This window comes from Netta rufina (assembly GCF_964035555.1).
Source record: "Netta rufina genome assembly, chromosome: 2".
NCBI lineage: Eukaryota > Metazoa > Chordata > Aves > Anseriformes > Anatidae > Netta > Netta rufina.
The window spans coordinates 3,525,828-3,670,006 of NC_140124.1; the positions used below are offsets into that span (position 1 = coordinate 3,525,828).

The 144,179-nt window shown below is 41.6% G+C and overlaps 1 protein-coding gene across 1 annotated transcript; it reads right to left on the minus strand.

Annotated features, from left to right (window-relative positions):
* Window positions 1-20,664: 20,664 nt before the first annotated feature.
* On the minus strand, window positions 20,665-108,284 carry VIPR1 (vasoactive intestinal peptide receptor 1; the record flags this gene model as incomplete). Its single annotated transcript, XM_084283021.1, has 13 exons — window positions 20,665-20,856; window positions 22,349-22,390; window positions 23,806-23,935; window positions 28,676-28,767; window positions 31,747-31,816; window positions 34,242-34,302; window positions 36,393-36,546; window positions 52,928-53,060; window positions 54,684-54,784; window positions 58,727-58,827; window positions 72,523-72,630; window positions 89,259-89,355; window positions 108,219-108,284. 13 exons carry the CDS (start codon window positions 108,282-108,284, stop codon window positions 20,665-20,667), a joined length of 1,347 nt encoding a protein of 448 aa, XP_084139147.1.
* Window positions 108,285-144,179: the final 35,895 nt, after the last annotated feature.

Genomic DNA, 144,179 nt, shown 5'->3' on the forward strand with positions numbered 1-144,179 from the left:
ATCTGCAGCTGATGGCAAGCTCGTGTAGGTACTCTATGAGCAAGTACCCATTAAATTCCCAACAAAGACAGCAGCCAATTAACTTTCAGCTGCTCATTTAAGTGATAGACGATCAGGATCAACCCATGGTCAATCCTGGAAGATTTTATGAGCTGCAAAGTGCACTGGGACTAACTAGGTCTTTAGACAATCAATATCAACTGAATAAAAACTGTGACAGTTGTGACAATGAATAATTATCACTCTCAAGATAATTTCACATTTATAATTAAACATGGAACTAGGATCAGTAAGATAAGGTATAAAAGGATAGGTCAAGGACCCCACTGGCCCAGTACCTTCTCTGGGTATTAAATTCATCCTTGGGTGTAATTCCTGTGAAATTTAGTGGCATGACACTAATGACAATGAGGGAGACCTCACTGTAACTTTTCAATACTTTTTTTTTCAAGAAGTCAAAGAGTGACTTCTTGCTTGGGCAGATAATGATAGGACAAGGGAGAATGGTTTTAAACTGAAAGAGGGGAGATTTTTGTCAGACTTTAGGAAGAAATTATTTGCTCAGAGGGTGGTGAGGCACTGGCACAGGATGCCCAGAGACGTTGTGGGTGCCCCATCCCTGGAGGTGCTCAAGACCAGGTTGGATGAGGCTCTGGGCAACCTGACCTAGTGGGTGACATCCCTGCCCATGGCAGGGGAGTTGGAACCGGGTGATCTTTAACGTCCCTTCCAATCCAAGCTATTCTATGATTCTATGAACCATCTGCCATTCACAAAGCATGGAAGGGAGATGAGGAAGAGCAGCTGAAAAATTACTGAACTCCATTCTGTTGAACATTTCTGGTGCAGATTGTAGGATTGGGAATAAGCAGAACATTGAACCAGTTTAATCTCTTGTAATTGCAGGCAAATATCTACCAGGTGGGTAGTTTAGAAAAATGCCTGAATGAATTTAACTATTTTTTCCATAGTCCACAGCCAGAAAAGTACACTAGTGTCATGCAACACATTTGACTTACTCTTACAGTACCTTAAAATGCAGGGGATTGATATATTTTAAATCTGTATATCAGTAAATCTGTAAATCTGGAAATATCAGTCATCCTTCTAGAGGAGTTCAGCTTCTTTCATTTATATTTTGTAGCAGAGGGATGGCTAAAATGACTTCTCCAGATCTGAGCCAGCTCTGTCCTCAATGATCCCAAACCTTGAGTATTAACAAATGTGTGTGAGGCTTTTCTTTGAGGCAGGAAGTTTTGTCCTGGGTAGGGGGCTAAGCATGATTTAAGGCTAACAGTAGAAGTGTTTAATTAGTTAATTATTTTAATTAATTTATTATTATTATTTTCCTGGGTCACTTGTGAAGACTTCTTTCAAATAAAGCAAAAAAGGCAGGGAGATTTTGTTGACCTTTGGTTAATGCTGTGGTCACCCCTGATGAAATCCATTTTCTACCACTGTGGGCGAAAGTACTGGGAAGGAGCAGGGGGATCTTGGAAAGACACCTTTTATAACCAGCTTGCTTTTTTAAAAACATATTTATTTCTTTTTCCCGTCTCTGCTTTAACAGTCTACTTGTCTTTTAAGACTTTTAAGTTCCCCTTCTTTCTGTTAGGAAACAGGTAATGAGAGATAAACTATTTTTCCTGAAAGATTCAGGGTGATTTTTCATCTATGGTAATATTTTTCTTGTTGTCATTTTCTGTTAAGGAGCCAGTGCAAAACTTCTGATTGCTGTTGCATGTATTAGGGAAGGAGGAAACTACTTACAGGCAGAGGAAAGCTCAGATTTTAACAGTATTCAAACAAACTAACAAACAAACTTGACAGACCTAAAATGCATGTATTATTATGGGCTTTTACAAATATCGTTCTCTTTTAAATGTGACAGTTTGTAAAATTTCTGTGCTATAGCTTATGAATCCTAAAGGATATTATAAAACTGCTCTAAGTTTGTTCTGCCACTAGCTATTCAGGTTGCAATTTGTCTCCCAAATGGAAGGTATCATAAATACAGGATGCTTCCTCTACAGCTGAAAGACTTGCTGGGGTAGCTGGTATACAGGAATACCAATCCAAGGAGTTTGGCTTAAATTGACTGAATCTTGGATAAAATTCATGAAAGGAAAAAAAAAAAATAAAAAATAAAAAAAATATATATTTTTTATATATATATTTATATATTTATATATATTTATTTTATATTTATATATATAAAATATATATATATATATATTTCCTTTCATGAATTTTATATATATATTTCATGAATTTTATATATATATTTCATGAATTTTGTATATATATTTCATGAATTTTTATATATATATTTTCAACTGATATTTACTATTGTTGCTGGGTTTGAAAGTGAGGGAATGAATGGCTGCCTTTGAGACTATGTGAGAGTCAGGTGCCTAGCCCAGTAGAAAGCTAGAGGCAGCATAAAAACCTGATAGGCATATAAAAAAGAAAATGTGTAAAAAATGCTTATTGTCCGTTGTACATATTTACCTGACCAAAGATGAAAATTAACAAGAATGATTGATCTAGTTCTATTCGCATTTTCCTGAAGAAATAACACACTGATGTGGTGGTGCTAACACAAAGGACACCTCTCCCTGTTCCGGCAAACAGGCTAAATAAAACTGGTTTTGCCAGGATGAGAGACACTAAAGAAGGCCTAGAAGGGATTTTCACATGCAATAAACTAAAACAGAAAACAGGTAGAACCGTGAAATCCTTTCATAGGATAGGGTTTTCTTCTCAGGATTGATCTTAACTGTCAGATAAGTTAGACCAAAAGGAAAATTAAGTAGAAATGCATGAGAATGGCTCCTCTATTGAGAAGAAACAGCTGAGTTTCAGTAATAGGATTTTTAGTGCCCAAAAGCTGCTCACAGAAGTGCAAAGTTTGTTACGAGGAGGTGAGGAAGGGGAGGAGAACCATGAAATCTGTCTTGACTTGTATGTTTCTAATGCCATTTTCTGGAAACTATAAGACATTGGTGAGTCTGCTTTCTCTGAGAAGGTAAATCTGGAGTGCATATTTTACGAAAGTCAGGAATCAGTATGTCAATGTGAATGTGTCGCTTAATGTGAATGCTACAGCCTGACAGGTACCTCACATACCCACATGTGGGGTGAAAACTTCATTTAATGAAGTACCAATTGGAGTGTTGGGACTCATTGCAACAGTTCTTATCCTCTGCTTATCCACGTCTTCTTTCTCCAGCTTAATTCCCATTCTACTAGAGAAAAATTCCAGTACAGAATGTTTTTCTTTCAACGAAACTTGTTCATTTAGTCTGTTTCAGTGAACTACAAAAGGGTGGCCATAAAGGCCTATGTCATTCCAGCGTGTAAGGATCAGAAGGCTTCATTATTAATGGATATAAAATGAATTAATAACAAAGCCTTCAAATGCACCTTTGCAACTGTCCAGGTGTAAGAATGCTGTGTTTCTCAACATAAGGCAGGTTTCACAGAATTCAGGGAAATTGAAAAAACAACAACAATCAACCTCATAAAAAGCTATCTGATAATCACAAATGTTTGCACATCAGGTCATGTTTAAGAACAAGCTGCTGTGACTTAGACAAATGGTGTCTCCTTTGTCCAGTTGTTTGCACAGAAAGCAAGGCTGGTTTGGCTGGTCGGCAGAATTGCTTCTTTACACTGGTGACCAGAACAGGACAAATCAAACTGTTTTTTTTGCTGCAAACATGGACCCACCTTGCTTATCTTGGATGTAAACAATGTTATGTGACCCTTGAAGTCTCTGTTCCTTTGTCTTTTTGTTTGGCAGGTGGACATCTCACATTCCCAAGCAGTGCTTTGAAATCCTGGGGTAAAAGGAGGATAAATGCAATGAGGGTCCAGGGCAGGGGGAAGATGAGTGAAAACAGAGGGACAAAAAAGCAGAGAAATGTGACTGGCTTTCATAGCATTGGTTGTGAGCTTGTCAGTGCCTGGGGCTGTCATTTCTTTATTTTTTTTTTCAATCAGACTTCTAGCTTAGCACTACTAGAAGCCATTTTTCAGCCACTGTATGTTATCACCAGACCAAGACTTTAACAGAGACACTCTTTGAATGTCTGCATGATCAAGAAGCTGCTGGTGGCACCCATCACTGGGAAGCTGGGAAATATCTAAATCTCAAGTGGCTGACGTCTAACTGTTTATTTATTGGGATGTCTTTGTGGACATGTTCGTGGAAGGCAATACGAAAATTTAACTTCTTCTGGAAAAAACAGAATATTTACCTGTAAGAACACAGACTGTCCTAGGCCATTTTTCCTCAGTGGCAGAAAATGACACCTTGACCCTTTTATTTGGTAGCACGGCCACATAAGCATGCTGACGAGGGCACTGGTGACATTGCACAGTCATTCTCTTAGTCAGTGGGAACAGCTTTCTCCATCTGTGCTTCCCCTTCAGCAGCCAGTAGTTTTGTAGACACTGTACAGTGACACCCTCTGATGTTTTCAGGAGGCCAGGACTACTCTGAAGAAGTGTCGTCAGCACTGACATAGGCTGCTGCAAGAGGGACTGGCAGGCAGTAGCAAAGCAGGCAGCAGGACTATGTCCGTTTTTGCTATCTAATAACATCTGCTGCCTAAAGTGACTGACCCTTTTGTATACTATCTTCCTAGATACCTTGAGAAATTGAGCTAGCAAAAAACCTCCCAGCAACAAACCCTTCTGTTACAAAACATCCTCATCTGGCTTTGGCTTCTGAGTGTGATGACTTGGCTGTGCAAGGTCATCACCTCCAGGAGCAGCCACTTCTCTTCCCCTCATGTGTCTCTTGTGGTTATGAGCAGTGATGTCATGTGCAAGAGTGTTTACATCCTCCTTAAGGCTAACAGGCTATGGAAAATAAAATATAGGGAAAAAACGATGCAATCCTAGCACTGTTGCTTTAGTTCTTTGATAACCATAAGTAAGGAAACGCAAGAAATACATTCCCAAAACTCACTAGCTGCAGGCACCACAGCTCAGATTGAACTGGGAATTGGAGTGCTCTGAAAATGATGCTGAAAATATAGGTGGCAGCAGCTAACCATTCACCGTCCCACAAGGAGCAAGCAGCACTTGCGATTAGTTGTCTTTTCCAGAGACTCATGCAGAAGTAGCGGGATCAAATGGTTTGAGTCTCAGTGAATTACTCCCAGAATAATCTCTGTAATTTTACCAGGCATTAAAATGAGACTGACAGGTCTGTAAAGACCAGGGTCTTCTTTCTTACTGAGGGGTGCTATGGCAATGTTCCTCTCATAGTGGCAGCTTTGTCCAGAGTTTGAGCTATTTTATTATTACTATTTTATTTTATTTTTCTCTTCAGAAGCTTGGAAGCCTTAGCGTTGCCCTGGGCTGCACCCCAACCAGGAAATTCTGATAAATTCCATACCTATGGAAAAAGTCACCTTGTTATGTACACTTTGCAGTCACAATAAATCAAGATATGCATCTGAGGGTGAATTGGCCTGGCATAGCTGTAGACATCTCCAGTGTTGACACATGAACCTGAGGTAGTGCCAATAAACCCTTTATATTCAAGATGAGAGATGGACACTCCAGGTGAGGTCCAGCTGCCTAAACACAGACTTATAGAGTTGTTGTGGGGTTCCAGGAGTACCATTGCTCTTACAAAGCAGTGTGTGTCTGCTGCAAGTCTCGCGTTACATCTTTTGTTCCCATGTAGATGTCTGTAACACCTTGGGGGTCTCACATGGCATTAGACACAATGAAATGCTACCATCTAATGTGTAATTAATCTGATGTAATTTAGCTGTCTACTTGAGATGAAATGATTATATCATTGTTGCATTGCTTATATTAACCAAATCTCCAGTGACTATTAGGAGATCTCAGCTATAAAAGTGCAATCCAGAAAATCAAGATGACATGATTTCAGCTTCAATAGATTAATAGCAAAATTGAAATTTGGGCTTGGGAAGTTTGCTGTTCATAGCCAGTTTCACATAACTCGAGCTACATTACTTCAGCTTTTTGGTGGTCAGGAAATTCTTACATGAAAAATTGCCCCAGTATAACTCTACATTTGAGAGCAGAGAGAAGGAAGCAGAGAAACATGCATCTCTCATGCAGGAGTCAAAACAGAGCAAGCGAAGGTCTGATTTGTTGTTGCTCCTATCTGGAGGGTAAACCTGACATTTCTATCTGCCAATAGCAATTTGCTGTGAAGCAGCCCCACGGGAAAGCTTTCTTCATGCTAAATCAACCAGCAAATGAAATGAACCTTGTGTTACAATCAAATAAGAAACTTAGTCACAATGTACATGGCTGGGTACATAAATAATTTAAATGTATGCAGCTGCAATTTCAATATATTGAACCAAAACCTCCCTAACAACCTTGTAAAAGACAAAAATTAAAACTCTGTTAGTAAAGAAGATGGATATAAATTAGTGCATTTTTGCTCTCATTTAATCTTTGTGGAGAGAAGTAAATTTTTATGACCTACAAGGAAAACTACTCTTTTAATGATCATCTTGTGGGTGTTCTATGCCAGCTAATATCTCTTTACTGGAGCTATAGTCAAATTCACTTCCCGATGAACCTAAGTTGCCCCCAAAATTGTTCTAAAGAGTACTGTCAATGAGCCGAGGTTAGAAGTGTAAACTAATGGAGGTAGCAAATGCTTTCTGTACTTTTATTGAAAAATTCTTGATTCCTATTTTACTTACAAATGGTAACCTTCACTTAGTGCTAGTATAGTGAGGGTAATAATAATCTTAGTGACAGCAATGTTCTTTTTGGTCATAAGTATATTTTTATAATACTCCCATATTTTTCGGTCACTAAAAGATTCTTATTACAATAATATTTATTGTTTATTAATGTTTATTAATAATGTTTATTAATGTTTATTAATAAATATTAATAATGTTTATTATTGTTTATTAATATTAATATTTATTAACACAGAACATAAACAAATAACAACAATATGTTTTTTAAGGAAAGAATATTGAATGTACTCTGAGGCTTACAAGTGTGTATTTCAAGCAAAAATACAACTGTTGCCTCTTTTCTCCTCCAAGTTTGAAATGAAAAGAGTTTCTTATCATCTTCTTTTTCATCGTCCTGTCTTGACTGGCATTTCCCCCTAGTATATACATTTTTGTTCACAAGAGCTTGTTACTAGTTTTTTTGTGTTCAATGACTTGACAGGAAACAGAGTAGTTGTATTTCATAGGGCCGAAGGGAGCTTTGGGTGCTGGTGATCTAAGCCATTCATTGAATGTCCAGATTCCCTTTGGCAGTGCCTCTGTAGCCATCACCTTACACCCTTGCAGAGCAGTTCATATCCATCAAGCAGCTCTAAATCTCTTCTTGACAGTTTACGTGCAATGCACTCTGGAAGAGAAGGACTTTGGGTTGTGGACCTTTCCCCTCTTTCAAAGAGGAGAATTGTTAATTTCAATGTCTGCTCTGCCTTTTACTGTCCACAGTCCTAAGTCAGACAGCCTGGGGTTATTTGAGAGTATTACATCTCTCTGTTGCTACACCTGGACAGATGAATATCCCCCTAAACTGAATTAACTGGATTGACAAGAGCTCCCTAGAAATGAGTTCAATCTAGTAGCTCCAATATTAACAACTGCATAATGGATACAAACATTGAGTGAGAGGAATTCCACCCAGAAAGTCAATAGTACAGTAACAATTGCTCTTTGCGTTCTATTTACAAAGCTGACAATAATTTTTCACACTCTGACCCACTTCACAGTGAGAAAACAGATGTGCAATGCAATGTAGTTTTTCAACTTCTTGTCTCCACAGAGGGGCAATGACTTTCAAGAGCAATTGGGTGGAAGGTTTTTCCTCATTTGATGGCAAAACTCAAGTTGAGGTTGAATGGGGTCTATCAGATGGACTCTCCTAGCTGATGCTATGAATTTTTATCTGTCCTGATAAGATTAAATGAAGAAATCAAATCTATTTAAGTGAAATATTCGCATCTGAGAAGGTCATAATAGTGAGAATCTGTATTCCCCTCTCACTGAGTTCCATTGTATTTTTGATTTGCTTTTCTTTTGGTTCAAGAAAGGAAAAAACTTTGGTAATGAGTTTCTTCAGCCAATTTCTCAGAACAATAATAAGGATTCTGTCATTTATCTTCAATGTTTCATACCTTTGTGTCACACTACACTTCTCCAGCACTTTGCAAATCTTTTGCCTTTTCAAGTACTTGTTTTTCTTCTGGCAAGAGATGTTTTCTAGTGTGACCCACTTGTAACTCCTCTTAAACGATCCCTACAAATTTCTCCCTTGCTGGAGTAACTATTACCTTGCTCACATCAAAAGATAAAAAGTGTTAAAGTTTTTTTGTTGTTGTTGTTGTTGTTGGTTTTTTTTTACTGTGAACTGCCCATAGCACTCTTTGGACAATATTGAATCTGCAGAATTTCACCCTTGTTCAAGGCTTGGGCAAATTCCAGAACTGGAATATTACTATGGATCTGGGCAGCTCTCAAAACAATGATCTATTAATTTTTATTCTGCAATGTAATTTGATTGGCATTTGTATAATGGAAGTTGCTAAATTATATACAGCTATTGTTGATGTTATAAAAAGTAACCAATGACTCTTATCACTTCTTACCTCCACAGAGGTGACCTTTATGCTTCTAGTCTGTCACAAAAGTTGTATGTTAAAAATTACACACAAAATTAATAATTGTGTATGTAGAAATAGCGAGCTGCTGCAGTAGGATGTTGCAGCAACAAGAATTAATTTTGATCGTTATTTTGGAAATACTACTTATGTAGAATGATTACTGTAAATAAATTAACTTTGCTAAGCCTTCAAACAAGTTTAATTTGACTTACATGTTGCCCCCCTAGACCATATAGGTTAGTAACCCAGCCCAGAAAATATTCTGAGATGGTGGCCAGCTCTTTGGGTTTCAAATTGGAGAGATTTCATTTTTTTCTATTTGATAGCGGTTATTGCTCTCACCCTACCTGGTTTTCTGGTTATAAGGTGAGTTAATGGAAGGGATTTTTTTTTTTTTTTTGGGGGGGGGGGGGGATATTTGATTTTTCCTTGACTTTTTCCTTTTCTTTTTTTTTTTTTTTTTATATATAATTTCTAAAAGCAGAAATGAAAATGTCCCTTCTCACATTACTATTATTTTTTCAATTGGGATCTTAATGTTTTTCTTTTCACAAGAAATAAAAAAAACCACACTCATAACATGTCTATTTTAATGTTTTGTTCAAAATAGACTATGTTGTTATTCTTTTTTTTTCCAAATAAATCTTTTTTTTTTTTTTTCTTCCCTTCCTTTTACTCTTCAACAGCCAAACAAATACAATCAGTTATTCACACAGGTCCTAATAAACACGACAAATGATGAAAGCCAAAGATTTCCTCTGACACTGGAGAGCTGGTGAGAGTCCAGCATTGAAGATTCTCTATAATTCTGATTCCAAGCTTTATCGTTGTTCAGCTCTGGCCACAGTGACAGCAATCCTCTCAGAAACGGCTGGTCCCTGGCCAGTAATGAAAGTAGGAAAGAAAAAACTGGCCAGTGTTCTTCTCCAGTTCTGATAAATGATGGTGATTTTAAATAACCTTTTAATTTATGAACAGATCCTTGGAAATGTAACCAGCATGACCCAAGAAAGGGGTCAGACTCAGCCAAGAGGACAAGGCTGGACATGCTTTGGCAGTGGGAGGACCAGGCTGAGTAACGTGCACCCATGCTTATTGCTGTCTCGGGGACATCTCTGGGAGCTGTGAAACCTGTGTGGACCTTCTCCCATCATAGACCAAACCAGATGGCATTTTATCAAAAGCCAAAGTGCCTTGCTGGAATAACTCCAATGGAGCCCTCTGATTAGACTCCTATCTATGAATCAAATGGGACACAAGGAGACAGGGCTGGAGTTTAGCAGAGAACTAGATCATACAAGTACTTGGTGTGAAATTCATGATGGGATGCAGTGAAAAGCTGCACCTAGTCCAAACCAGACATCACATCGCATACAACAATATAATTTCCTCCAACACTGTGGACGGAAGCTACATTTCTATCAGATACCAATAATTATTATCTGGAAGCGGACAGGTTTTAATGAAATATTATGGCTTCTAGTTGTTTTATGTTGAAGAGCTTAGAGTTGGGCAGTTGATAAGAAATGGTCATTGATAAGGCATCCCAGCAGCATAAGTCTGTAAGTGCTGGAGTAGGTAGATTCTTGGCTGCAGTGACCAACCCAGTATTGAACTCCTTTGTAAAGTAAGATTCACATAAAGGTTCGGGTAAAAGGTGATGATAATTGGGTGCCATCAGGACCTGCCAGAAGGCAGGGAAGGATATACAAACCTGTAGGTGTTGGTATGGCACTGTTCCACCCTAGTTTTCTTCATATCACGCACATACAGGCATCACTGTGCTTTAAAAAATTCTGCCCATCTCCCACCCACACCTCTCAGTTTCTAAGGACTGGAAAAGTGCAGAACTCTCTATAGCTAATGAGATGCTTACCGTTGTCACTCTTGTCACATTTTGGCTGGAAACCCAGCTTTGAATCTCCTTCTTCCTTTATTTTGAGCTGATAAGTGGCAGGACTCCTGCTTGTCACCCAGGATTTCTAACGATCAAGGTACTGAAGTTCTGAGTTGAAGTAATTGTCCTGTTAACTGTTGGACAACTAAGAGTGCTGCAGAGTACATGTTTGGTCTTGGTTCCCCAATAAGCCTACTGGCCCTCAGGCTTACAAGTCAGATGTTGTTTTCCTTTCTTCCTCTCCCTCTGTCCTGGTTGACAAGCAATAAGGATGTCCTGTAGAGTTGCTCTGAAAACCTAGAGCAGGACTGATGATATCTGGTTTCAGCACACCACACTCCTGTACCCTTAGGCTGTGTGTGATAAGGGTGCAAGTCCTTGATCTGCAGTGGGCAGAGCAGAGAGATCCCCAAAGATATCTCCCAAAGGGGGAGGTTCAACCAGTATTAGGCAGGACTCTAGGAGAGGGTTCATCACTGAACATGCTAATGGGGAGATTTAGTACCATGTACACAAATCTCTTCCTTCTCTAGTCTTTGTTTGCAAGTTCAATCTGGTTCTTAGAATACTACTATGTAGGAAATGGCTATTTTTAGGTGATATTTCAACTTTTGTCCACATGATCCAACAAAACGTTAAGTGCATAGGGAGTTATGCTGGTAGGACTCAATCCTCTGTGAGCAGTGCTGGAGGAGGAGCTGTTAAGCCTTTGAATGCATATAGTATTATAGCAGTGACACAGTGCCTGGGCTCTCTGTGCCACACTCCCTTGTGATCTGCAGACAATCCAGAGTCTTTCTAAGCTTGTCTGAAAGCAACTGGACTCTTTCTATGGATCGCATTGAGTTGCAGTTCAAACTTTGTGTCCCCAGTGGGAGAGAATGAATGCAACCGGTTGCATGTAGAGGGAAGATAATTTAACAGCTAAAATTGATTCACTACACAGGAAATTGCTTTAATGTCGTGGAGATCACTAAAGTCCTCATCTTGGCATTTTGCCATGGAAACCACAGGGGATCAAAGGAAAAGAATGTCATTGCCCATTTTTAATCACGGCTCTTTTTTTTTTTTTTTTTTTTTTTTTTTATTGAGTGATGTTTTTGCAGCCATGAAAAGCCACTTCACCACTGAACTTACGCAATGAAGCTTTAAAAGCCAAGCTCATGAATTTCCAGATATATGTGACCACATGTTCCATCAAATTCAGAAAGACTGTGAGGATCTAAGCAATGCTACACTCATTATTAACCAGGAAGGATGGCTCTTGCACAGAGGACACTGCAGGCATTTGGGATGGCTGGGTTTTAGTGATGATTTTTGCCTCAGACTTCTCAGGTGACCTTCATTAAAGCTACTTATGTTAATTAATTTCTGGGCAGTGATTGGAGTTCCTCACATGGAAAACAGTTTTTGGCAGCAAGTGATTATCCTTGCTTCCATAGATAATAAATGCAATTGGCTGAGCTTCCCTTTCCTCAGCATTTGTATCATGTTTTTATGATTTCTGAGTTCTGATTTAATCTGTAGAGGGATCCAGTGAAAGTCAGTATGCAATATCGTTGCTTCTCAGAAAGGCCTAGAGCATTAGACCCTTTGCTTTTAAATGAAAACGGTTAATTCACATGGAAAGGAGGGACAGATATAGCAAAGACTTGTCATCCTTAGTTGTAAATTTGGCCTCTACCAGTCATGTGAACTGGTGTAAATCAGCTTAAGAAGGGGGTGATCCGTGGAACTGGCCCCATGGACAAGGAAAAGCTCACTGATCTCTCACTGCGATCTATTTTTCTCTGCCTGATATTCAAGTGCATTAAATAATGTGTCTTTTATACGAATAATTACTGTTCACTTGCAGTTGCCTGCTAGGCATTTCTCCAGCACAGAGGAAGCCTGATGCTTTGTTCTGAGCAATAAAGACCTGAAAAGACAGCACCACTGAGCTGGGCACACAGCAAGGATGAAACACACCCACGATGCAGGGGCAGATGAAGCACCCTCAGGAAAGCTGGGGGGAAGATGCATGGGTAAGGCCACCATGAGGCTCAGGAGGTACCTGGTCACCAGGCAGGGTGGGAAAGCAGCCAGGGATGAGCATAGAGTGCCTGCAGCCAGGGACCAGCATACAAGTTCATGGCGTGTCAAGGAGGCAGGCAGGCCAGGGCTTTGCATGCCTCTCCATGAAGGGGCAGTAGAAATGGAAAGAAAGAGTGTTAAGTCTCATTAGCCCTACTGGGCAATTCTGTGCTTGAAAGAAATATTACTTTAAATGGCTTGCTAATTAATTTAAATCAATGAGCATGGATTTTGATGCCTTGCAAAATCCATGTTAAAAGACTGGTCCTTTTTTTTTTTTTTTTTTTTTTTTTTTTTTCCCATGGAGGGTGTTATTTTCAACTCAAAGTGCATGTGAAGAGATTTAAGTGGACAGATTTGCACTAGACATCAAAAAGTTACCATGAACTCTGCATTTCCAGAAATCAAAGCATTTCTTTTGAGCTGGATAAACAACACATTTGGGAGATTCACTTAACCTAGCACTATATCCCAGTGCTGAACTAGAGTAGCAACCAAGCAGCAGGATGCTTAACCCCAGACCCAACTGATTTACACCAGCAAGTCATTAATTACCCACTCATATAATTATTTCTACAGTCAGATCTATTGTATTTGCATCTGCATGTGCAGGAATGGTGTGCTGAAGCGCTCTCTGTGGTACTTAGGTTAATGGATTGTGGGTGGATAGCTGCAAGAGTTGTGTGCAGGATACCATTGAATCATAGAGTCATCTAGGTTGGAAAAGACCTTCAAGATGAGCAAGTTCAACCATCAACCCAACCTGATGAGTCCCATTATTAAACTATGCCTGTCAGTGCCACATCCACATGTCTCTGAAACACCTCCAGGCCTGGGGATTCCACCACTTCCCTGGGCAGTCCGTTCCCATCCTTGACCAGCCTCTCTGTGAAGAAATTCTTCCTAATGTCCAATCTAAGCCTCCCCTGGCACAACTTGAGTCCATTTCCTCACATCCTATCACTTGTCACCTGACAAAAGAGACTGATGCCCTCCTTGCTGCAACCTCCTTTCAGGTAGTTGTAGAGCAATGAAGTCTCCCCTCAGCCTCCTCTTCTTCAGACTTAACCCAATTCCCTCAGTCACTCCTCATGCCTTGTTTTCTAGTCCCTTCACCAGCTTTGTTGCTCTTCTCTGCACATGCTTGAGCAATTCATCATCCTTCTTGTAGTGAGAGGCCCAAAACCAAACACAATATTTGAGGTGCGGTCTCATCAGTGCCACATACAAGAGGACATATACTCATGATGCACAAATCTAACGAAATTTGTTCCCACCACTACTGCTGCAGTATCATCTGGTTGTGACAAGCCCAAGTCAAACCACTGCCCTGGGCTGGAAACTGCACTGGATGATGTCCTAGGCCATTATATGCCATTACATGTCTGGCATTGCCAGACAGTTGCAGGATATTCCAGCGCTCAACCCTACACTTGCAATAATACACTTACAATGCAGGAATCATTTAACAATTTTTTACCATGGCAAAAGAACTGTAATGTTTTAGTAGTTGCATGATTATTACCTCTATACATGAGTCTTACTTAAAAAATAAAAAACAAAAAACAAACAAACAAAAAAAACCCACATCCAGCCATCTAATTCTTGCAGTGGTGTTGCCTTCACTGTGGTGGTTTTGGGGATCACATATGGTACTGATGCTTCTACTGGCACAGATGTTTTCAATGGTCTCTCATTTTGAGAGTGATGTGGTCTAATTTTGTATGAGGTTGTCATGCTTAATTTTAGGCGACCTCCTTACCAGCTCACTGCCTCTGTCTCAGCCTTTCTTCCTCCACTGCCTTTGTCTGTCTTCCTCAGGACCAAGGAAAATGAAGTAAAATATCAAGTGGAACATCTTAAGACATGATTTCTTCACAATGGTTTTATTGCTTGGTTTCAGCAGTGTCAACCACAGAGAAGAACCTCCTCTGAAGCAAGGAGATTAACCAATACAAAGGAAAAAAAATAGCCAATTCATTGCATATGTACAGAGTCAGAACAAAATAAATAACATCAGGCAAAAGGCCATGAAACAAGGCAGAGATTTCACCTGTGCTGAGCAAGCAGGCCTGGTCTCACTGGCATGGAGAATACATCACAAGCACCTAGATACATAACAATCCACAGAGATGTGGCTTAACAGTGATTCTCTGTTCACAGCCAGTTTTCATCACTCTTTGCTGTCAAAGCCTATTTACAGGAGGGCAGAACAGAGGTGCTTACAGTTTGAGTGAGAAGAAAAGAGTCAGTTGGCACCAGCTACTGAGAAAGAACAGCCTGAGCTGCGTTTGAAACAGAGTATGAAAAATACACTCTTGAATTCAAAAGTGCCTTTTTAAACTTAATTTATCATCCACAGAGTATCAAAAGTGTTTTTTTTTTTTTTTTTTCTTTTTTTTCAAATCTGCTATTCAGATTTCCTCTATGTACAAGATTACAATATCCACAAAACTAGGGTATAAAACACCAAGTGCTCTGCTGATGCCAATCTGCATGTCCTAAAGGCTTGGCCTTCAGAACCAAAATGGGCATTATTTCCATTAGAGATCCGTTACAGACTTTCCAGTCCCAATGACTATCTTCTTCCCTGTGATTTCACAGTATGCTAGAAATAACTAGGGTTTCAAACCCAGGGCTCTTCAATACATAATGCAACACCATGCAAGCAAACAGGACTTGGGACTTTCAGACAGTAGGGGATGGAAGAGGTTGTCCATTGGCCCAGGAAAGACATGGTCTGTGACTTTACAGATCTCTGAGGGAAATAAGATCAGTCACTGTAATTATACCTCATCATGCTGGTATGTAAATAATGGATTTGGCAACTGGGTGAAAAGTTGACTGTCTGAAAGAAAATGGATAGAAATCTACTCTGCTCTGGATTCGGGGATGTCTGACTCCAAGTACTAGTCCCGGACTTTATTCTTTTTCCTGTTACACCAGTTTATATCCAGAATGATACCATCAGAGTCATTCCAGATTGATATGGGTATGTACGAGGCCAAGAGCTCGGCCTCCTACTCATCGAGGGTCATCTACAATTAGGAGGCGTCATGGTCCTGTAAGCACTGGTCTGTGAAAAGTGCAAAGTTGCATTGCAAGTTGGGGAGCTCAGGACTGTGGTCCTTGTCCCCAAGTCTGGCACATTCGTCCTGGTGCAGAGATGCTGTGGGAGGCCAGGACACAGCAGAGAAAGGTCATGTTTTACACGGGCTGTGGTGGTAAACCTAGATTCCTCTTCCATATGGGGGCTTCTCAGGCTCCTTGATTCTGGTATGACATGCAGTCCCAGAGAGCATTAATCAAACCAGGTACAAACATGACAGAATAAAATGAGCTTTGCTATGGCACATACTGGCACTTCCAAGTTTGAGAGACTTCCTTCTAGTCTGAAAATATCACATATTTCCTGCAGAAACCCAATGGTTTCTGCCTTGTTTGAACATTATGGTGATGGTAGAAGGAATGAAGACAGGGATGCCACAAAAATCTGCTAACCCTTACAACACAGCCAAGTGACATTCACTCCTGAGCTTCATTTTGCTTTTTAAAATCCAACAGGGTTTTTTCTAATCAGAAAAAAAAATAATAAAATCAGATGTTTCATCTCCTGGTTTTGCTTGGGATCCCTTTTTTTTTTTTTTCAAAACTGCAGTAACGATGCTGCTGCACATCGTCCTGTTTTTAAAACCTAATTTCAATTTAATGCTCTGAAATTCTGCCACAACCTAGAATTTCTTTACTGCTCTTTTTCAAGCCCTAAATGCGGTCATATTCTCATTTCTAGCTGCTTATGAGAGGGCCACCAAGCTACATAGGTCCCAGCTGAACAGAAATATCTAGTCTAATGTTAGCATTGAACTTTGTATGTCTAGACCTTAAGAAAATAAATGAATTTTTATAATTTAATTGTTCCATGCATATTAATAATTAAGAGTTTAATCACTGAAACCTTGAGTGACTAATTAATGGGATTGGATTTGATCTCTCACTGGTATAAAGAAGGGAGTAAACAGTTCCAGGCTGAAGATAAAGGAATTCTTCTAAAGTCAAATTGCAGTTACAAGCTTGTGTACATCAGGAGTCACTGCAGTGAACTGATAGATGCATGTGGGATCAAAATTTGGCCTGATTTCTGTAAAGTGTTTCAGAGTCCAACTTCAAGATCCTCAAACATGTCAAAAAGCTTAACACATCCAGTTATACCTCCTCAACTTCTTTTGTATTGAAGTAACTCCGTTGCATTCACCGGAGTTGTTCCTGTCTTACCATGAGTTAAAGAGGTCAGACTTGTGCTTTGTGACAAACTGCAGTAGCTCTGAGCACAGTGTTGTGTTTTCCGCATTGCTTTAGCACAACGCGGTTTGGGTTGCCATTTGGGGTTGCAGCAAGGTCCATGAACTCTATGTTATTGATGCGTTGGGTGAAAAAAGAAATCAGAGCAGAGAGGCCAAGTTATCCAGCCAAATTCCTGCACTAAGTCACCTAAACAAGGGCCTGATCCAAAAGCCAGAGCAGGCATGAGAAACATTTTTTCCATCAGTCGATTGTTCATATCCCCAGAGAGAAAAGCTCTGATTTCATCCCCGGCTCCTCTGTTCTCCTGAAATATGGGGCCATCACAGCTGGGCTGGCAGCTCTGCCCTGTCTGCATCCCTGGGATTGCCATGCCTGTCACAGCAGGTATTCACCACATCCATGTCAACCTTTCAGCACCCCTGACAGCATAATGGCAATGCCGTTGGATTTTCAGTGATTAAGTAATTGCAAGCAGGATGCCTGGGAGCACTGTTGCTGGCATGTTAATGTAGTTAATTTCTGAAGGAGCTCCTCAGTTTAGGCCATGGCCTATCTTCAGGCTGGTGGTGCAGCTCAGGGGATGCAGAGGGGCCTGTTGCATGGATAAACGGCCAATTTTTTCCCTGTTGTGTTTCTAAAAGGCAAGCCTCTTCCTGCTGCCTTTGGCATGTGGTTGATGCTGGCACAGCTAAGCACAGGGATGAAACTCACCCTGCTTGTGGCTCTCAGGCAGGGACCTTCTCCCACAGAGATACTGCCTGAGACAGATGGGACACGTTTCCCTCACGTCTCAGGCAGGAGGCTGCTGCCAGTGGTGCTCCACTTGCACTCGACAGCTTTGGGCTTAAAGTCCCTGCTTTGCTTCTCTGGGACCTGGGATTCACATTCACACCTTAGACACTGACAAGATTAGGCAGTTCTCCTCTGTAGCCCACCAAGTTTGCTGGGCATTGAGAGCTACCACCATGACAAATGATGAGGGCATGACTTTGTAGCCTGAGGACTCAGGTCTTTCCCAGACTGACACTGCTCCCAGACTCTGAAACAGTTTACAACACCAGGAAACATTTTACAGCAAGTGTGAAAACTTGGAAACCTAATGAGAACTTTCCCCCTCTTCTGCCGGGCATCCCAGCAGCTGGCCCTTCACGTGGTGAAGTGCAGAGCTTTGCAGTCCCTGCTTTGAATCACACATTGGAGAATTGGTTGTGCTTGTGGGACTTCTCCAGCAGGTTCTATGTGAGTCCTGGTCCAGGTCTGATTGCAGTCACCACAGCAGCACCAGCTCCAAACAAAAATTCCCTGCCTCTGAGATCCACAAGGGGATTTCAATGGGGACCTTGCTCCTCAGGGTGTCAGGCCATAAGGGCTTTGGTGCAAGCAACATGCAGGAATTTTAAACACCATATTGGTTTTTCTGGATTTGGGGAATTAGAGAACTACTAAGAGGATTATAAGACCTCATGGCACATTGGTGTTGGATTCTGACTGCTCATGATATGGTTTCAGTGCAGCATAGCCAGAGAAATGATAGCTTGTACCTGGCTAGCATTCAGTCTTATCAGCAGTTTAATTCCAGGAGCACGGAGCTCAGTGTGACTATCTTCCTCCACAAATATCTACCTATTCTCTTAGTTTTTTTTCAGGTTGGATAGCCATGGTTACACTGTGACAGCATCTGAGCTAGCTTGCTGGAAACCCATGAGTACACGTCCACCCCTCAGAGCAGTTGTATCAGACTATCTGGTGCCCCTTACTGACTTCAGCCCTCTCTGCCATCCTCAGTCCTGCATGTGGAGAAATATTTCGGCAACATCCAGCTCAGATGATGACAAGTATGGCTCCAGAGAGGGGTATGCAGTGGAAAAACAGCTCCTCAGAACTGAGAAAGGAACGGGATGTCCTGGATATCCTGGTCTGCAGCCCTCTTCCTGGGCTCAGTGTGTTTTTCTGGCAGCGAATCAGAGATGCTTCAAGCAAGCAAGCAAACAAGCAAAACAAACAAAACAAACAAACAAACAAAAACAATCCTCAAACCCATTAAATAAAGAAGTTTCCCTTCAAGGAACTACAACTTAATTTTGAAGAAAGTCCATTTGTTGTTAATAACTGGTGGAAAAGTTGAGATCTTGGATTTTCCACCACTAGTGTACAACTGGTATAACCCCAAATCAAAAGCAATTGGGTGAGACACAACTGTGAGCATCTGCATCTTCGTGCTATTTTCTAAGTTTGTATTTGTGGAATTGCCTGTGAGTGTGCGCTGTGATGCCCTATGAGCTGCCAGCTCAGCATATTTGAACAGGATTTGGTTTCTCCTTTCTCCTTCTCCCCTCCACTGAGAAAAGAAAAGAAAACAAAAACAAAAAACACTCCACTATTCCCTTGATTTTAGCAGGCTCTATGTATATTCCTCAAATAGGGATTGCCCCAATATGGAAACTAATAGACCTTCAAAAAAAGATGTAAAATGCACATGCACATCTTAAAGATCTAACAGTGCCTTCATCACAGGATGAAAGCTCCCTGCAAAAGCTGAAGAAGAAATCAATTTAATAGCTCCTTTGCTCCTTCCTGACTCCTGGAGTGCCAGTTACGTGCTGAGCAAACCTTGTTTTGATGAAAGCAATTTTGCTTGCTGCTGTGAAGCTAATTTTTTTCATCTGGAGAGTGGCTCCTTATGGCAGGTCTGATTCAATTAAGGATTACAGGGTTCTACATCTCCCTTCCCTGGCAGTGTGTGCTAAGCAAGTGCAAACGAATTACAGACCAATTGCTTTCCCCTGATCCCTAATGATGCTGGGTGCAGTAATGCACCAAGATCGATGGGCGAACTTAAAAAGAATGAAAAACACAGCCGTTCTCCGCTTTTGGCATCTGTACCTGGTTTTTATACATGCAAATCGAGTTTCCTGTTCATTGAAAACAACCAAACAAGACACGATGCCACGAAGGCAGTGCAGAGAAGGACATTTGTGCTGCTCCTTCTCAGCAAACTGCATTTCCAGAGGGCACCCAATAATGCTCCGAAACCTTTTGCTAATGAAGGTGGTGAGCAATTAGCAGAATTCGCTCCAACATTGGGGCATCCTCCAAGGGGCATTCCTGGTGCCGCAGCTTCTTCTTCGCACGGGTAAAACACAGGGCAGGGGTCATGTGCTGGCCTCTCCCCTTCCTGCTCATGTTCCTCCTGTCCCTTCTTTCCATCTCCGACTCTCTTTGGTGCCTTATCACCACCTCTTAACTGGGCTTTTGGCACATTCAGAAGTTTGTTTTTTTTTTTAATTTTAATTTTAATTTTATTTTATTTTTTCCACTTCTTGCCTTCCTCTCTCCTTTACTGGCTCATTTCGTAATCTTTTAAAAAGTGCAATTTATCTGTTTCAGAGATGCCGGTTCTGGTAAAGCCACCAAGGACTCAGGCTCTCCCCTCCCTTTCCCCCCTCACTTCAGTATTTATAATAGGATCTCCCAGGCTCTCCTCAAGTGACAGGGACCTTTACTCATAGTTATCAGCCCCTGAGGGCACCAACTTAGAGCGAAAGGTCTGAAAAGAGGGAGAGGAAAAGTATTTCTCTGCCTCTTAGCTTGTCTGATCTTGTTCTGGATGCCAGTGGCTTTTCCAGTACTTTGTCCTGTTGGCTCATGCAGAGCACATCATTTCACATGGGCTTGTCAATGTGTCACTGGTTCCTGGGGATCCTTCTCTCCCTTGGATGCTCAGTACTTGGAGAGCCTCTCCCCGTCACACCAGAGAGAATTCGGCCTGGAAGCTGGAGCACCGGCGTGTCTTTGGCGAGCACTTGGTCAGCATGGAGATCTGGGTGCTGAAATTGGTGCCGTTGCTGCCTAAGGAAGGGTGGTGATACTTCATGTCTGAGTCCAGGAACCGTTCCATGTGCCACCTTCGCCACTTTCGCTTGAGCTCAGCTTGGACCTAGGTGGTGGAAAGACAAATATGTCAGCAGAAGGCAGTTTTCTATTGCTCTTGTTTGTGTGAGCAGCAATGGGCAAGCCAAGTACTTGGGGGCCAAGAATTATTTTATACAGGTCACTAAACTCAACCTGGTAAGAACTGTTAGCCACTTAGAGGAGAGGTGACACTCCAGTCAATAAACTAACAGTGCAGAAATTCCTGAGCTTCAGCAGAAAGGCCAGCAGAAAGTTGATAATCTGACAAGGTGAAGGTGTCAGACTACTTAACTTCAACGGAAACATGTTCTATACTTTGTGTGCAATTAGGATTTCTTTTTACTGCCCTGTTTTTGCCCAAATACAACCGATTTAACTACAGCTTGTTTGTACAGCTGTCAATACAGCTGCGCTTTTTTGACAGAAGCTCCTTGTTCCTGCTCGGAGAGTTTACACACATCATCCGGTCTGCACTGTTCAGATTCAAAACCTGAACAAATCTGGCCACCGTCCTGTCCCCTCATACAGGCTTCCAGTGCAAAGATTTGGATAATGGTATGAATTAGACAAAATAGCTGTGTCTGAGGGTCTCTGGGATCAGCAAGCACAGGAAGAGTACAACAACACAGATGCAAACCCCAGGACTGGAATTGTGAAAAAGTCAAGATCAATTTCTCTAAGGTAGAATCATATTCTCCTGGCATTGGCCTGTGCATAACAAGTCACATCAATCCTATTTGGTTTTGGCATTGTTAATAGGTTTGTGTGGCATTGCCCTGCTCTGAGCAGGCTTACCAGCAAAGGTCTCTGCTGGAGCTGCATGCCACTGCGTGATGCACACATGGCATCAGCATGGCTGAGAGAAGAAGCAGAGCTGTAAGAGAGCAAGTTGTGATTCTGGACACTCTTCCTCTCCCCAGGAAGCTGGAACACAACCCAGATCACAGCTGTTTCTTGTCAGTTTATTGAGCTGAACGTGCTCCAGCTGACAGCAGCAGCTCCAAGCTCTCAGCTGCTCACACCTACTTGGTAGACTTTGCAGTTTGGGTTTGCTCAGTCTCTGCTGAATTTCTTATAGGCAGATGGAGCATGGTACAAAAATATCAGTGGTAACAGGCCTCCATCCTGGCAGTGGGCCTGAGTCTGTGGAGGTTTCCTTGAGAGGGTAAGCATGAGTAGGACTCAGAAGATGGGCTTTATCACCTGCTGAAGGAGATCCCTTCAGATCAGGGTTTATACAAGGTTATATATGAGTTTTGCTCATGCTGTCTCAAGAGTAAAGGAAAGACTCAGTAGCAGAAATACTAAAGTGCACATTAAAGTCCTAAAATGTTTATTAATTATACTGGAAACTGTCTGCCAAATGGCTGAGTTGTTTTTGTGGGGTGAACCATTTGACTTGGAAACGTTCCCCCAGTGTGGTAATATCAGAAAGGGGACACTCCTCAATCTGCTCTCTGCAAGCATTCAATTTGCCTCAGCTGCAAACATTAACCAGCGAACATTGTTGATCTTACCTCCCCATTGAGGAAACAGTACAGAACTGCCACCACAAATCCCTAGGGGAAAGGAGAGAACAGAGTTTTAGCACATCATAGCTTATACTCCTCAAGACCGCAACTCAACCTCACTCCAGCCCTGGAGAAAGGCACTACTGAGGTGCCCCTTAGAAACCACTTGGTTGCATCTTCCCTGTAAAAGCAGCAGGGGAAGATTGGTTAGGGGACACTGAAGCATGGCTATGAGTCCAAAGCTTGCTCCAGATTGATGTTTAAAGCCATCAGCAGTCAGCTCAGCTGTAAGTGGAGCACTTGGTCACTCTGACTTGGATGTTAAAGGCAACTGCATGGGATACCAGAGCCAGATTGTTTCCCACAGCTAAAACTGGGGAGATCTAACCATGCTCACTAGTGTGTTGTCAAGGTCAGAAATATCTTAGGCACAGAATAGGGCTAAACTGTTCCTTTCCCATCACCCCTATATTTTGAGAATCTCACCTTTCATTGAAAAAACCAAAATTCTCTCCAGCCCTTATGTTTGCAAACACTAAAGACAGGAACTGAGAACAGGTCCATCTAACTCTCAGAGTTGCCAGATGTGAAGTGATGATGTAGGCAGGGATGTTAACAAATATACTGAGTTAACATCTAAGCATATCTCTGACATGTGTATGGTACACAGAGAGGGATTCTGCCTGGAGGCTGTGCCAAAGTGGCTAGAGCCAACCAATGGATGGGTACAAATGTACATTATTTTATTTTATTTTATTTTATTTTATTTTATTTTATTTTATTTTATTTTATTTTATTTTATTTTATATTTTATTTTATTATTATTATTTTTTTCTCAATGCAACAGCAAGGCCAAGGTTAACAGCCCAGTTCTGGAAGTGACTGAAGTGAAGTGTGTGAGAAGGTCTTCAAAGAAAACTCTGTCAGGGTTTCCTCAAGATTAATGCATCCTCCTGTGGAATCTGCCTCCTTCACCTGCCCCTTGCCTTGGGCAGGATCTAGAGGCAGGACTTTGCTAACAGAAGAGATGGTGCACGAAAGTCAGCTTGTTGAAAACAGAGTAGAATGCCATTAATGCACTCTTGCTGAAAAACACTCTTGCTGAAGGGTGTTTATCTCATCTTACTGTGTTAGTGATACATAAACTGAATGGAGGTGCTTGATTTTCTCTGTTAAGTAAAACAAACAAACAAATGAACAAACAAAAAACACCTAACAGGGGACTAGCTTATAAAGATATATTTTCTTTCCAACTGCCTAAAATGAGGAGAGAGAATCTCCTCCTGGAATTTCAGGAGGCAAAATATAACATTATCTTCCATCCCTGCTGAGCAGGAGTGAGGAGCTTTTTCCCCAAAGGCATAAGAACTGTATTGGGTACATCCAAGGAAAACCCAGCTCAGATGTTCGTATATTCCCGTGACGGATGTGGTGACTAACTGGTGGTCCAAAGGGTGACTTACCTGGAACGACCCAACCACGAGCTCAAAGACCAGCTTAACTTCCGTTTTGAAATTGTCAGGGAAGAAAGCAAACATGATGTAGTGAATGCCAAAGAGAGGGATCAGCAGCAAGGTGGACTTGGCCAGTCTCCTGTTGGAAAGACAAACATGAGTCATAAGGGGAGAGGGAAGAGGAGCTAAAGGGTAAGCTGATGAGAAATCCTGCAGCTGAGCCTTACGCAACCCTGAAACTTTAATTTGCTGCTGTACATATTTGCCGATTGCCAGGATCACGATGTTGTCGCCCGCATCACGAACGTTAAATGTCTTTGTTTGTTGTTAGGCGATGTGATACGGGCCATTGACCCTGAGGTCCTGGGAACATCCAGGTTTTCAACAGCAGCCTCGAGCGAGCAATGTCAGGATGTTGCCCTCACCTACTGGGCAGAAATGTCTGGGATATAGCAAAGCGAGGGAGCTGAGATTAGCTCCTCACAGCTTAACGTCCCTAAGATCCCCCTGACAACTTGGGCTGGGATGCGATGAAATGTGGAACCAGACCCTCAGCTGGGCATGGTTACTCTATGCCTGATCACACAAGCCAAGGACCATTATGGGCACATTTCCACACGCTTACTTTCCTTCTCATTAACAGATCTCAAAGAAATATACATCTTTGGCTGAAGCAGTGATCAGCCCTAGATCATTTCTCCTTGGCCTGCAGACTGCAGATGGCTGGTGATTTCAGATGTGGTGACAAATTAAAATGTGATATCTTTATTCCCAGTAACTTCAATGGAGGTATTTCTTTCTCCCCTCCTCTCTTCTTCCCCTCCCACCAGAGATCTTTTTTCATCTCTACAAGCTAAATCATCATCTAGCGCTGTCTTTGTTTGCTTAGGATTTCTGAAAATTACAGCTTCTGGGAGAGAAATGGTATGTTTAGCTCAGAATAATGACAGGCTATCGCACAATGAATGTCTCCAAAGGAGGGGGATGAGCAGTATTAGTGCTTAATGGCATCAGGCTGGGTAATCAGTGGTCTAATTAGGAAGAGATGATAATTTATTAAATCTAATCATTATTAGAATCTAGCTGACAAAAAAATAAATAAGGATTTAAGAAATTAAGAATTTAAGGTTGCTTAAGGTGGTTTTGGCTCCCTTGGTCACCTACATCCTCCAGCTTCCTCCTCTCCCAGAGACTTCTGGAGGAATTGAAGGTAAGGCTAAGATGCTGGAAATACTTGTTCTTCCATACACAAACCCTTCACCTCCCAGATCCCATAAGGCTCAATCCCCTCAGATCATCTTCATTTGTTTTCCATCTGTATAAGCCCACCGGGAAGGCTGCTGTGCCAGCTTTATGCAGATGATGTTCATCACTGTATCTCCCAGAAGACATTTCCAGCTTTCCCTGGGCCTGGCCCAAAGACAGTTTGATGTTAAAGCTCTGGTTGGAGGCTGTGGTTCTCCAAGGAAATCCTGCTGGCTGCAGCTCATTCCAGGCAACATCAGTGCCTGCAGGAAGCTGAGGAACTTTCCAGGAATATGCCTTTTTCTCACCCCATCCCACACTAGCAGGCACATCTCTGCTCATAGTTAAAACTGACATAGTTAAATATGAACATATCCCATGCTCAAAGTTAAAACTGGACTCAAAATCTGAGTTTTCGTTCATGTCTTGCTCTGCCAGAGGATGTCCTGTCCCCAGGAAAGCAAGGACTGTCACTATCATCAGTGACCATCAGAGTTCCATGTTACTTGCTGTAAGATGCAACTCCCTCCATTACCTACATTACTATGATCCACCCCTAATTACCCCCAGCTCCTGACAAATGAGAAAGCAAGTCATTTTCTGAGCAAATCTCATTTTTCTATCAACACTGGCTTTGCAGAGATCTCTCCTCTCCCATCTTTCAGGAACAAGTCAAGCTAAAGGAATCTGAAGTGATGCCACTTTCATCTACCCTATTTGTAGGGGAGCTGTTTACAGCCTCCAGTGGATTAGAAAATTTTGTCTTATAATTTCAGACAATGTTGAGGTCTCAGGTACAGCTTTTTTTTTTTTTTTTTTTTTTTTTTTGTTCCTCCTGGCTGAACTCTAGCAATGAGCAGTGCCTATATACCTGTACGCTTAGGAGCTCCCTCCTCCAGTTTGCACAGCAATTTAAACCAGTCTCTTGCTTCCAGCACTTAGCTTCCCCAAAATACCGTGTGATGTTTTGTCTCTTCTGTCATCTTCAAGGCAAGCTCCCTCTTGTCTGGCCTCATAATATTAAAAAGACCTCCCTGAAAACCACAACAAGGAAAACTGCTGTCCCTAGTCATGGTGTAATTTCTCCGATGAAGCTGACTGTGAAGGAGACAGAACTGCTTGAGAGGTTGTCTCAAGTTGGTTAATGTTACCTGCTGGAAGCCATGGCTTCTCAAAAAAATTAACTTTCACTCCTGGCACAGGTTACATGTCTTATACCTTTCCTTTCTGACAGATATACATGGTGACAGGTAATTTAGGAAAAACACGTTTCCACTAGCCTGCACCAAACCTACTCCTCCCAGTGGGAGTGGTAAGGGTGAACCAACATTTTAGTCATGTTCCTGAACGCATAATGGAAAGTTGCCCAGAAAACTTTGATGGTGATATTGATCTATGAACATGCACAGAATAGAAAGAGATGAATTTTGTTCAACCTTCCTTTTGCAGAAAACGAGATGTTTTCTTCTTCTATTTCCCTGAAATATTGCTGTCCTGTTCTTGCACAAGTCTCTGTCATTTGCAGAAAGCTGTTTTGGGAGACTTGTTTTCACAGTCTCTGATACATTAAAGCCTGGCTCAGTGTGTATGGCATTAATGAGTGAGTCAGTAGCATACCTGAATTTCCAGCCTGCAGCTAAAACCGAAACTGGTTGGAATTGAACAATACGATCAACATATCAACATGTTATTTTTCAAAAATAAACAATATAAAATAAACAAGAGAAGGAGGGAGAAATTCAAATGAGATATCCCTGATCTTGTTAGTTTAAAACATATTCATCCCAGATTTGGCAGGAGGAACCAGCACTTATCATTAACAACACTTTTTGGTAAGCTCTCTTGGGTCCTGCAGGCCAAACCCCCTGAAGCAAGCAGCAGCGTTTCAGATAATAGGGGTATGACATATAAAAGGACTGGAGATCACATGCTGGATGGCATTTATAAAAGGATCTGGACCCCAAATGTACCTAGCTGTCACTGTATAAAAGTACAAGTCTCCCGTAAGTCCTGTGTCCTAGATGCCAGGCGTAGGCAAGTATATCGTGTCCTACAGCATTTCATATGGACTGGACACCTATATGTGAGCAACTGCTTCATGCCCTAATGGAGCTGAGATGCTTTTCCAGGATGAGGAGGAAGGTGAGGAACTGAAGACATGAAGATCATTCATACTTCAGCAATTGGTTCCTGTCTGGCAGGCCAGTGAGGGGAAGTCTGAGTTACTTACTGCCATGTCATGCTAGGCTTGTTTACCAGGCAATGAGAGATTTACTGGCAGCTCACACTTCACTGGAAAATGTGTAGAAAAAAGCCCTGAACTCAAAGCTCAGCATGACCTGCTAGGTAATCTGGGCATAACCCTTCTGATGCTTGTTGGCAGCACTTCTACAGAGATGAATGGGAGCCAACTGCTCCAGGCTGCTGCATAGTGCTAGGACATATTTCAATATGCTGATTTAATCTATCTACCTGGCTAAAGCTGTTGTAGTCCTGAAGGCAGGATGATACAATGCCCAACTGGAAATACATAAAGAGACGTGATAGAAAGCAGGGGACCTGGTAATGTTGGCGTGTTATGATGATGGAAAAAGAAATAATTGGTTTTGGCAGCTGAAGGAAGAAGTTCAGGTGAAATACTGGAATTTCCTTTCATAAATCCGAGAATCTTTAGGAGATGAAATACATCATTTACCATCACTAGAGAGAAAGACTCAGTATTATGGTTGGTTGATATTTAAGAACCATACTGATATTAAGTCTTCCATCTTGCAGAAGGATGAACTGAGTTCATATTCTTCAACGTACATAGCTCCCTCCAAAGACAAAGATTTTATGAGCCATGACCAGGTAGACACTGTACTTTTTTCCTTTTCAGTTATTTTCTAGAAATCCTTCAATAAATATCCAGGATATTTAAAATGCTAAGCCAGGACAGTGGCAGGAGACAAAAATGAGGTAAGTCTGAACTTTTATTTTGTTTACTTTGAAGTCATAAGAAATCCATACATATAGACTGATTCTTAGTCTTAAAGTGCTGCACCTAAGACCAGTCTTGCACACAAAGGCAGATGCTGATCTCACTTGTTGTTCATTACAAAAAGTCCCATTAGGGTCAATTTTTATCCCTAGGATAAAAGTGCTACACTAAGCAAAACTTTTAAGACAATGTTAATTATCAACAGCGAAGAGAAATGGGTATATTAGGGATGGATTAATTCAATCTGGTTCAGGGGTCTTCCTTAAGATAGGGAAAATTTGCCACAGATTGTACTGAATGTATGAATTTTCTGGATCTTTCTTTGAAAAAAGTGTGCTGAGAGTAACTATTTCATTTTAAAAAGCACCTCTACTGTAGATTTTGCTACTTTTTGTTTTCCATCAGGATTTCTTGACCTTCTGAATCCAATATTGAATATACATTGAAAAAGGCCTTTTTGTTTCATGACCATTATTGTTGCTCTCGTGCCCAGCCATTTAGGCAAATGTCCCATTTCCTGATTTCTGATCATCTTTAGTCAATTAACAATTATGAGATTCTGGTGAGTAAAATGCAGACAGGTGCAGTACTTCAACTAAGACCCAAACAAGTTTTGCAAAATCATACAATACAATTGAAAAGTCTAGGACTTACGAATATTGGCTGGTTTCATTGTGCCCAACGTCTGGGGAATGCAACTTCTGGACTAAGATACGGATGATGCAAATGAAGAGGATGAAGTTCACCTGTTGGGCCGGGGAGAAAGGAAACAGAAAAAGAAGTAAGAATTATGCTCCTGCAGTATTATTCTCCAGTGAAAAGAGATGATCATTAAAGGGGATTCCTTTCACTGCAATATTTTTGCCATGGAGCAAGCCGTTGTTAACAAGCCATGAGCAGAGAACCCCACTCTAGGAGCACATAGTTAACCGACATAGGATGGCAGCCATCTTGGGCCTGACATCAGCCTGCTTGGGACTTTGTGTCATATATCCCAAGTATGATGATGTCAAACCCATAGAGCACAGCTATGCACGACGTCCTGCTGCGCGGGGGAGAGCCGACGACAGGGTGGGAAAAGAGCCTTGGGAGTTAGCGGAGCGACGGACGTCAAAGCCCTCAGGAGACGGTGACATGGGACCGGCTGCTGAGCATGTCAAAGACTGAGGCGGAAAGCCAAAGAAACCAAAACAAAACACAAAGCAGGATCCACTTAAGCAGGCCTCTTCTCAATGCTACTGGGCATTTCTTCTCTGGAGAGAAGTCAGAGACCTTGTATAGCAACGGACATACCTCACCAACACAGTGGTGGAAAACGTTATCTTCTACAAGGTTAGACCCCACAAATCCAGCTAATACCTAGCTTTTAGATGGTGCTTTTCACTTAAAAATCTCAGAATGCTCCATTAACATACTCAAACAATGCTAATCTTACTTTATAAACAAGGTGTAGAGCTAATAGATGGCAAGAGTTGAAGGAAGATCTACTTGCTTCTAAAGTCCTATCCCTTGAACCATGCTGTTTTTCATGCAACATATACAACAGAAAAAAAGTGATTGTGGATTTCTGTGGACTTAGTTCAGTTTTAGTTTGGCAAACAACCTCTTTCTTTATCCTTTCATGTTTAGTGAAGGCACATATAATTCTGATTTTTAGAGATTTAAAGGCTGGTAGGTGTTGTGTTAACCAGCCAATTTCATTTTCTGCAAAAAAACAAATTGTGACATTTCCCCTAGCAATTCCTACATTTATCTCAACAACAGGTGAATAAAGTAGATTAAAGTATCTCTCATTTAGACAATCACTCTTTTTTTAGAAGTTTATGAGTGATTGAAATTAATTGTATTTCTTTGTTATGATGCATTACTTAATGATTCTTTATCTACCCCATGCCATTTATTATAGTTTCTGTTCATATTTATTTGTTTATAAAATGGTTTGCATCTGACTTGATGGCAAGTAAAATTTATCAGTTCAAAACAGAATTACTTAGATCAATTACTCTAATGAACATTAATAGCACACAAGTTGCAGCACTGCAGGTAGGATTGGAACTGCTTCCCAGTTTCCTGTCATATATTAAATATTGACTGTGTTGGCTTGTTGTGGCTAAGAGTAAACATGGAGAAAGAAATAGGGCAGTTGTAAGCAGGTGGGGTGTGACTTAAAGGTTTAGTATGGCCTTAGCATTGCATGGTAGAAGATACAGCTGTCAGGCAACCGGAGAAGTTGTTCAGCATATTTTTCAACTTAGAATACAATTAAAGGCACTTGACCCCATTCCCAGTGCTTAATATCTTTAGGTTGGACAGATTTTTCTAACTTTTAACTTATACGTATGTATTTCTTCCTTCAGTTGAGGTCTATGCTTTATTTCAGTTGACATGCAGAAAATGTTGCATTCCTCCCTGCAGAAACCTGCTATTCATCAGATAGCTGTTATCATGGCCTTCCTTTGTGACAGATTTATATGATATCTGCAAAAGTAAAATCAGAAATTGCTGGGTAGATTTTGTTTGGTAATGAGGAAATGATTTACTGACAAAAAGAAAACATAGAATCATTGATCCTAGGAGAATAGGGTGTGTTTCTTTACCAAAAGGTTATCTTGGGGAAGGGAAAACACTATTTTATCTTTCTATGGTGACATAAATATTTTGAGACATGTCATTAAGTATTTTATTTCTTTTCAGTAAGGTGAATAGAGTAAAAAGTAATTATTCAAACTGCTTCAGTTTGGAATCTCTGTATGACAAATGCTACAGAAAAGGTCTCTGTGCAGTGCACGTAATATATGTGGAATAAGAAGAATGTAAGTCTAAGAAAAGATTTCAGTTTAAAAAGAGACACATTTAGTTTGATTTCTGTTGTACTCTTTTCCTTCCCTTCCCACACATTTTTCTTGATTTGAGAAAACTCAAAGCTAAGTTTAACTCAAGTTCATTTGATTTCAAGTTTTGGCTCGATACCTAACATAAGAAACACATAATATTCAACAAGGATGGAAGTACTCAGAGTTCCTTAGAAGTGTCATGGTTTCTGTGGTCAGAATTGATCATATCCAGAGAAGCAGGGAGTGATGCATTTTTGCTGATCTGTATGGAAATCAGCCAAGCTTCTCAAGAACTTTAAAAACACATAGCTGGAATCCAGCTTTGTATTGGATGCTATTACAAAAGGCAAATACCTGGAGGATTTCATCTATCTTCTTTCTAGCTAGGTAGAAATTTAGGGTAGGACTCATCCCATATTACTTTATAGTGTCGACACCTACAACTGAACAAGTCACCCTGGGTTCTGCATATGGTGAGCTCAGAGAACAAAAACATTAATGGCAAAATTCATCTGATCTCATTTAGACATACATTGATTCATTACACAAAATGAGTCTTTCTGGGTTTTTAAGCACGTTCCTTGATCTCCTCTGGCTGCAAATTCCCATGGCTACTGCACCAGAATGCCCAGAGCAACCAGATGAGATGGAGCTGGTCTGAGTTAAGTGAGCTCCACTTTGGATGCCCCAACACTCAAGCTCTTCCTGCAGTCAATGGTTAATGGCAAAGATGTTTATCCAAAAGGTGAGCTTCCTTATCCCAAGACAGATATTCAATATACATCACAGTGTCAGTGCCTTTCTTTGGATTTTTACAGAACACTTCTCAACACGTTTCCACCCCCCGACTTAGTATTAAAGATTTCTTTGCAGAATGTGCTGATACTTTACCAAAATAGACACCAAAATAGGAGCTTTAATGATCCACCAGAAGGGGGATTCTATTATTTCCTCCCAGCACCTAAAAAGAAAAAGAAAAAAAATCAGACTTAGAATGTCAGGAAAAGCAAACAAGCAGCTGTGTAACCTTCTCAGGTAATTTGTTTCCCTAAATGCTGAAGTTGGCTGTGACAGGTTATATGAAAAGCACTAAACCTGGCGTGCACGATCTGGGAAGGGCTGACAACTTCCTTTGTAGTGGCTTTGAGCACTGGTAGGTAGCATTTGCCCAGATATAATGCTGTGAGAACTTCACTCCTTGGTAATGGAATGGGCTGGAAGATGTTATGTTGGGGTGATAGTGGGGGAGGGCGGATATTTGCTTAATTTCGCCTGCACTGAGGTTTCCTCCAAGGAAGAGTTACCAAAATCACAGATTAGTAAGGCCTCTAATGCTATCCACGATCATGGATAGGGATTTCCTTAAGCACTGATTAGTCAGCACCATCAGGAAAAATAAAATAAAAATCCTCTTTTGAAAAAGATAACAGAAGGCATATGGTGGGATTTGTCTGACTAAATCTAGCTGGCTGCATCTGAGCTATGGATCTAGTCAGACATGTCCATAAGATCCAGGGTGCAATTTACCTCCTCCTGAATCAGAATGATCTGCAAACCACACCACTCACCTAGGTCATCTGGAACTGTATTTAAAGGCAACAAGGAAAAAACAAACTAGGAATAAATTAGAAATGACTAATGCAGCTAGGAACACATTTTTGTGCAGTCCTCAAAACAGTCAGGTGATTAAGGGAACATTTTCAGGAGAGCATTCATGAAAATTGGTCTGCATTCATGTTTGAAATAAATTGTTGGAACCCATTATAGACAGTTTTGGCTGGATTCAGCTCATCTAACTCAAAATGCTGACAGAGCGAGTAATGGTAGATGGAGAGACTCACATTTAGGGCACAGTTCCTGAGACCTATTTTAAGCATCACCTTTAGGTTGAGAAAAATTACTGAAGAACTACCGTCCATGGACCACACTGGCTAAATCTCTACTGGCTATTAAAGGAGGCTAGAGTGAATTGCTCAGATACAGATATTTATACTTAGTCAGGTGCACACTGCCCTTTCATTTAGAATTAAAGTGGCCCTAATTATGTCTAGTGCACTTCATTTTTAAAATAAATTCAGGCAGTCTGAATGAAGGTCACTTTACTTTGGAGTTAGAATATCTCAATAGAGGCTTAATGCTGTTTAACAAATCTTACATAATTAGGTTTTATTTAATCTAGGTTAATTTCTTGTAATTTTTCTCTGTAGGTCATTTTAATATAAAAATAAATAATCTATATTAGGTACTAAAATATCCTGTAAATTCACACTCTGTTTTACTTGGTGCAAAAATGTAGCACTTTAAAGCCTCCAGAAAATGCAAAGCAGTCTGTATTTTTATTAAAAATTGCTGGAGCTGAGTGGGAATATATAGTAAGAAGAATTGGTAGTCAGAGTGGTTAAATCCTTAGGTCTCTTTCTCATTTTAGAGGGTATTTATTAACACAGTAAATAAGGTCAGTTTTATGCATATAGAATGAAATCTTAAAAGAATTCAGTAGCCCTAAGGAAATGTGTTAGCATGACTATATATCAAAAAATGCAATGAGAAATCTGAGCTGCTTCTCTGACTGAAATAAGGACAAATCAGGACACATTTGGAGAGAGAGAATGCAAGGGAGAAAATGGAGTTAACCATATGCTGTAAATGCAAGATGCCAGTGTATGCACAGTGAGTACATAATGAGCACCTGATTCTGTAACTCTCCAGAGTGTTTTCTCATAAAAGCATTTCAAATTACTCTGGTTTGACTGCTTGAGTCAAAGCATGAGGGAGGGCTGCAAGATCAGATCCTGTTTACTTGCATGTCTCCTTGGGTAGCTCAAATATCTGTCTCATTTACTTATCTGTATTCTATCTATTTCATATATAAAGTATCAAAGGCAGTTGTTAAGTTAAAGAGGATGAAGAACAGATCCCAAGATTTGTCTGGAGAAAAAAAAAAAAAAAAGAAAAAAAAAAAGCAGAGATTTTAAAGCTGTTCTATGGGAGGAAAAAAGGTGTGTTTATTAAGTTTGTGCTGTGCTAGTGTATGTAGGGTCAGTTCTGCAGGATGTCAAGGGCTGCTCTAAGTGTGGGGCAGCTGCTAAACTTGTGCACCAAATGGGACCATTGGGGGCTGGCCACAAATTCTCTGCAAATATCCTCATCATCAGACCGGGAAACAAAGAGAGTAAGCCTAAATTCATGTAACTGTGTGTCTTCACGGAGGTCTGGGAGAATGTCCTGGTGTGTGGTGGCAGGGCAAAGAAAGCCTCTGCTCTGACTGCCTTTGGGGTTACAGAAGGATGTCTGGATTTCTACAACTTCAGGCATTTTATTGGCCTTCCTTGGAGATTAAGGAAGGAAGAATTATACAGAAAAGAGAATTGAGTCCACAGGCTTACCCAACGTTGAAAAAGTAAATCTTCACAATAGTCCAAGCAGTGATGAACACGGAGGGGGCACCTGGAGAGAGAAGAGATGATGCTACTGTCACAAATCATCGTTCACATTTTGAAGGCTGCTCTCCCCCACACTCCCTCTCTCCTGAGTGACTGATGTGATGCCTTCCCTTAACAGTGGGCAAATGTTTCATGCTATCCGTGCTCACGTGCCTAGCACACAACATTCTGCCTTTCTCTCCCACTGGCCAGGTGACTTTCCTGTAAATTGCTCCCTACCTGATTTATCATCCCACTGTAAAGCCAAACACAATCAAATAAATAAACAAAAGCAACAAAAATGGTGATGGTGAAACACAAGGAGCACGAATCATTTTAGACTTCCAGTGTGGACACCAGTAACTAAGCCAGTCACCACATTAGCATCAGTGGAGAGAAACATGCAGTTTTAAGACAGAGACCTTCTGAGATACTTTAGATGTTTCCTTTAGGGCAAGGAGTATTACCTTGGACTCCCTGACTGTGTTGCCTGAATCTCCATTATCAAGGGAGCCTGCACTGACAAGTTCACATGGTAATGACAGCAGCTGGCCATATGAACCTGCCTTCTCTCCTCACTCCATAATCTTCTCCCTGACTAAGGTGGTCCTGTTCCATTCTTGCGGTCCCTCTTTCCTCTTTGATTAAATTTAGATTGGAAATATGCCAGGAAGGAACATCTCTGTTTTGTGTTAGTCACAGTATTGTACATTGTGTATTACTAGTGATTTCCAAATGCAAACAGAACTGCAATGAGTGTGTCCAAATCATTAATTCTTGCATGATCCATTTCAGACACATCACTGATGCTCTTGCAAATGATGGATGACTGAAAGGCCAAAAATCCTTCAAGCACCTGTCATTTCCTTGAATTCCCCTTCCTTACCCTAGCAACCTCTGAACACATTAGCAATGCAAGACATTTCCTTTAAAATCATACATTTTTCCTTAAAATCTTTCAGCTGTACTGTTCCAAAAGGAAGAGTATCTATGTGCAAGGCAGGTTTAAAGAAGGTCTAACCTGATTAACTGCATCCGAAACAAGGCCTGCTAACATCACCTCTTCTTATGCTTATAGTGTGGAGATTCGTCTCCCTTCTGCAGTGTGTACCCAAGCGTAACTCCTGTCACTTTCAATGGAAGTTACTCTATGGCTAACTGCTCAAATCCTGAGTCCAGGCATACCCCCGTAGATGACAGAAATGATTTTTTTTTCATTTCTTTTCAAGATTACTCCCTGCTCTAATTATTTTCCAGTTTCAGCTATTGAGAACATGGAATAGAAAGCCGTTTTTGCTTTATACATAAAACTTCATCTAAGTGGCTTATAATGGAAAAGAGATCTGTTTCCTCTTCAGAGAATGGAGTTGATCTAGTAAGATTAATTTGTGCAAGTTTGCAGTTCAACTCTGGGCAACTTTGTAAGGAGTTTCATTTTGCCTTCCTCAGCATATTTTATTTTATTTTATTTTATTTTATTTTATTTTATTTTATTTTATTTTATTTTATTTTATTTTATTTTATTTTATTTTATTTTATTTTATTTTATTTTATTTTATTTTATTTTATTTGTTTTTGTGTGTGAGACTGGATTCACATTAAAGCTGGAGAAATGCTGAATGCAGTGAGCAGAAGGTTATCAGCTTTAGCACACAGGTGATGGAATCTCAGGATAGCTACCTAGCCTGAATTCATTAAGACAAGGAGAGCAAGGGACTGCAGTCAGGTTCAGTCCAGGAGTCCTGCTTAGTTGAGACCCCCCTTTACAATCTGAGGTCAATGCATGTTACAGCCTTGGGACCCCAGCCAGGATCAAGTGGGAACAACTCACTATAAAGGTGATGAGGAGTCAACAGTCGTGTAAGTTACTGGGGTGGCCAAGTCTCAATGAACCTAGCACAAACTGAGCTCTGAAATACCTTTGAAGATTTAGGCTAATACTGTTAAACTCCTCTAGTCACTCAATCTTGCTCCTGGTTGTACTGAATTCTAGCCTGCAATGTAACATATGGGACGTCTCTGTCCCCCATGAACCTCCAAGTCTGGGGATTAAAATGCTGTTAAAAATGCCTGCCCAGATCACCTCCTGGAATTCAGGTTTGAGAAGATGCGTACCCCAGCCAATCAAGATGTACCACCAGAAGTACTTCCTCTCCGAAAAGAAGGAGATGACCAGCAGGGTGTGAAGGTATAGCCCTTCCACCAGGAGCCAGAAGAAGTTGGCCATGACACAGTATTGGAAGAAAACCATCATGGCTTTGCAGCCTACCTGGAAGAGAAGAAAAAAAATGAGTGGTGAGCTGCAGCATGTTTCCATAGCAAAAAACACCAAATTAGCAGTAGACATCTGTATAGGGAGCACATCCTCCAGTGAGCCAGCATCTCTGGGCACTGTTTGACTGTGTGAGCCTGGAGATAGAAGCACTCAAGCCTGGTAACCTTGTTAAGCTGTGACCATGATCCCTACCAGCATGGTGCTTCTCTCTGTAGGGTTTGGGTCTGGGGAGCTGGCTTAGTGGCAGAGTGGACACTGGAAGGTCTTGCCCTGATGTGCAGTTACCAGCCCCTCTGCTGGGCTGGGGAGGGCTTGTGGAGTCGAGCTGTGAGGCAAATCATTGCCCTAGTTCAGAAGAACCCTCCGAAAAGGTGTTACTTTGAACGGAGACCAACCCAGGGACTGGTTTATGGTGCAGCCTACAAACTCTTGATTCTGTGCAATGGAGGTGATCTGCACTGGAGAGGATTTTTTTTTTTTTTATGCTGCTTTTGCCACCAGAGTCAGTGTCCTGATGAACAACATCTTGAGTGACTTTGGCATCATGGTCCCCCCACCATTTTCAGTGGGACTGCTTGCTTAACTGCCTCCCTGAACCCAAAGAAGCAAAGGCTCTGAGTTGAACAAACTGACTGCCCAGGATAAAAATAATAAAAACAGCAACAAAAATAAACGAATTTGCCCTTGAAAGCAAAGTCCAATTATAATCACTCTGTGGCCTGGAAGATATTGCAAAAAACGAAGGGGTCTGAGACAGGGGTTTGAAGAAAGTCAAGTCTACAAAGAGCTGTGAATGCTCAGTAAAGAAAAGATCTGTGACACATCTTTTTTAAATAAATAAAAGGATAAGGAGACAAAAGAGGGTAAACACTAATGAGCATGGACAGATTTGATTGCATTGGAAGGGGAGAGTTGAAAAGGGAAAGAGGATTATTTTTCTTCGGAAAATGAATAATTAAACGCTGCAACTTGCTGCGAAGATTTCACTGCAGCACAGAAGTAGAATGATTTACAGGCAGTGGGAACAGTCAGCTTACAAATGAAAAAAAAAAAAAAACAGTGAATGGGAAATTTCTGTCTGGCACTCAGGGTGAAAACTGCTGCAAAACACCTGAAGGCAGAAGTCAGATGTCCCAAGAGGTATGGGAGCCCTGGCCATTGCCCCAGCACCTCATGGATGCAGGTCCACAGCTGGGTCCTTATTCCCTACAGATTTACAGAGAAGCATTGGTTGCATCATTACACATATCCATGTTGTCTAAACATCCTTGAGATGCTGATTCAGCTGGCTTCAGTGAGTCTGCTTGGGTTATGCCCTGCTCTTGTTGGGATGAGGGCATGAGGACCAGGCTCACAGCACTCCCTGGTTAGCAGCCTGCCCTTGGTGCTCTGCGTGTGCACGATGGAGAATTTAGAGTAGTAATTGATTTGCACCAGTGACAAGCTCATACATCCTCCTGCTCACCTCTCCTGCTGAAAACAGTTGCTATGAAACCCACCAGTTAAAAAAGAAGTGTAGAAAGTGTTTTCTCGGTGCAACATGTTTTGGAGAAAGACTTTTCCCCGCTGATCACTCAAAATTAATTCAACCCTCTCCTAGCATCCACCAGTATGTCACGCTGGGGGTTCCTCATGGGCTCCTGCTAATCAATTTATATGCACTTCAGCTCCCCTCTGTGAGGCAGATGGCATAAACAGAGACTTGCTGCAGGGTGGCAATGGGGGAAGGTGGAGGCAGAGCAGGCACTTCACTCGCAGGCAGTGAAGGTGACATGGAGCTGAGCTGACAAGGGCTCAGGATGTGGCATCCTCCCCCCTGTGGCATCCCTGTGCTCTTCGTTTCTCCCTGCCTCTGTGTGCATATGGCTGTGTGACACTGACACACCTCATTTCTTTTGCCTGAAGCCTTGGTGTGTCTGCAGCCAGCGGGGATTTGCTGGTGTGAGTGTGCTCAGCAGTGTTTGGCCCTAATTCAGCAGCTTGCAGGTGAGATGTGAGGTTTAAGGGAGCAAACTTCATGCATCTCAACCGCACGCTCCTCAAATATGAATTTGCTTTGGGGAATGAATTTTTGGGGGAATCCTTTCTGGATGATCGTGTTGGAGCTACAGCAGAGTCCTGTGACTGGAGCATGCCACAAGGGGCTGGGATGGTCTACAGAATCGGGAAAAACACCTCACAAAAAATGTGTGTGATTTTTTGTGTAAGAAAGGCTTTCTGACAGAAATCCCCAACTTGAGTTTCCAGAACTACTGCTGTCACAGAGAGGAAACTGCACTGAAATCTGGTTGCGGCAGCATTCGCCCCATGTAAGGGTGCCCAGACCCATCATCTCTTCCCCCATGAGCAATGGCAGCTAGTTTTGTGGTAGTCTCTGGCTTTCACCTCTTTCCCTAACACAGCACTGGTGCCTTGTTACAGCCTCGAGGCAAATTACAAACATGGGCAACAGCTGTTTTTTCTCAACTCCTTTCCTAAGGGGGCTGTAGCTTTGCAATTCTCTGATCTGTGTTGGGAGATATTGGGCTATTTGAGCAGTTGCTACTACACCAGGCATTTTTTGCTTTACCTGGAGAAAAGATATTTTTATGCATCAATGCGAGCACATGGCAATAATGTTTTGCAGCCTGGAATCCCCTGTGACACAGGATTGTCCTGCCCCGGAACAGTTTTGGATGCACTGGCGTGGACCAAGCTCATCTGGCTGCCTACAGTGAAGCTCTATCACTAAGTCATGGTACTCATGATACTTATGGTACTTCCTTGCTGCCTGGGTTTCTTGCTACCTTTACCTAATGGGTACGATTAAACCAGACCATCTATTTCGCAGAGAGATGCAGTTTCACTGTTGACTGCAGTGTTGCTCTTCCCTTGAATCCTCCTTGACAGCCAGCTCTGTGACACATTCAGAAATCAGTCCTTCCTGGCTTTTGAGAGACCTCTTCATTATTACATGCAGCACTTGGTAATGGGTCTCTGCCTTTCTCATCAGCTGTATTCAGCCTCAGAATGGCTGTTACAATGCTGGGAAACAAAATCCGTGTTTACCTAAGAGGCTTTACCCTTTAGATGACAGGCACTAGGCAGACATGAGCTATAACATCTCATAGATGATTTTTTTCATTAAAGATCAGACCTCACAACATGTCAGTGTTGAAAGACCAATACAGGTTATGTTTAGAAAAGGCATTTCAGCAGGAAAAGCAGCATTACAACACTTTTTTTTTTTTTTCTTCTATTTTTCCTTCCACTACCTCACTTGAAAAAACCTATTTCCCTGTCTTTCTCCAGGCAGCTTGTCCTGCTTGTGTCCATTCAAGATGTTGCAGTGAGATGATCTTCCCTGGCTTTGCTGGTGTGATATCTACCCAAGTGGCTCCTCTCTGCTTTCCTTCTTTGGGACTGCATTAGACATGAGATATTTGCTTTTCCCATGAAGGTCCCCTTCCTTTCCACATGTGCTACTAGTCACTATCTGTAGAGACTGATTCTGCCTCCAGCTAAGGAGAGATGGAAACCTCTTAACCCCAGACAAGCACATTTGTGCTTCTCTTTAAATTCATCATAGACAATAAGAAAATTTCATCTTAATTATTACAGAAGTTTACTTAAGGATGAGATGAGGCATGCCTTAGAGCTACTGCATGGGCCTCCCTTGCTTTATTGCGGCCAACCATCTATGTTGGACTCTTTAACTGAGGACTATCTGAAAAAGAGAAACTTTGCAATATTTGGCTGCTTATCAGTAAGCTGCTTATGACATCGTAGGCACTGTCACATATTTTGTTGGGCTTCCAGCTGCTGCTCCAGAAGGATGGAGAACTACAGGCTCTGTATCACTTTCCTGTGTGCTGTGTGATGGGACAGTGATATTATTTGGATATTCACAGGTATTCTAAAGGGTATGAGATTTCCATTGTCAGATGGCAGATGTCTGCCCATTATGGAGAATCCTTAAAGGTGCTGAGCTAGCAAGTAATGGAAAAATCTTATTTATTGCAGTGCTGAATGTCCTGAAGTATACTAGAAAGAAAGGCTAGTCTCCTCAAATTTAAACACATCTTTGGTCACACCTTTTTCTATTATTATTATTATTATTATTATTATTATTATTATTATTATTATTATTATTGTTATTATTATTATTATTATTATTATTATTTCTGTTACGAACACATCATTTTCTATTATTTTTCATGTTAGTTGTGCAAAACACATGCAAAATGCTGTCTTGCTGATCATGGAGTGTTTAGCATTTAGCTCATATATGGGTGTGAATGTCTGCTTTCTGGATAGGAAACAGGCTCATGGCTTTCAAAGCAATGAGTCCATGTCATGCTGGGCATTTATTGCCCTCCTAGACAGAGCTGCTCTGAGATAGCACTGATTTAGACATGGAGAAGTGTAATGGTCTAAAAGCTAAAAAAAGAATAGAAAAAGTAGAAGACATTGCATTTGCTTTGAAAGAGAACATGTTACAGTCATTTTAAGGAAAATATTTAATGGGCTTTTGATACTTAGGGATGTAGCCTGTCCTTCCAAAAAGGAAGGGGTGAGGAGAGATGAAGCACATGAGTGTTTAGACTGCTGGTGTGACTCAAATAAATATATTTAGTTGAGAAGCTGGGCAAAAATTTTAGGATGTCAATAGTGGGTCAAATTCAAAGCTTACTGTAATGATGGTAAAACATCAGAGTTACTCACAGCCAGAACAGAGTTCATGTGCTACAGTAACTGCAAAAACCACAGCCCACTTTGTCAAGTCACAGGAAAAAAACACTCAAGACACAACCAGGCTTTCTGAGAGAGGGGTAAAGAGAAAGGGCATAAGGGTGGAAAAAACAAGGCAGAGCAATGACCACAGGCTACCAGGCTCTGTACTACACCTAGCAGCTTTTTGCTTTAATGTTAGCCCTGAGACAAAAAAAAAAAAAAAACACAAAACTTTTTTGTTGCAAAACTGATGTAATGACTAGCTGACCTACCTAGAGAAATGCAGTCCAGATAAAGGGGGCAGTGATTAACACGGATCTGAACCTGTTGCATTAAATACACAGATATCCTACTCACCAGACATAATAACTCTGCTCAGGGTATCTCTGATCATTATTAACTGCTAAGCACTGGCAGTCTTGACCAGCTGGTCAAGATTTCTGTAGCTCAGTACAAGTAGCTTAGTTGGACAGGAGTTAATCTGAGGTGGATGAGGTTTTGAAGGAGGTGTACACACAACATACACATATGCATGCAGCAGCCTCCCGTGAATGCAACAAAACTTTACAAAACAATAAGTCAGGTAACTAAAGATACGCTGCTGTGCACCAGAGATCATCACTGCACAAGCACAAGTCTCTCTTGGCTTCTGTTCTAGGGATATGGTGTGCTACAGGTTTAGGATTGAGGTTAGAGAAAGATCTAAATCCAATCAAGTGCAAAGGTGCACCACAATGATTGATCATTCTCCTACCCCACACGCTACAGATGGCCTGGGGTGATGTAAATGGTCTGCCTGAGTCTCATCACCCCAGGCACTGGCCTCCCCATCAGGAGACCTGACCTGACCTCCCCATGGTCATGCATGTATGACCATGTCCCTGCATGGATGTGACCCCTGTGCATCCCCTGTGTCCATGCACCTTCAAACTCTGCATCCTGATGCAGTGTGGAAGACAGCTTGAGGGGTTTGTGGCAGGGCACCAAGATATATTTAAGTCACCTTAAAGATATATTTAAGTCACCATATGCAATCCTGGGCAATGCCGCAGCTCCCGGCATTATTTATGAAGTTGGAACATTGCCTTCAGCCCAGTCCCTAGTGCCTCTGGCAAAAGTATGGGCTCAGATTGATTGCAATTAATCATGAAATGTGGAGGCCTCTAAATCTCCTTTAAGGTACTTGGGTCCTTTTACCTGGGCTACCACCACTGAAGCAGAATTAAGAGATTTATACAGAGATTTCTGCTGGTCTCTTCAACAGGAGACAGATGAAAACTCATTTTCTCAGTGATAGATTTATCCAGCACTTTTCTTTTATGTTGCCCAGAAGACATGACCTCTCCGAAAGGCTAGTTGTTGAATGACTCATGCTGAATTTGCCCACAGCAACAGCTGCTCTTCTCCCCAGTCTGGTCAAGGAGGCTTCCTCGATGTTATTTAAAAACTTTTTATAGATCCCAATTGTGATCCTGTTTCAAAGGTATGGCTGAAAAATGGCGTAGCACAGAGCAACACCACCTGCTTTGTTGATGCGGAATTTTGGGTCTCCAGGTACAGGAATGGCCTTGCCCTACATCTCCATAACTACAGTGCCATTTTAGTCTTAATCATAACTAAACGCAGGAGTCTTGAACTGATTCCTGCCCCATATGCCCAAATCAGACTGAATCCCATCCCAGCTCTTCTGTTGAGATGTCCACCTCAGCTAAGGCAACATGTAATTTGTAACAAAGATGTAATAACCACATAGTTGCTCTGCTTGTTTGATTGTACAATATGATTAGTACCTCATCTCACTATCATCTGGACACTGGAATTCATACAGCTATCCAATTACCAATTGTTTTACAACCTAAATATTGTGTGCCACTATCTGTTGCTCTGCATGGCCCACTAAATTCTGTGCATGTTACACGGAAATGGCAGGATAGACTTAGTTTCCAAATACATGCTTTTGTTTTTCACAGGGTACTTCTCTCTGCTTTAAATTTTCCTTTTATGAGGTTGGTTACTTTTCAAGACAAAAATATGCTGATAGGAATAGATACACTTTACAGGTCTAGGTATTACTGCCTCTGTTAAGAAAGGAAAGGTGAAGGTGATGTTCAGTGAGCTTTTCATCTAGGAAGGTGGTTATTCCATAGTGACTTGATCCTGGCTTAGACCTCTCATGAGGATTTGGCAAAGATGCAATGTTGTATCTTTAAAGCCTACACCTATTTCTTGTCTCATTTCCATGTGTAAGGCTACTGGCTTTTATATATTATCTTTTCACTACTTAGTTGGCTTTGACAGAAAAATGGAAGAGCATGCCTCATCCAAGGTCCTAAAGGAGGAACCACAGTAGAGAAGACATTTCCAGAAGTTGATTTGGCAAACTGAAAATGTGAATACCAATTGTTATCTCAGCCTTCTGCTGCTGTGTCTAGTCTTCTTCAGAGACAATTAGGGTGATGGTTTGACCCTACAGAGGCCAATGGCAAAGCCCCTGCTGACTTCAACAGGGCTTTATGCTGGAGGCCTAATTTACAGAAATTCTGCATGACGTCAATGGGAATTGTTGACAGAAATAAAACAGCTTCTTACTGGGTGATTCTGTTTCTCCGAAAATGAGCACCTAGGTCAAGCCAATTTGCTTAGCCACAAAAAATAAAAGGAAAAGAAATTGCTAACTTACCCCTGGCACGCTCCTGCTTTTGTGTAACAACAGAAAAATAAAACAAATTAAAAACACAAACAAACAAGACAGGCTGGCACAAAGCCGCTGCTTATTTCTTCCCTCACTTTAATTGCAGCTGCAGACTAAAATCAAACAGGTAATCAAATAAAAAAAGACCCGCAATGTTTGTGTTCTACCACGAAAGGGAAGCAAGATCTATTCAAAGAAGACTTCTAAGCCACTTGGGTGTATTTCACTCCTTTCTTCCTCCCCTGTTATGGAGTATGACAAGCAAGCAATCTTAAATGCTAAATTGCTACGTTAGTGGGTGGCTCTGCAAGCTTTCGTGGGAAATGCATGGAAATTTTGGGTGTTGAGTCCTAGCACTGTCTATGTGTAAAGAAGTTTGATGAAGGAAATTCTTAAAATGTCATCTTGATAGAGATGATGTGGCTTCTGATTGGAGCTTGTAACCTTTAGTTTGTGAGGACCTAAACTGTCAAGTTTAAAGCCTTGGTTAAAGCAAATTTTCATCTTTCAGGAATTAAAATAAAGAAAAAAATGTCTTTAGAGACCTTCATTAGAATAATAATTTTACATCTTGATAACAGATTCTTCAGCTCTTGCTGCCCTAGCAGCTTCAATTGTAAGTCATCCCTATGCAATGTACAGCAGACAGATCAACGTATCTGAATTCAGAGAGGGCTCATGATAACCATCTATCTCAGACACAGGAATAGTAGACCTCAAACACGGATTTTCCCTGTTAACATGCTGCTTTGCAACACCGGTGCCCCAGAAACATTATGTGGGAGTGCTCTTAAGCCTTAGCAATAGCAAATTAATTCAATTTATCTTAACCTTCTTTCCTCTAGGTCACAATGCATTACATTTTCATGCACCCATCTTTGCCTAAGAGTACACACTGGAATACTTACCGAATGTCAGTTGTCACAGGGCAATTTATTAAGCCATTATAACCTGGATTTGTATGTAAGCTTGTTGATTTGTCACTGCCTTCACAAAACAGAAATGCTATTTCTAGACTGATGAGCTGTGCCACACAGCAATATGCGTGCACACGCACACACTGCTTCAGCAAACTAAGTCTTCCTGGCTTCCAGTATGACAGTGGAAGGATGTTCATATCAGAAGGAAGGCATTGGGCTCAATCTCCATGTCTCTTTCCTCTGCCCCTACTTCCGTTTGTGCTGGCTGGGCTGGGCCAGGACTGAGCCTGGGTAGGGTATTATTTCTCTGGATAGAGTATCATTGCTCTAGCAATAGCCAAATGCATATGGGCCCAAAAGTCCCCTAAGGTAACCTTGTCTTTTTGTGGTGCTTCACGTCTTTAATGCAAATTGAAAGCTAGTTGAAAATGGTAAGGTATTTAAAAGTCTCTCTCTGCTAATACAGAAGTTACATAAAACAACCTCTACTTTATGTGCTTCCAATCCAGCAAAGCACGGAGGGTCAGATCCTCAACTGGCAGAAACCTTGCAAACTCTGCTAAAACAAATGGAGCTATACTCATTTACTCCAACTAAAAAATGTGGTCCAAGTGACTACATTTTATGCCTAGCCCACTTCCCATGAAGGCCTCCTCAAACACAACACTATCTATTCAATTCCGTAGGCAGCTCTTATGTCTGCTGTACCTCACATAAGAAGCAAGTTTAAGCCCTGTGACTGCAATCCTCACGGCTATTTAAGCATTTCTCTTCGGCTGACTTTAACAAGGGTTATGTAACTGACAGCCTTGAGGGCCTGGACCTTTCTATTTTGTCTCTTAGGAATATTGGTTTGATTTTTTTTTTTTTTTTTTTTTTTTTGGAGGGGAGGGGAAGTTGGTCTTGTGAATATTTGTAAGATGTTGATTAGTTCTAGATGGTCTAGCCTCTGTGTCAGATGACTCAGAGTTGAGCTTAAACATAAAATTTGAATTGTCTTGGTAAATGGGGTAACTGTCCTTATTTCACGCTCATCAGCTGAAGAATGATAACGGCACTTCTGAACACATCTTCAGTAATAAGGCAAGTGAACCACAAGTCAGCAACTAAAGGGAGAAGGTGGTCAGAGTTTTAATAATGTCCTTCTCCACATCTGCCCCATGTTCTCTTGTTCTGCATTGCTCTAAAGTGCCTGCACGTGACTGGGGCATTGCAGTGTCAGGCGAGATAAAGTCACTTTTTCAAAGGAAGTTCCTGCTTCAGAGCTCTCCCACAGTCTAACTTGCTACCTTCACGCCTGGGTTATTTCCAGGAGCAAAGGAGAAAGGTAAGGGATAACTCATTCAAGTAAAACAATGTAAAACCATGTTAGAGCTTGGTCTGCAAGGTCTAGACCCTCTCAAGGGTTGCATGACAACAGTCCAAGGAGCAGAAGGGACATGACCCAGAATCTAATACTTTCTCCTTTAAAGAATGGATCATTGCATCCATGGACCTTCCTCACTTTCCTAGGCAGGCATGCCTCTGGTGCCACATGCCAAGCACCCAATTTTATCCCCCACTGCCATTCATTACCTCCCTGTCTCAAAATGATTGTTTTACCTCCAGCTTCCCTGACACTCAAGGTTTTCTTCATTCTCCAACACTGCACATTCTCTTCTTCCCAAACTCAGACATATGCTCCCTTCTTTTCCCACATCATTTTAGTGGATCTCCATCTCCAGACACCACAACCCTTCTTCCCAACCCATTTTATTCTTTACTTACTACTGCCAGCCCTGATCAGAGTTGTGTCTTTGTGCAAAGATGGGGTTGCCAGAAACTGCTGTCTCACTAACAAAGAAGGAAGTTACTGTTTGCCAGCAGCTTCACAGCAATTATCTGTGTGCATGCCCTCTTCCTGTGGCATGTATGAGGTGGTTTATGTCTCCTTCATAAATATCAGAATGGTGGCTTGTACAGGTGGAGACCTCTTCTATTCTAGAAGAGATGGTAAGATATCACATTCCTGTGTGGAGTGTTTCTGGCTAATATTAAATTCCAAACAAGAACATGAAAAAGATGAGGTAGATGGGTTGCCCATCTCTCATGCTGATGGCTGCTGCTGACCATGGGCAGTACACATCCAAAACCTATTTATAGCTTCTCATTGCTTCACACACCCTTCATCACTGAATTTGCCAGTAAAACCTCAGATTAACTCTGGCCCTGATTTTCAAAGTGTACTTGAAGGCATTATTTTTTATTTTTAGCTTTATTTGCTCATGGGTAATATTTTCACTGTTAGGCCTCTGTTAATTAAAGAATGTAGCTGTAGCCTCTTTGTCTCTCCTTCTCCCCCCACCTCCTCTCCATTTACTGATCCTTTCTAGAAGTGCCTCAATACCTTTCGTGAAGTGAACCTTGAAATGCTGGTGTGAGATTTGAAAGAGATTTGGCAAACATAAAACAGCCCCATTTCTTTCTCTCTCTCTTTCTTTCTTTCTTTCTTTCGCTTTTTTTTTTTTTTTTTTTTTTTTTTTTTGTATCACATACAGGAGCTTTCTCTAATTATTTTTCTTTCTCTGTCATTTACTTTGCTGTAAAACTTCAAATGTAGCAGTGCTCAGCAGATACAGGGATAGCAGCAGCTATGGGGATATCAGATAATATAAAGATTATATTCCACTGCCAGGTACAAGCAAATCTCTCTATCTAACTTAGTGGTAAAAATGTAGACCAAGGAAATGGGTGTGTTAGGTTTGTGTTGTGACAGCAACACCACAGACATTCTCAGGAGATCATAAGTAGAAGCCAAATGCTGTCAAAAAGCTCAGAAAGAACTGAAGCCAGTGTATTTCAACACCTGTCCCTGAAGCCAACAGAAACTGTTTGGCTGTGTTTCACAAATTTTTTTAGGACAGGTAAAGTGGTTCAGGTAAGACTTGAGTGGAAGAGCAGAGTGAGAAATATTCCGCTAACAGTAATTTTTCTTTTTCTCCTTGTGCTGCTCCTTGGGATGAAAACCAAATGTGGCTGCTATCTATCAGGTGGAAAGGCTGAGGGTCTTCATCACCCTACACAGCTGAGCAAAAAGAGGCAGTCCTCACTTCATACCGGGTCTCATTTTCATGGCAGAAGAGACTTTAAAGCCTTTCCTTATCTCAGGCAGCATCTTTGTGCCTGATTTGTCCAACTGAATTCAGTGGATGGGGAGCAGTTCTGCAGCAATGAGCTGAACTACTGAAAGAGTGCCAGCTGATGAATTTACACATTTTGGGGCCTGACCCAACTCCAATTAAAGTCAAGGGAAAAATTCTCTTTGTCTGCAGACAGAGTAGTGCCAGAATCTCCCCCCAAGCCAGTCAGCCAAAGTTCATCAGACGCCAGTCTGTGATGCTAAAATGAGCTTGCCCTCTTTTGTGTAGGTGAGAGTAGATGTCTATCACAGAGGATGTAACCCAATAAAAGGGCTGTGTCTCTAATTTCCAACTCTCCCTCCTTCTCAGACTCCTGCCAACTTTTTTCTATTTTTTTTTTTTTTTTTTCAGAGAGTAGAGCAGGGGACCTTCTGTCCTATAAAACACCACTAGATGAACCAGGGTCTGTGTATATGAAGGACTTAGAGTGCTGGGTAAACCACAAGAAAAATCCTTGCAGCAGAACCTGGCTCCGTTGCTCCCTAGTCTAGAGGTCAGATGCAGTCTCCAACCACTAGGTCAGAAACTCTTCATACCTATGGCCTTCTGAATATCAGTTTTATTTTTATACAAGTGCTTAAAAAGATACGTACTCTTCCAGTTTTCACAATAGCCTGCATATCAAAGCACTCTCCATGAAGTTGGATGGATTTGAATCCAGATGGGGATGTGCTGGAAAAGAAAATGTGTCTGTCTTCAACTTCCGTATATAAAGTTTATGTAGGAGCCTGTAGCTTTTATCAATTTGGCCTGAGGCAGCTCATGTTAAAAAACTAATTTTCTACTCTGAAAATATGAGATATATATATGCTCACTATTGCTAAAGGTCCTGCCCTCCTTTGCAAAAAAGAATTTCTCATTGGAATTTGATTGTCTTACTGGAATGCAAAAGGATAAGGAGAAATGATCCCTCCCTTGGCTGGATTCTCAGCAAAGGCAAATTTGCAGAGCTCAACAGAAGTCTGAATTCAATCTGTAGAACTGAATCTTTATTTATATCAAACTGTTGGCTTCTTTGTCTCCAGCTAGGCTGGAAACATAAGTGGTTCATCATTATGCTATCCAGATATTACATTCGTGAAACTAAATCAAAGCTTAGCCATTAAAACACACTCACACACAAAATCAAATGAAAAGACAAGCAAAGAGTTCAGTTCAATCCTTCTACCAGGTTTGCTATTTTGGCTACTGAGCTTCACCCGACATTTTCCAGAGAGAGGAGGAAAGAAGAAGACAAAGTGTGGGAATGCTTAAATGGAAGGTCACAAATCGTAGAGAAAACTAATATGAAAAAAAATAAAATTTGTTAAGAGGGCTCTTCAGTCTGGCAACAACAACAAAAAAAAAGAACACAGAAAAATGCAGTCAAATACAGACTGGAAAGTGATGGAAATTTTTGTGCATTATGAGTAACTGAAGCCACATGCCATAAGTTTTCCATCAGAAATGATTGACTAAGTGAAGACTAAATGATTGACTGAATGATTAAACTGAATGTATTCTGAATGATTTGTAACAAATAGTTATTGGAAAAATCGGTGTGGGCGATTTCACAGAACCCTCCTAGCCTGATCGTCTCTACATCTGGGTGCTTAAAGCCCATATTCACTAACACATGAGCGTATGCCTATCTTAGAGTAATTTAAGCCAACATGATGATTCAGTTTCACATAACTACAAACATTACGACTGAGGGCATGACAAAGAAAGTGGGGTTCGGTCTACTACTGACTGCTGGCACATTTGGCAATAAGCTGTGTGTATACATGGGCATGAGATTTCTCTACTGTTTCTACCTCTCCAAAATATTCAAAGTCTCTGGTGCTGCTTTGTTTCCCACTGGAAAATCCCAATGTGTTTTTAGAGCCTTCTCTAAGGGTCAGTCTACACGCTGCTATACACCTAAAGACACACCTAATTCATTTGGGCAGCTGGGGAGAGGTGAAGGAGTGAGGGACATTTGCAAAGCTGCTATTGGTGATCCTTATAGCAGCAGAAAGGGCCTGGGCCACTTTGTGTAGGACTTGGGATCAATGGTCATTTAAGCCTGCTACATTTGCTTATGCAAATGAGCCTTGCTTGTCAGCTCAGGGTTTCTGCCCCATGAAAGGCAGGGTACATTTTTCACTGAAGCAGGAAGACTTTTCTTTCCCTCAGGAGTGAATCTATCAAGGAAGATGAACCAAGGAATTTAAGCAGTTTACTAGTACCACACCCCAACACCAAGTGCACAGTGCATGTTCTGGCTCATGTGATAGCTCAGTGATTGGCGGCATTGGCCCTGAGTCCCTGAAATGCTTATGGCCACATTCTCTCTGGTCATAGAGATACCCAACACACTTTATTTTTCAGGGCATTCATGTTGATCTCAATGGTAATGGTTGGACTTAATGATCTTGAAGGTATTTTTCCAACCTAAATGGTTCTATGAACCTGTGATTCCATAACCCAAAACTACATGTATTTCAGTTTAAATTGCCATAGAATTAGCACTGTAACTGAGCTTTCCTATACTAGATAAAATGAAGTAAAAATGCTGCTGCAGCAAAGCCCATGAACATGTTTTTTCAATTACATATTCATCTATATTAAGTGGAATTCCTAACAGATTGGAGCATTGGCACATATGTTGGTTGCGAGCTTAAAATATTTTTAGGTGGCTAGTGCATAAAACATAATTTTATGTCTTTGTACTGCAACAGTTAAGGTTAAATTCAGGAAATAGATCCCTTCCTCAGTAATGCTGGGAGAGGTTGTAATTCATTTGGATTTTATATATCCCTGAATCTGTTTCAGAAGGGAGGTGCTTTTGTCCTTTTTTCCTCAAAGGAACTAAGTGCAGTACTTTCTCTTCTAATAAAAAGACCTCTATTGCTTTGTTTCTCCCCTCTTCTGAAACAGCATAGTGGTGACAGCATTCAGTAAATTAAATTGTTTGTTCAAATCTCTCCTCAGACTGAATGAGCTCAAGGCCATATCTTGCATTATCAGTAGAAACATGAAACCTTCCATAAATCCTATAGTAGGCCCTGGATATATCAACTAGTTAGCATCCATGTGCCCCAAGCCAAAATCATATCCTGCAAGTTCAAAGCACAACAATGCAATTATTTCACCTAGCTCAATCCAACCTAATGCAACCAAACCCGACATAAATTCAACAGATTTTATAACTGTTTGCAAGCAGATGAATATTAGGAGAGGCATTGTGATTGCATTCCATACAGGTATTTTTTCCTTATGGCCTAAAATATCGCCCATGTTCTGCAAAGGGTAAGCTCAGTCCTGTGTAGTGAAGACATTTATTCCACATACTTTTGTAACCCTTCTGTAGGATCCAACCATTCACCATGAACTGGCATTTCCCATCAAAATCCTCTGATGAGGAGAAACACACAACGGTGGTAGCCATGAGTCTGGCTTCCAGGAACGACAGATTCTGCAGGACAAAGCCCAGTATTTATACACAGAAGTGCTTCAGGATGGACTATTGCAGCAGACACTTCTCACAGAGCCTTCTGCAGTCATGCCTGAGTCACGTCCTGGTGAAAACTCCCGCAGGAGTGAGAGGTTAGGTCAAACTCCATGGTTCATTGGGTTCTTGGCTCCTCTGCCAATTAGCATTGACAATTATCTGTGGCAGCAGACACCAGCCAATTGTTCATCCATGTTTATATATCATTGTAACCATTCATGGGCCTACATAATAAAGTCCCATTGCTGAAGAATACACATCCCAGCGAACCACAGAGGAAAAAGAAAGAAAAGAAAAAGCAAAGGGTGGGTGGTATGTGGTCACTGCAATGGGGACATGGTGTAGACAGTTCTCAGGGAAATGATGGGAGTAGGCTGCTCTTTGATATTAACTGGGAAGTGCTCAAGCAGAAAAGCCATTACAGCAGCAGGGATGGGACTCAAAGTACGGATACAGAAAAGTCAAAAGACGAGGAAGAGATTGGGTGGTGAGATTGGGAAGAGAAAAGACAGTCTTTTCTGTTGCTTTATGATGCAGAGAAACACAGGTCTTGGAGAGATCTGTTGGACTGCTGTGTCCAGTCCCTTGCTATCGTCAGCAACACTGCCATTAGATAAACAGCTCTCCTTAATGTTTGTTCCTGTTGATTACACTGAGTCTGAAAGAGGAGAAAATACACCAACTCCTTTATTCTCCTCTTTTTTTCATCCCAGAGGAGAAATATCACAGTTCCACATTAGTGTGGGATACAGATCCAGATGAAAAATAGACAGGGACGTCTATATATAGAATTCCTGCCTGAACTCGTGCAGAAATCTGGTCAATACAATCAGTGGAGCTCAGAGAGCCATCCACCTCACCAGATGTAGGTGCCTTCTTCAAAATGAGGGGGACAGCTGTCTGGACCCTAGCAGACATATTGGTTAGATATCAGCTGACTGTGATTGCACTTTACACATGGAGCTCATGTGTCGGTATTTAATCTGCGAAGTTACCTGAATCTGGATCTCCCACCACCACTGAGGGGAAAGGCTTTATTAAACCCTTAAGCAGAGGATGGCAAGTCTTTGGTCAGAATATCTAAGAAATTAGCACAGATTTGGGAGGTAGGCACAGGATTGACTGGAATCCCAAAATCTTGCAGTGACTAAGTTGTGGGTTTGACCTCAGAAGGGGCTAGAGGTCCACAAACCTTTCAACCTGGTAATTTATTTTATGCCCTTCCCACACAAATTAAGCTTGAACAATCAGCTTTTTGTTTCTTTTCAAATTTTTTAAAAAAATATTGAAGTCTTCCCAAGGTAGTGTCTTACATACATTTGCAAGTTATTTTTGGTGCATTGTTTAAGAGAGGCAGCAGAACACGGCAGAAACTTCAATGTGCACAGCTACTTACTGAGCTCACAAAGCAGTGTTCAGATTCTCCACTTTCAAATAGGATAACATCTTTTATGAAGACTGCGATGGCTCTCATTATGAAGGACATGAAGAGGTGCATATGAATATAATTTCGAGTACAGTGTAGCTTTCTGTTGAGGAGAGATATAATAACATTTCTGAATAGTAAGGCTTCTCAAAAACATTATTTATCTATTTACATGTTTCTTCTGCCAAGATATAGAATTACAATCAAACATTAGAAACCCTGACACAGACAATGTTCTGATGTAAATCACTGCAAATTCACTTAAGTTTTTTAAAGCCACAAAAGATGTGTCATTCCATATATCTGTAGCAGTGTTGCTTCTTTTCCACTTCTCAGAAAAAAAGGTCAAAAGATAGAATGATAGAAAACAGGTCCATCATACTGCTTTCCATTGGAAAAGAAATAGCTTTGACTCAGTAAACTGCACTTATGATAAAGGACTGTTTTCTACAGAATGTTTGTACTATAATAATTTTTTTAAAGGTAAAATATTTCCTCAGAGGGAGAAATAAATTAGCAGCTGCTGCCAAAATTAACACATATTGCAGGTTTTTTGGAGCAACGTGAATAATATATTCACTTAAAATGGCTAGTTATTAATTATATTAAGAACATCACAAGGGTTTTTCTTTTTTGCCCACCAATATTTTGAAGATGAATTTTCATCAAACAGGTCTGCTTTTCAAGTGTATTTTGTTCAGTCATCAGAACCACAACAGACCTCACTCAGCAACATGATCGAATTACCACTTTTTAATGAGTTACTGTGCATCGGCAAGTTTATACTCTTAATCTCTGACGATGAAAGGATAAAGGGACTGAGCTGAGTCCTCTGTTCTTGTGGCAAAACCAAGTCAAATTACACTGTTTCCCACAGATGAGGTGTGTGAACCCTGACAATTTCAACAGCTTTTCTGGCACCTTGTACCTTGTCGAGACAATGTAATTTGAATATGTCTGATTCACTGTTTGGGGAGCAGAGAGAGCATGCATGCTGAGAAGTGCAAAGGAAGCGTTTATCTCTGCTTAAGGATCATGAAGGGTGAGGCCAGTTGTGTACACAAATATACATGCCTGAATCTATTGCAAACAACAGGAACTGAGGATGAATTCAGATGCCATAACTTAGACATTTCATGCCATTTAATTTGCTCTACCATGTCTACCTTTCAGTCCATAAGGGCCTGTGGCTCCTGAAGGTCCTACATTACACCTGTTCAGTTTGTGCATGACTCAAAGGCTCTAGCACGTCTAATATGGTTCTGGGTGACTCTGTTTTGACCTAGATCTCCATAGGCTACAATAGGAAGTATTTCTGAAATGCATTTCTGGAGGTAGATTTGGGGTGAGAATCATCTATCCCATTCTGAATGCCTACTTTAGCTGAAATTCATCATTAAATATACTCATCCATACTATTCTGACCTAGTCCCTGTATTTCAGATACAGAGATCCACCATGTAAAAGTGTACATTTAGTCAGATGAATCGCACCTTAAATAATTGGACTGGGGGTTGTAACTCTCATAAAAATGCCACAAATCACATATCATAAAACGCTGATACCAAAAAATGGAGGAACATCCCTCTCCTGTCCATCTTAGATGTGTTTTACATCCACTCATGGTTTATAGACAAAACAGTTCACTTATTCATATTTAAACAGCCACTATTCCCTTTGAGTCATCCCCTTACCTCTGTTTTTTTTTTTTTGCTCGTGCTCTTACCTGAAGAGACATAAAATGATCATAGCAGCTGTGAGAGCAATGAGCGATAAGGTATGTCCAATGGTGTAGCCGGTCTTGACTGTGCCATAGAATGATGTTTGCTAACATGAAGGAAAGAAGCAAAAAAAGACTTTCAAAGAGCTGCCTATATTTGCCTAAATACCCTTGTCACTGATATTTTTCTGATTTTCTTGGTGAAATAAGGGAACCATCCTACTTCGTTATCTTATAAAAAACTTCCTTCACCCTTTAAAATCACATCAGCCAGACTACATGATTAAAATACCACCAGTGTGAATAAGGGGAATGTGTCTGGTTCCAGCAGAGCTTGGATTGCACCAAAACCAGGTTAATGTTACACGAGGGAAAGATTCATAGAGGAAGGTGTCTGTTTTGACACTGGCAGAGACAGCTACATGGTTATAACCTTGTGAAACTAAACTGACTAATGTTCAGTTAAACAGTGCACGGACATGTCAGCTCTTAGGCAGTTGGCATGATCAGCTTCATTATAATAATGAATTTTGAGGACAGAACTGGTCTGGAAATTGGTTTTGCTTTTGTGGAAGCTAAGCATTGTGTTTTAGCAAGAAAAAAAAAAAAAGAAAAAAAAAAGAAAAACAACTAAAATATCCTCACTGAACACACAGAAATATATGTTAAGTTGGAAATTAGTCCACAGTTTTCTCTCTGATTGCATACAGAGGGAGTCTCTGAACATGGAGCACCATGGGATTTAAATCCAACAGGGAATCCTGGTCTAAATAATATGGGGGAATAAGGCAAAAAAAAAAAAACAAAAAACAAACAACAGCTCTCCTAAGGCTCACCAGCAACACTAAATCAATATATTTTGATCCTCAGCTTAAAAAGAAAAGATCAGTTGGTATTCAGACATCTGTTTTATCAATGAAAAATCAAAATTTTAATGAGAATCCAACTCAGCTTGTAGAAAGTCTTATTTTTCTAGCCCTTGATTGACCCTTCTCTGCCCTCCTTGCCACCATTTTCTGTAAAACAACCAACCAGCCAAAACCACAAAAAGCAGTTTTGACAGAAAATCTAAACCCAACCTTATCTGGGAAAACACTCTAATAACAGTAAGAGCTGAAATTTTTTATAGGTTATTTTCATGGGCCTTGATAAGCACTAGGTGCTGTTCAGGACCAGTGAGGCTGAGATGAGAGGTAATCCTTTAGCATTTACACAACCCAGCTTAGAGGAGTGTTAAGACAGAAATTTCAGAGAGTGCAGAGGCTACACTGGTCATGTCTATACTGCTCCTTGGACCGCAGAGCTCAGAGAAGATAAAAGAACAGTGTCTTTGTAGCCTCATTCAATGAATCCACATCACTAAGCACTTTGGGTCGTGATTCATAGCAAGGGCTTCTTTTCTAATTTATTTACCTGATAGACTGATGGAGTCTACAGAATATGGCCATACCTATGCTCGCCCACCTGCAGAGCATGGAGGGACTTGCACTGCATTAAGGAACAGTTGAGGTTCCACCTTACTGTCCTTGCTAATGACAATCACCTCCTGTTTTACAGATATCAAAGGAGATAATTTTATTCAAGATCATAAATGGAACTGGAATTTCACTGTTAATGTTCAGATTACTAAAGTACTAATCCTAGAAAGAACAGGGATTTAGAGAAGTGAAGGAAATGTACGTCAGGATGCCTGTGTTCTGGCTCTAGACCTATAGTGATTTACTGAATAACATCAGACAATTTTATCATTCCCTCTCCGACATCTAAAAGCCTGTCCTTAATTTCACTGGAATGTGATATGAACGATTAGTTAAGGTAGATGCTAAACTCAGATTAACTGAGAATTAGCTTCTTTCACTTCTGTTCAGTAGCCTCTACATTTGTCCCTTGATGAATATTAGAATGTGAAACATTTACATTTGTAAGTGCAAAATAACAGAAACACTGATATCAAGTCTTCAAGCAGCCCTGCATGCAAACTTGTTTTGTGTTTACGTCACCTATGCTAAAGCCTTCTATGTTTCCCCTGGTAAATGCAAAGAGGCCCCTCTGGAGAGAACTGTGGGGTGAAATGATCTGTTTTCTTCATTGCCTCAGAGAGATCCTACAGGGACAGTTGGGTGGCTCCTGTCTGAGCAGGTGGGGGAACGGAGTGGGGAAGCTATGCGTCATGCCTAATAATGGGACAGTAAAACAACACCCCATTAGCTAACATATGGGTTTTCAAGGTCAGATTGGAGAAGGAAACGTTACCATTTCAGACATCATAAATGCACTACTTTGGTGGCTATGTCTTCTATTTCATAAGGACTGACAGAATTTATAATTGAAATCATAGTCACAGCTCTTATTTATTTTTCAAAAATATTTTGCTGTTTCTGACTTGAGACCAGTAGATTTGCTGTTTCTGACTTGAGACCAGTAGATGTTTAAAGTTCACGAAGTGTTTTAGGCATGGATAGTTATCAGTCTGCTCTGGACCTCATGTTCCATACAGCCTGCAGTTCTCCTTTTTTTCTTATTCCCTTTATTTCTTCCTCCACAAACTGACAGCCAATTCAACAACAACAGAAATCTATTCTTCACAGGCTAGGACTGCATGTTCACCCCCCTCAGCCACCTTTCACACAAATTAGACTTAAACGGCATGACAAAACTGTGCAAATCAAGAGAAAATAATTAAGAAAGAATTAAAAGAGCACAATGCATGTTCTCTTGGTAACGCAGCACTCTGGCAGCGCTGCAATCCATTGGGTTGCCAAAGCATGTCCTAGGAATTCCCAAATCCCTTTGCAGCTGGAACATAAGCTGGAGGTCTTGGTGGAGGGTCTTCCCAGAACAGACCCGTAACGATGGCTTTTGCAATATGCAACTGATGCCACAAAACTCCATCTTAGGAATGGGATAGGAGGATATGAAAAGGTGGCTGACCTCGAAGGCAAACTAAAGCTCTCTCTTCAGTAGATCCCTGAAATTCTTTGTGTATCTTCCCCTTTGGTATTTTCCAAATTCTTTTACTATTAAGGCTGGTAAAGTTCAGCTCAGATTTTCTGTTAACTCTTCGAGTGCCTTTGTAATGTGTGACAATACACAGACCACACACACTAGACATATATTCATTATTAAGTTTCCTATGTCCAGCATTCACAAACACTGGGAAATGTCATACAGCAGAAACAAACAAACAAACAAACAAACAAACAAACAAAAAAAACCACACATGGACCTAGGTTTAATATAAATATATGGTTGCAGCAAAAGATAATATTCTAGCATGAGCTTTTTCTTGTTGACTATAGGAGAGCTACAGGTGACTAGTTTAGACTGACTAGATGTTGAACTTTTAGTTGCTTGAGGTGAATAACGCTTCTAACAAGTTTGGTTATCTTCTTTAGACTTTACCCTTCATGCCTAAGCATGCAGCAAAGCAGTAACAAATTCCTTTCTGTGCAATGACAATACTCTATAATATTTGAAAGCTAATTATATCTAGTTCAGTGATTACTAATTTACCTGCAAGTAATATGCCAGAGAGTTTGTGGATTTTCTTTCAAAATTCAGTAACATGGCCTGAAAATGTGTGTGTTGCCTAGCTTTCTAGAGTTTATCTGGTTGAGATCAGCACAGCTGCACTGATGACAAATGAGTTATATTGGTTTATCCCTTCTGATCTTTTGATGATTGTGTTTGGCCTACAAATACTGGAATTACCATACCTACTCAAGGCTAAATATAAATAACTCAAGGAAGGCCTTGTTTCAAATTTGAACGTGGAACATGAAGCACCTGAAGTTACACTTGGGCATCACAGAGACACTGGTCTCATTTTCTCAGGTGCTGAGTTCCTGCCACCCCCTTGGAGATCAAGGGGAGGATCATCTATTTGACCAGACACTGATCTCTGCTTCCAGAGATCTTCCAGATGATCCTTCATTTTCAGGGAATTACAATAGGAATGGAAAAAATAGAGGATCAGAATACCACATGATTCTGCTATCTGTCTATTAATGATAGTAAGTCATGATATACACTTATCCAGCTCTACAAACCTCTTCTGGAGTGCTGTTGGAATCAAATCCACAAGCTACAGCATATGGTGCAGGGTACACATCTGTCCAGCCCTGACTTGTGCAATTCCTGGTCACATTTCCTAAAAAAAAATAAATAGAAAGGTATGATTAACAGAAGCAGCATTGGGCTTGCTCTTAAACATATGTTTGCCTTTTCTTAATTTAAATGTCAGATCACATTTCTTGTAACACAGTAAAAGTCTCATACATTTTCTCTGTTAAGAAGTAAGCATCTTACACATAACACATAGAGTGGGGAGACCAATTTGGTCATATATTCAGTCTTCATATACAAATAGTTTTTAATATTGAGGTGCCCACAAAGCATCTCTTCTAATGGTACCATAATACCACCTGGACTCAGTCTCTTGGATATTGTCTGAGAGTGTTATTGTCTCCGTTCCTGGAAATTTCTTCATCTAACCAGAGCAGTGAAGTATTTACAGCTTTCATTTTGCTTGTGAGAAGCCAAGGCAGGGATAGATAAAGTCTGATTTTGTGTTAAGGTGGGAGAGCTGGGAACTGAACCCAGTCCTCAAAACCCAGACCTTGCCTATAAAACGAGTCCTGAACTTTATTCAATGTGATTCCCATGAAATCTACTGCACTGGTGCTTGAGAAAAAAAATACTTCAAAAATTGTCTAAGAGGGAAGAAAAAACAGATACTCACCATCTGTATTGCCTGTTCTAACATATGTACAAGACAGATGTTTGTCAGACAGAAACAACAAAGAACCAAACCATCAAAAGTAAATTGCATATTCCCCCAACACCTTCTCTGACCACTGATCCCTAACCAGTCCATCTCAAATGAATCACATGATTGTGTTATCAACTAATAAAATTTCACAAATTGAATGCTTGGCATTCCTTTGGTGTCTTTTATCACATAAAACATCCTGCCATCCCTGACCGGAAAGCTGGTACAATAAACCAGAATACGCAAATGGTAAACAGTCAAAACTTGCTTACGGCTTTTTAGTTGAAGAATTACATCAGTGAAACTCAAGAGCTTTGCAAACATTTCCAGCAATAAGGACCTTTGCACACAAGAATAATAAAACTGCACACAGGAGAAAATCAATTCTGCTGCTATGAGTCATGAAAATATCCAAGCATCACCTACAGGAATTTCTGACTGTTGAGTCATCTGAACATCTTCCTAACTATATAGACCTATCTTGCACTGAAATCATCATCAGCTTATCACCTTACTTAATCCACTTCTTGAATCCCCGTGATAGGTGGATTTTGACACCGAAACTTGCCTCTGTGATTCTTCCTTCTGATTGATCTGAATACAACAAAGGCTCTGGTGCCTTTGCTCCTTTCAGCAGCTGCTCCAAACGCAGTTAACTTGAGCAGTTTGGTGGGCTGTTGTTCCCCAGGCTTTTCCTGCATGGCCACTGTTTACATTTCTTTTTCCAGGGTTCATATCAAGATCATAAGAGATCATGTGCAAACAAAGCAAGGACATGACTGTTCACTATTTATTTATTTTTTAAGGTGTTATGTAATTTCTTCATTACAATGGATCCCATTATCTGAATTTTTCTGCTTCCTATTTCCTGCTCAAGACTTCTCCCTCTGTCTGGAGATGTCTTTAGTTTTCATGGTGGTTTTGCTTATTCTCGGTGAATTAAGGAGTGCCAGTTTCAGTTTCATTCATTTCCTTGTAGTTCTTCTTTTCAAGCGCACTTCCTAAAACCATTTGATACTTTGTAATTCTTGTCCTCCCTGTTCACATGAGTACTTTTCAAAATTGTCTTAATGGTTTAGCAGATATGTAAACTACGGCAGAGGGAAACAAAATAATGTAGCATCACTGAGATTAAAAACAAACAAACAAACAATAATCTGCCTAATTTTAGGAATTCTCACTTCCCTGATAAGTTTTTCTACCACCCTTTGCTGCTCATTTTACTTTTTGATGCACAGATTCGAACACATGGTCTGATACAACACATCTTTATAACTCTCATGTTCTGTGCTAGATGCCTGGGAGGTGCAAAAAGTACAAGGTTAGAAGATATAGATTTTACCTCACTACCATTTTGGGTCAAGTGCTGGATGATGTCTCCCCTCAGAGCAAACAACATTTCTAATTACTACTTGACATTAGGTTGATTACTTTCTACTGAAGATGTGCGCAAAACTTGGAAAAATGCCTCACAAGCTTAGTACTTACTCTGAGGTTTACCTAATAAACAGGCTGTGAACTTTAGACTAAAGTATTAAGCTGAGATTTTTATGCTACAGGCTCAAAGCTCAGCTCTATCACACACCTCCAGTGAAACTGCAGCCAGTTCATTTGTCCTCCTTAGATTTCCATTTCCTCACCAACAGCAGGGCTTTAGAAATAAAGTCTGCTCTTCTGTCAATGGGAAAGCAAGTGTTTGAAGTGTCAAGATGTTTCTAGGCTATTTTCCATAACAGTTTCTTAAACTCTCTCCAGAATGGTGCACTAATGAAGTACATTGAAGATGCAAAATGTGGCAGTAGTGGAAAAGGCAGAGTTTCTGGACTTGGTATCTTCAATCTGTGAAAGTTCACATTTTTTCCCAATCTTTCCTATTTCCTATCAGACTGAAGCTAAATCTTTTCAAACCGTTTTTCCAGAGAATTAATGAGAAAGGGGATTGGGGCTTACACCTCAGTATCACGTAATTAGCAATGTACCATGGAGGAGATCCATTGTGAGAGCTGGAAAGCATCCTAATACTGGCTGGAAAGTGAGGTGTTTTGTGCGCCAGGCTCTCCTCTGAGTTGTGGAAAAAGGAGGTTCAAGTTCCTCGTGTGAACAGAGTTTATTTTTTTAGAAATTTTTTAAGAAGGAAAGAGGGTATACTCGTTAATAGCTTTTTCCCTGTCCCTGTCATGAAATTAAGATTTTGTAGGTTTTGTATTTCATTTTTATCAGAAGCATTACAACTGTCAAACTGGTGCACCTAGTCCTAAAAGCCACAACCATTTCAAAGAGATGAGGTTTTCTATTTAAAGGGGAAAATAAAAAGAAAAAAGAAAAAGCCGCAACTAACTTTCATCTATGATAACAGTAACCTCACAACATGTTTTGCCAGAACTCAGCTTCCTGATTTCAGAGAATCACAGACTGGCTGAGGTTGGAAGGGACCTCTGGAGGCTATCTGGTTCCCTCCTGCTCAATCAGGGCCACTTAGAGCTGCTTGCCCAGGACCATGTCCAATGGCTTTTGGATATCCTCACATATCTCCTCTCCAAGGAGGGAGACTCCACATGCTCTCTGGGCAACTTGCTCTAGTGCTTGGTCACCCTTACTGTAAAAAAAAGCATTTCCTTAGGTTGCAAGGAAATCTTCTGTGTTTCAGTTTGGTCATGTTTAGAAAATGCAAATGCAATTAGAAAGTGCAAGAAGGGTCTCATTACTTTAGAAGCTCACTATGCATGGGAGCCTTGCATGTAACTGAAGTCCTTTGCTAGGTTCTGCCTTTTCTCTTTGCAGATATCAGGACAAATGTTTTTTAAAGGCAACAAGATGATGACCTTTTCATAAGGCTCCCTGCCAGGTAGGAGGGGATGGATGTAGAAAGAAAGGAAAATAACAGTGCAGAAATCTCGGGAAAAAAAACAACAAAGTTCTCAAGCTGGCAAATATAATGTGCAGAGGTAATCCTTACACAAGCTAAAGGAATTATAGCTATTGCTGGAGAACTGGTAACATAAAAAGCTACTGATTATAGAAGAGAATGACAAGTGTAAATATGAGGCTAGACCTTTGGCTCGTTTATATCAGTGTTTATGACAATCAAGGCATAAAGCACTATTGAAAGGCAAGGGGTAAAGCCACAGGCCTGAATAACCAGTTTTCACAAAGTTTTACAGCAGCAGCGCCTTAAAGACTCATGTGTAGCATGATGGGCCGTAAATGTTTAATCAAACCACCATATCCCTTGATCCAGCCCCAGATACCAGTAGATGTAGTGTATGAAAGTGCAAACATGCCAGTGGCTTCAGGCTGAGCCCCAGCAGGATCAGCAGGGTCTCTCTCAAGACTTACACAAGCACGTTACACGTTACCCAACCGCAAATTTAATCTTCTGTGGTGGCAGGAAGGGTCATCCAAGCCTACATAAACTGCTGGGATTTATACATGGCTCTTCCTCATGTGCTACCTCTGCCTGTATTCCTTGAAAATCTGCTTACAGTGTGCCACGGCAATTAACAATCATCTACATGAAGCACGAGGAGCAACTGCATTTCCTCCGTACACTTCTCGTCTTTCTGGTAGTACGTCTGCTATAGGACAGGACTTTGCCATCTGGCCCAGCAGCTGCTCCTGGTCTAAGCAAATGCTTCCTTAGAGTTCACAATCCCCTCACTAATTTGCTAATCTGCACAGTCTGATGGTATGCCTATTATGAAAATGGAATTGATGGTTGTAAGCAATTAGCAGAATGCTTCAATCTTTCCTTCTGATTAGCCTGTACTAAATCTGGCACATGCCGCACACCTATCCTGAGTAGCTTTGCCTTGCTTGCAGGGTGATTCAGAAGCTCTCAGCTCTGGAAAACAAAGAGAGAGGGAAGGAAAGCCCTCTCACTGAAAACAAGCAGGACTGGCTGAATTCAGAGACACTTTTTGCCTTATGTTTGTTAAAAAAACAAAGCAAAACAAACATATTTCTTTTTAGCATTAAAGAAGCAGTAAAAGAAAAAAGATCCAAACCTGTATACTAATGAAAAGATTGTCCAAATATTCCTGTTTTTAATTCAGTTTTTGCATATTCATATTTTGTTAGTTGTTTTAATTCAATTTCTTCTATGGAAAAAAAGCATTCTTCTTGCCTCTTTCTCTCTGACACTACTCTTATCCTTTTTCATTGGATCTACAAATAACAATGAATAGACATTATTGATACTGATCTGGAGACAAGGAGGACTTCTTTTTGTCTTTTTCTTCCCCTTGTTTTATCCCAGTTTGGGTGAAGAGCTGTTAAAGATCCCTATGAAGAAAGACAAGTTAAGCAGCAAAATAATTTTACAATTTTTTTGCTTTATGAAGCAAACATCTTCTCAGCTCCCTCAAATAGAGGTTGGGTACAGGCTAGTGTTCCATACATCTAACCACCAAATTTATTCCTATACTCCGAATATATCTTACCTCTTTCTAGTGATTCTGATAGTGCTTTCTACTTCTGGCTTCCACTCGTACTTTCCAGGTCTATCAGCCTTACAAGTTTTTTATGTGTTGTGTGAAAACATACCCCTCTATCCTTATTTTAGACCTGCTGATGGACAGTTTCATTTTGTACCTCTTCTCTTGTATACCATGAAACAATCATTCCTCACCTACTTTCTCCACAATGTTATGACTTACATCCTTTGAATCCACATTTTTCTAGTCTGAAGAGTATTAATCTGGATAATCCTTTCTTGGAGAGGAACACAGTAAGGTAAAACTTTTAATTCAATTTCCTGATCTATAAACGTATTTGGAGATGATGTGGAAGAAACATGAATCAAAAGAACCTTTCAGATTGTGCTATACCCACCAGTAAAGAGTCTTGTAGAGGAACGACATGATTAATTCACGGCATAGTGAAGGAGGAGTGAAGAGTCAGTGCAACTGAGATAGAAACAGAAGATTTTCTTTATAATTTAAAAATAATAGTTAATATATTAATTAATAAAAATATTAATATAAATTAATAATAGTTTGATCTGTGTAGAAGTTAAATACTGAATAAATGAATGGAATAAATACAAAGAGATAACTGTATTATAAGAAATTTGTTGCATATGTCCCACTCTCATATGGTTTTTCTCTTTCTTAATTATTTTTCTCTCTCATCTGTTTCAAATACACTCCTCAGACTCAAATATATCTGAAAGTTTGTGTCACAGGTGAGATTTTAACACTTTGATCTTGGAGAAAACTTCTTATTGGCTTTTAATGGGAACTTAAGTTCATTCAAAGAGATCTGAGGCCAGTCATTGCTAAAGGATGTTCTCTTTAGTCTTCCTCTTGCTTCTCTTGCCCTCTTGTGTAATACCTTCTAAAGGAGAGGGAAGGTCTGCTCTAAGTAGCTATCTGTCCTGCTGGTCTGCCATTATCTTGTGGTCAGAAATTGATTTTTTCAAGCAGAAGCTATTAAAGCAATAGCAGATCTTATCACTTTTCTTGAGATGTTGCTGAGCCCATTGGAACATGTGTAGTTCCATTTTTATTATCGATCTGCCCTATTGTTGTTGGGAAACACCTGAGACTTCCAGACAGAGCTACAGCTTGTTTTTAACTGGAAACAGAAGTGGTTAGATCTGGGAGAAACTTGCGATTTGTCAGACATAGAAAAAATATTTTCCAAACTCGCTTTATGTGTCTCAGCCATGATTTTGTAAAATCCTTCTTTCAGCACAATTTCTGCCAACATGGTGTATCGAACAGACAAACAAACTGTGGCATAGTGTCAGCACATCACGTAACAGTCACAGCCTTTGGTTTCTTCGTTTGTTCTTTTTCACATCGCTTGGTCTGCAGCTTGGTCTTACTGTCACAATTCTGCTGCCCTAAAGCTTGCCGCACCTGTGATTTCAGGAAATCTCCCATTTTCCTCTCTCCTCCTTTCCCTTTCCTGCATGTCACATTTCTCAGTGTGAAGATCTCGATCCTTAATAAACACAGATAATTCCTCTCTTCTTAACAGCACATGTTCCCCTTAATTAGGCACCTTTTGCAAACTCCATTTGTTCCCTCACAATAAAAGCAGAGCTGTCAAACTCTAGGACAAATTTCTCATTAGCTCTTTAGACATTGCAAGTACAGTACACCAGGAAGCATTTACAAGAATAAAATGAACAGTTCTGGCTAAGTGGAGGTATTAACTTCACAAGCCATGGGCTGACAGCAGGCTTTCCATCTGAGGATCTCACAGCACTGCTATCCCTGGGTGTACATGACCTTCTCAGCACCAGACCTTCAGAGGAGCAGGGCAACCGTGTCATGACACCTCAGCTGCAAACAAATCTCAAAGGTCTGAAGCAAAACTAAGCTTTAAATAAGCTGCACATCCAGATAGCCACCTGTTTCTTCAGTCAGTTACACCACTGCACGTAGCTGGAGCCAGCTGAAGTGAAGGGTGCACTCTTAAATGCAGATAAAAGATCAACACTGATCTATGGAAACAGAGTAATCCACCACTGAATTCTGAGCTGGGCCTCCAGTTGTCCATGACAAATGAGCAAAATGGATGTTAAGGAGTGCCGGGAGGCTGCCCTGACAAGCACGGGCAGCAGCAGCATTGGCTGTCCTGTCCCCTTTTCTGTGACTTTCAGGGTGGACTATGCAAATAACAGCCACAATTCCATGTGAAAGAGGACGTTTCCTGGCAATTTTATCTTTGTGACATGAAGGCACATTTGGACTGGGGCTGCTTGGCACCTGAGGACATTGACAGATCTCAGTGAACAAACCTGCAAAACAGATAGACTCAACAGTTTTTTTTTTTTTTTCCTCCTTTCAAATGAACATTGTAGTAAATAAAGAGTGGTTTTGGTTCACTCATTTGGTCATCCCTCTCTCTGTTTTGATCTGTTTTCTTTTCAGTTTCAAACACAAGATAGAAAAAAAAGGAGGAAAGAAAATGAAGAAAATAACCCTGGTTCAAGAGAAGGAAATTAAAATGTTTTGCAAGTAAATGGTAATCATTTTTTGAGGCTGGGGAAATGAGTATCATTCTGCATTTTTGTTTGTTTTTGTCTACTCATAGACCTCCTTTACATGAGAAGAAGATTGGGGTTCATCTCACTGAACTTTTGCCATTGAAATGTAAGGACGGTAGACTCAGTTTTCATGTGGAGGTTATATCAGACCTCCAAAGGTCATCTCATCCCTTTCTATGACATGTTGTGGGATAACTCATGCCCTGTAAGTGCATCTCTTTCCCACTGGCTAGAGGACAAATTAGACAAGGAGTTAAGATTGGATGCCTAACTGTTAGGTACCCATGCTGCGATGGAAGGAATTTGACTGTTCATTTCACTAACTGCAAAGAAAGACAGCAGAATATCAGATCTCTGTGCCTGTATCCATGTCCTTCTTAGAAATTTCATTTGATTCTCCCAGGACATGGCTACACTTGCCCCAAGATCCACCTTGAGAGACTCAGGTGTTTTTGAAGGACTCCTTGTGGGTCATGCAAGGACTCCACAAGATTGCAGGTGACATCAAGGAGTTAACCCCAGCAGTCTGTTCAACCACATGCTTAAATATCTTCAGGTGGCTCATTCTCATGTTATTTCATGGGCAGCTCTTCCCTTTTCTCTGTGCAGTTGTGTCAGTGTGTGTGCATGCCACAACTGGAGGGGTGGGAAGCTCTGACAGTTGGGAATTGCTTCAGCCTGCACCACTAAGACCTGGATGTTACCAGTGAATTACATACATTGAAAGGATTTGACTTGATTGCCTCTGCCCTAATGAGGTTAGATAATGCTACAAGGGATTAGTTCATGTCTTTCAAGGTGGAGGTATGGAGAGGGGATGCCATTTCCAAAACTCTCTGCAGATGAATCAGGAAGAAAAATGAGATGACAGAGTTAAATCTTTGCTGTCCATCATACTGAATTTGTTAAAAGGCCATCAGTAAGATGGCAGAAATGAAATGAACCATGTCTTGTGTATAAGTGCTCACATTAACTCGTACCTAGGATCAAACAGTAGTTAAAATAACTTTGGGCACAATACCAAAAAGCAGAATGACAAAAGATAACCAAAAAAAGCTTTTGATTGATATTTGTTGAATTGAAAAGTGCCACAGAGAGAAAGACGCCTTTTAAATTCAAAAGGAAAAGCTATCTGACAGATGATTATGAATGTGCAAGTTTAAAATGATGGAAGACATGCAAAAATCAAAAACCAAATGAAGACTTAATCTTCATGATGGATTATGATTTAAAACATCTACAATAACATAATAAGATCCATAATTTCTCAGGCAATTACTGGGGCTCTGCTTAAGCAGGAAAGGGCTTGTTTAAGGACTTTAAGTCAGATTCTGAATGCTAATGCTGTCATGAACTTTAGTTACTCCAAGTTTAAAAGACTAAACCCAGAGAAGATTTTGTCACATAGTTCTTTAAATATATGCCAATATTCGTATAACTTGCAATAATATTTAAAACAAACACTATTTAGCTAAATCTGAAAATTTTACCTGTGAGCCTGTAGATGAGCAGATTTGGTCTCCCTATAGCTGACATCCTAAGTGTCTATTCTGAATTACTCCATAGAGCAGTGAGGAAATCAGAGGCTGATTCAAACCACAGAGAATCACCTCCAAGATAAACTGGAGATGTCTCTCTGTTGACTTCAGGAGAAAGTTCACACATCTGGGATTAAATGATGAAATGTCAACCTTTCATATAGCTGACATTAGGTGAGATTATTCTGACCCTGACTATACAATATAGACAGAAAAGAGCAAGGCTGAATAGGCAGAAAACACATTTTTATTAACATACACTTTTGTTTAAATTCAGGAATTTATAAATCCCATGACCAGATTGAATCATCTTTCTCAAGCAGCCTGGAACTTTTAGATCCCAGTCATCATGTAGAAGAATAACAACTTGCTATTTTCATTAATCGATGCTGATAAATACCCTTGTCATTTCCAAATTTCTGTTTTAGAGAAGAGACTGCAAACCTAAACACTGTGCACAAATGTGGACCTTAGAGATGCTGCACAATACAACTGCCAATTTTTGTAGTTGGTGTCAGCCACATGAGTCTGGTGACATGACTCTCATCCCACTCTAATTCTTGCCTGGAAAACTGCGTGAAACCTTCTGAATGAGCTCCATGGAAATCAGCCTAGCAAACTGTGAGTGCATGTAAAAGCTGTCAGTGATAAGCACAGACAGCTTTATGCTTATTCTAAGACTACAGGTAGCCAGTAAATGCATCACCTCCTTGGACAGCCAAAGCCAAATATGACTTGGAGAATTTGCTTCACAGCATGCAGCATTTGGGATTGCTAAACAGGACGGAGAGAAGCAGCTTGAAGCCAGGAAATTGCCTGAGCCAGATGGTCAGCATTCTTAGTAATGACATTCAGAGGAAGGGACATAATTTCACTGAGACAACAACTCAAGATTCACCTGAGACTAATATGAACCAAGTCTTGGTTTGTTTTATAGTTCATAATGCAGAAATCATAACAGAGTATTTAGTGAACAGGTGCGGAACTGAGTCCCTCACTGTGCTGGCAGTCAGCAAGCTACACGGTCCCATCTCTTTCTCTCTCTATCTCTTAGGCTCACTGCACATGAAATGTGTTGGGTCCATCAGAAGATCTTATAGAAAGAGTACTAGGGATGTCCCAGATCTTTAACATCATTTAACCACTTTAAAACACCATCAAGCAATATCTCCAAATCAGTCTTTAATTTCCCCACAAGCCCCATTGGAGCCTTCTTCCAATTTTCAATCTGACAGTTTCATGGCAGATTGCAGATCGTTTTTCAGCCAGTGTTGGATTTGGCCTTCAAGTACTCCTTTCCCTTGATTTTGCTCTTGCAATGAGAACTCCCACTGTTTGTTTTACTAACCTAAGCAGGTGTCACTGAGCCATGCCACAGTTTCTTTTGGAATGACAGACCAGAAGATCTATCTTGTACAGCTTTAGTTTATCTTTGTCACTTACATGCAAGAGGGAGAGACTAAAAAGCATCAGTAAGATTTTTGGAAAGCCATTTCCTATCCTCTTGTACGCTGGAGGAACACAAGGAGCATTGGAGCACCTATCCTGCTGTAGTGGATGGCAGCTTATCTCAGGAGCCTACCAGGTACTAAACTTGGCCCAAGAATCAGACCAGTATGGGGCACAAGATTGAGGAATGATGATTTCCAAGAGGAAATCATTGGCTAAAACCAGTGAGGTTGTGCCCTCTCCGCTCAAAAGTATTTGGAAAAAAATTAAATTCAAGTTATGGGATCCATCAATGCCTACAAATTCTTTTTCCCATTATCATCTGTGCCCAATGTTTGGCAGCACATTTTTAACGTTGTTAAAGAGTTAGTGTTTGGTGTAAAAGTGATGAGGATGAACAAAACAAACAATGAGATGGTGATGTTTTTTACTGGATATCAGGGAATCGGGAAATCAGGAATTCTTGGAACAGAGGAGGGATGATACAGGTAAAGCTATGATGATACCTCATACCTGTGGTGGCATTGCTTCAAGGTATTTGACCAATATTGAAGGATTTGTTGAGCTGAATTGTGAAAATGCATGCATGTATTTAAGTGCACAGGGAAACTACCATGCCTTGGTAACTCTAGAAGTAGGCACTACTCGCCTGCAGAAATGCAGGATTCAGACAAGTCAGTTTGAGATTACTTGAATATACAAATAAGTAGAATTAACGATGAACTGCAGTTCATCAGGATCTCTTCCTTGCTGAGTGCAGCAATCCTGGCTATTCCCACCCCCACCCCCTTAAGCAATTCATCTCATAGCTGAAGCTTAAAAAATGTCAGTGCTAGTTTTTACTGTTTAACTTGTGCAGAATGGACAATTTGCTCTTGGAGAAACTGTGGGAAACAAATCTCTATTACAAATGTCACATTCCATGTATTGAAAGAAACCTGGAACACTCTGGTGAAGAGATAGCAAGTAGTGCACTTTAATAATAAAAGGTGCCAAAAATATTTTCATCTATCTCCTTCACACGGTACTGACGAATGTCATAAAATAATGAAAATCTTCTGTATTTGTGAATGGCAGAAAAATTTAATGTCAAATGACGTCAGGACTATGCTAGGGATTTTAGGTTTTCTAAATGCCACATGATATTTTATCCTTTATTTACCATGAGATAGCATATTAGTCATTTGAAGAGTATATTCTCCATTAAATGGAAAAATCACATTAACTCTTTTTTTTTTTTTTTTTTTTTTTTCCCAATATTTCACCCTTTTCTTGCTTTAAGTATAGAGAAAATCTTTTATTGCTCAGAACTTTGGTATAAGCTTTCATGATTCTGCAAAGGGATCAAAGCATAAGACATAAACATTTGCTTGATGATTGATTTCCTTGAAAGCTATTCGATGATACTACTACAAAGCAAGAACTGCTTTACAAACTTCAATGACATTAATTTTGCAAGAAATCTTGTAAAACAAGAGGCACTCTTATCCTGCCTTTATTTATGATCATATCTGCTTTACACATTTGTATATGATTGTCCAAAGCACAACGATTGCACATTGCCAGCTGCAAGGCCAGATGACATCTGCCGAGCTCACTGCTCACAGGACAGCTCAAAAGGCAGCAACATGGGTATGCAGAGAAAGGGCACAGGTTGGCTTTTCTTTGCGGCTTGCTCCTGGCCTGGCACATTGCAGTAGGTGCACAGAGAGCCCAGGTGATGTCCTGGTTGATCCTGGTGGAATCTGGGCTTCTCCCAGGATAGGAATACTTGTGTTAAAACAGGTCTTTTGAGATGCCCTTAAGTGCCTGAGATATTCAGAGATATGGGAGAGCTGCACCCTTCTTCAGGGAGCCTGGAGACTAGATGAGATGCCCTAAAACTCTCAGAGAGCAGCAGATGCTTCTGAGTAGGCAACTTGATTGTGTCTCATAAGCCTGTGCTAGTACTTTATTAAAAGCATTACCCTTAGCTTAAGTTCAACACAATCCCAATGGCACATATATGTATATATGTATGTATCATACATATGTACACATACCTCATTGTTCTGCTGTGGTGGAATGAAGTATTACAAACTCTTCTCAGGGAGATTTTTTTCTTCCTCTTTAACTAACTGCTGGGTCCCTAAAACCCAACAAGTGTATGTTTTGCTCAGAAGAGGCGGGTACTAAGCACCGACTACAGGCAATTCTTCCACATGTCTGGGCCAAGGCACAGGGGTTTTGCCCAGTTTTGGATTTCCCTTCTGGCTCTACCAAGGCTTTTGGTGTGGCTCTGGGCAAATCATGTAATCAGTTTGTGCTGGTTAATCACTGTAGTGTCCTGCTCTGCTAAGAAGGGACAATATTGTATCCTTGCTCCCGTTCATAACCTACCCTGTGTGTTTGTTTATAATTCTGTAAAACTGAAGACTAATCAGCTTGGTGCATAATGTCCACTGAAAAAAAAAAGGCTTCTTTTGCTGTGGAGGCCTGCAGGACTACTATAATAAAAATAGAAAGTAATGACTATAATCTAGAAGGAGACAAAGAGTCCTGTTACTGCATTGCCCTTGAGACCTGAGTTTTAAATTAAAGCTTCCCAGAACATGCCAACCGGTGTATTAAGCTGCTTTCTCCATTAACCTTCCCTGCCCATTATTTGTCAGCTTAATTTCTTGGCTGGTGGCCAAATTAGTCATTTCTGTGGAAAAATACTTTATTACACACAGTTTCAGCTTGTTTATTTTATGTCAGAGACTTAATTAATTGCAGTGCTAAACTGTCCATTTTGTACAGCAAACATACTATTACACATGTTGATTAAACTTTTGCTGCAAAACATCCATATTATTGGATTTCACCAGGAGCCTCATTTGCATCCCTATGATACCAAGTAGTATGTTGTGCTGGAAGAAGACAGGAAGGATGATTTAATGGTTTGGGCATCCCTGTATGGCTTGGGAACATTCTTTACCTTGTGCAAATCCTTAGTCCTTCTGAATTTGTTCTCCCTCTGATTACGACAGAAGCTTTACCCGCAATATGATGTGAAACCCTCCAGGCAATTAAGCCAAAAAACCATTCCAGCGAGATGAGCTGTCTTACCAACGAAAGTGGTGAGGAATCTGAAGTACTTTGGGCATGGCTTCACCACAACTGCTCCCACCTGCGCTTCAGGCCAGCATGTGATGTTGTCCCATTGCCTCCTGCAACCTGGGGAAAAGAGAAAAGCTGATGATAGAACAAAAACAAGCAACTCTCTGCTGTCTCTTGTATGGAGCAGAGGAAATCAGCTCTGCAAAGGTGCGTTGAGCATTGGTGCGAGCACCTTTTGTAAGGAGAGTTACAGAAATATTTTGTTTAAACATAGAGTTTTCAGCTACCCCAGTCCCTGAATTGCAGCACTGGTGATACCTGTAATTTTCCCAGAAATTGACACAGAAAGAAGAGAACCAGACAAATCAGAGTTAACAGTTAGCAGTGCCTTTTTAGATGAAAAAGGCAGAAATGCTTAATTAAATCTCTCTCTTCCCTGCCCTTATCTCTCCTTGTTGCATTAAGACACCTCTCCTGAACATACTGAGATGCACAAGCCATACTCCCACTCCTTTTCCTCTCTCCCCAAAGTTTTGTCACCAGTATTTCTTCCCATTGCAATGAGATGGTTCTGCATGGGGTGAGCTCAGTTGGATGGGGACACAGATGACAATCAAGGGATCAGGAGTCAAATTCCTTCTCAAGAAGCAATTTTTGTCTTTAAAAAGGGAGAAGGCACAAAACCATCCTGGAGGCAGAGAAGGGACAGGGCTATCACCAGGAGTGGTTCTCTATGGGAGGATGGAGCAAGGTGGTATAAAGCCCTATCTAAGCCAGGAGGGATGGCATAACCAATGGAGCTAACTTTAGAGAGGAACTATGGTGTTTTATTAAAATGAAACATTTTACAAGTTTTTTTGAATTGAATAAATACTTTCTGGGAGAAACAATGTCCAGGCATGCCCTTTCTGCAGAGCTGCAATATGCTCTGATTTTGTCCTTTTATTTCTGCTTTTTCAAAAGACATTAAGGATATCACACATGTACCAGAGTAATGAATAATGCAATATTAGCACTGAAGACAAAAGGAGTCTGCAGACAGGAATTAATAAAATTTCAGATGTGTTTTTGCCAACATGTTACATATTTTAGAGTTCTTACTAAAATTTTGAAGATTTTTTTTTTTCTTCTTCTTCTTCTTCTTTCCAACAGAAACTTTTATGGCTGCCTGGGTTAGATAGATGGGTTGTCAACAGATCTCCCTGAGTTGCTTCTTCATAGCACCTCTGCTCTGGGTTACTCTTTGTGTCCCATTACGTTGTGACACTTCCCCAAACGTGACTAAAGTGTTGCTTTTAAGGTCAACTGCCTAACAAAAAAAAATGGAATATGAAGAAAAAAGCCTTGAGAAAATGGTTTCCACATGCAAGTAAAGTGAACTGTGAAAACCACTCTCAAGCTGCAGTGCTTGGTGATGACATCCTGATCAGAATTTCCCCCTTTAAATCATCTTTTAGGCCTTCTGCTCAGGAAAAGGCTGGTGTCATCATCAGTCTGTTCAGAGCGAGGCAGCTTGCTGTCTCAGATCAATAAAGAGAGCACACAAAAATACTCCGAAGCTGAAAAAGAACCCTCAGCTCTCTTTCAAATTTATTTTACAAGTTTTTCCTTCATTCTTTCATGAGCAAACAGAACTTTTCAAATGAAGTCCTGAGGTGGGTTTATCACAGCCTGAAAAAAGGAATAACTGACGGTATCTTCTTCATGCAAGCTCTTCAGTAGCATTCATTAAAATTCAATTTTCAGATTTCTAATATCAGTTGCAAAGCTCACTTTTCACAATGTCTTACTTATCTGCTACCAAACAGCCAGCAGCTCCAAAAGTATTAAGATATTACATATTCTGCCCCTGGAAAATAGATGATTTCTTGACAAGACCTTTCATGTTCTACAATCTCCATCAGCATCAATAAATTATAATGGGCCCATTACCCCAGGACAGGTTATAATGCAAAATAAAATAAAAGGTGATAGTATCAGATGGCTTTTTAAATGTTCTGTATTAGGCACTTTGAGAATTTTTCTGATCCTCATCTTTTTCCATTATAGCATTTTTCACCACCACCTGTGGTGCATGAAAAAAGCTTTTAGTTGTTTTTGTAACACAAACTCTGACTAAAATAAGGTGAGGACACACAAGACTGATTTTGCAAGACACACAGAGGGGACCTTTAATAATTATTGCTTCTGCAAAGACCTCTCATATCTGCCCATCAGCTCTGCCAGTGCCATTCTTCCTCGTTGCCTCCCCGTATTTGCTGATGCTATTAGTGTAGCTGCCTGGAAGGGTTCAGGTTTCAATGATGGGGTTCACATCCCTGCTTTTACGTGTGAAGAAGCTGGAGGTGTGGACTTGAAGAAGTCAATGGATACCGGAGTTCCAGAAACTTGACTTTAGCTAATTTTGAAGCATTTGAAGTTCAGTGAGATACAATTTACTCGTACTAGGTCTAAGGCAGGAGAAGAGCTTAATGTCTAACACATTATAATAACTTTGTTTGAATAATTTATAATAATAATTTAAAGTAATTTTGTTTGAAATGTGAGGCGGAAAGAACAGGCCTTCACATTTCTAATGAATTGGAACAGTTTGAAGATCTGAGGCAAAATGCTTTGCAGTTGGAGTTTAGCACTCACCGCTTGCCCTGCAGTCAGCCCACTACAACTTCAGGCACAAGTTTGTGCCTGTCCATCCAAATCGTGACACAGACAGCCTTTATCAAATAGCCTTGGAGAAATTTGTCTTCTCTCTCCAAAGCTTACCTTGGCAGACTGCTGAGATCACAGGGTTGGCGGGCAATACTCAGCTGTGTCACTGTGACAGATCAATATCCAAGAAAACTATTTGAGGGTAGAAACAGCTGCACTGGGACTTGGAGAAGGGAAACCCGTCTTCCCTGTGACATCACTTGGCCCTCACAGATTTAAGAAAGACGACAATTTGTTTTGCATGATCAAATCATGTTTGGTGATTGCTAAGTGCTTCCCCATTAATTAATTACAAATGTTTTCTCTGTTGCACTGAGTACCTGCAGGAGGGATGCAAATGTATTTATCTTTCCTTATCCAAGACAGAAGGTGGAAATGACCCATGGATGCACCTTTCATAAATACTGTGATCCTGAAAACAGTTGGGCAAACCCTTCAATACCATTTCATTCAATGTGACTGTGCTGCTCATTTGCTTGTTACTGCAAACCAAGGAATGCACGCTGCTAAGGATTATCCTCTGCTTTGGAAATGATCACTAGTGAGTTGTAAGAAGCCCTGTGTGAAAACAAGTGTGTGACTTTTTCAAAGATGGTGGCATTCACAAATTCTCTGGATAATCAGGCAAACTCTTTAAACTCTTGGTATTATAAGTATGCACATATATGTAAGAATCTTTCCCTTTTCAAATTTTTGACTGTGACTTCCAGACCTTCAGCTTTGTCCTGATGTTACCTGGTAAATCAGGAAGTGCTCTCTGGAGCCAAGTAACTTCTTCTGGAGGGCTGCAGGTAGAAATCCTTCACAACTTTAATGAAGCAGGCTTTTAACCTTTCTTCCTTCAGCTCAGCACATCAAACTGCTTATCCTCTCACTATAAGGCATGCAATTAGTGTAATTACTAGCAGCCAACTCTCTCCCTCTTTAAACAGGCTCCTGAAGCACTGCTCAAGGAGTGCCATCAATGAATGGGCCGGAGGCTGTCAGCCACGTGCTGAAGCTCAGGTCTTTACATCCAAGAGCTCGGACTCCCTTTTTGCAAGCCAAGCAACTAGGCTGCACCAACCACAGCTGCCTAGGCTTTGGAGAGCCCTCCTCTAAGAGATTCTTACTCAGAAGTCTGTCTTGGGGTGGTCTCCACCCTGGCAGGACATGGCTTTTCTTCCACCCTGGTAGGACATGCCTGTTCCCTGGCTGCCACCACAACAGTGGCTAAAGGCACTGGCAGAGTCCCAGCTGCAGTGATTTAGGAGACCCCACCTCAGCTACAGAAGGTGGTAACCTTTTCCACTGTCACTGCTAAATGTGAATCAAAGCTTGGGCTCTCATTTTCTCTCCCTTTAAAAGGTTAATAAACACAAAACATGTCAATTTGCATGAGGCACAGGTATACGGTGCTTTGCAGAAGTGGCAAAGCAGAGCACGAAGAACATTTATTTGAGTTATATCTACACTTACAGAAAATATACAGTCAAAGCTTATCAGGGAAGCAGCAGAGAATAAGTTCCCTTCATGAATAAACATGAATCTGCAGAGCTCTGGTGTGGCTCTGAGACGTGACTGGGTTTGTCTGATGAAAGAACTGAATGGCAGTAGGCTGGTGCCAAGGCATGGTCTTAACCCAGCTGAACTCCCAACTCAGAGAAAAAGCCTTTCAGCACATCTGTCATTCCCACCGAACACTCCCCAATGAATGGGGTCACTCCTGGCCTCTCCTGGAGGACATGGGCACAGTTTTGCTCTTTGAATCTATGTTCAGATGCAAAGATACCATTTTTTTGCCTGGGACATGTCGGGATCTCTGCATGCCTCTCGCTACCCACAAGCAGAAAACAGCAAGCCAAAGGTACAGCTACATTAAACCATGCTGAGATATCACCCAGTACCATCAGAGGCAGCGATGACCTGGTGTGTTTTCAATGGAAACTGATTTCCACTCCAATCTAGTATCAGTAGGCAGTTTCCATCCTCTCTGGAGTTAGGGCTGTAAAGAGCTACCAGGTGACATTTACTCTCCCACTGACATCTTCTGTAGAAGTTATTATACCCAAAGATGCTCTCCCCTGTTTGCCAGTTTGATTTCCTTACAACCAATTATCTTTCTGCTGACTTTCTTGTCCAAGTTGGGTATTATGTTTTTTACCTTACTGAAGAAAACAGACCCCAAAAGATGGTCCCTGCAAGGATTTGTTAATAGTGCCTCAGTTCCAGACAGGCAACTTGAGTTCAGTCTTGCTAGAGAGTGAGAGAGCCCACCATGAACCTCACAGCTATTACTACTGCCCCAGCCTCCAGTGAGCCCAGTCTTCCTGAATCAGGGACGGTTTTCTATTTAAATTTTAAAAATTGTGCATAATAATAAGAACAAAATTCTGGAAAGACTCTTTTTCTTATATAAATCATTTAAATTAAATGTGATTTGATTTTGCTTTTGAACTCATGGAAATTTTTCACATTCACAACCTCCTGGGCCAAGGAATTGCACAGTTCAAGTGTCTGCTGAAAGAACATCCTTTTCTGAATTTGCTTTGAACCTGCTCGTTGCTGGTTTCATTAGGAACCTAGTTCCTTTATGAATACAGAAATATTTATAACCTAGTCACAATCTCCCTTTCCCTGGGGAGGAAAACCATAAAATCCTCTTTTATATCCCTCCTCAAGCATCTCTTTTTCAAGCTGAAGTGTCCTAGCTTATTTAATTACTTTTTGCATGGAAGCAGTTTCCTATCATTTCTCCCTTGTGTCTTTTCTGTTTCTAATTCTACCCCATCTTACCCTGCCTGGACTTACAGAATAGGGCTTTACCTTATTTTTCTGTGACAGATTGGTTTTGACCAGGGCTTGCTTGGCTCCAAAGTTTAACTGCAATCCTCCCACTCTTGTCTGTAAAATTCAACCCTTCTGTCCTGAGTTCACTGCTGTGCCCTCTGTCCCCCAGCCCCACTCCTGCATCCTGTGTGCATTTCTCCTCTGCCACCTCCACCTCTTGTGGTTTTATTTTTATCAACACTGATGATCTCTTCCAAAGCAAACCTGTCCCCTCAGAGTTTCCCTTTCAACTTTTCATAGCTTTGCATTCAATTTGGATATTTTTTACCTATCGCTGCATGCTATCACCTCAGCGCCGTGGGCAGGATGTGACAGAGAAACCACTTAGTTGAAGGAAAACCACATTACTGCCAGAGCAGGCAAACCCCTGGCACTGTTGCATTTTCTTCCCACCACTGCTTTGCTCTTTGTGGCACACGTATGCTCCTTTATTCTCCCCTCAATGAGGGGTTTGCAGTACCAATTCAGGAGAAAATGGACTTGGGAAATCACAGAAGGCAAAACAGATCCCCTGTGAGGATAAATAACAAGAGTTTATTGTGGACTTTGTATGTGTGGCAAGACAGAGAGATCAATTTGATTTTTCCCACTCTGTGTACAAGCTGGACAGAACACTGCTTCTTGCTATAAAAATTGATTTGCACTTCTGCAGGGGCTTCCCGTAGAAACTGTCCAGGAACTCAACAGGAAAAGTAAAAAGATATCTTTTACAGAATATTTGCAGAAATTTGACCCAAAGACATATGAAGGAAAACTCACCTTAAGTCCCCAGACTGAGTCATTCTAAATAAACAGCATGAAAGAAATCACCAGAGAGTATTTCTGAAGGATTATTTTTAAGCATGAAAATCCTACGAGTTTTTCCATCATCAACATCAACTAGGAAACAAATTAAAAAAAAAAAAAAGTTTCTAATCTTTCAGCTTTTCTTTAAACAACAAACTAAATAAACACTTGACTTTTTTTTCATCCCTCCAGATCACTTGTTTCATAAATCAAACTTGTGAACTGAGCCTTTCTGCTTAATTCCAGAATCCATAAACTGAAACAAAAAATGCCAAGACATGACGAAGATTTATAAAGTGGGTTGCCTCAAATATCACTTATGTCCTCACCAACATCTAAACAAGAAACAGTTCTTTAGTGCTCTGACATGGAGGATGCTTAAAGGATTGATCCAGGGCTTCCTCGTTCACTGCTCATTGCAAATGCCGCTGCATTTGCAGAAGTTATGAGAAGTTAAACTGTACCTGGTCTCTTTGAATTTAGGTCGCTGAAGATGAGTAGGCTCAACCTCAAGAAATGCTTTCTTGATCATTAAGAAGGCAACAGTAAGTGCAGTGATAATGTGAGATCTCACACGGGACTGACTGATGCTGAGCTCCTCCATCCCTCACCATCTCACTGACCAAAAAGAGACATGAATGTTCTGAGGAGAACATCAGAGATTTGGTGGGGTTTCATAATTAAACAAGTCCAGGAAAGACAGGACACAAATGCAGCAGCTTTCACTGATGGTTCAAATCCTGTGAAAGCCAGGAGACTTTTCCTCAGCCTTACAATGTTGACCTTGATCTTTGTAAATTCCTCGCCATTCTGGAAACATAGGTGGCAACTCGAATGGTAGCACCAAGAAGAGAGCTCAGAAGACCTGGCCACTTGAATGAAGTGTCAGCCATTCCAGTGGCCAGCTCATTTGACTTGCTCATTGAAGGCAAACAAGCAAGCAACAGCCCATTTTATCTTGCTCTTCTTCAGGTAAATGTTAAATATGGTAAATGTGGGTAAATATGAAACCCCACTAAAAAAGGAAGGGGAAAAGGGAAGTTACCTCAACAAATCACAAGCCACAGATTGCATGTCCTGCTACTAAAAAGCTACTGCTGTTGTTGCACAAGCTGGAGTGTGCTTTATCAAGTAAATTCTTCCTGAATTGGTTCTTGCTTATTGAACATGCTGGGAGTGTGCTTCTTGCCCATAGTGCTTGGGAGCATCTGCAGAAGAAGAGAAGTTTTGTAGGTAGGTAGGGGCAAGAGGGACAGCAATGCATTTTCACCTGGCCTTTGGTTTTACTTGGAGGCATATTTAATGGTCAGAAGGGAAGAAAAAAAAAGAAAAAAGAAAAGTTTGTGAGACACCAGTAATTAGAAAAAAAAAAATCACAATAGAAGCCGTACTTAGACCTTGTATAGCACTTCAGACTTCAGCTTCTGTTCTCCACAATTTCATTTTCCTAGGTTAGAAGCTCAGGCTATCAAGAAATAAAAGCACCTAAGTTACAGAAAGTCCAGTGCACAGTAAAATCATAGAAAAACATCCACTAGTTGCAGCAGGTTTTGGATCTTAGCCATATACTGTAACAGGAGCTTGACATAACTTATGGAATATGCAACATTTTCCAATATACTTATTGTACATAAAAAGGCTGGATACCATCAATAAAGTGCCCTGACACAGTCAGTAAGAAAAATAAAATTAAAAAAAAAAAAACGAAACAGCAGGAAGGAGATATTTCCTAACCAGAAATCTGATGGGATGTGAGGTCAACAAATACACTGTCAGAAATAAATTTAGAGCTCTGTATAGATGGATTTCATCTGAACAATTAGCCAAAGCTTTGAAGATGTTTTGGATTTGCTTTCCATTGGTCTATAGTGATGGCATTTTTCCTTATTTCTATATCCCTTGCATAACTAATGCTATGTGCATTTACATATTATAGCATTCTAAAAGAAAAATAACCAAAGAGTCCAATGGTATTTCCAAATGTTACTTATTCTCCAAGCTAAAATGTCTTTTCCAGTACAAGATTTATGCCACTAAATGGTTGTTAATCCCAAAAAGCTACAGGACAGCTGTTCCCGAGTCAAATAAACACGGCTGTTTGTTAGAAAGCTTGCAGCCAGGACGTGTCAGCAACAGGCAAAACAAAAGCAAAGCCTCCACCCCTACAGCATATTAAGGCAGAAAACAGATGTGCTAACATCTTATCTCATGACTGTGTGTCTAGAAAGATGAGGTCAAGGGAAAAAAAAAAAAAACAAACACAAAAGCAAAAACAAAAAAAACAGCTTTTAGCCCTACATGGAAGATTGGTTGGGTGCTGTGTAGATCTGTGCTTGAATTTCATCTCTACAGAGGGCATCCTGAGAAGGCACTGCACCTCCACTGGGAATTGCCAGCCCTTGGCAGAGAGCTTGAGCTGGGGGTTACCATGCACAGCCAAGTAACAGTTTTGTAGGGAAACCACCTTTGCTCATCATTTCTTGAGGAAGAGCCTCCTTGTGTGGGAAAACAGCCAACAGCTTCAGGCTGTGTTTGAGCAGCCAATAGGAAAGTTGTGTGGGCTGATCGCATCTGAGGGTTGAAGCTGGGTTTACCTCTGTGGTGACAACATGCTTCCTTCTCGTGTTTCAGTACCGAGTTTCCTAGTATGGCAAAGGGTATATGATCCTCCAAGAAATACAGGGCTTTTTAGATTTCCAAGAAATACAGGGCTTTTAAAATTTCCACAGAGCAGGCGCCACTGCTGTAAGAGCTGCAGCACGATGTGTTGGTGGCAGGGAAGAGTCCCAGAGCAGACAAAAAAAGCGTTAATGAAGGAAGACCATTTGGAGGTACCACAGAGTGGCCCATCCCAAGTGAATATCATGGCTTCCATCCGGTAACTGAAAGAAAATTTTCCATTACATAGAAGGCTCCTTGACTCTTCTACTGATCCTTTAAGATAGACAAGTGAGAGTTTAAGGTCTTGATGACACACGGCTGAATATTCTGCTCTTGTAGGAGAGCCATGTTTCCGGGAGTGGTAAGGACTGATATCCAATCTGGCAGCTGGACCAACACTACTGCTTGTACCAAGACTGAAATGAAGGAGCTCTCCTTATCCCCTGGACTGGTGTTAGAGACTACAGTAAAAAAAGAAATTAGGAAAGACAAGATAGAAGGAAGTCTTGCAGTTCCTTTTGTCTTTCAAGAGATTGTTAAGGACAAATGGCTATTTTAACAGACTGAATTGGTTTGCCCTCCAGTCTTCATTGAATATGTTGACTAGATCCTCAGGGCTTGATTTAGCTCTCCAGAAGGCAGCAGTCATTCCTGGTGTCCCAGGATATATGGGATTTTTGGAGATGCTAGTAGATATGAGATAGGACTTAGGAGAGCCCTTCCCACTTCTGAAACAACAACTGGACAACTGGAGGCCACATTACTTATTCAAGAGCATCTGTTAACATTTTTGATGTGCGGCTAATGGCTTGCAAGAGTCAGCCACTGTCCAAGGGCTTTCTTTTCTTATTTTCTGTAACTGCTCTGAACCACCAGCACAAGCTTGTCTGCTTCTCTCTGCAGACATCCTCAGCCTAGGGGCAGGTCTGTCCTCTGGCTGCACTAGTGCCATCTGACAATATTACCCTGACCACCCCTTGCATGTCTACCAAGGTGTATATTCCCCCTGAAAGCTACCAGCCTTCAAACCTGCCAGCTCGCTGGCTTGTCTGAACATTTCCTCCACTACTGAGCTTCAAGCAGTGGCCTTTTGCTGACAAAACCATCCATCCAATGCATGTGAAGGGGTAAGAAACACCTACAGGAGCACTTGGCAGGTCTCGGGGATGCACCACCACTCGACGCAGCCAAAATACGTGACACATACAGCCTTGGGTGAGTGGTCCCCCTGCTGTGTTCACTGCCTCGTGTGCTTGCGCTGCAAGCAGCCACCTAGTGCCTGCTCTAGCCACGGTGCACCTGGAGAGAGGCTGCCACACAAACCTGACCTACACATCATCTGTCCCAGGAGGTCTTATGCAACCGGGAAGGTGAAAATTCGCTTGAACTTTTGCAAGCAAGGAACTATTAATTATTTCTTATCTTACTGCTCTATAAACAGATGGTGATGAATAAACAGACTCCTCATTTAAACTTCATTAACGTTTTTCCAGCTTGACTTTTAATTTCCATATGTTCGCTGCTTCTTCTCTCATCAAACACGCCTTGACTTCTTCAAGGGAGACTGCAAGAGAACCCCAAGCTCCAAATTTGGCTTTTCAAGCCAGCCTCTACTGCAGGTCTGTGGAACAGCAAATACATTATATAAAGAATAAACAACATGGGCCATCCTTCACCTGGGTTCATTTGCATGTGGCAGTGATGGTGATGAGATCATAGGACTCACTTTTATTGCCCAAAGCAAGCTGAAGCACGTACAACTTAATTGTACGTGAAGAGTGGCTGGGAGGGTGATTGGGACTATTTTTTTTCATGTAATCCACTTTTCTGATTTTTTATTGAGTTTCAAATCATGCTTGCAAGACAGATAGGTCTAGATTTCAACTACAAAGTGCAGTGCTGAAGTACCCAAGGTATCAGAAGCATCTCAACTGTAGCAGCTCCTTGATGGCTACTGGCAATACTCAACGACACTTAAAAAATCACCTCAGCTATCTCTTCACTACTGAACTGTGGCGAACAGACAGACAAAATGTTGATCTGACTGCCTCCAGCTGAGCTGTTCTGAGTTCCTTTCACTTCCTCTTAACTTCTACAGGATTTTAGGATCCAAATTGAGCAGAAGATCTTCCCTTTTGGAGGAAATCAAACAAACTGAAAAACCATAAAGAAAAGGAAGTTCAGCAAAGGGAATGCAAAGACCTTTACATGGGGAGCAGTAGTGCCAAGTACCTATATAGGCTGGAAAGTGGCCTGGCAGAGAAGAACCAGGTGGATTCTGAGGTGACCACAAGCCAGTAACGTGCCCATGCCTTAAAGGCCAATGGTGTCCTTGGCTGCATTAGTCAAAAGTATCACCAGCAGGTCAAGGAGGGGATCCTTTCTCTCCACTCAACTGGTGAGGCCGCACCTGGAGCACTGGTCCAGTTCTGGGCTCCCCAGTACAAGAAGAGAAGTTGCTCCACAAAGACCATTTAATGTATCACGTTGTGCTTTCCTGCACAGAAGCACTGTCACCAGAGCTGCTCATCCCATCCAACCATGAGTCACACAGTACCTCATTGAACTGTCATCCCCAAATTACTCTCCCCCTTCCAAAAGGATATCTGATTGCCGAGGGAATTGATTAGCAGTAATGGGATTAAAAGAGAATGAGTGCAGTCAACTCACCTAGACCTGATTGCTTTTGTTGACTTAAGAAAGACAGCCAAAAAAGTCAGGATTTTTAATTATTTATTATTTTATTTGGGTGCTTCAAATTAAACCCAACTATTTCTAAACTGCACCCATGGAGGGAGAAGCTTTCATAAAAAAAAAAAAGTAAAGGCAGCAGCAAACAACAACAACAAAAAAGGTCACTTTCTGTGCTCAGGGATAAAAAAAGCAAGTGGAAGTCAGCAAGCAGCCATGCGGCAGTGAGACCTGCCTTGCAGCAAGCCTTTAGGGGTTCTGACACAGTTCACATGGAGGGAGATTTGCCACCATCTGTGGGCCTGGAAAGCAAAATCCCCTTCAGCTATACTCTCCTCCTAACCCTACTGCTGCTAAGTGTATTATTAGCTGAGCAGTCTCCGCGTTGCATACAGATGTCTTGGCTGAAAAAGTATCTGGAGTAAAAGCCTGGTTTTCAGTGGGGCTGGGATTGCATTCTTTGCTTTTGAAATTTGCTTGTAAGCATTTTCAAAGTAATGCAGAGGACTGAGGAACTCTATTCATCATTACTCCTACAACAAGAAAGTGCCTTGGAGAACCCCAGGCTATGCAATTGCCTCATTTATTTATATTGTAGTGGCGGGAGATGCCACCAGAGAAGCAGCCCCACACAGCTGGAGAGCAAAGAGAAAGGGAAAGACAACAGCCCAAGGCAGCTACTGCGCATCCGCCTATTGCAGCAGCTTCTGGCTGTGCGGGAACAGTTCTGTTTGCAGAACTGTTCTCAAAACTTCTCATTGTGCTCATCCAGTGGGGAAGCAATCACTGAGGCATTCAAATCTTTGGGCCGAACTGATCCAGTCCAGGCAGGACTTGCCCAGCACTGGCTGACGAACATTTGGGATGACCTGGGAGCCCCATGAACTCTTCACCTGAACTCCCGGAGCTGACGTGCTACCTGTTACATATAGTGCACCCACGGTGTAGAAATGATGTGGCTTTTCTCTTTGGGAGTGTTATTTCTCCTCAGATACATAACTAATTCTTGTGAATTTTAATTGCGGGTGCTGCCAAAATACTGCCTTTCCTCTTCTATCTACCTACAGTGCTTCCAGAAGCCCAAATCATAAAATACCTGGATCCTTTTCAGTGTGTTTGTCCTTAACTTACCCCTTCTGGATAGGAAAATATTATTTTTATTTTAAAGGAGAAAAGCTGAAACCAAGAAAACCTAGGAGCCACTGTAACTTCAGCAACAGTGCTACTGTACTTGCATCAGTCTGTGGTTATCAAGTGAGGCAAAGTTTGCAGGGAGAACTGCTGTGACACCAGCAGGGAGCGAGGTTAAAACATGCTTAGGGTGGGAAATTAAGGAATTAGCAGAGAATGATTCACTAATCCAGCACTCAGGTACATCTATGTGTGATGCAACCCAGTAGCACTTTTTCCTTGGCTGGGTGATAAAAGGAAGAATAACCAAAACTCATTTTCCAACATGTTAATACCCAGCAAATGTCTCCTATATCACACTATAGGAAAGGTACAGGCTGATTAAAAAAATTACTGATGTTTATGTCTTTCAGGACCATACTCTGCACTGGGATTGAGAGGAGGCATTTTGTGCATCACCTCCTGCACTGAGCAGGGGAGAGTCCTGCCGCTTGCACAGTAACAAGTTCTTCAGAAGACTTTTTAAAATAATGCTACAAATTATATTGTAAACACTCTTTGGGGCAAAAGAGGCTGGCAAGATCATTTAACTAATACTTAAATGAAGGTTTTGTTTCCCAAAATACTTTTTTTGTATGTGAATGTACAGACTCATCACTCCTAATAATGGAATTACAACGTCAGCTCATTTGGCCAATCCCTTTCCAAGCCCTTGAACACCAGGACAGGATTCATCTGGGAGCTCTGGTTATTTCCAACATGAGCTCCCTAAGCCTCAAGTCAAGACAACCTGAACATGATTCATTTTATCCTAAAAGAGATGCCTACTTTCAGCCAGAATACATCAGAGCTACCTAAAATCAGGTGAAAAAATCTCTCACCAAATCATTCTCAACCAATATCTATTTGAAACATGAATCCAAAAGATCATTCTACCTCTCTGGATTTTAATATTAAAGAATCCATTTCTGTTACAGAATCACAATCATCATGTTACAAGTTATACAAGTTGTACAAGATTTGTAGTTATTTTAGCATCGAGGTAACAGAATAACAGGGCAGGGGATTGCAAGGGCAGACCTGCTCATGAAGCCCAGTCCTGTGTTGCAATACCCAACTGCATCGTCCATGCCCTTTCATAAACGACGCAAGCTCCATCACAAAGTCAATAAAACACACCTTCCTGCAGCTCTCCTGAAAGGCTGTTCAGTGTCCTCTGATGGTTACAAACTTCCTCTAAAGCCCAAACTTCAATCTCACAGATATTTTATTCTTTGCCAGCTCAAACCAACCCTCCCTGATGGTTTCTTCCTAGTTGCACCTTCTGCAGCCCTTCCTGGTCTCAACAAGCTAAGATCTTCTCATCGGACGTGGTCACCCTTTTGTGACCTCCATACCTCTCCTGTGGCCCTAACACACTCTCCTCAAATGTGGGTAACTTCACAGGTACTGAATCACACTCCTAGTGGGGAACAGACAGGCTCTGGTCTGGCCCATAATGAATATCTGTGGTCCAGGTTTGCTGCTGGTAGGAATAGCAACTGATACCTACTACCTAGACCAAAACCACAGAGATATAATTTAGAAAGAAAGCATTGATTTAACCTGTGCCCATACACCCACCATAATGAATAGGTGTTCAAAGACAAAACAGTGTTAAGACAGATGCTATTGTTTATCAGCGGAAATCTACCTGCTTACCCTGAGCTGGTCATCAATCTCAGTACTACCATAAGGTGTTCTTAATAAATGACTAATCTATCTGACACATCAAATTACATCTGTGATTAAGCCCCTCTGATCAATACAATTGATAATAGCTTCTAAACAAAGCTTTATTTCCAGACTGTATTGAAACCATGTGTTTCCTTAATTCCACTCATTTAATTAGAAAGGATAATAGATCAGTTGTTAAATCTCAAGTGATTTTCTTTTTGCTAACGGGATGTTGAATGCAGAGAAGGCAATACGCATACCTGGTGATAAATCAAGGTATTACATTACAGATGGCAGGGAGTCTTGATTGCTTTCCATTCTACTCCTTTGTGGGACTCAACCATGTTAAAATTATATTTTCCTTGGGAGCCTTTAGCTAGGAGATTTTATGCAGTGATTTTTTTTTTTTTTAATCTATTTCTGACAACACTAAGTTGCAACAATCTTCACGTCCCTGCTGCCTCCACCCCACAAAGTTCAAAGTTTTATTTTGCAGCTGTGCTCAGTTACATTTGTCAAGTTATGTCCCACTACAGAAAAACAGATTTTTTCTACCTATTTGAGCTCACATGCTGTGCCTTGGACACTCCAAGGGGGAAATGCATGCCACTTAGACATTTTGAAGCTGCCTGTCCTCATCACTTTCATAGTCTCCCATTTGAGAGCCAGAGCAATTGCATGTGAGAGATTCTGGCTTCTTTCTGTTGATTGCAAGGGCAGTCATGAGTGCTTTCCTATGGGGCAGGTACTGAGCTCTTAAATGCCTACAGATGTGTCTAGGCAAATGGGTGGCAAACATTTTCCACAAAGTTTGCATTGTAAAACTTGGTTAGACATGCTGTTTGTGTCCCTTTGCACGCTTGTTCCACGTTCATACCATTGATGACTATTTCCACACAGGACAAACAGACACATGCAAATGACATCTAACATTGACTCAGGAGTAGCAGGTATTGTCCCATGGACAAGACTATTTCATAAAGCTCACAACTATGATTTCTGAATCAGTCCTGTATAATGACTATGGGAATGATGGGTGAAATGTAGAATTACCCCAACCAGTTTTTCACCATTCCACTACGAAACCCAAACTCCAAAATATTCTTAGATGTTTTCTACAGCTTAGACATTAATGGCTTGCAATATGACTGAACATGTTTTACATCAGAATCTGCAAGAATACACTCAGCAGTTTACTTCAGTGGAGAAAAAATACATATATTTTGGATTAAACTTTTCATTGAGGAAATCAGAAAAAATATTAATGCTTAAGTATTTATTTTTCCATTTTGAATGTACTGTATTTAATTGAATTTATCTAGATGTCCATGAAAATGAACATTTTGTCCATGAAATAAAGCATTTACCTCGCTTTCAAGTGAAGGTTTTAAACTACCCTGACGACTCCCTTCTTCACTGGATTCTAGGAGAACATTTCTTCAAACAGCTCCATTTAACTGTACAGGGATGCTTGAAATAGTTTCAAAATCAAAGGAAAATATATCTCAGTAGATTAAAGCAGGGGCCAAAAGCCATACTTGCATTCAGTAAAGCTCCCCTAGGGACCAGCTTGGCACAAGGATGCTGTTCTATCATTAATAAGCATTGTGCACAACAGCCCTTTAGTCTGCAGCCTATTTAAAAACAATGCCAAGTGAAAGAGGATGAGAAGACATCCTCTTTCAATTCTTCCTCTTCAAGATGTGGGATGCAAATTTCAAGCAGAATATGCATCTTCCCATCCCTTTCCCTGATCTGATCACTCATGTTCAGAACCTGACAGTCTTCCATGGGTCCCTACACTTCCATTAAACACAAAACCAGGACCTGGCATGTGAACGAGGAGAGGACCTGCAGCTACTTGGCCAGACCTCAGAGTCCCCTTTCAGCCATGGAGCACACCCTTCCTTCTTCTGCTCTGCCCCCAGGACAGAAGCGATTTTGACTGATGTATGGGAGGAAACTACAGTGGCAGGGTTCACTCAGCTGGGAGACTGGGGGTGACTCTCATCAAGCTATTCAAATGCTTGGTTGATGGAATTATGCTTTGGAAATACCTTTTTCTCTTTATATACTAACATAAGAACTCAACACCAGCTGGAGAGAATCCAGTCACTGCCCTGCTCCTGCAGAAGAAGGGGTGAGAAATGGCAGTGGTAAGGTAGATGTGAGGCCAGGGATGTCAGCCTGCAGGCCACGGAGAGAAGAGGGTGGTCCCTTACCTGAGGTCTGATTATCCATAGCGATCTCTGCCAAGCACTGGCTGCGTTCCTCTTCAATCTCCAGAATGATGCTGCACTCTGGACGCGTGCTGGACACCTACAGAAAGGGCAGAGAAAAGGAGAGTGAGCAAAACCCATCTGTACTCAGGGACGTGTTCCTAGGGATTCACGGCCAGCCAAGCTCTCCTGAGCCACAGCACAATGGGGATATGCATCCAGTCTCATTTTATGTTTGTTTAAGAGAAGGGGGTGTAAACCAGTGCCTACTGAAAAAAATGCATTTCCCTCCATGCCTTCTTTAAAAAAAATCTAAATGTTATTTTTTATTTTTTATTTATTTTTTATTTTTTTAATTTTTTTTAATTTTTTATTTATTTTTATTTTTTATTTATTTTTTGATTATCAGGAGGAATTCCATTTCTTTATGCTCCAGGAGCTCTGCCTGACTAGCCTAACACTGACAGCTATCTAGGGCAGGAAGATGGCAGCTTTAAAATTCATGCCAAGAGCAGTGGGATCTGTGCTTACATAGTTTATTTCCTCCATTCTCACATGGCCTGCCTCCTGGCTTATGCTAATTCAAAGCAAAACAAAACCCAAATCAAATAAGAACAAAATCTCAGATGCAGACTGGGAGATCAAGGAGCTAAAACACAGAAAATTCCCAGTAACATGACTTTTTTTTTCCCCCAAGTGGTTTCTGCTAAGTCGGATCTAATTACATTGTTTTTGTAATAAAGCCATGTCTATAGATGCACAGGTAATTAATCGTGGCCTCCTTAAATCATGAATTTCATGAACTGCTTCAATCACGAAGTATGTATCATGACAATTTGCTTCCAAAAAATGGAACCAGGAGCCGGAGAGGGGACCCACAGCACAACTCTGCTAATGTCCCCAACATGCTCCCAGTTTGGAGAGAGCACCCCACTTCATTGCTTTGGCAAAGGCAAGCTGAAATCCAGGTCCCATTATGCAAGGCACCACAGAAAACCAAACACAAAGCCCAGTCTCTTTCAAAGAGACGGCAAACTGCATTGAGCTGGAAGAAACCTATTGAGCTGCAGAGAGATGGTGAGGGGGAAATGATGTGGAGAGAGCAGAAGTCTTGGCCTGAGTCTGTGCAGTCACTGCTAAATACAGAAAAGACCCTGAGTTGGTAACAGATTTGAGAGGCAGGGTTAGGGCCTGTCCCCATTAAAACTCATTGATTCAGTGTTCACTGTTGGTGATTATCTTTATTTATTTATTTTTTTCTGAAAATAAGCAGAGAAAGGAAGGAAAGAACTTTTCACGTCTCATTTCAAAACATGAGCTACTTCCCTACTCATCCTCTAGCCAAGGCTAGAAACCAGAAGATTCAGAAACCCTCTGAAGGAACAATTATTTGATGTAATTTGCCCCTTGGATTGAAATTATAAGAAAATTGAATGTATTACTTTTTATTCTCACCATCTCTTATTAATCCAACCAGCTCTCTTCCCTCTTCCACCTCATCTCTTGCTCAGACTGTAGTTTCCTTTTGGTGGGGAACGGGCCTTGATTAGTAATGTATAGACAATTAATTATGTGGTTTTCCAATCAAATTAAAACAACAGCAACAAAAACAACATGGTGTGGGAGACTTATCTGGAGTTGTCTTGGTACTCAAATATTTATTTTTTTTTCCAAGGGAAAACAGCACTTTGGAATTTTTATCCTGTCTCATTTAAAATATTGTAGGTTCTTTTTGTTTTAATTTACAGCACTTCTTGCCTTTTTATTTTAACTGTAAATAAAATGCACAAGGGGTTTGCTGTGAAAAACAAAGATTGAGATGTTCTGCTCTCAGAACATTCTGACTTTTTCAAGGGAAACTTAAAACTCTCTGGACTTAACCTATTGCCAAATTCATCTCACATTTATAAATAATTTGAGTTTTCACTTTATAAATTAATTCATCCATCTCTAACTTTGATCAGGGTTGGCAAAGTGTTATGTACTCTTACAACACATTTTTCTAATTTTTTATGCAGCGAATTTTCTACTGAGCCCATTAGCAAGTACTTCACCATCTTTCCTGCACTAAAAATGCATGCCTAAATTGGTTGATTGCATATTTACTCCCACTACCTGATATTTACTTTTGAGCAAATGTTCCATCACCTTTCAAAAAAAGCAGAGCCAATACATTGTTAGTAGTTTCAGAAGTGGGCTTATGATAGATTCAGGGAAATTTGTCTACAGATATATTTTTTAAAATCTCATCTTTTTCCATCCAGTCCTAGAGGAAATAAATCTATGTTAATCAAGACACAGTTGATCTGGCTTACATAGTGCTGGTGTGAGCTTTTAAGCAAGGTGGATGGCTCTAATGACTGGAGGAGTACTTAGGTGCCTGGTCCCCACTGGTTTTAAGCAGAGCAGGGCACTGCTCTGGCACTGGGGTAGGATTTATATGATGATGCCCCAGGGTAGCCCTCCTTGCCAACATCCTTCCCTCCAGGAGTGTGTGGCCCCTCGTAGAACATATATTGGATCAACACCACCCAGATGCCACATAGATACAATAAGCTTCCTAAAATAGCACAAGATACCTTTTATTTTTAGAGTATTTCACCTTCTTTCTCATTGGGACACATCTTCCCTTCTCTTAGTTGGGTAAAAGCAATGTGTTTAGTATGAACTGATTTTTACTATTCCTTCTAGTCCACAGAGAGCTTGTGAGCATCAGCCCTGAAGGTTTTCATGTCTCTTTGCTGACTGGAGTTGGACCAGTTCAGACTAAAATACCTACTATTTAGCTGGAGAAGGCCAGTGATGTGTGAATTTAGTGTCTAAAAGACCTTAAACTGAATCATCAAGGTCAAACAGACTCACATTTGAAGTCTTCTAGTTTACGGCTCACTCTCTACATTCACTAAATAAGGAAATAAATAATTGCAGCAATCCTACTTCTACCTCCCCAATGATAACACAGCCCTCACATATCACAGCTGTCATTGCTATGGGCTAACAAAGACTGCAGAAGAAGAAGAAAAAATGGTTTTGGATACCAATAGGAAAGAGAAAAGCATTTTTTTATTTTTATTTTTTTATTATTTTAGTAGGTCATCAGTTCAGCTGGCCTGGTGGTGAACAGGGTGACAAGTTCAGTTGCCTGAATTCGTTTCCCAGTTGACAAACTGCTTATGACTGCAAAGATCCCACAAGAGCTGGGAGTCTTGCCTGCTAAAATGTACCTTCCCTGAGACCAGAGTTTAAATAACTCTCCTTTCTTGGTGTACTGCTCCCAGAAGGGAATGAAGTAGACTTTATAGATAGCTTGGTATGAACTCACTTCATTGCTTCCACAGCTTGGTCTTTTTTTTTTTTTTTTTTTTTTTTTTCTCCCTGTGGAGAAGCAGAGATTTGGGATTTTGGCATCTTTCACAGCAGAGGGGAACTGGCCAACTGGCCACACAGACACAGGGCTAAGGGCTGCACCAATTCACATTTCCCACACAAAAAGTGTAGAGAAAGGGAAAGCATGACCATAGCTTTGGTTAGATCACACTAAAATTAGCCAGTGAACAATAATCCTTTTTCCCTGGCATGTCCATCATGGATGTGTAGCTAGCTCAAGCCCAGTACACCCTCCCTTCCTAAATGCCCTCATGGAGAGGATGAGTTACCATGTAAAAATCGTGGTGGATTTGTCGGGGCCATTTTCCCAGTACACACACTGAAGCCCTGAGCAGAATGATGAAGGGAAGTTTTTTTTTTTTTTCTGGATTTACTTTAGCTCTGAATTGTGCAGCAACTCCCATGTGGAATTATCCCCAAAGTCTTTATTAATGAGAGCTTTCCTTCCCGTGGGATCTCAACAATTGTTAGAGGATTAGTGAGCAGTCTGGTAATGCTAAGAAAGCCATTGTGTACACTCTTTTAATTAAATAAAATCTAAAGGATTGTCATTGACTGAAGGAGCCACAGAAATATTCAGTTTCATCTATGTTGTCATTGGCAGGGCCAGGCTAGCCATGCGGCAACTCCTCAAAGGCAGGTAGGATTCACAGCAAAGCCACAGCTACAGGTAAACAGGAATAGGGGCTCACAAGAAGTAACATGGGACCCAGCACCTCCTTTTCTCCTGATCTCAGAGTGTCACCTGGAGAATCCAGCAGAGACGGTGACTGGAGTGACCACAGTGACAACAGCATTTCAAGGCAAACAAGGGAGGGGTAGAACAGGAAAGCTTACAGAAGATGAAACCACATCCCTCACCCATTTCCGTTCAGTTCCCAGAGGCTGTACAATAGTGACACATTTTTCTGAGTGGTCTGAATGAAGAGACCTTCACAGAAGCTATGGGGAGGCAGTAAATGTATTAGACAAGAGCCTCAGCTGCCTGTAACACAACTTCACAGTCACTGCTTGAGGCAGTGTTGAGGTTTCTCAAGCTTTTTTTTTTATGTGGACAGCAAAGGAAATGAAAGATTTTAGCAGGTAGGTCTTATTCTAAGCCTCAGCAGCATAGCCCTAGAGAGCTCGAGCTATGCCAGAAGAGCTTACCGCTAGCTTCAGTCCAGAGACTTTCATTTACGCTTATTATTTGTAGGAACACAGGACTGAGGGAATTTCTTATGCAACAGTCTTGGCTCTGATTTCTTCCATAACTTCATTCAGCTCTGTCTTAAAACTATATTTGCAGTTTCTTCCTTTTGAACATCCTCAGGAAAATAGAGTTTTATTCATAATAACCCTTTCAGTTAGCCAAAAAACCACTGTGTGTAGTTCAAGCGCAAGAATGAGCGAAGAGAGTGGACCCACAGAACATACTAACAAAGGTTTTCTATCTGTATTGATGGATAACACATTTTTGAACACTGTCAAACCTAAGAGCTTCATAAGCTCTGGTGGTCTTGAGGGAAAAAAAAAAGTTATAAATTATTTATGAAGTATTACCACTGTTTGCTCTTATGAACTTTGTCTAAGAATCAAATGCACAGTACAAATGTCATGTCAGCAAGGGGAAGTAAGCGTTACATACAAGCACTACAGACAAAAAGAGAGATAAGACCAAGCTCAAAACATACAAAGCACTCTGTGTGGCCTTCATAGGGTCAATAAGGAAACTACAGTTTCAGAACTTGCAAAAACAATTACATGTTTTTAAGGAGAGCCAAGCTATACTCTGCTATGATCTCAGCTCTTGTAAGTACACTACTCTGCAACCAGCCGTCGGCAAGGGACTCTCAGACTAAGGGTAGTTGCATGTGTCCTCAGGAAATGATCCCAAATAAAAGAGGTCCAGGCAAATACCCAAGTATCCTTACTCTGGGTTTGCTCACTCAATTTTATGCTTCTGCCAAATATAATCATGCCAATAACAGATCTATCATTTGACAAGGAAAGCAGATGTTTTTCTTCCAGCTCATCTAAGCAGGCCGTGTTAAACAAAGACAACTTGGCCTAATCAATCTAGGAGCTTGGAGGCATGGAGACTTCATTTAGTCTCATTGTCCCCTCTGTGTGGGAGGGCTTGGGAGATCAAAGAAACATGTGCAGTGTTTTGCAAAGAGCCTGAAGAACCAGAAGGAAAGGGAAGCTGAGCAGCTGTGTTGTTTAACTCCTTACTGACAAGCTTGTATATCCCTCTGTTGGAAAGCTGAATTAGGTTCTCAAGCAAGAAGCTCTGCCCTGGCACTGGAGTAATGACACAGAGAGATTAAATGAGAGGCAGCGATTCAGAAAATTCCCACTACTGTGTAGGAGACAGCTCTGATGACTGGGTAAAAAAATTTAGCTCCTTACTTAAAATTATCATCTGGAGTAGCTAAGCATGAATTTCCTTTCCAGGAAGCTCAGATGAAGGACTTCAATGTAGGTTATTGCAGAAAGAGAGAGCAGCTTCAAGACTGAGATCAGTGGTGTTTAGATCTATTATTCAGGGCACAGAAGAGCAAAGGGCTGTAACATCTCTCCTATGGTTGTGAAAAGAAATAAGCAATGAATGACAGTGATTATCCCAAGGGGCAGCAAAGGAAGGAAAAAGGGGGACTCCACTACTTGACATCTCTAGAAATTGGAGTGCAGCAAAGTAACCTGCAGGTTGCCCTGAAATACAGGTCACTGACTGCTTCTAATTTCCTTTTACTTTTGGGTCTAAGGAACAGAGCCTGGTTGAAGAAAATTCTTCTTTTCTTAAAGGTTGTTCCAAGTATTAATTACTGAACTGATCAAACCTTCTGGAGGAATTTCACCTCCAAAGCTTCTGCTCAGGGAGTCACAGGAACAAAAGAAATACAGATCCAGAACTGCTTGAGCCCCAGGACCCAGACACATGATTTTTGGATTCAACAGGCAAAAAGCACACATCTCTAATGTAGATACCTACATCTGCCTGTTTCACATCAATTATCCTTCCTTGCCTGCAGACAGAAGCAAGCATTTTCAGGGCATGAGTCACCTCAAGCTACAGGAACTGTCTAAAATAGGTTGGAGGAAACTTAACCTATACTGCTTCATCCAGGGAGCCTTAGGCAACTATTTGAGAGGTGGATGTCTACATTCCAAATACCTAAAGTTGAATGAGAAAACCCACAAACCTGGGCTCATTTCTAAGTCGAATGATTACACTTTAGGCAGCCCCATCATTCCCCAGTGTACTCCAAGAGTAGAAGAGAGATGGTACCTGTCAGGAGAAGTTGAGTGAAAGACTAGTAAGCATGCTAATAAGTTTATGGGTTGTATTGTTTTCAAGATCCATTGAATTTGAAAGGCTGTTATTCAAAAAAAGATACTTGTCTTCATGAGAATGTGCGAACCTATTAATCCTTTCCTGAATTGCCACCCACCCAGCACTGAGTCATCCAATGAGTAGCCACCTCTTGACTGCTGTGCACAGGAGAAGTAGTCCCCAACTCAACTCAGAAGAGACTTTAAAGCCCCAAGTGGGCAAAATCCACTTGTTGCTTATGCTCATTCCTGTCACCTCAGTCCTGGGCAAGACCCTAACTCCTGACAAAGCCTCCATCCATCCAGGTCTGATTCTCGCCCTGGCCAAGCCCTGGGGCCCCCACCCAGTCCTGCCTTTTCCTTGCTGTATCCATCTATTGCTGCTTAATTTCACTCCAACTGTGGCACCGGAATCTTGTTTTCCTTCTAGATCCAACCCAGACATGACCATCCAACAGGCACACCTGCCACAGTATTGAAGAAGAGTTGGATTCATCTGCTCAGATAGCTCCAGAAAGTTATAAGACTTTGGGTAGGGGTGAAGAGCAGAAGGGATTCCCAAATCTGGAGCAATGGAGAGTGGCAGTTTGAGCAACCCCCTGGGGAGCTCATGGGCTTGTAAGTGTGGAGACTGTGGCAAAAGAGCTTGATCAAAATCACAGTAAAGCTCCTGCAGTCTCTTCCGTACACTTCATGTTCTCAGTCAGGCCCCACTGCCTGGGAGCTGTGTACAGCTGTTGACACACAGGACTCCACAAGCCTCCCAGAAGGCTGGTTATTGGATATTATTTATAACTGGGGAGCAGGATGAACAAATCTGGATGTTCTCAGGAATTCTGCAGTGGTCTGGTTTGAGGAACCATAGTTTGGGTTAGAAATGTGCAATGTTTTTTAACTTTAGGGAACTGAAAGCTTTAAGAATGTCTAGAAATGGCACTAATCCAGAGTTACTGCACCACCAATATAGCATAGGCTGGAGTATGCTTGTCTTTGAAAGTTCAGGCTTTTTGTCTTTCCTATGCATTTGGGAAACAACCGTGAAAAGCAAGGTGGCAATGTTATAGGGCAGCCCAGCAGCCAGTGTCCCAGGCATGGGCTTTTCTAGGCAGAGGAGGCACTCTGAAGCTCAGTGGCATCCAGCAGGGTGGATGAAAGAGGCTTTCTGGCATTTATTATGGCACAGCCTTAACATCTCCAGCTGAACAGTCAAAAGTGGGGACATTCAGCATTTGCAGCACTTGGCTGCATTTTTCCTGAGCTCACTGAACAGTCAGTGACTTCAGGACACGGATCTTCCAAACTTCCCAGCAAACATAAGAAACGGCAAACTGTCTGTTTTTTAATTGAGCACAGGTTTGTTAAGGTCAGTATCAATTTCCAAAGAGCAACTAGGAGGAAATAAAGAAGCAAAAAAACACAGAACACATAATAAAAAAGACATGCATATAAGAATTCCTCTTACAATATATGTCATCCTTCCAGCAGTAACCACAGTATCTTTATACAATACAGTTGGTGATAAGGTTTTAGCCTCCTTGGTTGTCAATATTTTCAACATTTTTAATTAAACCAGCATTAGGACAAATATCATTGGATTTTACTATTCATATACTACTTCCCATCCTGAAAATGCAGCTCTAAGAGGGCTTGTTTGTGCTACCATTCAAACTTCATATTGAACTCCATGTATATCTGGAACAATCTATATAGGCATTTTATTTCAAAGACTGGTTATGTCCAAGGGGGAGTCCAGAAAAAAAAAAATACAAAAATATTGGCAAAAGATGTTTTTGGCTCATTCAGAGATGAGGAAAAAAAGAATCTCTCCTTTTTCAAAGGAAGCAAAAGGGATTTAATCAGCAAGACTCTGTGTGAGGACATCACCTGTAGATTTGTAAGGTATCCTTTATAAAGCATCAGAGCTCTCTATAAAAAGATTTCTCACAGACAGCCTAAAGGATCCAGCACCAGCTTCCAAGAAGAGCCTACCAAGACAAGATACCTACTGAGGCTGTATTTCAGAACAAAGGATTGAGTCACTACTCCTAATAATGAGGGATTCGAGAGCACCCCAGTGATTTGGAGACACACCAAGAACAAGAGCTGCCATCTTTGATAAATCAGCACAGGGCCACTCCTCTCTTCTTTAGCTGAGGATAGAACCAAAGGGTAAATCACCTTGCTAGAAACATGTGAGGGAGTGCAAGGTTAGGACAACCACAGGGAGTATTGCTGCAGTGAAGAAAAAAAATTACAAGAATGGAGAAAACCATTCAGAGGGCAACTGAAGAGAACCTTACCTAAGATAGTGCAGGACAGATACGCAGAGGCAGCCTTGATTTAGAAGAATAAAACTTGCTGGAGATCACTGTCTGGTTTTGCAGAGCTCTCCTAGAGAAATGCTTTTAATTGCATTTACATTTGGGAGCTTTGGATTCAGATATTTTTGATGCCCCTCACCCTGCCCAACGGCTGGTCTATATAGACAACACAGTGTATGTAAGCAATTGATAAAGAAACACATCTTCTCATCAGCACTTAATAGACTGACTGATGATGGAGATTTTAGGAAGGATTTACATTCCTGGAGGAGACAATCGACAAGAGCTGAAACTATCAGAATCCATCCTGAACAGTTTTCAAAGTGTGAATGGTCTATAAGGAAACCACTTCTATTTAAACATGGGAATAACTCAGAAATCTGGTTCCACTCTTTCTGGCTGAGAAGGATCTAAATCTACAGGTTAAGCAGGTTGTAACATGAGCCTAAGAGCCTTAGACACACATGGAAATATAACAAATATGAGATGACATATACACACACACTGTCTAAACCAGGCATACAAACATTTCCACTTGAAGAGAGCACTGATGTCTTTGCAGAAGCCTAAGGGCCACACCTAATACCTCTGCCAGACCCAACCACCTTCCACTTAATTGCTCTCAGAAAAGACTCAAGATCCCCAGATGCAAGGCTGCTATGACAAGGCTGCATCTCAATTATTGTCACTTTTGCTGAGTACACAGCTGAGTGGCAAGTGAAACAGACGACCAAAGCAAAGCGTCAGGTACTAGAAATATCTGTATTACAAATCAAAGCACCCACACTGGCAATTTCTACAATATGGACATAGCTATACTTGGCCAGAAGAAGGCTTATCAATGGCTTTAAAGAAGCAAGGACTTCAGCCCCTCATTTATTTCATGGTCTCACTATGCCAGTTTGGCTGTTAGTTATAGCTTTGCTTCCCATCAGTCCCTGATGCAAAGTCAACTCACAGATGTTTTCCACCATGCAAATAAATTGTGATGAACTGGCTACTCAGGCAGATAATTAATTCTACTTTATTACACCGGGCATTTCCTTTCATCATTCCTTACCAGATAACAACGCAGCAGGGGAAAAAAAGCTCAAGGGGAAAATGTTTCTGCTTTGTTTATTTAAAAGGGGAAGTGTACCGGGACATAAGTGACATACAAAGAGATGTAAGTGTTCGGATGGCAAAACTGAATCTTAGCAGTACAGCACCACCAGACCTCTCACAGGTGATGCCAATGGCTGTAAATCTCAAAAAGTTTTTACAAAGGGAGTATCTCTAGCCTCTTTTGATGGATGGAGAAACTGAGGCAGGGAGCCTAGGATTAACCATCAAGTCAACAGATAAAACAACAACAACAAAAAAACATAACCACAAACAAAAATATCAGATGACTACATTCAGACGAGATTTGTCATATGCCATTTTATGCTGATGTCCACGTTTGTCTGAGGAGAGGTCCTGCTTTGTGTGGAATGCTTAAATGTTTTAGTGATAGGACAAAGAGTAATGGTTTTAAACTAAAAGAGGGTAGGTTTAGATTAGATATAAGGAGGAAATTATTTACTATGAGGATGGTGAGGCACTGGCACAGGTTGCCCAGAGAATTTGTGGGTGCCCCATCCCTGGAGGTGTTTAAGGCCAAGTTGGATGGAATTTGAGCAAACTGGTGTGGTTGGAAGTATCCCTATCCATAGCAGGGGGGTTGGACAACCTTTAAGGACCCTTCCAGCACAAACCATTCCATAATTCTGTGATTCTGTGTTCTCCTCAACATACCCCAGTCAGCTAGCAAAGAGCTAACAGAGAAAACGAGAAATTGGTTAGAAAAAACATTGGGAAATGAGTCAGCCCTTGCCCAGTGGGAACAGGAGAAAGACATAAATCTCATGTTTTGAATATTAGATATGAGGAAAATAATAAATTAGATAATTAAGAAGATAAAAGCTGAGGTAGACATGAGGAATAATCAGGAAACCTGGGCAGCATGGCTGATGGCTCTTGGAAGAAAAATGTTCAGAGAAACACAAAAGGCAAAAAAAGATGAGATTTATACCAGAAATTTGGTCTTTGTTGTTAGGACCAACATAGTTAAGCAGGGAATGTCTTTCAGTCATATGAATATATAGAGAAAAACAACAGGAGGGGAAATGAAATTACTATGAAAAGTGCTGAAATTAAAGATAAAACTAAATATAGCCCAGAAGACAAGAAGTCACATGCAGTTTATTCTGTTCCTCCTTGCTCCCCCCATCCTCAGCCTTCTGTTCAGTGGCTTCCTCCAACAATTCTGAAGTGAAAATGTAATTTTACTAATAGAAAGTGGAAAGATTGCACATGGGGAAGACAGCTTAACTTGAACAATGAAGAACAACAGGACTGACTGAAGGCAAATAAGGCTACACAAAGTGTTACACATGAGTTGAAAGCCACTGCAAAGAGAACAACGTAGAAAAATTGAATGGTTTGGGCCAGAAGGGACATTTGAGACCATCCAGTTCCAACTGGGCAGGGACACCTCCCACCACACCAGGTTGCCCAAAGCCCCATCCAGCCTGGCCTTGAACACTTCCAGGGATGGGGCATCCACAGTTTCTCTGGGCAACATGTACCGGTGCCTCACCACCCTCTGAATGAAGAATTTCTTCCTTATAGCTAATCTAAATCTCCCTTCTTTCAGTTTAAGGCCATTACTACTTGTTCTGTCACTACATTCCCTGATAAAGTCCCTCCCCAGCTCTACTGTAGACCCTCTTTAGGTACGGGAAGGCTGTCTAATTTAGGGAGAAGGATAAAATGGGGGACATTTTCAAATGTTTTGCACAAGTCCATGTAGATGATATCAGTTGCTCTCTCATCCACCAATCTGTAACCCTGTTGTAGAAGGCCACCAGATTTGTCAGGCATTACTTGCCTGTAGTGAAGCCACACTGGCTGTCACCAATCACCTCCTTATTTTCTGTGTGCCTTAGCACAGTTTCCAGGAGGATCTGCTCCATGATCTTGCCAGGCATACAGGTGAAACTGACTCAGATTGGATAGTGGGAGTAGTAGCATCTGGCTGAAAGTCAACATATGTAATTTTTTTTTTTTTTTTAATACATATATATATATATATATATATATGAAAGAAGGAGGGAAAAAAGATCCAGACACCTATTAGCAAGTTAATCTGAGCACATAAGTATACATTCTTTCGAACACCACTTGAAGGAAAGAACAATTGAAAACATCATAGCAAATGGAGTTATGGATAAAATACAACCTATGGTTTATCAAAAATAAATCATGGTATTGTAATTAATAGCTTTTTTTTTTTTTTTTTTTTTTTTTTTTTAATAAGGTCCCTGTTTTGTTTGTTTGTTTTTGACAGAGGAAAATTGATGGATCTGATCTTTTCTATCTTCAGTAAATAGTCTAATTGCATGCCAGAAGGAAATGACTGCCCTAACTATTGATATGGGGATTAACATAAGAGCTGTGAGGAAACCAAGAAAGTTGCAAGTGTGAACATTCTCTTCACATAGTCTCTGTCTCAAGCAAATACTTCCTGTGGCATTTTCTGAACATCCTCAGAGGGCAATGCTTGGTTGCTTCAGTGAGCAGGGGTGTTCAGAATCCGTCACACAATTATACATGCCTTCAAATGACCAATATGGCCAATGCAGATTTGCCTACAATTGGAGATGAAGGCAAGGACCCTTACACAAAGGGATGGAGAAAGATAATTTAAAGGATGATGATGGTGCTTCTAGTAAATGCCCAGCCAACCTGGGAAATTCCCCCTCAGGGGATGAATACTAACAACTGAACCACAGAAACACAGTTTAAAAATAGGGATGAGTGTGAACACAGTAAATTATAACAAAGAGATCCTTGCAACGTAGATTCAAGATAGCAATGATGAGACAGACAGGATTAATCAGCCCTTCACAGTCAGAAAGCCAATAAACCCAGATTTTCATTCCTCCTCCATGCCTTGGCAGCACCTGTCTGCTCTGCAATTTCTCATCCAGAACCTGATATTTCCTGGCTTCTTTCCAGCCTCCTTTGATGCTGAATGCTTGGTCACATAAATTCAAGTGACAGCAGTGATACCAGACAGGTGTTCCAGAAACTGCAGTCCTGCAGGTTAACTACACTAATGTTGGAAAGACAGGGGAGAAGAAGGAGAGGGCAAGAAAAAAAAAAAAAAGAAAAAAAAAAGGAGAGAGAGAGAGAGAGAGAGAAATAGTCACTGAAACCAACCTTGGTTTTGGGGAAGAAAGTATGAGAACATGCCATTTTTTTCCCCTTCAAGGGCAAAAAATTCATTTTTTTTTTTTTCCCTTTAAGCATTTACGCTGAAGTAGATGAGGGAGAAGCAGTAGCATGCTGAGTAACAGCAATGTTGACTACTTTCAGTAAACCACCAGTTTTTCTATCCAAGTCTTAAAAACGTCCAAGAATGGAGACTTCACAATCTTTCTAGATGACCTGTATCATTGCTGCACAACCTTCATAGTGCAGAAATTTGTCCTCTGTAAAAGTTCTGTAGATATATTTTGGATAACCCCCTGGGGAAAACTTGAACTCAAAGAGTAGTCATACTATTACAACTTATGCAGCAAAAGGTCAGGTATATAGTTATGTGCCCCCTTTCTCGTCTTCAAAAATAATAACCAGTAAATCTGCACTGGGAGGGTTGGTTGTAAAACACAAACTTCAGCCAAAGAGATTTCTATTGGCTTCAAAACAGCCAGGATTTCACCTAAATTCCAGGTAGCTGGCACAATATAGATCCTGGCTAACTTGCTCAGCAACACAAGAATGGTATTCTAAGAATGATTCAAGGTCTGGAAAAACTGCCTGCCAGTGTGAAAACAAAACATCTCAGCTAAACTTACCTAGTCAAAAAAAAAAAAAAAAAAAAAAAAAAAAAAGTCTAATCAATCACAACCAGTAAGTGCCTAAAACATAAGACGATTTCCTACAGAGGATAACTACGCTGAAAAAAGGCTTAACAAATTCCTGTGACTGAACTCTCTAATGAGACAAATGTGGATTAGAAATAAAGCACTGCTTGGGAATGGCTTAACACTGACTGGCATGACTTAGTGGAAGAGCCTTTCCAGACTGACTCTTCAAACCAGTTGGGTTTGCATGCCCAAAACAGACGCTGTTGGTCAGGGCTATGCAAATGGTCAAGACCAGATTTCTCTCAGTCTTTTGATTGTATTTTACTGTATTTTTGCTCAGATATTTTTAACTCAGATATTAGTTACAAGTTATGTCAATGCACAAGTTTAAATGGAAGAGACGGACAATTTAGAAAAATCTCTGTCTGCACCTACAAATACATACAAATACACACATTTATGTCAGATATGTCCCCTTTGTGAAAGCAGCAGGGTAGTTTTGTTCCTTGTTTCAAAAGCTCTAAGTCAGATCCCTGGTTCCATAGTTCCAGAGGATAACTGAAGATTTGTGGAGTTTTATTTGGAAACTGTGGTTACAAGATGATTTCAAGCTGGCCAAGAGAAAAAGGAGCAGGTGCAATCGCTGGGATTATTTTTAACCATTTAGCTAACACTTTCACAGACTTCAGATTAAAAAAAAAATAAATTAGGATGGTTCTTAAGGGATGAACTATTTTATCCCCATGTGATATAGAAATAGTCCCAGCAGTGGCTTCTGGTAACCTTTTGTCCCATCTTCTCCCAGAGACAGAGACTCCACAGAGCCCTTATTGTCCCTAATCGATTCCTGGATTTCTCTACAATCTACCATCACACAGATTTTGGCTATCTGTGACTGCAGTTTATGGAGTGAATTGCTAGTTCTATCCAGACTGGTTATGGAGAACAGATACTATTTTTTTATTATTATTATTACCTGCATCAGCCTTTTCACATGCTTAGAATAATGCATAGAATATCCTGAGTTGGAAAGGACCCACAAGGATCATCAAGTCCAACACCTGGCTCCACACAGGAGCACTCAAAAACCAGACCCTATGTCTGAGAGTGGTGTCTAAATGCTTCTTGTACTTGGCAGCCTCTGTGCCTGGGGAGCCCTGGGGAGTCTGTCCCCTCCCACTGCCCTGGGCAGCCTGTCCCAGTGCCCAACCACCCTCTGGGTGCAAAAACCTTCTCTAATACCCAGCCTGACCCTCCCCTGTCCCAGCTCCATGCCATTCCCTCGGGTCCTGTCACTGTCCCTAGAGAGCAGAGCTCAGCACCTGCCCCTCTGCTCCCCTTGTTAGGGAGCTGCAGGCCACCATTCCTCAGCCTGCTCTGCTGAGGGACCAAACCAAGGGACCTCAGCCCCTCCTCATATGTCTTGCCCTCCAGACCATTTATCATATTTGTAGCCCTCCTTCGGACCCTCTCTAATAGTTTTATGTCCTTCTTATATTGTGATGTCCAGAATCGCACACAATACAAATTGGGGCAGTGCAACCACTTCCCTCATCTGGCTAGCAGTGCTGTGCCTGATGCACCCCTGGGTATGGTTGCCTTGTTGGCTGCAAGGGCACGTTGCTCACTCATATTCAACTTGCTGCTTACTAGAACCCCGAGATCCTTTTCCACAGGGCTGCTCTCTAGCCCCTCATCCCCTGTCTGTACCTATATCCAGGACAGTCCCATCCCAAGTGCAGAATCTGTCACTTTCTTGTGTTAAAATTCATGTGGTTGGTAACTGCCCAGCCCTCTAATTTGTCAAGATCCCTCTTGCAAGGCCTCTCTACCCTTGACGAAGTCAACAGCTCCTCCTAATTTAGTATCATCCACAAATGTATTTAGAATGCATTTGAGTTCTGCGTCCAGATCATTTATAAAAACATTAAAGACAACTGGCCCTAAAATGGAGCCCTGGGGAACCCCAGTAATGACTGGCCATCAGCCTGATGTAACCCCATTTATTATAACTCTTTGAGCCTAACCTGTCAGCCAATTCTTCACCCATTGTATTATGCATTTATCTTGCTCTACGCTGAACATTTCACCCAGAAGGATATTGTGAAAAACAGTATCAAAAGCTTTGCTGAAATCCAAAAAGATTATATCAACTGGCTTCCCTTGGTCAACTAGCTGGGTAACATCGTAAAAGGAAATTAAGCTCTACAAACAGGACTCTCCCCTCATGAACCTGTACTTAAAGACAAGTTGTGATTTCACCCCTCAGTGTTTTGTTTTCCAGAATAAACATCCCAAGTTCTTTCACTTCCCCCCCCCCACCATTCAGACCTTGCATCGTTCTTCTGACCCTGCCTGGATTCTCTCCAGCTTGGTCCAGGGTTTTTACCCAAAAATGGACATATGTTCTCCAGTTAAAAGTCTATGAGGGATGACTTGCCACTTCTTTTTACCATAACAAAAGTTCATTTGCAGCTTGTTATTATTTATGTTACTTACAGCCTAATATAATAAAGAGCCAAATGAAAGTGGGGCTGCCTACATGTTTAGCACCCGCTCTGAATGCTTCATTTTGAAAATAAATTAAAACAGGCCCAAAAGATGGAGAAATTTGGATATTGTAAGTGGTGAAAAGAAGCTAACCAAGTTGGGGAGTACAAGATGTTTCATCAGGAGCCGGAACCAAATACAACTCTTTCAGATCCCTTGTCAAAGTTTTAATAACAAAGTCAACTTTGAGCAAATTCTGGTAACGTCATTGTGACAGGTGAATGCCCTACTCCAATGAACTTTATGTTACACTAGGTCACTTACAAATGAACAGGAAAATACCAGCAATAACACCACCTCAGAGGAGCAGCAGAAAGGCTATCAGAACAGGGCATCCCCTCTCATACATTCCAAGTCCCTAACTGCCATGACAGGTTCCAATATCTCCTGGACGTATATGCTCATTTTGAAAAAAAGAAGGGCAAAAATCCAACCTTGCCCTGCAAAAGCAACAGCTGTTGACAAAAAAAAAAAAAAAAAACAACAAAAAAAAACATTTGGAAAGTCAACATTTCCTCATTTTAGTTCCTCTCTATTTATAAACCCCAGCAGCTCACATGCACACACATGAACCTCACTCAGAGCTCCCCAGCCAGGCAGGTAGGTTTCACGGCATGCCTAGGACTTTCCTTATTATAAATAAGGATTGAATTGCATTCAAGCTAACATTCAAAGTAACATTGAAGGAATGTAGGTAACCAGGGGAATGATTCTGCAGAGAAGGTATCTCTGTCTGCTGTGGTTTTACCTTCTTTCCACTGTTCATATGCCTGGCCAGGAACATGCATCCTATGGATCTTTGTTACCCCTGAAGCACAATCACCCTCGACATCTGAACCTCTCTGTCCCTTGAGATAAGCAGACTGGAATGCATCATCTGGCCAAGCAGGACACTTAGTACATTAATGCTCTCATAAATGCTCTTTTCCACCCTGACCTGTCTCTGAGATTTCAGCATCACTAAGTATCGATGCAAGTGGTACAGGTTCCAGGGAGCCATCAACAAAGCTGGACAAGACCTCCTTGGAGCATCCACAGTGCACCTATGGCTCTGACGTATTCCACTCCTTGTTCAAACACAGGTGCTCACTGGGTCGGTTATAGCTCCAGCTGACACACGCAGATGCAAAACTCGCTCCTCTTCCCAGATTATTGATAACTCCTCCAAGCCTCTGACTCCACTTGAGATGGACATAGCTTCATACTCTGTGTCCTCATTAAAACACAACCATCTGCTGAGGCCCTTTTAGATCATTTGTGATCCATGATATTCCTTCACCTTTTTTCCTGTGACAACTTCACGTTAGCAATGTTTTGCTGGGTAACTTCACAACAATCAGTGTGAGCCTGTAATCCTCAGCCTACAGCAGTGTCTTGTTAGGGTATTCATTCAGGACACAACTGGAAAGATGTCATCTGCTAACCCATCCGTATCCACTTTCCATTTCTCTAATGAGTTCAGTCAAGTGTGTTCATCCACGGAAGATAAATCTATGGCTTCAAGAAGCTCTGTATGTATGTAAAGATGAAACTGTATAAACAGGTTTAAAAGAGCCCTGTTAAAAATCCCTCTGTGATAGCTCAAGCTGCTGTCAATGTTTCTAGACACAAAACACCTCATGGGAAATAAATGCAAGCCATCTTAAAGCATTTAAGGTGTACCACTAAAAAAAAACAAATAAATCCACTCCCTTTTCCTTCTGAAGTTTTGGAGGAGACTTTTTAATCAGAGGTTTCTTTTCCACCTTACAAATTCTTGGAAGTCACAGGTTTCCTGCAGAAGGCATTCAACACAGTAGCAATTCAAGTACGGACTCAAAACAAACATATTCCAAGAATTTTCTGAAAATATTAACACAGAAAACCCAGCCAAGTTATTAAGTTTGCTATCCAAGTCATATGAACATGAATATGTTCTATAAACACAGACATATCTCTAGAAATAATGACACATAGCAGGAGATCCCCTTTTGTATGTATTCTACCTACTGAAAGCTGAGTTTAAAGCATGGCATGCTTTTTTTTTCTTTTTTTTTCTTTTCTTTCTTCTCTGGTAGTACTAATTATACTAGCCATAAAATTGTTAATGAAACTACATTTACATTGTTCATAACAATATCAAAACTATCTCTCTGTGGAATGAATGAAGTGCCTTTCTTACAACTTCTCTGAACTCTGGGAAATTTCATCGAACAAATAACATTTATCAAAACCTGAATTTTGAATGAACAGTTTTGGCAAATGAATCATTGAATTTATGTGCTCTTCTCTGACAGTTCTTCATACCTTTCCATGGGACCTTGTGTCTACACTTTTAGAAGGATCCCGTTAGAATGTTGTTATCTTTTTCCCACCTCCAACTTCTGATCTGCTTTACCAGAAAGCAACTCCAGCATATTGTGGTATTCAATTAAAATGTCTCCATCCTTTCCTGAATTATGCTTCTGTAATAAAACCTGCCATTTCTCCTTTTGTGACCTGTGTGTCCTACCTACCACATAGCCGCCTTCTTCTCCTGGTGGCCAGGCACCAGCCTGATCATGCGGTACCTCCTTAACCATGTGGCCCCTGGCTGCCCTATTTGCACTCAGTGCTGCAAGATAGATCATGGTTCTTCTGGCGATACAAACCAGGTGGCCAAAATATAATGATCCAAGCCAAGCATAATTTCCCAATCCAAATGACTAACTTTGAGTAAAACCTAATCTCAGTTCAACTAGGAAGTAATAAGGGGCAATTGGAAGTGAAAATACATAAACAAACAAACAAACAGCCCAAACCCAGCAATATTTACTAAATGGAAGGAAAATAAAGATAAGGAAATTGGAATGCTGTGTCATGAAGCTTAGAAGAACCTTAAGACACTGGGAAAAGTATGCAGCTATTAGGAATAAGAGATTAACGAGATGTTATTACTTTCAGGTTCCCGCTCTCTCTACATGAATTACAACAAACAAAATTTTACAGATGGTACGGTCTAGTAGAGGAAAGTTCATTGTGTGATTTTGATCTGTATTTGGAAAGCAGCAGGGCAATGTGCGTGTATCTGATTATGATGAAGAAGCTTTTTCCAGTCCATTAGTAACAAAGACGGATATTAAACAACATCTACGAGGGATAAACATTCAAAATCTGCAGGCCTGGATAACTTGCACCTAAGAGCACTTTGGCCTGTTGAACACAGCCAAAGGCCTATTTGAACACAGCCAAATGCAAAAGCTGTGCTCAAGAAAAAGTGAATTCAGTGCAGACCTCCAGTATGGCAACTTGAATTCTGGAAAAGTAGTTCTGTGGCAGAGGATTTGGGGATTAGAAGAGGTAAATAATTCAGCATGAACTCCCAGTATGTGCTGCTGAGAAAGGGCTAATACAACTGTTCACTGTATAAACTGAACAGCAAGGAAGAGCAGAAAGATAATATTCCTTTTCCACACTGTCTTGGGAAGCCTGATGCACATCAGGCATTTTAAAAGGGCAATGAAGACCAAGAAAGGGTGTGGAAAGGAGCCATAAAAGCAATTATAGGAGCTTTACGTCTTTCTGGAGCAACATCTGGATGCCCTTACTGTAAGGTTATCTCAGTAGACTCTGAGCACCAATATTTAGGTGATGGAATCAAGTGCTAAATATCTTCAGAGGTGCACTCTACCACAAGACAGTTCAATCTAGCAGAGAAAGACACAAGGAGATACAAAGTGGAAACTTATGTAAATTTTGAACTCTCTCCAGAGTGTCTGGATTAATACCTGGGGCAAGGGGCAATGGATGTGCTGAGTTGTCCATCTCAGCTCCTGTAAAGGAGAGTCCAAAGTGCGAGTTATGCTTTTATCAGAAACAGGTTATTTAGATTCAATTTGCTGGAGGTAACTAATGAAAATTAGTTGTTTTTAATAACTAGCCAAATAAAATAATCTACCCTTCCATCAGGAATTACTCTAATCTAAATATAGTTACAACTACACAGACTTCCCAGGCTTCTGATGTCTGATCTTGGCCCCATGCACTGAGACATTAAATTCCAGTTGGATTTTCTCAAACAACTGCTGGCCTCTAATCATGGAAGTCCTCTTGCTCTCACTGCTGGACAATTGGAAACAAACACATTCATATAATGGAACTTCTGTCTCAGTAACATTCTGGACTTCAAGAGGAGGAAATGCTTCACAGAAATCCTTGTGAACTCCACTTTACAGCCACTCAGTTTTGACTAATGCCCTTTTGTTAGAAAAAAGCTTGAAGATACTTAAATATCCAGATCAGAAAACAAGAAGAGACAAAGCGAAGTTACACTGATGCTGCTGGAGCCATTGGGTGCTGCCAATCCCAGGGTTTCACCAGGAGCCTTGTAGTATTTGGTCTTCATCATGGTATGGTGAGTGCATTGCAGCCAACATACAAGCAGCAGCAGCAGGCTTCTAGTCATCATGAGTGTACAGAAAGGAAATATACTGACAGTTTGCAAGCCAGGAGACAAATAAATGAGAAATTAAACTCTCATCACTTCTTCAGAATCATTTCATTATTTTTAATGTTTTTGCTTTTTTATTTTTTATTTTTTTATTTTTCTTGTATTTGCCAAAAGTGACTAGCAGCTATTGTTATTTCACTAGTGCAGACTGGTGATGCTAAGCTGGGCTCGGTATACACAGAGGCATATCCAGCAACCCAAGGTAGAATTAATTTGCCTGAAGTTTGTTGCCCAATGCAGCACAGCTGGCTACGTTGGCTAGCCAGTATGATGAAGGGCATAAGAGACCTATGCTCTCTACACAGGCACCTGGGGACCCTAGACTACCTCAGCTGACTAAAGACTGTACCTGGCTCTGGGAAAAAGGAGCTGCCCCCCTGTTCCAGAGAAGAAGAAACATTATTTACACTTTTGTTTGCTATCTTTTGGTCTGCAAAGGAGGGATATCCATGTCATTAGTTCTGGCTTTGCAGAACTCCACAGCCCAGGCTCGGAGTACTTGACCGAGGACACAGTGAACTCTGGCTGCGACTGCCAATTACAAAGTACTTGGATGTACTTCACCTAATGACAACAAACTGATTGTGCAATTACACTTACAGATATGTGGGACAGTGTTTCAACCCTCTTGCTATCTTAGGGCGCCCTATCTGTGTAAAGGAGAGGTGCACGGTACATCGCTTATCAGCCTCATCTGGGTGCTAATCTGAGAACGTGGACCCAGAACACATCTGCAGTTCTGGGATTTCACAACCCAATTGCTTTTTGCTTCCTATGAAGAAAGTAACCTTTTCCCCAAGGCTCAGCTAAAGGCAGAGCTAAAAATGCACCTTGGTTGCACAAGGTCATTACAGACATGGCATAGGTTGTTCCACTGAAGGAATCACTTCCAGAGAAGGTAACAGAGGCTACTGGGAACAGATGCCATACTTGAGAAGGACAGAAGACCTTTAGAATCTCTTTCCAGCTCCACCACCTACCAGCAAGTAAAAAAGAGGGATATTCTGTTGAGCAGCCCTGCCTGCTCATTGCAATGACAAATTACGTTCACGGCTATCTGATTATTGCAGTAACTTCACTTAACTGGGTTTCCTGCCCCAGTGGATTGCTTCCTGCCCAGAACATCCCATTCCCAGTGCTGCATATATCACCAAGGACTGCTTTTTGTAGATGAGAATTTATTCCAATTTGACATAGCACAAAGCTGGAGTGCTTTGAAATCATGGCAAAACTGGCACCAAGATGTGGCTGTGCCTTGTGCATCCCTCAGGTTTATTAAGCTGTGAGTATTTCTAAGAGAAAGTGGCTTCTCCAAGTGTGGAAATGTGGCTTTATATCTTCATTTGATTCCCGTGTTCCCAGGCTGAGGATCAAGGGATTCACAATGAAGACACATCAGTGGGATGGTGTGAAGAAAGAAAAGAAGATGCAACAAAGCCTAAAATTAAATGCTAGCAATTTATTACAAGGCATTTATTTTAATATAAAGCCTACCATTTAAGTGGTAAAAGCCACATTTACTGTCACTTGTAACTGATGTACTTTACAGGATCATAAGACTTCGGCCGAAGAGAGAGCTCTCTTTTTACACAGCTTTCCTTCTTGGGCAAGGAGCCATGCACTGCCACATGCTCCCAGCAGGCCTGTCCAGCTAAACATCCAAAACCGAGGCTTGCAAAGTGTTTTAGGAAAATGAGACTCAGCAATCCTGCCCCATTTATTTACAGCAGCACTCCAGACTGTAATTGTGATTATATGGACTGGAAATACTGTTGTGGATGAATATAAGAAATAAGAAACTTAAAAAAAACCACATAAATTGGAGAGATCCTTGGGAATTCTGGGTGGTATTTCTAGGTTCTATCTCATCCCATTTCTGGTCCAGCCTCTCTTTTTCCCTCGACGGACATGAAAGTACATCAGTTTTTGGTAAAAATGTCATTCATATTCTTAATAATACAAGTTTCTATCAGACAGCTGATTATTAGAATTATCTGGCAAACAACATCTCATTCAACAGCTTAACATCATCACCAGAGTTGCGGTCAATGGCTCAATATCAAAGTGAAGAGTGTTGTTCCTCAGGCGTCACTATTGGGATTGGCACTGTTGAACATCTTTGGTGTTGACCTAGACAGTGGGACTGAGTGTACCTTCAGCATGTTTGCTGATGACACCATGCTGTGTGGTATGGGCACCACGTCAGATGGACCTGGACAGGCCTGAGAGGTGTGCCTGTGAGATCCTCATGAGGTTCAACAAGGCCAAGTGCAAGGTCCTGCACCTGGGCCGGGGGCAATCCCATGCACAAATACAGGCTGGGCAGAGAATGTATTGAGAGCAGCCCTGAGGAGAAGGACCTAGGGGTGCTGGTGGATGAGAAGCTCGACATGAGTCAGCAATGTGTGCCTGCAGCCCAGAAAGCCAACCGTGTCCTGGGCTGCACCAAAAGCAACGTGGGCATCAGGGCGAGGGAGGAAATCATCCCCCTCTGCTCTGCTCTTGTGAGACAAATTAATGCAGCATATGTAAGGGATAGCAAATATAGATAGTTAAGTGCTTTCCTTAGCACTTAACTTTGAAGCATTTAGTACCTTGAAATTCATAGCTTTGCTCTGAAAAGCTCTTAGAAAGGCAACAAAGGTCAAGGGTGGCTCCAAGAGCAGCAGCCCCCTTGGATGGCACAATTAAATTTATGCCTTAACTGCCTCCTGCTTCTCCACCCAGGTAGCTTAAGGAGAGAGATTATTTTTCCCTCTATTCCATTCCTTAGAGTCCTGTGAAACTTAGAAGTGGATAAAACAAGCTGGATCATCTGCTTTTCTTTGCTTCCATTGACAATGGGATTGTTCATTCCTGAGGCTGGAGCAACAAACAGCAGCTACACAGCCCTGTCCCAGTAGAATTAAACCTGCTTGTCAAAACCTGTCTGTCTGTACCTGCATTTGTCGTGGACTTCTTAACCTGACTTACGGGTCTTCAGCGAGCTGTTACATACATCCCTGAGGAATTGCCAACTCTGCATGAAAAGTACCTGGAGTCAAAGCAAGGATACCTTATTGCTCCTTTCTGCTGAGGAGATGTAAGTAAAAAAATCCCAACACTTCTTCCAAGGAGTAGGAAAACAACCCCTGACTTAGGATCCAAGCCCCTCTGGATTTATATTCACTGCAATGAGAAGCTCATCACACTTTTTTCTCTTTATAGTCACAGTAATTTGCCTTTTCAGTGGCATACAAATTAAATCCATCTGTAATGGCTTTTTAATTAAAATCATGCTTTGCTTATCAGAGTGAGAACACTTAACTGATTACAAAAGAAACATGCAAACCTCTGGCATTGTATTCCTCCTTCTCCAGCCAGGTTGTGCAGCAAACACACTCTGCTAAACCATGTGTAACGCTTTGGAGACTATCCCACATAAGCTCTCCTCACCCCAATTTTGGATCAGAAAATGTCATATAGGGCATGGAGTCTATACAAGAAGGTATGTAGAAAACCTCTGTATCTCTGGCTGAACTCGGTGGAGTTCACTCTTGTTTGGATTTGCCGACTTCTAGAAATGCCCTACAGAAGCAAAAAATCTCTATACTTTTAATTTCAGCTCCTTGGCTTCTATGCTGTTATTTATCTTTGTAGGCAACTGAAAAGTTTCCCGCTGTCTCAAAAGCACCTTCAGCCTGGTTGAAGCCATGCATCTGACCCATTCCTAGAAGTAAAAGTAATGCCACAGTATCCCACTCCATTGGTTATGATTTTTTTTTTCTTTTTCTTTCTTTTTTTTTTTTTTTTTTTCCTGAGCATTAAACTCACAGTCAGATTTTGAAACAGCATGGCACAGTACTGGTAACATCCGCAAAGCTAAGCTGATTTATTCTGGCTGAGGATGGTAACTGCAGGGCAGGATTTTCCCAAGCACAACCATTAGTTAAATTCCTGGGGCTGAATGAATAAATGACCGAGCTCCTGCATGCTGTTATCTTTCTATTCTCAGTGCCAGCTTCCACTAGGGAAAGGGACGTTGAGGCAGATGTTAAAACCGAGGTCTTGAACTCATGGTGTTTGCAATGATCCGATGGGACTTTCTATCAGAAAGGCACCATCAGAGGAACTCAGCAGCATTTTCCTGATTGACAGAAGATCGCACGGTACTTTATTTGGGGAAGTTACTCCTATTTTTAGTTCCAGTAAGACCAATGCAGCCACATAGTGCTGGATTCCAGAGGCTGAAATAACCATCTCCCAGAGGAACCCAAAGACAGACACGTTGATCTCCAAATGTCTCTTTAATGCAGTTTATTGCATTAAATTTAATGCAGAAAATGCAGTTTAGCCTTGGTAACTTCTCCTGCCCTCTCCCTGCTGACCCCTAGATGTGCCACATCACTGAAATGCTACCCATTTGCAGGGACAGCATAACTTGGGGGTACCCAGTAACATACTCCATAGGAGACACCAAAAGCCTGATCTCATGGGTCATGAGATGTTCTTAAATACCTTTAGAATAAAGACTTAGCCCAATATTTCCAAGCCTATTTAGCCTATTCTTCCCCCTCTCCCCCCCCCCCCCCCCCCCCCCCCCCCGATTAAATCAGTTTCTGTTGAAGTGAGTTAGAAATCCCCAAAATAATACTGAATATGCCTCAAACTAATAGTTACTGAACGACTTTCAATACTGAAACTCTTCCACTCACAGTATCTGGTCTACGATTTACAATGCAGGTCATTATTCCTTATCTGTATGTGTCAATCTTCCAACCTGCAAACTAGCAAAGTGACATTTCCCTCCTTCCCAGAAATGGCTGTGCCATCATTTAAAGGCGTGACAGTATTTAGCGCATTCTGGTCATTTTCTAGCCTGAAAAAGAAGGTTTGAGAACAATCCATAAAAAGCAAGTTTTGTCTCTATTCACTCTTCTGTCAAGAAAAATATCTCAGAACTCATGAAGCTTTCCAGTTCTGTGATGAGAAGACAAAATGGTAAAAACTACTTCATTTTTCTCCCCGATAAATGAAGAACTGACATGCCCAAGGATAAATATTCCTCTCACCCCAAAAACTTTACAAGCAAAAAAAAATACACCTTTCCAAAAGTATTCCTCAAGGTGGTATTTTTATTATTATTTTTATTTTTTTAAAGGGAAACACGTTTGGAAGGTAACACTCAGCAAGGACTAATGCGAAACTATCTGTTGAGTTTCTTTAGATTTTATCCTTTAGATTCATGAAATCTCATTTCACAGTAACCACATGCCCTGCACCCAGAGGTCAGCTGCAGCTACTAATTGGGTGACCTGTGCAGAAATATACTGGTTTCCGCACTAATAGACCTCGGTATCAGAATAAAATGTGAGCTTTAAGCTCTCCCCATCGCCCAACTGCCTACCCCTTGTAAGCAGCTCATGTCTCTCTGCACATGCAGCTGGAGGCAACTGATTGTGTCATTTTTGGAGAGTAGGGCCATTTTTAAACTTATTTTAGTACGGTGTGAAGAATCTGGGAGAGATTTCCTATGGCTCATAGGAGAGCAATCAGAAATATGAATTCCCGTCTCTCTTCTCCTGAAACAAAATGTTTACAAGACACAGACCTCATCGGCTCCATGAGACACCGTGCTGCGACTGTCAACCCAATCCTTCGGCTGAACGCTAAGCATATGGCCAGCGTCATTATTCTGATGAAAAAACTGTTCCCTGCCTCTGTTCCCTAACAAAACCCTTTTCCCTTCATGGCAGTGACTCCCATGACGGCCTGAATGACGACACTGCTGGCTGGTACAGGAAGGCCTGAGTCAATAGTGGATGGATTCCTCGAAACAAGTGGTAGCAGGGACTGGGAGTAATGACCCCTGTCACATGCAGAGCATAGCCTTCCAGGTCACTCTGGGTTTCTTGCAACAGGAACATGTCCCGCAGCAGGCCCAAATACACTCACAAGCATATTTTAGAAAAGAAAGAAAAATAAAGAGGCCACTATGTTTGCCAAGAGAGGCCTCATCAGTGGGAAGCTTCCAGTGGAAAACAGGCAAAGCTGTAATATTGGGGGGGACTATATGACACCCTAGAAAGATCCTGCCCTCCCTAACAAACCAGTAACTCTCCAAGTTCATGTCTGAACCTCCAGTTCTCTCCGATGTCCAAGCCAAGCCTGGGTGCATCTCCAAGCTCAGCCACCCTTCCGTTCCTGCACTGCAATGATGTCTTGCTCCTGGCTCTGCTTTGCAGGGTTTTTTCTTAAGCAGGAGGGCCAGTACTTCATCATGAACAGTACCACACCAATTTCTTTCCCTGCACGGCAGCTGCATAATGTACACATCACATGGGAAAGCTCCCCTGGGACAGATATCACATCCTTTTCAGAGATGGACTGAGCTCCATCGCACAAGAAGTTGACTTTCTGGCTCTTAGCACTGCTCCTATAGCCAGCCAAATTCAATCCCATCGAGTGTACAAACACTCTTGTGCCAGCGCTAGCCTTCTACTTTCGGAGATGCTTTCAATCCCAGACATTATCACGAATGCACGTACAGGAGGTAATTGCACCATCCCCTGGTATCGATTTGCTAGGCTAATCTAACCACATACAAACTGCTTCATCTTCATTAAGTTGGTTTAGGCAGACAAAAGTGAAAAGAAATAAGCAGATAGTATATTTTTCTTATTTCCAGAGTGAGTTTTAGGCTCACCCTTAGGAGAAAGTCCATTTGCAGAACCTGGAACCAACCTAAGGACTTTCCAGCCTCATCCTATGCCTGAACCGCTGCCGCTCACCAGCTGCAGCTCAATTTACTGGTTCATCTTCTACTCACAGTTACCCTAGCAGATGCTGTTCCTTGTCTGCACTTCTCCCCAGGCTACTCTGCAGGGTAGCAAGCATTTATCTTTAGGTTTGTTATACTCTGCCCGGTTGGACTCCCTTCCCAGGGCTGCAATATATATTTAATACTTATTTCAAGAGTTGACAGCCTGGGAGGCTTGAGTGGTGAACTGGCAGAGAAGAAATAATTACTAAGTAGAGGGGCACCAACCTGCCAAGCATTTTAATACCCCTCATAGAAATAGAGATGTGACTTTTCAGCAGTCCCGTGGTGGAGAAGAAAGCAAGCCCAAATCAAAGACACCGCTGCCCTTTTATTATGATGATGATTTCAGTTGTGCAATAACAAATCCTGTCAGATCTTCAAGAGAGAGGAACAGGGGGAGAGAAACATTGGAGCAATACGCAGAGGAAAAACAGCCTGGAAAGAGGCAGCACAGGGGAGAGAAGTGCGCCCAGGCTGCTTCATACTGCCAGCACAGGCTGTCCCTAGGGAATGCTGCAGCTCCAGGATGCTTCTAGGTGGCACCAACCCAGGCATGACCAGCAGACCCTGCGATCAACCCGCACAAGAGGTTTATCCCAAACGTGCAGTGTAGTAACAAGGAGATTTTCAGGCTGGCCTTGGAACAGAGAGCAGCTGGGGTTTGTGACTGCTGCTTTTGTGTTTCTCATGCCCATTGCTTGCAGCAGTGCTTCCACATTGTATTTTAACCACCTCCTCTCCCTCATCTCACATCCTCACCAACTCCTTGTGCAAACATCATACTGGGATCACAGGTCCTGGCTGGCCCCAAAAAACTGACATCTCCATCATAACTTGTAGGAGCTATGTGGACTCTTTTCCCTTCTACATCTTTTTTTTTTTTTTTCCAAAGCTTAAATACAGTTCTGATGAGCACACAAGGTGTCTTTCCTCTAACAAAAACTGCAACCTATCAGCTCTTTACTTCGCTACTCTTCCACAAGTGAATCAAGTGTTTCTGGAACATGCCTCTTCAATAAATCCTGGTTTTATCTGCCTGTAACAATAACGTAGTAGTAAAATAGCTGAACAGACAACCAAAGCTTCAGCTTTATAGTTAGCTTTATAAATATTTTCAAATGCTTATTGGTCCCTTAAGACATTTTTGAGGCTCAGGTCAAGTAGACCCAAGGCAGCAAGCTCTGATTTTTAATTTCCTTTCTATCTACAAAACTGTCTGGGCTTGGCCAAGGAGGTTAAACCATGAGAGCTGTCTGACTCTGGAAGAGCTTCCCAGTGAAAGGACCATTGTGAAAAAGGGAACTTTAATAGGTTAAAGGGGAATAACCATACAAATACAATCTCTAAAACTGACTCATGCCACAGTTTTATTAAGTACTGCTATAGCTATGATCACCTAATGATATATAGAATGTAATGTTTTCACTAAACTAATAGAGATAAAGGAAAAAAAGCTTTTAAAGCTCTAACTCTGAAACAGTCAGGAAATTTCAGGCTATGCGTAGGCCGGAAATAACTGTTCTGAGTTTAGTCAAGTTTGTTAATTACAGAGAAAAGAGTAATTAGCACCTGTAGAGCAGACGAACTGTGCTGGCAGGGAGGAGCTGGTAGGACCACCAGCCCTTGTAGGGCTGCAGGGTGGGTGAGAGCTCTCAGCTCTGAGACAGCAAGAACCAAGATGAGAGAAAAACAGCAGCGTGTCATAAAAACCAACATCTCCACCGAGTCTGTGGTTTGTAATGCCCAACGGAACCATGGATGGTGATTTGTGGGCTTGGTTCTGGAGATATTTCATAGGTCTGTAACACAGAATAATGGTAGCAATAGCTTTGCAAAAACCATGCTCTCTGAGCAGCACATTTCTCTCGCAGATTGTCCCACTGACAAATGTCTTCAGGATGAACCCAGCCCAATTGCTACCAGGCTTTATGTCTTTCAGCACTCCATAAGCACTGCTCTGTCTGAAAGCATATCTATGTTTTTAATGTAATCTATTTCATTTGTTCCAATATAAGCTGTTACTTTCCTTGACAAACATTGCTTCATCTGCATTGTACACAAACAGCCTGAAGATAAGCCCCTGACATACTGTTTGCTGAAACACATACGGCTTTCCAGGGAAGGGTAAAAGGAGTGAGGCAGGGGGGAACACGGTTGATTTTTCTGCAAATGGTGCTTCTAAACAAATGGGGTAGAGGGGGTGAGTGAGCAAGAATTCCTGCACCCAAAAACACATCTCACGCCCCAAAGGCAAAGCTACAGAAGGCAAAAAAGCTTTGCACAGAGAAATTGTCCAAAAAGAAAACCACATAACACAAGTCAGTGAGTGGAGAAATAAGGAAGCTGGGGGGAACTTCTTCAAGAGGAATCATTACAGCACAGGAATTAAGAGCACGGCATAGCTAAGACCCACAGAGCTCTGCAGTCGTGTTTAATGTCAGTCCCCCAAAAAATGCGGGCAGCCTAGCAGTTGACACTTGAGCATGTCAGTAATTCTCCACGTAACGCTTGGCCTCCTTTCGGTGCCCTGTGAAGCTGGGAACTGTCTCAACAGCAGCATTTTTCTGCCTTTGAATATGCTGAGCAGAAAGAAAAGCTGCTTCTATTGTGGGGAAGAAAAAAAAAAAAAAAAAGAAAAGAAAAAAAAAAGTGGGGAGGAAATCCTGATTATGGTTAAAAGCTAGGGTGGAAATGATGGGTGCAGTCATTTCAGGAAACAAGTAGCTTGTTTCAGGGCAGGCTCCTCCATGCTTGCACTCTGCTTTGAGATGACCCCTGAGCAACAGCAGCCCCCAGAGAGCTCCCCAGGGAGGGAATCCCAGCGGGGTCCCCAGCTTGAGCAAAACACCCAGACAGACTCAGAAAGGGGAAGAGAGCAGCATCATCCCTTGGCTTTCCTTGCTGAACTGCCATTGCTACCCACAAACTACAAGGATTTCACTCCCTCCCTCCCTCAACAAAACCCACTGCCAGGACAGTGGGTTTTAATCTGCTCAGCAGGCTCCTGAGGGCTAAGAAAGGTGACTTAAAGAAAAAGCAAGGGAATACATCCCACATGGCCACAAGGGGATGAAACCCTCCCCTGATAAATAGCTGGGGGTCTCTAGTGGGAAAGAGGATGGAAAAAATAAATCACTGCAGTCATTTAAATTAGGAGTTGAATTTGGCTACAGCTAAATAATGGCAGAAGAGGTAGAACCTGCAGCAGGATTTGGATTCTGGCTGCTTCCAAGCTGAGTGCATAAACATGCTAAGAGTCAGGTCTGAAGCAGCTTTTCATTTCACTGCAACTGCATAGAGTTGTGAGGGGTTTGGGGTGGGGATGGCAGGGGGCATCACATTCAGTATATTTTGTTTCTTTTTTGCTTTGCAAAGGCATATGTTCCTTAAGTTTGAACAGCAGCAGCCTGGCCACTTCAGAAAAATTAGATAAAAGCAGCTTTTGAGTAGCGAATAAAGCAGGCTGCAGGGAAAAATTCAGCTTGAGCTTTTTTTTTTTTTTTTTTTCTCCCCATTCTTATACAACACGTGGGAAACCTGGGGAGGGATTTGGCTGGCAGCCTAAGACTTCTAAATGTAGGTGTCTACATGGGGTTTGAGTGAGCTGCGACTACAGTCAATGAGGGCTCAAAAAAGGTGCACAACGTAGGCATGTGGCGCCTACTGAGCCCAACCACATCAGGATCTCAAATCACCTGGGTCATGTGTAGACACCTACGCAGAAATGCCAAAACGTAGGTGTCCTGATCTGCAAGGTGATTCCCATCCCGAGGTCACCTGCAAGGAAGTTCATGGGCTGATTAGTTATGATAGATGGTGACATTTATAAGGGCCCTGGAGACACTCGCTGCTCAGATCTTAATTGTGATGTTACGGATCACCAGGTATTAATTGAAACATCTGTTAAAACACAAAATCAAGGTTGGAGCCTTGAATAAACATCTTTTTAAAAGATACCCTATAGATTTCAGATTTACTAAGGAGACACAAAGTATTGATGTTTCCCTTCTGGAAAAGAATTGTATTTAAATTGATTTTTTTTCCCCTTCCTTCTTGATGAGGTGCAATTTCACAGGGATGAACCCCTGGGGAGCTCATATTCAGCTTCACAACTCAAGTAGGAACAGCCCTGAGACAGCTGTAAAAGGGAAAAGAGGATCATGAGGACAGCAGCTCAGCAAACACGGAGCTGGGGCCTCCTGACCTCCTCTGGTTTCCTGACTTTAAATCAATGCAAATCAATGAAGCCAAGTTGTGAAGTCCTGAAGAGTTTATCCAACCAGCATCACCAAGTCTGTTGCCCATCCCACTAGTGAAATGCATCAGAAAATGATCCTGAATTAGAAAACTCCCCCGATTAATTTCTAATACCTGAATTTGAACTGAAACAACAGAAGTGTAAATCTCCCAGCTCAAACACTGAAATGGATGGTTAGTGATTGCCCTGGGGGTAAGAAATCCACCTAATGTGATTGCCCTGGGGGTACGAAATCCACCTAATGTGACTAATGGAGGAGTTGAAGGCTGTTAACATCCACGGTTTCAGTTGACTGGAAGAGTGACTTTGTTAATGTAAACCACATCAGGGTCTCCAGAATTCAAGCACAGCTCAGAAGCTAAAATAGGTCTTTAAGTCCAGGAAATACTCCGTACATATATAAGTTAGTGCTGTAGATAAAATCTGGCACAATAAAACGCCAGCAAAGCAGCACTAATGTGTGCTTTCCAGCCATGAGCAGCCCACAGCACACATCCCAGTGTCCCTGAATTCACTTTACAAACCAGCCACCTAAGAATTGCTGGACTTAATCTTGATGTCACCTACGCTAACTTTGTAGCAGGGCTGTGCTCGCTCCAAGACATCGCATCTGCACAGCTGACGGAGGAGTGGTGGATGAATGTTGGAGGCAAGAACCGTAACAGCAAAAAATATCGCACTTGCTTCCGCCTCTTAACCCTACCTGCTGCCTTCCTGCAGATCAAGCTGTGCTCACACAGGCTATTTATATTTGTGTGGATAGGCAATTATTAATCATAATTGCTCGTGCTATTATATCTCTTTCCTCATCAGGGTTTGTGCATGAGCCTAAGTAGTTTAAAAGTGATTTGTAGCAAAGCTAATAGCCAGCAGATGCTTCTAGTCAAGCTGAAGTTTGGGGACAGAACATCTTGGCACTGTTAACAATATCCTTATCAGAAGGAAACTTTACATCTCCAGATGCCTCTAAGGGATCTAAAAACCCAAAGCTGGAGAAGTCTGGTATTGCCCCATTCAACAAACAGAAGGGCTGTGTAAGGATTTTAGGAACATCCAGCCACTGGCGGCTGCAGGGAGCACCACCTGAATCTCAGACCTTCCCCAAGGCACTTGCTAGTGAATGAACTTTTCCTGCATTATGGGTCTGGTAATGTGAAAGGTAAAGCTCGTGCCTGGAGAGATGAATCATCCCAGAGAGATCCCTGGTGGTCAGGCACAAGGCCAAGCAAGCTGCAGGTTGCTCCAAAAAAAGGGAACGGTGACAAGAAGACCGCTCAGCTGGTGAACGGCCTTCCCGAGCCACGCACGAGACCTCCCTGACGTGGTGTTGGCTGGGTTAGCTCTGGATGGAGGCCAATCTGATAGCCGGCATTGCTTCCCTTCCTCTCCCAGACAGAGAAACCGATGGTCCGGTCCTGCTTCCACTGCAGCCCTCTGGGATCTCATTTCCCTCTGGCACAGACACTCCCCACCTTGGCTGGGTTCCCACCCGAGCGGAGCTCGTGATTTCTGGAGAACGTCTGGGAGCCCGGAGGGGAGGGAGCAGCGAAACACCGAGTGCTCAGCACTCCCTGTGGGAAATCCTGCCTCAAAAAGGGACAAACCAGTGCCATGGCATGGGAAGGCTCAGAAACCCTCACAGAGGGGGCTGGAGCATCTGTCTGTCCATCTGTCTGTCTGCCCAGCCACGCTCTCCAACCCACCTGCTGGCCCAGAGCTCCAGGCCTTCTCCTGCTTCTCCAGGCATCTCTGACCCACACATTTGGATCACAGCTGGGGATTTTTCCTGGCTGTGTTTCCTAGATTTTGGTCCTCTCGTGGGATTTTTCTCTTCTTTCTAATACCAAAGGCGGAAAGTCGATGAGACCAGAGAGCAGGGTTGTGTTCATTACACATCCCTTTGAGGCACCAGCACACACCTACATCCCCTGCGCCACCACACCACGGCAGTGACCTTACTGTGCCATAAGGAGAACAGGACAGGACCTGCCATGCTCATAAAACCAAGCTAAGTCCTGCTCCTCATCCAAACTGGAGTAACAACATTTTTCTTCATGTAGATAATTAGACTCCTTTCCTGCGTCTGACCCACTGATTGCATGCAGGTGTGACAAACCACCTCCAAGTGCACGCAGATCTGGCTGAACAGGGACAATTGATGCTGAGCAGGACAATTGATCCTGACCCTTTTCTTCTTCTACAACAAGGATTTGTGGCTGGTAAATACCTGGTAACCTCCCAGTCCTACACAGTCAGCAGATGATGTGGCAAGCAGAAGACTGATTTTCACCAGATACCAGTATTTCCAGTTGCTTCTGCTGGAGACCATCTGGTAAAGGGGAAATGCTATTTTTTTTTTTTCCTGAAAATTGTACAAGCTATCCCTTAAGGAGACAAGGTACAGTACAGCCCATGCAGTGACACATGCAGCGACACACCAAGGACATGGCTGAGTCACAGGCTGAGCAGACGTAGCCTGAAGGGCTTTGGGGCAGCTACACCACGCCGCAGAGCAGCATTGCCTGGCTCGGCATCCCAAACCTTCCCAAATCCATTTTTCTTTAGGTCTCATTCTTTCCTCTTTCCCAAGACTCAGGAAAGCTGAAACACCTCCTTCATAACCAGTCCCATCCCCTACTCATATGCCAGTTGTCCATCCGTAAAACTGCCAGCAGACCTCACTGCTCTGCATCTACTGAGTACTGTGACCGCCACCCTTGGGGTGAGAAGAGACATCCACTGCTCAGCTGCACCACTACAAAAGGGCAAAACCAAGACCAGAAAATAGCAGCAGCATCCCAAGCCCTCCCCAACCAGACTTTCCACGAAGCAGAACAGACCCTGCCCTGCATTTGTATTCGGCACGGCCCTCTGGCTGTCACACCAGCTGACAGTGCAGTGGGGAGGGAGTTTGAACCAGAATATTTTTAGAGCACTTAAAAAAAGGATAAAAATGAAGCAGCATATACATCGACACCCGAATTAACAAGCCAGACAGCTTTCTCTGTCCATGGTCCCATCTGCTTTCTGATGCTGGATATTTGGCGACTATCCCTTCTCTTTAAAAAACACCAGGAAGGACTTATCTCCTTTTACAACACATCGTGGTCCCCCTCGTGTCTGCTCCTCCAGAGTGTCCATGCTGGGGACCGACCCCGGCTGCAGAATGGTGTGAAGATTGTGGTGTGAACCCCCCTGCGGGTGGGCTGCAGCACCACGCTGCTTAAACAGCCTTAAATATTCCACATAGCCTCCCCCCCCACCCCACATCAGACACTGTAGTTTTGCCTATTTTGCTCTTTTGCCTCATTATGCCCTAAATGAAGGCTTCTTAAAAATATGCACTGCTGAAAATTTGTACTCTGAAAGCTTTTAGTCTTACACAGAGACAATGAAACTTTTGGAGTTACCCAGAAGTAACTGGGCACCTGGTGCTCTTAGGTGGCTTTGAATGAATAAATAAATGCAATTATACATAGATAAATGTTAATAAATCATAAAACTTAGATATATTACTGGGTTTGTGACAAGGCCTTTTTCAAACACATAATTTCATTGCTAAATGAACTTTGTGTTGGATGCAGGAGTTAGGTTACAGGATTCTAGTAAGTACCTTGCCTCTTCACCAAAACATGGATTATTTTGGGTTAAGTGTATTTATCTCAATTCTCAGATTCCCAGTCAATGGCAGATGAAAGAGATGCAGATATGGCTGAAGCGGTTGTCCCATGAACTTAAATTTAACTGTTTTTTTTTTTTTTTTTTAAATGATCCTGTTTCCAGCATTTACATTTAAGCTGTTGAAGGACCAGATCTGAGTTTTTTTATTCCTTCACATACACCTCATGGCAGCAGCAGAATAAAACTCTGAAGAAAAGCACAAATTACCCAGCAGGGCAGACTTGGCTACTCCAATATCTTGCAGTCTGAAGGCACCTGGAACCCACCAAGTCCTTCAAATTATCCACTTCCCATTTACTAGACACAAACATCTCCAATTCATTGCTCTCTGGGCCAGCAACCCAACAGAACCCCATAGGGATTATTCTGGATTTACTCTGCATCGCACACCCGGCATCCCAAATTTAGCACTTTTCGCCCAAGTGTTAAACTTGACCATTGCAGGAAGCAGGAGTCTGGTGAGCATGGCTTGAACCACAGTAAGTAAAATTTACCCAATTTCCTTTTTCCACATCTGTAAATCATGAGAGGCCAAGGTGAAAGTTTATGACAGCAATTAGAAGTCACAGTGCCACCACAGTTTTATAGCAGTGAACTTCTCAATCAGCCAATTGTTCTTGTACAAAGTTTTTCCAATGACACACCAATAAAAGTTATCACAATAAACTGCGCGAGAAGACTTTGCTGAGTGATCGTTGATCCCAGAGCCTTGTTACAATCACAGAACTGCTTCTGCTTTAAAAATGCACACCGATTCCCAGTCTCAAGCTGAGAAACAAAAACAACAGGGATTTTCTCTGGCATCAGACACCTCAGCATTAGTCACCTCGCAGATCAGCGGAGATAAGGAGCTTGTAAAACCTCTCTAACCCACTAGCACAAACCAGGTGCCAGGAATGTTCAAAAGAACGACAAAGCCACCGCAACCAACGGTTCCACTAAACCGAGGCAAGGAAGTGAGATAAAGTACAAAACAAGAAAATCCTACAAAGGTGGAAAAGGGACCAGAGCTGGCCTTTGGGCTGCATGGATGCTGCAGTTCGCCCTTGTCCCAAAGCTTCGTGGGTCTGCGCTCATTGATATGACCAAACACACTGGCATACAGGCCTGATCCTACCAACACTTGCGTGTCAAACTTAAGCAGACTGCATGACTGATCTGCAGGATCTGGCCCCCAAGGACCTCTTCATGCCAACAGCGTTTAAAAAAATGGGATTTTTGCCATGGGCTTCAGTGGAAGCGGGAGCTGGAGCAGCTCCAGCAGCTGGTGGGAGCGCTACCCCCTTCTCACTTCCCCAGCTCGAGCCCCGGCCGTGAACTATTTTGGATTTTCCCTAAGGCAAAATCTGTAGAATTCCTGGAACTAATTGCCTAGCCATTATTTATTTATTTATTTTTATGATTTAATCCATTTTCCCAGCCTGTTCTTCTACAAAAAAGAGTCTTTAGTGATGCAGGTGGTTGGGTAGCTCGTGCTGACAGCCGAAAAAATAATAAAATTAGTCCATTTGTCTTGTTTCCTATGGGGCAAGGGGAGAAGAAAAGGGACACAAGTGATGCAGTCCCAAAGCTGGGTAGCTTCCCACTCTCTGGATTGCTCTGCCTCTGCCTGCTGGGGACCAGAGCAGCTTTGGGCAAACCGCTGTCACCAGCCAAGCGAAGAGAAGCAACCTGCTGCCTAGTACCAAAAGCACAACTCAGCTCCTGGGGGCAACCTCACCCAACCCAAAAGCATTCTGGGGAGACAATCACACCCTTCAAGGAATGAAACATGCAGGAGAGGATTAGAAGTAAGAGGGAAACTCAGCCACAACCAGCTCCCCATCTCCTCCCCCTGCAGCTCGCTGAATTAAAATGAATGGTCTCGTTAAAAATCAGACACTGTGAGGAGTAAGGTGACAGATGAGAGCTTCGGTGAAATGTTCAGCATCCAACCCCGTGCCTGCACTGTTTGCACAGACAATTAGCTTTTGCGTGCACACGTGTGTGTGTGTGTGAGTGCCAGGCACAGGAGAAACAAGCTCGTTTGCTAATTCTCCAGCGTGCTACCAGCCGGATGCAGCGGGGATGGAAACAGCAGTGCCCCACTCAGGGACCTGCAAACGTGGGAATTGTAAGCAGGGGACACAACAGCCAGAAAAGCCATCCTTTGCTCCCACATTCTGCTCATCTCAAACATTGCATCCACATGAGGTTTGGGTGGCAAAGAGCGGTGCTTCACTCAACTTCTCCCGGTGGCTGATCTCTGTGCCAGAGCGCCCTGCCCTGCTGCTCCCTGTTCCCTCAGAATGTCAGCCCGCTGCTCCCAGGGTCAGGGGAGCTTTGCACAGAAGGGTGCAGGAAGCTCCCGGACGGGAACCAAACTGAAAGCCAGGCTGCAAAGGCTGGATGGCAACGAAACCGAGAGTCAGTCCTGATAGAAAACACCGAGAACCCAAAGTGAACCCCTCCGGCTCCCGCGATCCTCTCACTCTTGAAGAGGAAGCACAGCTCGAAAAACAATTAATTAATTAACCGATTCCTATTGCACGGACTATGCAGGGAAAGGGAAACCCAGCGGAGACGCACCTTTAACCACCACCGCTTCCAAAGTTGCCCAAAGTTTGCCCAAAGCAAAACCCCTTCGCCAAACCCCTTCCGAAGGAGCGAACACCGGGGAACTGCTGGCCCCGTGGCTCCGAGCCGGGGACACTCACCGCGGAGAGGAGGCAGCTGAGCACCACGACGCGCAGCCCCGCGCACCCCATGCTGCCCGGCTCCGGGCGGTGCGCGCAAGGCGCTGCGCTGCGCTCCCGGCGCTCACCCGGCAGCCTCGCATCCAGGGAGGGACGGGAGCAGGAGGAGGAGGAGGAGGAGGAGGAGGAGGAGGAGGAGGAGGAGGAGGCGGCGGCACCGGCCGCCGCGCCCCCGCCGCGCCTCTCCGCCCCCCGCCCGCCCCAGGTGCCCGCGGCCCCTCTGCGCTTCCCACGGTGTCCCCTCCCTCCTCCTCCTGTTACCCCCTTCTTCTCTCTTTTTTCCCCGTCTCCCTTCAATTTTACTCCCTTCTGCCTTCTTCCTTTTATTCTTTTTCCCTTCTTTTGCCTGCTTATTTTTTTTTTTTATCACGCTTTTCTTTTCCTCATGTTTTTCTTTCTTTCTCATTCCTTTCACCGTTTCCCTTTCCTTTTTACCCCCACTTCGTCCCTTTTGCTTTTCTCCTCTGGTTCTTTCGTTCTTTCTCTCTCCGTTCGTTCACTTTTCCTCTTTTCTCCTTTTACATGTTTCATTTCCTCCCCCCCCTTTTTTTTCTACTTTTCACTGTTTCCTCTTTTCCACCTTTTTTTTCTTTTTTCCCCCACTGTCCCTATATTTCATTCTCCCTTTTCCATTTTATCTTTCTTCTCTCTTTTCCCCCCATTTTCCCATTTCCACCCCTCTTCTAATTTTAAAACTTCTTCGCCCTTCTCCTCCCTTTTTTGCTCCCCTCCCCCACCCTTTTTTTGTCTTTTCTCTTTCTCTTCTTCTTTCCTTTTTAATTCCTTTCAATTCTTCCCTTTTCACCGTTTTTTTTTTTTTTTTTAATATATATATATATGTGTATATATATATATATATATTTTTTTTTTTTTTCCCTTAACCCATTACAGTGGGATGGAGAGAAGCGGAGGTAGAGGAGATCATCAGAGCTTGAATTTTACTTTTTACCCACCAGCTGGTGGAGTCACTATGGGATTCCTCCAGCCCTGGAGCAAGAATCTTGTACATCCATGACTGGCTGTGCCAAAGCATCTCCCTCTTCAGGGAGCCAGGAGCCCTTGTAGATTAACCTTGCAGGCAGCAAAGTGCTGTGTTCAACAGCTTGCTGGGGTCTGTCCTGAAGGCACAGAGGAGAGTGCTGAGGCATGGCCTTGGCACAGGGACAGGGGTTAGAGCTGGTGGGGCTGTAGGTGGTGCAGATGTCACCATGAGGTCTGCAAGGGGGTCGAGTGGTGCTGGGGGAGCAACCCAACACTGCTGGGAAGGGATAGTCAGGAGCATTTGGCTTTCTCTGAAGCAGCTGCTGGATTGGGAGGGCTGCGTGGACAGCCAAAGAGTGCAAATCCCAGCCCAATGCAGTCAATCCGTATGCCTGCTCTCTGCCCTTCTACCCATAAAAAGAGAAAGAAGTTCCCAGATGTCTGTCAGTGGCACGATGTTTCTGGAGTTGTGATTCTGAAAGACAGCTCAAGGCCAAATTTACCTGTATTTTAGATGTAAATGTAGAAAACCCTCCCCTCTCCCATACAGTGTGGAAGGTTTCATTTCAAACCAAGGGCAATGCTCTTTTTAACTTGAAAGAAAACACAGGTATAGGCTTGCTTTAGCACGAAAACCCAAACAAGTCCCATAAATAAAGGTGACAGCAAGAAAAATAATATTCTTCTTTCTCTTCTCTCTCCTGCACTGCTAGATTTTCAAGCTCAGATGGGCAGATTTATTGTCTTGCTATATGCAGTCTCTAGCTCTCGTTAGCAAATCGTTAAAGCACTCCCTTCTTGGAGTTAACGTGTAAAAGATACCTTTTCCCCTTTTACTCTCTTTGGAGAGACCTGTGCATTTATGGATATTTGGAGGACATTTTTTCCCCATTCTTTTGCATTTGATACGAATAAAAACAGGCCTGTATCTTGTTTGCCTTCATAGGACTGATGGTGGCTTATAATTGCCAGTGTAAAAAGAGGGACGAGATGCTAATTGCATCAATTAGTTGTACAACGATTTGAACACACAACAAAGCTATTTAAAACTCCATTCTGATTGTAAAATGACAAGGGAACAGCCGATTAGCTGGTCATTGCATCTCGCAGCTAATAATAGCCACTTTATATTTGCTTCTTTCAGTTATTATGTGGCCTGAATGCATTCAAGTAGCTTGCTGGAGGCAGATTTCCCTGGGGGGGTGGGTAGATAAAAAGTAGTGGTAGATGTTGGTCTTCAGCTCCTTTGCAGAGAGGGAGCCTGAATGTTCCGAGTCTTGTGACAGTGGTTTTACCAAGAGAAATCTTGACCATTTTTCAGCATCCTGTTTTGGACATTTAACATACGTTTGGCACCCCATTTTCTCTCTTCTGTACCCATTCTTGTTTCCACATGTCCTCTCTGGGACAGAGGTGGAAGCCAAAACCATTCAAAGTCTAGGTGCACAGTGATTTTACGCAACAACATAGTAATGGCCAAGGTTTAAACCTTTATTTTTTTTTGCCTTGGGTGGGGACAGGAACATGTCTAAGTATTAAACTGATGATTTTCCTGATCTATTATGATATGAAGATGCATTTCCCCCATGATGTTATTCTGTTATGAGGTCATCTCCATGTAAATCTCCATGTAAATCAAATTAGGTCGATGCTTGCTCCACGGTGTTTGCATTTAACATATTTCTGTGGAAGGTTTTACAAGGCTTTAGGACTGTGTTATGAGTTCTTTTTGGAAATAGTTTGATGTAGCAGTCTAGAAGGCTTTTTTTTTTTTTTAACAAACAAACAAACAAATAAACAAAACAATTCAGGAAAGTCTTGATCCAACTCCTCCTCACACCAGCAGCAGCACAGTTAACTTCTGTGACCACCGGATTGGGCTAGTGCATCTTCTCTGTGGCTGCCTTACCTCATTTCTGTTATTTAGTCCCCTTCCGAAAATGCAATTAACATCTGAGCTGAGGCATCATTCATAAAAAGACTTATCTTTCTGGACATTGCTTGGGAAAATGCCATACACATGTAAGAGATATTGGTGGAGGCTAATAGCAGTGATAAATAAATGCAACCGGGGTGTTTCCTGTCTGTATATTTTTCCTTTCTGCCCCTGGCAATCAACAATACAAAGACTATTAACAGTAGTGTCTGAAAGGACAACATTTTAGAGCTGATTCATGCAGCAGTTTGCTGAAGGCTGGATTTGCTGTTCTGTGCCCTTGGGGTTACGTTCCCCATTTAGCTTTCTCTCCAAACCCAACACAGTGCATCTGTTCTGCTTTCCACTTTGTGAATTTGTTTAAATAAAGTAATAGCATCGCATTCCATAAATGAACTGCAAAATATATTTCTATTATTTGCATTGGGATTAGAGACAGGAAAATATTCAGCGTGTTGTTATTCAAACACAACAATTATATCCACCTTTATTATTTGCAAAATGAAGTTTTAACTATTGGTGGCTTCCTGTGTTTTAAGGCTCCTGATCTCTCAGTCAGTAGGGGAAAGCTTTCAGGCTTGGTGGATCTAATTTTTTATTTTTTTTTTTTGTATTCAAGTTTCTATTCTTTTGTAGGCCTTCCCTGATTCGTTATTAATGCATTATACCAGGCCACCAGTTGATCTAACCAACATCACTCCATTGCTATGCAGAGAGATCTCCCAATTTACTCCAAATATTTATTTGGTTCAGTCTCCTACTCCAATATTATAATGAATATATGCATTTAGCAGCCTGTTTTTGAAATTCATTTCTAGTCTGTGCACCCATTTCTGCCAAGAAATGCAGGTGTCCATGGAGGGACTGATCAGCTCCAGTAGGACATCTTGTCTGCAAACCTGCTGGAACATTTAGCCAATGTTCCTTTCCAAGTCTTCAGCTGCAACAAGAGAGGTCTTAATACCCTTCTTACATCAGAGCAAAATCCAGTCCACAGAGCAACACCATGAATGAAGAATGTGAAATATTTCGTTCCTCAATTTCTTAATGAAATTTGGCAGGGATTTTATTTAAATTTAAGCAGCTTCAGGGAAAAGGTGTAGGATATTAAATGACACTTCAGGAGAAAAGAAAAAAAAAAAAGCAGCCTGAGCCAATGGCTGTTAGTTGAAAACAACAAAATTTGAAAGAGGAATGACACCTCCCAACCACACCCCAAAATAACAATAATAGTAATAATTACAGCAAGCTCCACTCAGTTTAGTGTTCTTCATCTCTTTGTGTTTCTGCATCAGGATATGGTTTAGTGGGTGACATTGGTGGTAGGGAGATGGTTGGACCAGATGATCTTGAAGATGATCTTCCAACCTTAATGATTCTGTGATTTTATGATTCTTTGCCTTTTGGGGAAGACGGCCCCAGGACAGGGCAACTGAATGAAGTGCGATGACCTGAGGGGTACACAAGTGTGAGTTTTATCAATCCCTTCTAAGCATAGCTGATGGATTCAATTTATTTAACTGTGGATTTTTAGAATTAAAATATTGCCACCTGAGCACGTTATCTGATCTATTTTGCATAGTTTGTGGTGAGGTGACTTGTGTCCTGGACTTTATTGACTGTATTGACTAGATCTCTACCAACTCTAAAAGGATTTCATGTGACAAGCTGGAAATAAAAATGTTTATATGTAATCATCTAGTCACCATCTGAAGCCAGCCTATATCCCTAAAGTCTCTTTGCTGAATGATTTTCTTGGCAGATTTAAACAGCTGATGAAGTGTCATTCAGTGTAGCTAGAGCTTCAAACATCCATGCAAACCTGAATTATTCCTGTTTGTTCTCACTATTCACAATTAATCTTATTCTCTATCAAACCCAGAGTTCAGAATCAAAGCCCTTTAAAGCACTTTAGTAAAAAATATTTCATGTGTGTACAGGGAGTTGCTATTATGGTGAAAAATCTCTCAAAAGTGAAGAAAGATAAACAAGGTGCTAAAACTGAAATGAGTTTAATATTGTTTTACACAGTTGTCAGCTTTATGAACAGTCCATAAATATGTATTGTGAGTGCCTTTTATAACTTACATATAACTATCAAACTCACAAGTAAAATACTAATCAGATGTTTAAGTGATGAAACAGAATATATTAAAACAAAAATGAAAACAAAACCAAAAACCAGAAACAGAACAGATTTGATGATTCCCCAAGAATAATTGCACAAACCAAAATTATGGGAGGGGGCAGATTTTCAGCTGTTGTGAATCAGTCATATCATAATATCATACCATATGCATATAATTTTTATTTATTTTCTTACTTTTTTTTTTTTTTTTTTTTTTTTTTTTACCATCTGGAGGTCTAGTCCTCTGAATATACATTATACTTACCATTTACTCAAGAGGTATTGTCCAATGAAATTATTAACAATTAATACAATTTTTTAAAAATCTGTATTTTTTTCAGTGCCTGCAACTTCCAGTTGTGGGTCAGGATCACACGGTGCTGTATAAGCATTGAAAAAAAATGTTTTGCTCTGTCAAGCTTATGGCATTAGTACTGTGAGTGTGATAAGTTATAGGTGCAACACTTTTCCTGGCCCATTTTCAGTTCTCTCTCTCTCTCTCTGTCTCTGGTTCCACCCCCTCCCCTACCCCCCTTCTGGTTAGAGTATATACAAAAAACGTATTGTCCTGTTAAGTTATGAGGTTTGAGTGGTGTTAACCACACTTCAGCTAGGAGCACTGTGGGCATAGGTGCAGCTAAAACCTCTAATGTGTTGTATAAATGTTTATCGAGGTTTTGCGTTGCTGCAATTTATGTTTTTATTTTTTTATTTTTATTTTATTTTTTGAGGGAGCAGAGTAAAAGAGATAACCCTTAGGATTTTGGTAAATGAGATCACTAAGGAAAGGGACACAGAAAAAAGTTAAAAGCTTTGATTAAGGCAGAGGAATCTAATTATCACGTTGCATATGTTTTATGCATTTAGTTTATGCACAAATCCATCAAACCCCATTTTTGCCATGCCTGAGTTCAAACCTCAGGAAAAGCTGTGGATTTCATTTGTTTGTTTATTTGTTTTTCCCAAAGAAAGTGCTCTCCCCATTCCCCTACTTCAATTCTGATCCTAATTCTAAATACCTCCCCTGTGAAGCATCTTTCCTCCACTTACCATCTGCTTTGATTTTGATTTCTCTCTGAGTATCAACCTTGTGCTCCTAAAGTGGATGTCACCCACAAGGGGTCCTGAAAGGAGAACCGTTGGCCATGCAGGCTGCTGCCCTTGGAACAGAGCTGTCCTTCCTGGCAGGGAGGCCAGTCACCCAGGAGCAATGCAAGGCCATCACAAATGGTTCAGATAAGAGCCATGAGAGAAAAGAAGTGTTAGAATGTGATGAAAGACTTGGTGAGCTCCATAGGCTTGTTCTTATATCCAGGAGGTGAATGGAGCCTCAGGAGAGATTCAGCAAACCAAAGGTTTGTGCAGCATGAGCAGAATTTTTACCAGCCTCTTGGACTGACCTGCTCTGCACTGGTGCTATGGGACTTTAGACAGCTCCATGTTGACACCAAGGTTCAGGTGCCTGGTTTTGGAGCTGAATCCCACCCAAGGAGTTCAGTGAATTTGTCGCTCTCAGAGTCAGAGGAGCAGCTCTGGATGGTCCCTGTTCCCTGTGTCTCTGCTGTTTAGAGACATCTGGACTAGCTGTCTGGCTGGCACAGCAGCACAGTTTGGCTCTGTGCAGATACCAGACACCCTTGAGCAATCTAAAAGCAAGCTGACCACCGTCCAGCAGGGTTCAGGAATTCTGCTTCCATTTCTAGAGCAGTTTCAGTTCTCAGCAACAATCCAGTGGCAAAGTTCTAGAAACCTCCTGGGGTTCACTGACACAACCTCATCAAGCTAGGAAAGCATCAGAGGTGGATACATCAGAGCAGAATGTGAAACATCTGAAGAGCATGAGCGTAATATTTCAATTAAAAAGATCTACTTGATACAAGCAGACTATGATCTTGCCCTTGGTCCCTGGGGTAAGGACAAATTATCCAGCTCCTGTTGTTCACCTCAGTCTGTGAGATAAAGATAGTCATAACCAGCTCCCAAAGTCCCAGGAGAGATAAGGATTAATTGCTTCATAGTATTCAACATTTATTTTCACACAATCAATGCCACTGGGAGCAGAAAAATAAGCTTTGCAATTACTGTTACATATCCACAGGGGACCATTCACTCATGAAGTATTTGGATAAAACAGATTTTTAAAAAAAATCATTAAAAAAAAGTCTTATTTGTTTTTGGGCAGATAAACTCTTCAGGGCTCAGGAAGAACAAGTCAAAAAAAAAAAAAAAAAAAAAAAGCTGTGCAAACAAACAAACAAGTAACAACTTTGTCTGAACTCAAGATGGCAGTCTGCTGGAAATAGAATGGATTAAGGTGGGTAGAATACCATGTATTATTAAAATGGCTCTATTTACACTGGGAACATGTTAAAATTGCTCCAGGGTACATGACGTGCTGGAGACACAGAGGAAATAGGGTGCCTGACTGTCTCTCTCTCCTTTCTTCTCAGAGCTTTGCAGAGCAACGGAAGAGAGAGGAGGCAGCAAGAGCAGTGTTATGTGTGCAGGAAGCTGATAAGCAGAATACCTAGCATCACTGTGACGATATTTTTTTAAAGATAAACTTGTCCTGGGTGTTTTCCTCCTAGGTGGGAGCCACCACAAGGAAACATTTTGTTCTTGCAGAGAAGACTCTGGCAGCAGAAACCACTTGTGGAAGGATACCCACCTTCCTGATCGACATCAGATAGTATGCAAGCAGGACTCCTGGGCTAAAAGCATAATGCTCTACAGATTGAGATAAGGGCTCCACCTTATCAATAGAGGATGTGACACAGCTGATGTCTTTGTGGAGGTGGCAGGAAACGGAACATTTTGCACAGCCTGGTCAAATGCATAATAGAGCTGCAATGCACAAAGCACCCTTACTGGTGGTGTCCACAGATCAGCCCCCAGACAGTCTCTGTTTGGGTGATGAGAAACCACGGTGGGTAACATCGTGAGCTGTGTTTAAGACATTAAGAGACAAAGCCAGCAGTTTCTATACTGTAATGAATTTAGTCTGCATTGTAAGTGTTGTAAGTCATGGTGTAAGCTGGGAAAGTGAAATACACACTGAATAATATCAAGTTACACCAGGGCTCTTCCAAACTGTCTGCCTGTTCACCACTGGTTGTCTCCACTTGTCCACTGGTTGTCCCTGATCCAAGTTTTCATCCACCTCTAGTTCTACCAGCTGTGTACACAATCTCCAAAACCTGTGAGGATGGGCATGCCTGAGTTTGCTGGAGCCTGAAACCAAAGTTCTGAGAAGGCAAAAATGCCACATTTATCTCAGAAGGACCAAAAGCAGAAAAAGATGACGTTTTGGATGCCAGCATTGTTCATTGCCTTCATGTTATAAATGAAGACCTGCTCAGTCCACCCAGCTGGTTTGGGGACCACAAGTTTTGGAGCCCGGAAAGGTCTGGCAGAGCCCTGGGGGTCAGTGGACTCTGATTTATGGACAGAAAAACCCCAGGAAGGAAGTGAAAAGAGTGAATCAGTGCCCATCAGAACATTTATGGCCACGCTGCAGAGCACTATCCCATTTATTTATTGTTTTTTACACCTGCTGGGCTGAGCTTCCTTTTTCTCTTTTTCTGAATTGAACTCCAACATAAGGAAAAAGTCCAGCTGACATCCAAAGCACTGAGCATGCAGCAGGACTCTCGCTGGGATTTATCTGTTGCAGGAGATGCCCAGTTGTGCGGGACGCCTGGGCTATGTGGGCTTTTCCCCCCACCATCAGGCTACCTACAAGCTTCAGTCAGGCTCAGAGATCGCAGGGTCTCACTGGAGCTTGAGGCTTGTACATGGCAAATGAAAATAAGGAGAAGGGAATACATCTTTCCCTCTGGAACTGAGTTTTTTTGGCAGTCGGTGAACACCCTTTGTAAGACTATTGATTTTTCTTCTGTTTGTTTAGCTGGGATATCCCTTGTTTCTGCCTCAAACCTGCTATTCAAAATCCTTCTTGCAACAAAGAACTGGGAACAGAGCTGCTTATCCACTGTCCCTCAGTGTTATACTTTCTCAGAAAGGAAGAATCCAGCCAGGCATCACAGCTGGGAGCCCTTCCTCTACCCTTTCTTAAGGAAATACCTCCTGTTTGTTGCAGTTCAGGTCTCTAGCTACAGAATATCAGTTTAGAGTTCATGCTGCTTGCTTGACTCCCTCATCTGATGCATTTCTTACATAACTGCTGCCTCCAGGATAACTCTGTGCAAGCAAATTAGGTATCCTTACTATATGTTAGCAAAACATTACATCTATTGATGAAGTGTTAAGATCTAAGTCCCTTCAATGCACATAAAAAATGAAATTCAGTCTCTGGGGGTGAATAAGAAATGACAGTTCATTCTCTTGAATGAATGCTGTCTGGGAAGAATTTGTCTGATATAAATGTCATTTTTGAGATGATTTTTTTTTTTTTTCAGACTTCATTTCTTTCCTTGTAACCATGAAAAAAGGTTCTGTGCACAAAACCTGTTAGACTGACTGTACAAAACAGGGAAGCCCTCTTCTCATTCAGGGGTATTTGCAGACTAAATCATATTAGATTTAACTGGATTGACAGAAAAGGATTTTTCACTGTTCCTATCATTTTTGACATAAATGACAATAACGTAATGACATTCCAGAAGCAATCATTTCCCCAGAGATGACCAGGTCTCAGTTTCTGTATCCAGACATGAATGACAGCAAAAGAGCTAAAGTGTATGGCATTACTTTGATGCCTGTGAATTGCCACCATCTCCAAGAGGTTTGGCAATGGCCTTTTCAGGGAGAGATTTTAAAAGTGTGGATGTTGCTGTAGCCATCTAGAAAAATATCAGGCTTATAAAGACATGCTACCCATAGAAAGCTAAACATTATCCAAGCAGATGACACAGTATATGTCAAGGGACCTGAAGCATCAGGCTCCAGTGCTTCTGAGTTAAGATAATGGCATTTAATGGATTCAACTTTCCTGATGTTTTGACTCTGAAAGGGATTTCACAGAGAGGTGACAAGAATTTCTCAAGAAATGAAGATCTTGGTACTGTATCTTGCTTCTGAGATGCTACATTGCCATGCCTTTTACTGGCTCCCAATGTATTAGAGGCCTAATTCTTCTCTGGCATATCCCCAGTGAGTTTCACCAGGGTTCATTGAGGTTTTTATATTTGCTTCAACAAGAAATATGACCCTTGGCATTTATAACATCACTCTTCTCCCTAAACACTAACTTATCTCTCTACACTCAGTCTCATGTGTTTTTCACAGTGTCTCCTTTCCTGTGTCCACTTCTTGGTCTGCAGGCCCATTGGAGCAGAGCTGTTTTTCATACTTGTGCTGCACGCTGTGCCAGGCACATTTTGGTCAGCAAACAAGAGCTCCGGCTCGCAGTAGCAAAGAGCAATCACTCCTGCTCCACAATTTCATGCAGAGTGGGAGTGGCATCTGTGTACTGATTCATCCCAGGCTGCAGATAGCCTGAAAGCTGGGCAGTGTGTGGTTGGCAAAGGAACAAATATTCTAACGCAAACACTGAGGACAGAGTCAAGCATTCATGGATATGCTTATGGGAAACTTTTGTTCTCAAGCACCCAAGTTTTCTGTCACAGGTAACACAGGGGACAGAGCTTTTTAATCAAGTGCCTCTGCTGGCCCCACTGAGATCCTGCCATTTCAGGCATTCGTAGTGAGAATCCCAGGAGAAACTGGAGGTGACGGATGTGTTTTGCACATAAAAAGACCCATTGACAAGAGCAGCTGGGCTAGAAAACTTACAGTATCTTTTCCCTCTTTAATGCCACTAGTTCTCTGAGGGTGAATTCAAAGGCAGCTGTGCCATATCTCGTACTGTTTGGGGAGGTGAGTGGGTTGTACTCACTCTGCAGTGAGTCATCCCCATCTTGTTTAACTGCAGCTTACCAATTTTCATTTGTTTATGTGTGTGTTCCAGGCATATCTGATTGATGATGCATGCGTCTCTGGAAACTTACTGCGTGAAGTCTGCACACTTTCCATCAGTTTTTCAACAGCATGTGAGGAGGCTACAGGACAGAGCATCAGATATGCGGATAAAATTTGCAGAGTGAAAGATGTTCTCATTTACCCATTCATCCATGCCCAGGTCAAACCAAGATTCTCTCCTATCCTGTATATGTAGGATAACTTGTAACATAAGTACATAATCAACTCCAGGGTGAAATGCAGTCTCCCAGTTTGCTGAAAAGGGAGGAATTCACAATTTTAAACATGTAAAGCTAACAAGGAATCTCTTAATTGTGGTTTATAGTCAGCTAAGGCTTCATTGTAAGATATCATCCACAGTTAGTGAAAAACAAAAACAAAAACATTGACCTGTTCTAAATTGCAGTTACTTGAATCCTCTTGAAGCTGATGGGGTAATACTATGTGCTTAAAGCCCAATTGCTCCCTGTTTGGGGACTTACTCAGGCTGTCTTGAGCTGGGCTGAAAGTGTCCCAGATTAGGTTAAGTAAAATCAGAATAACTAGTGAGGCCCAAACAAGAGCCAAACATCACATAGAGTTAGCAAGAGTAACTGCCTGCCATCTTCTTGCTGCTGCAACTCATGATCCACAGGTTGCAAAACACTCTGCAAAGGAGGTGGCTGGTTTTTAACTCTTTGGTGCAAGCAGGGTGAAGCCTGTTTTACCTCAAGGAGATGTGATGGCATTAAAACCTCCTCTGATAACTTCTCCTCACAGGAACTGTCCTTGTCAAGGCCACAGAGCTGAGCTTTGTGGAGGCATTCCGCAACATCCCTGGAAGTCTTCAAAAGACGTTTAGATGTAGAGCTTAGGGATATGGTTTAGTGGAGGGCTGTTAGCGTTAGGTTGGAGGTTGGACTCGATGACCTTGAGGTCTCTTCCAACCTAGAAAATTCTGTGATTCTGTGATTCTGTAACAGGATGAGTGTCACTGCAGGGAAGTCTCAGTGGAACCACTTTCATTTCCTGGAGGTCTTCCCCAGTGGAGATCCTCTGGGATGGTCAGGATAGCAAAACTCAACATTGTGCATGCTCCACACCACTGCTGCTTTTCATGCTGTGCAAGCCTAGGTCTATTCCTGGACAATGAAAGTCCATGAATAAGTCCTTGTATTAAAAGTCAGTATTTGCATGTTTTTCTTTAATTATGGCCAATAAAACAAGCACACTGTCAATAGCCAAACTATAAATAGTGAAGTTTTATTGCAGTGCATCCTAGTTTGCATCTTTAGATAACCTTCCGGCTTACTGTATCATACATTAAAATATCATCACTCCCTCATAAAGACTCTTTGTTGTGCTTTCTGGGTGGAATTTGTTTGTTTAAGCACAGGCAATGTCATTTAAGGTGCCCCATGTGAGTGTGGTATACATGGTACAGGATCTATAGGGTCTACAATACTTCACTGCTTCTTTGGGCAGGCAGCTCAGGCAAGGTGCAAGTACTGTGTTAGAAAATGTTTTCTGTCAAACCGTGGTAGTCTTGAGCTATGGAGTATCTTGTTGCAGGTGTTTCTGTGTCTCCCCAGACTTCTAACAATTTCTGGGAGTTTCATCTCTTGAGTCCAGGGAAAGGTGTAGCTCAGTCCGACATAGATATCTGAAACAATGAAACCCATTCAAAACATATTTATCCCTGTCCTTTGACAGTAATGCAGCTCAGAGATGACTTGTTCAAGTATAGAAGCCTATACGGCCAAAGCTACGTGACATAGATTGCACTGGGATTTTTGTCTTTGTTGTCCCCAGCTGTGATGAAGTTAACTAAAAGCACTTGTGTGACCCACTCTTTTTGACTACAGCCTAGACCTTTCTCCTTGGCAAGGCTCTCATCTAGGAGCACTTGGTGACAGCTAGTGATATCTCATCCAGATGTGCCCTGTACTCTGTTTTTTATCATTTATTTTGCCACTTTGGACATAAAAATGGCTGACTGAATGGAAATCTTGGTGCTGATATGCTCCCAGACACTGTCTTATGAAGGGTTTAATTCAGAGAGACAGTAGAGGCTGTGAATCAGGACCCTCCATTCAAACCTGATGCAGTTCTTTTCTTCAGCTGTTCTGGCAAACCGAGATTTCTCCTTTTTTATCTGTTTCATGTGTTTAAATTTTAGACTTACTTGCTCAATCCATAAGGCCAGTAAATGTGATGGTTATAGAAACAATAGCAATCAGAGCTGAAATTATGTGCTTAGACTGACCTCTGCTTTGAGCTGGGAAAAAAGGAACAAATCACATGTGGTCTTGTTCAAAGGATGATCATCAGTGTGAGATACAGACAACTTAAGAAATAAATGCAAAGTTATCTCAGCTTTTATGCCCCCTATAGGTCCCTCTTGTAAATTGTTGTGGTTGTGCAACCTACAGAAAAAAAAAAAAGAAAAAAAAGAGAAGGGAAGGGAAGGGAAGGGAAGGGAAGGGAAGGGAAGGGAAGAGAAGGGAAGGGAAGGGAAGGGAAGGGAAGGGAAGGGAAGGGAAGGGAAGGGAAGGGAAGGGAAGGGAAGGGAAGGGAAGGGAAGGGAAGGGAAGGGAAGGGAAGGGAAGGGAAGGGAAGGGAAGGGAAGGGAAGGGAAGGGAAGGGAAGGGAAGGGAAGGGAAGGGAAGGGAAGGGAAGGGAAGGGAAGGGAAGGGAAGAGAGAAGAAAAAAGAAAATAAAAGAAAAAAGAAAAGAAAAGAAAAAAGAAAAGAAAAGAAAAAAGAACAGAACAGAACAGAACAGAACAGAACAGAACAGAACAGAAAAGAAAAGAAAAGAAAAGAAAAGAAAAGAAAAGAAAAGAAAAGAAAAGAAAAGAAAAGAAAAGAAAAGAAAAGAAAAAAGAAAAAAGATCTCTTGTAACTCACTGGAAGCTTGTAAAAGTACACTAAAAGAAGGATAATGATTTGTATTTAAATAGTGAAATCTAATGTGCTGTGAAAGGATGAAATGTAACAAGCTGGGAAGCTGGGGAGATTACCATACTTTTCAGTCTCTTTCAGCTATAGCAAATGCTTCATGTTACTTGAAATAATTTCCTGTGTAAATATTTCTGAGCATCAGTAATTTTTGAAGTTTTCTTTATAGTTTTACCATCTGACTCTGTTGGCAGTGTCTTCTGCCTGACATACTTTTATTAACCTGATACTTGGCTTTTGGTACGTAAGTAAACATAACAAATTATCTTAAAATCTGCAGATGTATTAGTGCCACTCAATATTCCATTCATTTCAAAGCTTGTTGAGACTTTTCCATTTTTCTGTATATTGAAAAGAGCGAAAAATAGAGGCAGATAGCTAAAAAATCCACAATTTTCACTAGTAGAATTTTCAAATGTTTCTTTACTTACCTAGCCAGGAATGGATTCATATTCCCCTTGTGGAAGCAATCAAAAACTTTTTATAGAAGCTATGCCATAAAACCTTGACATACTAGGAACTTACGGTCCTCTATCCCACCTATCTCATAACAGCAAAATTATTTACTTAGATATTCCACGGACATCATGAGATAACTTATATTTTCAAGCACACAAACTTTGCATGAGCTGCAGTCAGCTGTGCATGGCAAAATAATTTGAATATGCCTGTGTGACTTCCAGGTCTGCCACCTAACATTGTGACAAGGTGTGTCTGCTCAAGGCTCGATTCCTGGCTATGGGGCTGATTCATGTGGCATGCAAGGAGTGCCAGGACTCGGTGCTCCTGTGCTGGCCAGGCGATCCCACCCAGCTGTGTTGCAGTGCTGCAGTCATGTTACCAATCCCTTGTATTTGCACAGAAAGTGGTTTAGGGAAAACATTATTTGGAGTTCAAGAGGTGGCTAAGCTGTCATGTAGACATATCAAACATTCAAATGCTTGATCTAATCAGCATGCTATTTATATCCTTAGGCAATTATTAATGAGTATGCCACATTGATAAGCTAGATCAACAGACAAAAAGATTGATTTTAGTAGAGGTACCAGGGAAACCTAACACCAACATGATGAAGAATGAACCCAAAGCACAAATGAACTTGCAAATATGGACAGACTTTAGTGAACAAAAGCTGCATCCTCAGAAGTGGATGCATTTTTACACAATGATCTGAATCTGCTCATGAAAGATGATTCTGTTTTGATATGAGCACAGTGCAACATGATCTCCTTTAACTGAGAAATGCACACAAGGTAGGTATCTCCTAGGAAGTGCAGCATATGTTCTCCAAAGCTACTTTTCTGGGAAGTAGATTGGTAGTTCAGGCCTTTACAGTGAAATGAAAACATGAAGGAAGGATGATGCTCCTGATAATTAATTAATAAATAAATGAATTTGCTGATTAACTTGGGCACATCACTAGGATGATGTGATTAGTTTACTTTTTATGTCACTGCTAACATATGCCAGTATTTTGGATATCACTGTTCAGGTCTGAGGTGTGATTTGGTGCCATTTCAAATCAGCTACAATAACTGTCTCATAGCTGTGAGCAGAGGAGCCATCTGCAAAGTCAGCTCTGTAATGGCATGTCAGTAGCTATTACCCTTTAATAGTAATCTGTCATGCTGTGATATCTTTAGTTGTAGATACATCCAAAGCAATAGGTCTTAACTACGTAGAACCATTTATCATATGGGTATCTGAAAATTTATGAGGCACCGCCATCATATTTAATTCACATCAATCTTCAGTGAAGTCATTGGAATCATAAGAGGGATGAGTCTCATTCAGACATGGTACAGAAATGGAATCAACTCCGAAAATATAACCAGTTTTTCAACAAAACCCCTAAAAATCAATCTTCCACTTCAGAATATAGCCCAAAGGCTTGAAAGTCACTGAAATCACTGAAATGCAAAAGGAATGTTTAATTACTTGCTCATTTGGGAAGAGAAATGTAAGACTGTGTCCCCAGATTCATTTCAGGCTTATTTAGTAGTCTTTGTATTCAATGTTCTCTTTTGATGCTGAATTTTAAAATATTCAACATGGAAATTTGCTTTGTGGGGAAGGCTCCATTTCGATTGCAGTTGTCTAAAGAAAAAATTAAGTAAGACATTGCTATCCTGGATCATTTCATGGTCTTTGATCGTACAGGCTGGGTTTGATAGTGACAAGCATGTGGCAAACCTTTCAAATTACTGGAAAACTGATATGAGGTATACACTGCTCATGTCAGGAGTGTAGACTTCCATATAATCATGTGATGGACATGGTTTCAGGTCACACAGTAATGATAAATCCCATAACACTAGGCTGTTGCTGGGGAATGAGCTGCATAATGTCAAATTCTTTGCAATGCAGCAAACCACCACGGTCTCTTTCTTCCATTGGCACCTCAAATGCAAGGGATGGTTGTCTGATCTGCCGATATCAGTGCCTGATGCATGGGATACTACAGTAGAAGCAGAGAAGTGTTGCCACAATGCAAACCATGACATCCTGGGACAAAGTGAGTGAACAGAACAGAACAAAATAGTTCCAGCTGGAAGGGACCTACAAAGATCATAAGGTGGGTTAAAGAC